Here is a 111697-nt window from a genome sequence, read left to right as displayed (position 1 = left end):
GACGGGGGATCAACGACATCCGCCGTTTCCGAGCCGAAGGGAGTGCTTGGGTCGCTACGGCGACGGGACAAGGACACTCTGGCTGTTCCCATTGAAAAGGTGCTTAACTTTGCTACGGGCAGGCGACCGACAACCTTGCCGTCAAAAAGCCTGGACAGAACAGAAGAGTCAACAAAGGGTGAGCTCTCCAGACGTTGGCGGCATCGTCACAAAGTAATGGACAGTTTTGGAGAAGGTGAAAGGAAGAAAGAGTATCTGCTGCAATTACGCTCAGCGCACCAATCAACAGAGACGCAGATCAACAGCCTGAAAGACGGAGATGTGGTCTTGGTGCACGAGGAAAAGGCGCCGCGAATACAGTGGAGAGTGGGGCGAATTGAGGGGGTGCAAAGGGGACGGTCATGTGCGCTCGTGTTTGGTGCGCCTTCCCAACGGAACGATCCTTAGACGTCCAGTGCAACTGCTGTACACGCTGGAACTCGCCACGTGAAAAGTGACAGGCTCTGCTCGTTCCGCGGGGCGGGAGTGTGTTCCACAATACGCGAACAACTTACATTAGGGGGAGATTATACGCAGCCAGCGGGACCTTCGCAGCGACTTAGGCTTCGACGGCCCGCGGCTGAGCCCTGCTTCTTCCCGGTCGGCGGGCCCCCCCTTTGATGACTTGCAGCTGCGAGCCAGACGCTCTGGCGGCGGAGGGGGCCCGCTGAAGAGGAGCCGGGGGGAAGTGGGGAGACAGGTTTCGGGACGGGACGGCTTAGGCGAGTGTCTGTGTGTGTGGGGGGAGTTGAGTGCGTGGGTCAGTGGAACGAAGGAACTCGAAGGGACAAGATCGCGGCGACGCCAACCTGAACGATGACTGTATATACGTGTATTTTTGTAATCGAGTTAATGTAATATAGTTGTTTTTGTTTATTTGTGAATTCTTTTAACCGCGCACAGCTTCTGCCACACGCGCATCGAGTATACTCCCCACTCCGAACTTGCTTCCAAAAGAACCGATTCGAAAAATTGGCCGTCGACGAGTTGGCTTTCAACGAATTGGCCTAGAACCTTAATTCCTTTACAGTGCCTTATTTGAGACGTGCATTTTTTAATTCAAACGCTATATTTAGGGTTCAGCGTTTTAGGGTTAAACCAAATATAGCCGGTAAAATTACGCCGAATTTATTTTTCCATATTCGGTCTTAACTGAAAACGTGCAGTATTTTCGAGGGCGTTTGGAGTAGTGTGAGTGTGTGTGTTTGTGTGTGTGTGTGTGTGGGGGGGGGGGGGACAGTGTGACTCATAACTAGGGTTTCGTGTTTTCGGATAAATTCGAAAAACACCCGCCGGTAAAAGTTTCGTCTATTCGGATTTATCTGATAAACTCTGAATTTCGATGTGCCAATCCCCTCCTCCCCCCCCCCCCCCCTCCCACACACACACACAAATATATTTTACAATTAATGCTTTAATCAGCGCGTAGAGTAAATGGTCCTGGGAAAATGCCACCACACATACCTTTCAAATTTCGGTCAGGACAATAGGTCAATGTACTATCGGGTCAAGACAAAAGTCACTGTTTATGTTTTCGGTTTGGGTCATACTATTTGTGCCCGAGAGGAAGGAGAGGTTGTGTTTTTGTAACAGCGAAAGCTATGGACCATAGAAATTACATAAAGTGGAGAAGAGGACAGTTGAAACTTCTCTATTTCATCCTTTTCCACTCTACCTCTTGCGGTCGCGCAGTAGGTTAATGGAATAGCATGGAATGAATACAGGCTTCCCAGCGACCACCCCCAGTGGGTTATTGTTTGTAAGGTATTGAAATTTATCGAAATAACACTTGTGTGCCACTTTTGTTCTAGGACAAATTAGTATTGCCAGTAGTATAGCACCAACGCCAAATCCAATTGAAGAAAATATTAATTGATACAATCGCGTTTTTTTTTTCCTTTTTTGTCCAGCATACGTTTACATTTTGATATTATTTGTTTATGTTTAATAAGAAACAGAGCGAAGCATGTTAAATTAATCTGAGACTGGGGTAGAGAAGAGACATCAAACCGTAGAAAAGACAGACATTAGACAGCAAGACGTCTCCTCTCTATTTTCTGTCCCTTCTACGTTTTGATGTTTCTTCTCTACCCCAGTCTCAGGTTAATTCAACATGGTTAATATTCACCAGCTCGCCTGCACCCTTACGATTTTTTCTATAACACTGCGAAATTGAGCTCCGAATTTCTGAAGATTCGGAATCAAACAAAAATTAACTCCGATAAACTCCGAATTTTAGGCAAAAAATAAACTCAGAAAAACACCCTCCGAACTTAACGATAACTAAACTCTGAAAACACGGAACCCTACTCATTACTGACCATATGACCGCTTCCTTTCGCATTTTTAAGCTTGTCTGCGAAAGATCGGTTCAACTTTCAACAAAAGCTCCGGGGGCGCAGGGGTCTTCAGGACGATATCTGGGGTTTTCACCTGATAGAGATTTGTGCCGAATTCTTAGTTAAAGGAAGAAAGTTTAATCGTGAAATCAAACAACGGAAATCAATAGCGTCCGTAAATGCCGCGCATTGTTTGACACCCCTAGCTTCCGTCTACTAGAAGAGGGCATAAATACGAGTATTTTATTGTCGTTCCTGCCGTCGGCGCGAATTTATCACCTCTCGCGGTCGTGAAAATGGGGGAAAACGCACCGAGTGCAATGCTTGCTAATTTCTCCATTTTGATATTTGCCTCTACGACCGAAGTGGTACTGAAGCTCATGCTCGTCCTGTGTACAAATACGAGCACACGACGATAATATCAGATCACGATAAGGCCCCAGTGCGTCTAACAGAACAGGTCGCATCGGCTGCCAAAGACGGCAACAAATAAGAAGACCAGTACCTGGTACCCAATATACATTTTACACAAACGCGTTTAATTTTTGCATTTTCGTTAGTATACTGGTTTTAGTTAATAAACCTAATATAACTGAGAAATTTATAAGTCTACAAATATTCACCGCAATAAACCGAAAACTTTTGTTTGGAATAAAAACCGAAAAAAAGTGCGCGGAATTTAAGTAATACAAACCGAAAACGCCGAACCCTAGCTATATTGTCAATGTTATGTTTTGACGCTGTGCTGTTTTGTTGCTGTGCTGTTCTGACATCGTGCTGTTGTGACGCCGTGCTATTTTGGCACGTGCTCTTCAGTCGCTGTGCCGTTTTGACGGTATGCTGTTTTGTCGCGTGCTATTTTGACGCGTGTTGCTTTGACGCCGTGCTGCTGTTTTGAAGCTGTGCTGTTTTGAAGCTGTGCTGTTTTGAAGCTGTGTTGTTTTGAAGCTGTGCTGTTTTGAAGCTGTGCTGTTTTGACCGTACTGTTTTCTCGCGTGTTGTGCTGTTCTGTCGTGGTGCCGGCGACCCCCTTCGCCTCTGTGGAATCGCACCGCGGACAGCACACTTCGCCTTCAGGACCACTGTACTTGGACCTAGTTACTTTCTTCAGTAACGGAGTAACAACGTAGTTACGTTTAACAGAAGAAACCAGTAATGTAGTTTGGTTAATTTTTTAAGACGCAACGAACAACGGTGTTTACTTGCTTCTAGAGGGAAACGTGTAAGCACAACTACCCAACTTTCATCTCTCACCGCAGCTCGTGCCTGTAACTTGCCCGACGAGGAAACGCTAGATAGACCATAAAAAAATGTGCACAGGGTATGTCGGTATAGCCACCGTTATCCCTGAATGGACGCGTTAAATGCGAGGAATAATTAACGACAAGTATTAGAAACGGCTACTGGTTTCTAAAAAATACACATTGAGAGTTACGAGAAAAATAACGCAATACTGTCTAGCTGAGGTAACGCGATCCTTTTAAATCCCCGTAAATAATAACGTAAACTTAGTGACTTTTGGAATGAGTAACGAGCAATATTATGTTACTGTATTTGAAAGACGTGTACATGTCTGTCTCGTGGAATGGCAAGTATTTTGAACCCTCTAATCTTGCCGGCAAGTTTTGGCTCGTCGCTTGGGCGAGATACCCTTCTTTATAAAGGGGTCGGATATCCCCTCGGCTGGGGCAACGTTCTCGCGTAAGACTCACGCAGGCCCAAGTCTTTTGCCATGGCCGACTTCATTTGGAACCTGATGAATTTCCTGGTCCTGGTGGTGGTACCGGGCGTCTGGGTGTTCCAGCGTCGTCACGCTCACGGAGTGTTTCGACGACACGGCATACCGGGGCCCAGTCCGGAGCTTCTCTGGGGCAACTGGAACCAACTCAAGAAGGATCGCCTCCAGGTAGTACCCAAGTCTGTTGACTCTAACACGCGACCGACATTAGGGACTTTTCGCAAACCATTACCGGTACCCGCACTACCGAAGCCTTTGAAGCGTGCTTTTAAGCGCGCATGCGGGTGATACCGTGACTGCGGGGCGCGCGCTTAAAAGAATACTTCTAAGGCTTCGGTAGTGCGGTACGCGGAACACGGTAACGGTGCGCTAAAATTCCTCATTCTCTTCTTCTAATGATCGGCAGTATTTAAAATACGTGTATATAGAACAATTTCATTATTTTTTTTTTTTTACTTAACTACCTATTTGCATAATGTATTCGTAGGTTGTATTTAGTTAAACAAATACCGCATTTTCCGGGCTATACTTCGCATTCGGTGTATAGTCCGCAGGGACAAATTTGGGGTTAAAATAAAAGTTCTTACTTACATAGTCCACACCTGGTGCTTAGTCGACACGAAAGTATTCACATACACGGCACACATTGACAAACGTCTACTTTCTTAGCTCACAGAGAAGTTTGAATCATACATAAATCATCATTAACGTACTTTTTGATCCAGAAAAATCTTTACTTCTCGTCATAATGCACGACCTTAAAAAACAAAATTCTTGTATAGTCCCCACGCGTAGACAGCCCGCACAGCCTAAAGTTTCAGTTTTTAAACATGTATATAGTCCGCGTACTAAAGCTCGGAAAGTATGGAAAGTGCATGAAATTCCCTGGTAGTTAAATAAAATTTCAATTACGATCGCCATTGCAGGAGCAAATAACACATCTCGATGTTTAGTCAGCCCAAGGTCGACCTGTTTGTGAGATATGGCAACATTGGATTTGATATATGAAATTTGCTAGCGCAATACCACTGCTAATTTGTAGTTTAATATATATCTATATCTATATATATATAGATACGGTGTTTTTTTATTCTTTCAGATTTGTTAAAAAAAAAGCCGTAAAAGCTACACTTATGCGATTTGTGCAGGTGGGTTACACGGCCAGGCGGAAATTATGTGGGTGGATAAGTCGGCTAATTAATTAAAATTTGTTAATCAACTTTTTAACTCGTGAAAATAGACATATGGTTCCAATTAAAAACTTATAGAGCATCATCGAAAACCACTAAATGAAATATTCTTAGAAGGATATAACGCCGGGGCAGCATTTTACGTTATTCTGTAAAAACGCTCTATTTGGACGCGTTTCTAGATTTCAGTTTCTTATCAGACCGCATCTTTGTGCCCGCGGTCTTGCTCCCCGGTGGTCGCGGCGCGAAGCCACCCCTTCGCCTCCCACGTAGAACGGAGGGAGCGAGGGCGCACGTGTGTTGCGCGTCTCAGTTACTAGGGTGCAGCTCTGCGGGCGCAGAGATGCGCTCCGATAAAAAATCGAAACCTAGAAACGCGTCCAAATAAAGCGTTTTTACACAACGCCGTAAAATGCTGTCCTGGCGTCATATCCTTCTAAGAGTAGTTGATTTAATGTTTTCGATGATGGTCTGCATGCTTCTAAGTGGAACCATATGTCTATTTTCACTAATTAAAAAGTTTATTAACGAATTTTAATTATTATCCGACTTATCGCAAAGATTAACCACCCATATAATGTCCGCCTGGCCGTATTACCCGTCTGCCCAAACCGCATAGGTGTAGCTTTCACGGCTTTTGTAAAACAAATCTGAAGAAATAAAAAAACGGTATATATATATATATATATATGAAGAGAGAGTGAGAGAGAGGGGGAGGGAGGGGGTGGGTAGGTAGGTAGGTAGGTAGGTAGGTAGGTAGGTAGGTAGGTAGGTAGGAGGGAGGGGGAAGGTGGGTGGGTTGGTAGGTAGGTAGGTAGTGTGGGTCACCTCTCAATTCCCGATCAGGCCGAGTTCTACTCGCTCCGAGGAAGTCACACAAGAAGCGCTATCACAGACAAACACTTTATGAATACTGAAATTGTGCCGTGGATGCTGTGGAAGGCCAAGGTTGCCCTGTGGTCCGGGTCTTCCCTGGGCTCGTTCAGCACCGCCTCTTTCGTTCGTCACGGCCCTTCGAACTCTGTCCACACGCACATATACCACGAGCGTCCCTTTTTCTTCTTCCTCGCCGCTCACGGGGCCGTCCATCCACGTTCAGCGTGGCTCGTTGTCTCCCACACTCCCCTCCCCTCAAGCCTCAAACTCCGGGGGGTCCGGAGCATCCGGAGTCCCTGGACCGAGGCACTGGACTCCAAGTCGCCCATCTCCGCCTTGCTGGTGGCGGTGAACGTGCATCAGGTGATCGGTGAACTCCTGGTGGGGGGACTTGATGAGCTCTCGCTCCCACCACAGGTCCGGGGTCAGGTAGCTGTACGTCTGCTAGATGGCCAGGTAGGTGGTCTTGGCAAAGTTGCCCAGCGTGGCCGTCGAGACGCGGGCCGAGGTGTAGCAGTCCTCGATGCCCGCCATGTGCAGCAACTTCGTGGGCACTGGGGCGGACACGATGCTTGTGCCGCCGGGCGCCGGATCAGCCACATCAGCACGCACCTTGCAGGGTACGGTGTGGCGCTTTCCGCTCTTGTTTCCTCAATAGCCGCTACGGACGGGGATGACGCACAACTAGGCCAGGATGATGGCTTGAAGGATGGCCGTGGCCACCTCTTTGGAGCACTTGGAAGGACTGCCACCTCTTTGGAGCTCTTGGAGCACTGGCCGTTGAAGTTCCCAATGGCCACAAAGGCCTTGAAGCGGGTGCGCTGGCCGGCACGCGTCTGCTTCTGCACCGACATGATCTTCAGCACCTCGTCCTTCAGCGTGTCCCTGGGACTCTCCGGTCCTCCGCGTCTCCGCCGTCCTGCCTTCGATGACGTGGTCGACGTCGGGATTGCTCACCCCGTCTCTGCCAACCAGGTTGACCACCCTGACGGTTGGTCCGTCTTGCTCCTTGCTAACCGGGTTGACCACCCTGTCGGTTGGTCTGGCCGTTCCCCCCTCCAACCGGGTTGACCACCCCAGAGCCGTTTATACTGAGAGAGTTTGGCCTTCTTAAGGAGATTTTGACAGTCTGACAACCACAGCAGCGTAGTCTGACAACCAGGGGATGACTACTTCCGTCCGCCATATTGTGGATCTGACTCATAGGAACTCTACGCGATTTCTCAGGAATGAACAAGACAAAGAAGTAACGCCATATTGTGTTATCGCGAAATCCGCTTGTTCTAGCGGCCAACAAGCTCCGCCCATCGGCCAAACTCTCTCAGTATAAACGGCTCTGGACCACCCTGTCGGCTTGTCTGGCCATTCTCTTGCCGAACGGGTTGGCCACCCGGTGCGTTGGGCTGACTGGTCTTCTGCCGGAAGGGTTGACCACCCTGGGAGTTGGGCCGGCTGGCTCCGCCGGTATCCCGTGAAGTGGAAGGTCGCCTTCCTGGATGGCGCCGCCCATTCTGGTTCCTCCGGGGGGCATTTCTGGACAGAACAAGCTCTATTAACATCTTGCAAAGATTAGATCAAGTTCTAGGCCGCAGATTATAGCGCCGCGCAGAGCACCTATCGGATCTCTCACCGACGGGTTCGCGCATTGTTCGGCTACCGCGCTTAGGCCGCGTTGCCGGTCGCGCGCGCGAGTCACGCGGAACGGAGGATTCCTCGTTTTGTTCTCGTTCATCGTCATCCCAATCACGAAGATGGTACTTTTTCAGGTCTGTGATGTGGACCGGGCCAGACTCTTCGCTCGCATTTTCCTGAGCGAGCCTGTAGGTAAGACGTGACAGTCGTGCCTTTACCACGTAGGGCCCCACTTCGGAGCAAGTGAGGCTGCGAATCCGCTCGCTGCATTGCTCAAAGGATGGGTTCTCCTGAGGACCAAGTCCCCCACCTTGTACTCCAGGTGACGATGAGTCTTATCGTACTGGGCCGCCTGTTCGATCCTTGCTGCAACGAGGTTCTCTCTGGCGTCGTGCAACGCATTCGAAAGGCGAACTTTCAACTCCGCCGCGTATTTAGAGAGTGGGCGTTCTGTCGAACCTTGGTTATATCGTAACCCGTTCTCTAGCGGAGACGATAACCCAAGTTTAGAAGCGCAGGCGTTAACCCAGTCGATCTGTTCACGGTCGTCCGGATTGCGAAATCCATCTCGACAATGTGTTCGTCCCAGTCCCTGTGTCTCTCCGTTAGTGTGATCAGCATGCTCTTCAAGTTTCGGTTCACTCTCTCAGTGATATTAGCCTGAGGATGGTATGGTGTCGTCCTTTTGTGCTTTATGTTTAGCGCCAAGCAGGAGTCAGTGAACACTCTGCTGGTAAAATAGCTAGCATTATCGCTATGAGACACGTGGGTGTACCGAAGCGCATGAAAGTCTCCAACAACTTCTCCCAGATCCGCTCCGAGACCAGCTTCCTCAGCGGGTGTAACTCCACCCATTTTGAGAAATGATCGGTTATTACCAATAGATACTGGTTCCCACGGGGACTTTTTGGAAGTGGGCCGATGATGTCGGAAGCAACCATCTCCCACGGGTATTGACTCACTACAGGCTGCATAAGGCCTGGGGGCTTTCCCCCTCGCGGCTTCGCTTTCTGGCAGGCTGGGCAGCTACGGGCGTATCGGAGTGTGTCCTGTCTCATCCCCGGCCAGGTCGCGACGCGACATAACTTTTGAAAAGTCTTGCTGCCGCTGCCATGACCAGCCAAAGCCGAGTCGTGGAAGTATCCGTTAAACCGCCTCCGTAGCCTCCTAGGAATCACCACCCTGAACGGAGAGTCGTTCCCCTCCTCGTCGTCGATTGTTGGAATGTAGCGGAGCAATAAGCCGTCTTGACCCAGCAGGTATGAATCAATATGTTCGTTAAAATTGACCGCCAGCGTTCCCGGTGTTGCTTGCCATTTCCGCAATTTTCCCCAACACCCGCTGACAAAAACCATCTGCTTTTTGGACCTCGACAAGCTCTTCCTTGCTCACCACTTCACCCCAAGCCACGATCCTCTGTTCCCTCGTGCGGCCTCCTAACACTGCGACGAGCTCCTGTTGCATCGATCCCTTCCTGCTGTCTCGCTTATGAGCGGCCGCGCGGGAAGCTCGTCTCTCGCAATCCCCTGGTTGCGTCTCCTCCTTCCAACCACTATCATGGGGCGCCCGAGAAAGTGCGTCTGCAACCTTGTTGTTGTAGCCCTTTCGGTACTCGACAGTATAGGAGTATCGCTGCAAAGTGAGTGCCCACCGAGCTAACCTCCCCGCCGGCTCTTTCAACCTTTGAATCCAGGTTAGAGCGGCGTGGTCTGTCTGAATGACGAAGGTGGTCCCGTCTAAATACAGGTCGAATTTCTTTAGAGCAAACATGACGGCCAGCCCCTCCTTCTCCGTCACGCTGTAATTGCGTTCTGGCGGTGTAAGGGTTCGGCTGGCGAATGCCACCGGGCGCAGCTGTCCGTCATGTTCTTGCAATAACACCCCACCGACGCCGTAGTCGCTCGCGTCTGTCTGTACCACGAACGGACGGTTAAGGTCTGGCAGGCACAGGCTGGCCGTGGCTGCTATCGCCTTCGTGAGGGAAGAGAAAGCTACCTTTTGTTCTCGGCGCCAGGCCCATCTCGAGCCTTTACGGAGCAGCAGGTTCAGTGGCCGTGTGAGTCCAGCGCACTCTGGAATGAACTGCCGATAAAAACCGACCATTCCAAGGAACCTTTGAAGGCTCTTCGCGTCGCGCGGTGGTGGGTAATCAAGAATGGCCCTCAACTTATCCTCGTTCGGTCTCATGGTACCATCATCTACGACGAAACCCAAGAGGTTGACCCTTGAGGCTGTGAGCTGGACCTTCTTCGGATTAATCGTTAACACCGCTTTGCTCATTCTGCTTAAGATAATCTCAAGGTGTGCTAGGTGCTCCTCGAATAACTTTGAAAATACGACGACATCATCCATGTATGCCATGTTGAGCTTCGCGTCCCCCAGTACGATGTCCATAAGTCGTTGGAAACTCGATGGCGAGTTAGACAATCCGAACGGAAGGCGGATAAACTCAAACAGACCCCTGTGACAGGTGAACGCCGTCTTCTGGACATCGTGTGGTGCCACCTGGATCTGCAAAAAACCTCTGCTACAATCCAAGGTAGTGAAAACCCTCGCGCTACCCAACGAGTACATGATGGACTCAATAGATGGGAACGGATATGAATCCCTTCGTGTCATCTCGTTAAGTCGGCGGTAGTCAACGCAGAGGCGAGCGGTACCGTCTTTTTTTGGCGCTAAGACTACCGGAAAAGCCCAGGGGCTCTGTGACGGCCTCACGGCCCCTGTGTCTATCATCTCATCGAGAGCCTTATCTAGGAGAGCTCGCTTGTGCGCACTCAGCGGTCTGGGATTACAACCCCATGGTCTAGCATCTCCTGTGTCGATTCTGTGTTGTAAAATGTTTGTAAGTCCCGGCCTCTCGGTAAACATAGCTGCGTGTCGATGCAAGGCGTCTGCTAACCTACGCCGTTGTTCTACCGGCCCGTTGTAAGAAGCGACAATCGCTTCAACGTTTCCCGATACGGCTCGCGCAGCTAATGTTTGCTCCTCTCGTGATCCGACGAGTGAGCTTTCTGTGTCCTGACCAAAACTCGGTGGGACGGCAAAGGGGATAAGGGGAGTCAACGGATTATAGTGGTACCCGTTATTCTTCAAGTCTATGATAATCCCCTCCCGGCAGACGAAGTCCTGTCCTAAGATCACAGGGATTTGCATGCCTGGCAGATAGAGAAAACGCTGCCTCCTTCGACTGCCGTCGAGGCTAAGGTGAAGGCGTATAGCGCTTTGTGCCCTAGCCGATCCTGCTGCTAAACGCAGCGCGGTGGAAACTTCCCGCACGTGAAGTGCTCGTCGGCGACAGTCTTCGTAGACTCTGTCGCCGATTAGGGAAAGAGTTGAACCGGTGTCAATTAGTGCATAGTAAATGTTACCACCGAACTCGACGCGCACGTACGGCCCCTTCTCAGATGTCAAGCCCTGAGTTCGACATGCCGACGGGGCAAACACCGACCTGTCGCTGACCGCAACTCCAGCCCCGTTGGCAGACTGATGAGGGGCCTCGGCAGCGGCCGGCAACCGCGAGTCGGGAAGTCCAATTAGTGGCGCCGGCCTCTCCCGTTTCCCTGAGACCCATGGGCGGGGGGGGGGGGGGGGGGGGGGGGGGGGGGAGCTGCCGTCCATGTGCACTGACGCTTGATATGCCCAAGCTGATTGCATTTATAGCACCTGACCTGTCTCCTGCCATTGTGTGCTGAGCGTCCGCCGCTACCATCACGCGAAGCAGTGTCGCGCCGGGGTCATTGTAGTTCCTGCGACCCTCGTAATGATTCGCGACTCCGCGGTGGTCGGCTGCGCCGCCTCCCCTACGGGGATGCGCCCTGGAAGAGCACGCGTTAGCTGCTCTGCGCCTCTGTTCAAAAGCGAAGGGATCTAAGGCGCGGGGCACAGCAGTTGCGCCACTCCTATGTCCTGTAACGGCCACGTACGGCGTACGTGAGTCGTCGCAAGCTCCCGCGCCTCGTCCTGTCCAGGCGCAACCCGGCTCCAGAGATTCCTCTGCACGTGGAGGGGGGCGATACGTCAACTCGGCGAGCAAGCTCGCCTGAACGATGCGCGCCTCTCTGGCAAGTGCTTCCAGGTCAGCGAAATCACGTCCACGCAAGTAGGGTTTAAATCTAGGGTGACACTGGCGGATCACCGTAGCTACCTTCTCCGCGTCTGACGCTGTAGGGTCGGCTCTGGAGTAGAGCTCCTGGAGAGCGCGGATGTATTCTACGAGGCTCTCGTCCGGATGCTGAGTACGGCTGGCTAGCTCATCTCTGATCCGCATCTCATAGTCGGGAGGCAGAAATTCCTCTCTAAATCGTGTCCGGAAATCTGCCATCGAAAGGAACGGCCTCTGCAGTCGTCTCCAACGCGCTGCATCATCCGTCAACGCGATTGGGACGATCTGTATCAGGGCCGTTTCATCCGACGCGCCCAACGCGGCAATGTAAGCGTCTGGGTCCTGCAAGAAATCGTGAACCGATGCTGCGTCGGAGTAGCCCGAATAGGTCGGCGTCGGCACGCTCAACCGCGGGCGAGGCACGGGCGTACACTCTCAACAAAAGGGTTGTCCTAGGGTACTACACTTGGGGTAGTCAGAAGCCGTCACAGATATCGCTACCCCCCCTTCGTTATACTAACAACCCCATGGGCAGTCACACGGCACGCAATCAGCAGGTGCTCACAGTGAGCACCCCCAAAAGCAACATGGCGGCTGGCAAGCGACAGTGGAGCAATACGAGTAAGGCCTAGCGAGCTGGACTGCTTTTTGCTAAAATACGATTGTCAAATGCGTACGCCCGTTCGCTGCCTTCCGTGCGCGCAAAGCACTCCGAAACGCGCCTCGAAGCACCGGCACCGCACCTAATACAGTAGGGGCGACGATGTGAGGGAAGGGGAGGGGGGGGGGGGGGGGGGGCGCATTCCAGGGGGTTTGTCCGCGATTGCTTTCGCGAGGCCGGCTGCATTTACTTCGCGGCCAGAAAACATTCAAAGAAGGAAACAAAATAGCGACAAATGGAATTATGTCTTTATTGAACAGAGCATCTGCTTGCTGTGCTCGCCGCAAGTGATCCGGCGTTTTCGGTTGACAGCGGCGAGGCGAAGCATCACCGATTTAAGCGACGTCGGTTCCGATCGTTCAACGCTCGTGCTCACCTGTTAGCATTCGTTATCCACTTTCAAGTCCCTGGTAATCCTCACCGCGTCTGTGCACGCACTTGGCGCTATTCACCGCACGGAACACCCATTCAACTGGCTATGGGACTGATCCCATTTGGACGAGAGGCCGAGAACCGAACCAGACCGAACCCTTTGTGGCTGCTACGTGGAGCCATGGAACGCCGCGAGAAGCGGAAGGCCTCCATGTTTTTCACTCAAATAAGTAGACACATAAACGCGCGACTCCTTGAATTGGGCGGCGACACGCGCCACCTAACGGACAGCGCTCAAACTAAAGAAAAAAAGAAACCAGCAATTCTTGCTTTCAGCTGACCTCACACTCTGGACACCTACGGGCTCCATAGGTGACCAACAAGACGCCCTCCAAACTGCCATCCAAGTAGCACAGCAATACCTGCAAGCACGGGGGCTGGAATATGCCCCCGAAAAATCCGCCTTACTTACACTATGCAAACGAACACCTAAGCAACGCGCCAACTCCATACCATATCCGGAACTCAGCATCAATAGTCAACCCCTCGCCAACGTACCCCACCTCCGAATTCTGGGGCTCACCATACCCCAAGACGGATCGGGTGCCCAAACAATCCTCCCCCTGCAACGTACTCTCACACAACTCGTGCACCTCATCCATCGCATCTCTCACTGAAGATTTGGCCTCCAAGAAACAGATACTCTTCGCCTCATACAAGCCATCCTCATCAGCCGGATAGCATATGGTACTCCGTATTTAGCCCTAAAACCCTCCGAACAAGTTAAACTAAACACTCCCCCTCCCGCCCTCGCACCCCCTCTCCCATTCCTGCATCCTTATTCCCTTCCCCTTCACGACAAGGCATGAAACCGGTCGCGTCGTACCCCTTCTAAATATGAATAAAACGTATCCAACTAAACACTGCGATACGGCAAGCTTACAAAACCGCACTGGGATTGCCCCCCAAAACGTCAACAGAGAAATTGCTATGACTAGGCGTCCACAACACGTGGGAAGAAATTCACGAAGCGCATCGAATCTCACAACATACACGCCTCCAGCTCACCTCCACGGGTAGAGCCACGCTCCACCGGCTAGGATATTCGACCCCACAAGAGCAAGATCAGAAGACACGCATTCCCCTAGCCATACAACAATCCATCAAAGTGGCACCAATCCCACGCAACATGCACCCGACATACAACAAGGCACGACGAGCAGCAAGAGCCCGAGCCATCCATGCACAGTACGACCATTTCCCCTTCACTCGTCAACGGAAAAGAACGAACAGCAGTCACGGCCCTTACGGCGTCCATAGAAACAGCCGAAGAAGTTGCTATCGCCATAGCCGCCACCACTGGCGAAGAATATCAAACTATGCTCACCGACTCCGAAGGTGCATGCCGCAACTTCCTCATCGGACGGATATTCAAACCAGCATTGGCTATCCCACAGCAAGTGAAGCAGCTTCCAGAAATGCACATTGTCTGGTCTCCTGGACACGAATCTCTCCAAGGAAACGAGGCGGCACACGCCGCTGCCCGCGTCCATGACACACCGGGCCGTTTCCCAAGAGGGAGCAGACTTCCAAGCTCACGACAACCTCAAGCCCACGCCTCTTCAAAAATACGCCGATATGCTCGCCCACTACAGGCACGAGCGCCAACAATATCCAGCACCCCACCTGCAACTATCCAGGGCCGAAGCTACCACCTTCCGACTACAAACTAACTCTTACCCCCACAATACTCCATGCCATGTACCCTACCCTCGACCCCGCTTCTTGTAAATACTGCCCCCACCCTGGCACCCTATACCATCTAGTATGGGAGTGTCAGCTAACCCCATCCCTTACTCCTAATCCCCAACCCACATACGAGCAGTGGGCGGAACGGCTGACCAGCCCCGACCTCCCCTCTCAGCGTAGCCTGGTGGAGAGGGCTGGAGTGGCCGGCAGAGGCCAGGGTATCCCGGACTAGAGGAAACCCCCCACCAGGCGGGTGCCCAGACATCAGCACCTAAGGCTCGCCATAATAAAGTTTATTCCTTTTCCTTCCTCCTTGGCTTGCAATCGGAGCACTTCTCGCGACCGACGGCACCGTTCCCCGTGGAGAAATAGAGCAAACAGCCTCTGCTGCGTTGCCCGAGGACAGCGCAGCAGAGGTTAGGGCGCCCTATGGTTTGAATACCGGTGGCTTCCCTGCGTTTGCATAGGAGTTACGCCATTTTCTTTTTTACTTTTTCCTCGGGTGCTTACCCGAGGAATTTTATAGAAAAAAAATGCACCAGCTGTGGCCAGCGCAGTACCCAATCGGAACGCGGTAGATTAAGAAACCGAATTTTGCGGTCGATTTAAAGAGCCTGGCCGCTTCTTGATACACTCAGTATATATAAAGAGCGGCCCCCGCTCGAAACGTCGTAATAAACTTCGAATTAGTAACTCCGACAGTACGCCATCTTTGACTATATATATATATATATATAAACGTCAGACAACGTACCCGTTGCACCCTGATACGATGGTCGCCCACATAATCTTTAGCAGGATGTCAAGTATCTGAAACAAGGTAGAGATAAGATAGACACACGAGATGGGGTAACGAACTGTCGGCACCACTCGATCCAGGTCTCTCAGCTATATAATTCATTCGGTCGTATCTTGGCGGTGGGATTCGCATGTCAGAAACATGACTCTTGGCAGTTTTAATCACAATAAACTTACAAAAATATAGAATGGTGAAACAAGGAACGCACGGGTAGAATTGAAATACTGGCTTTGTTTTTGGGCTTTTTCCGAGCTTTTTTGCTCGGAGCTTTCGACCTCAGTGGCTCACTTGTTTTGTTCTTCCCTGCAGTTTTTGTTCTGTGAAACACAAATGAGTGATAAAAAAAGGTCAAAGGACATAACGCCCTCGCCTCCTAAAAGTAGTTTCTTCTTTGTGTCTTTTGTTTTTTACAAGAACGTTTATTGCCTAACACGGACTGCACAAGGTTCATCTCGCCTTATCTCATAGTTGTCATAAAATAGATTTATTGTTAGATTTGACATTCCCCCTTCATGCACTTTTTTATCTTGGCATTAAGACTTCATTTATTATTTCTGCATGATGTTGTATTTTGTGTGTGTGTGTTGCTTCCAGAGTCTGCATGCCCACTCGTTCCGTCTTGCACTTGTGCTTCTCGGAACCAACGTTCTCCCTTCGAGTGCTCCGGAAATTTATGACCCAGAGAGAACATTCCACCAAGCCACCCGCGCACGCGAACGGGCAGGCGACCACGGACCCCTGTGTAAACAGCGACAGCTGTGCCTTGGAGGGGCGGCTTCTGGTCACTCGACACCCTGTACCGTCTTTCCCCTTTTCGCGCGTCTTTCTTCTCCGTTACGTTGCGTTCTGAAATGAACAGTTCTTATTGAGAGTTGAAAAGGGTCGCTTCGTGTCTCTCTCTATGGAATAGTGGCTGCCTGATTCCGAATTACCTTGTAATGAATTTAGCCGGCATTTCGTATCATCCATCAAGCTATTGGAGCCAAACGTATTTGCAAAGTATTTCTTCATTGTTTATTCATGGTGGTCCTGCAGCTCCAGGAGGCATTATCGCAGGGTGTGAATAAACACGAGAAAAACATTTCAGCATTTGCAGCACACACATTGGACCTTATGCGAACTCGCTTGGTGGTCTGATAACACTGAGAGCGTCACCATTTTAATTTTGGCAAGCGTCCTCGGTGCCGAAGCACTGTTGAGGCATCCGAGAATACCGAGCGGGCAGTGTGCGATGGCGCGGCACCTGTTTTTTCCGCCTTCCGACCCTGAAATGGGGACGATCTGATAAAACAACTGTGTGTCCACATTGCGGGCGCTCTGCAGGAATTTCGTGGCGCGCTCAGACGAGTTGCTGGCTCGTAGGGGTTCGGGGGCGCACCGCTGGCTCACTAATGACAGATGCCACATTCTAATTAGCATTCATTGCCTTTCTCCTTTGATTGTGTTTTTTTTTTTGTTTTTTTTTTTTTGTCGGCCGGTTAGCAAGTTATTTTTACGTGCAGGCACAAGCCTCCTGTCTCAAGAACTGGCAGGTAGTCAAAAGAAACACGAAGGGACGTTTCAGCTCATGTTTTCCGCGATAGTACAGCCGGGTGCGGTTTGAACTCCATCGCGCGGTTCGGTCGCGAGCGTTGATCGACCTATCCTCCCACGGTGGGCGAGGGCCCACGGCACCCATCTATTTCTCCAAGCCCGGGGAAGAAAACACCGAGGAAACAATAACACGCTCTCCACGCCCAGTTTAAGCCTCCCGCATCGGTCTCACGACCGTCGGCCTGTGCGATCCCATCCTAATCGCTCCTGCCACCCAACATACGATGTAGTTGTAGTTTTCATGTGTGCAACGTGGAACACAAACTTGTGAAGAATCGTACCATTCCCCACTAGACCTTGTGAGTGCACCTGCTTTGAAAACAGTGGGGAATAGCCTCTCGATAGCATCTAACTCAGCTGCGAGGTCGGCCAGCACGGAGAAAACGTCAACTATTTTTGTGGCCTTACATTGCAGTAAGAACTGCTAGTCCGCCTGTAAATTCATCCGGATAGGAAGGCTCCATGTAACCTTGCAAGCACAATGCCCCGCGAACCGTTAAAAGACCCTGCATCAGCGTGCCTGCGTACACTCGGACCGGTGGACGACCAGCATGACGCGACTTCACGAACGGCTTCTTCAACACTTTCCGTCTGCTTCGTTAACAGCTAAGAAAGCAAATTTCGCGCCAGATAGCTTGCTTCACTTGCTGCCCGTGATTCCGCGTTGTTTGCACAACGGCCCGCAGCAGTGTACAAGAATTTTACCGGCAACGAACGGAACGGTCGCATACGCATGCAGACCCGACCAACTCCGCTTCTAGCCAACGTTAAAATGGCGGAGGAGCTTCTTCCTGAGTTCACCAGATGGCGCAGCTAACTTAGCATAAGCATAATTGCTGGCGGAAGCACTCGGCTTCCAATCACCGGCGACGGGGTCAGCGCTGAACGCGTTTCTAGATAGAGATGCTGCTGCTATCCCTCGAAGTGAGGTTGAAACGCGCGCCGCAGCGTCCACGAAGCCGATTGGACGGAGCTGGAAAGTAATCGGAAGAACGAAAAGCAGACTGGAGGACTGGTGGCGAAGGACAAAATCAAATTGAACGCGAAGAAATGAGTTTTTTTTTCTTGTTTAATATATATATATATATATATATATATATATATATATATATATATATATATATATATATATATATATATATATATATATATATATATTTTTTTTTTTTTTTGGCTAGGTACGAACGTTGTTCGGAACCGCCCGATACAAAGGGAACAGCTGCAAGATCATCATCATCATCATCAAGGTCTATTTTACAATACAAGGCATTCCACTCCTTAATTGATTTTACAAAAAAAAAAAAACGAATTTTTGCTTAATTTCATCCTGGTGCGAAGTTACCGTTTTTTTTTGTGTGTGATCTTTTCGTTTGATTATGCAATTTGAAAATAATAGATAGGATGAGCTATTAATGCCTGTTACTCCAGGCGCAAATTTTTTTGTCGTTGTGCCAATAAGTGCCATCCTAACTTTTTAACCATGCTGGTGACACTCCCAAAAACCGCGTAAGGTCAAATTGAGCTGCACGATTCTTAACCCGCTCTTGTGCAACAACATGGTTTTGCTGCGAAGGGTCCCAGACGGTAGAGGCGTGCTCCAAAACTGGTCGTACACAGTTAGGGTAGGCGAGCTCCTTAATGGTTTTAGTGGATTTCTTTAGATTTCGGTTCAAGATTCCGAATACTCGGCTGGCCCTCATTACAACATCGTCAAAAGTGCAGTCGTCTGATAGTGTGAGATCTATATATATAACTGCTTGGTTCTTGGGTACAACTTCCTTATTCAACTTATAACAAGTTTCAAATTTCGTCTTGGCATTGCGGGTAAAACTAACATGAACACATTTTTCACATTGACACATCTTGCACCATTGCTCTATTTGATACGGGTCAGCCTGCATACGTGTGAAACTCTCATCGACTGATATACATGTGCAAACAACACAATCATTTGCAAACAATCGTACTTTCAAATTCAGACCATCATTAGTATCATTAACAAATATCAAAAACAGCAACGGTCCCAAAACAAAGCCTTGCGGAACGCCCGATGTAACCTCAATAAAAATAGAAGTTTCATCATTCAAAATAACATATTGACGACGTGATGATAGATATGCTTTCGTTCACTTAAGTATGGCAGTGTCTGGGTTTATGAGCTCTAATTTTTCTAATAACAGCGAGTGTAATATGAAAATTATGAAAGTTAAGTTGATTTATGATGTTAGAATATAAAACATGCCCCAGTGATTTGCATCATGTAAACGTTAGTGAAATCGTCCTGCAATTTGTAATTTCTCTCTTCGGCACTTTCTTCTGCACAGGCACCACCTGTGCCTCTTTCCAGTTGTCTGGTAAAGAAGCATTATTCAACTAATCATTATATATTATAAAAAGGTATGGGGCGATTGCGTCTGCACAACATAGGTTACATTATCAGTAGGTAAAAAAACTTACTGAAAATATTTATTGAAGGCTTCTGCTTTTCGCTGATCATCGGTAATAGTTTCGTTATTAACCACGACATCTGCAATACTTAAAGTCGCTGGATCTGGGAAAGTAGCGCCATTGCCTTCTCACCATGCTAGCCGGACAGCAACAAATATTAACATGCAGACGACAAAATCTCTCAAGTTGATTGACTGATCACTGTCGGTTGCCATGGTGAACGCCATTTTGGAGCGTTTCATAGCTTCGAAGGGGTCATTACAGCCAGTCGCACCAAGACCGCTATGGAGCACCATCGTACTGAAAGCGTTCTTCGGCCAATTGGAGCCTATATGCCCACTGTGTATACAATAAACTTATCACTCGTGCTTATGTACACAGATCTCTTACAGTTATGTTGCTCTTCTTGCGTGTTTCAAGACAGTAAAATTATTCTTTAATGCCCCCGAGCACCGATGCCGCGTGTGATGTCTTACATCTTCGTACCGCCATCACACGGAACGTCCGTGCTTGGAGGCATTGAAAAATAATGTTACTGTCTTGATCGCGCGTACACACGTTTCCGCTTCTTTATCAGATGGAGCCTGAGCAGTCTCCCGGTGACCCATGGTTTCTCTCTCTTTTTTAGCTTTGATGATCCTGTGCTAGGAACGAATTTTTTTGTTAAACTGAGTGTTATATGTTTAAATAAAACCCATGCACTCATCTCCTCTGGAAGACATTTAATGAGGATCAAATGCCTTTTGTAGTATTTGTATTTAAATACATGCTTACAAAACTAATTGCGCTTGTAATTAATTACCTTTTTGCCGAAGTATTTTGTATTTGTGTTAGGATACACTTTTCGAAGTATGTTGCCCACACCTGGCTTATTTTATAAACCAACTCATGTTTACGAGCAAACCGGAGCGCTCCTAGCGGACGCCACCGGCGCCGTGCATGCGCCGTGGGCGGTGGGCAAGAAGCTCGCCGTCGCCCATAAACAAACCATTGAATTGCGTTGTTGTCGGCGTCGGTGTGAGCCCTCATCCTCTTTTTCGCGTTGGAATTGTTGATTCTGCGTCCTCCTAACAGTGTCTGACCACTTGGCGGCTTCAATAAAATCAATCAGGTTCGTTACACCGCAATACTTTGCATGAATAATGTGATGTGCGGCAATTCATTTCACGTTGACGCCACAAATTAGGCGCTAAAGCTTGAGTCCCACGATGAGATACTGCTCGCTATTTTCAGTCGCGACATCGCTCGGGCTGCAAAAACGTGGACCGTAGCTGATATGGTGGACGCCGATATTGAAAACCGGAAGTATAATGGGGCATTACAAGTCGGTGATTTCCACTGGTAACAATGATCAACATCTTTTATCTGCTGCTTACACTTAGCCTACTTACCCCAACCAACCTTCAAAAATGTTTCGACGCCTGTACTTACTTCTTATCGCAAATACCGGGTCAACGTTTGGTTTACGGGCCGCTGTCGTTTGAATCAGCTGACGACAAAAAGCAGACAAGTTTGAAAGAGCAGACGACAGTTCGAACGCATGCGCATTGGAGTGCGGGCAAGAAGCACCGCTTTCGGCGTCAACAAACCATTGGAATGTCATGTTGTCGGCGTCTGCGTGAGTCTGCATACTCTTTTTCGCGTTAGAATTGTCGATTCTACGTCCTCATTGCCATGTCTTACCACTTTAATTGCCTGAGCGAAATGACCAAGGCTCGTTACGCCGCTAAACTTTGCGTAAATAATTTTACGTGCGCCGATTCATTCGCATGAACGGCGCAAAAGAGACGCCAAAACCATTATGAGATTCTTCTAGCTATTTTTGGTCGCGACGTCGCTCGTGCTGCAAAAGTGCAGAAGGCAGCGGCGATGATCGACGTCGATACTGAAAATCGGAAGCGGGGACAGACCAAGCGTGACATGTCGGTGATGGCCATTGCTACCAATGATCAACATCTTGTATCTACTGTTTACACCGAGCCTACTTAAGACTTTTGAGGCCTGCAATTACTTCTTTTTGCAATCACCGGGTCAAAGTTTGGTCTACAGGTCGCTTTTGTTTGAACGAGCAGACGACGGAAACCAGACAAGTTTGAAAGATCAGACGAAAGTTCGAACGATCAGGCGGCCGTGTGAATTTGAAGACGTACTGCACCCGCGGGTAGTCCCGACAGCTTGGTGGTCTTCTCTCGTTCATGTTGGAATAAAATAATACATCTGGCGACTACAAAGTGTGGCCCGCACAAGCAATCGTAGTTCGACAACGTCTGGTTTGCTCTTTTCACGGCTACTATCCACGTTCTCGGAAGAATAGAGGGGGCAGAAACACATGAAAACTGATCTTCAAACCTTTCCAGACTCTCTTGGAACAGCCCCCGTCGCAGCATTTTGACGAGAGCGTAGGTTTTTTGTCTGGTTTCTCCCAAAGAACACAGGAATACATGTCTCGCACGGCGACTTCTGCCCACCGCCCCAGACCGGAAGTGCGCCCGATGCGCCACCACCGCGGCGTGACATAAAGAGTTGAGTTCGTGTAGGCTCCTTGCACTGACGTCACATGGCTAACTTTTGAACACCAAGTAAAAGGAGGAGAAGGATGCTGCTTTTGTAAGAATTTTGAGTGACACGTTAATCTTCTATAATCTTCTGGGAGGAGAATCGCGACGCCTGTTCAAATCCGGGAGGCACAAAGGAGGATCCTGATAAGAGGCGAGCTCCTCCTTCCCCTCTTTTCTGGAGAGCATCGGAAATGACGTCATGTGCAAGCCGTTCCATTAGGGTCATAGCAGAGAGGGTAATGGAGAGAAAAAAATGCCCTCTCCCTCTCAACCCGGATGTCGTCTGCTCTCCCGAGTGGGCAGTACCTGGCATCCGGCTGGCGTACAAACTCTGTTTAAAATCGCGTCATTTTGGAAATTTCAAGCGCAGATGCGCATATTTTGGTATGCCAGTTATCGTGTAACACTATGCTAGATAAAACAAGACTAACAGGGTTCAATTGCGCTGTTACCTGCGTGCAAATAAAAAAGAAATAGGGAAAACTGTGTCAGATTGGCTGGTCTCCGGCGAAAAGTAAATCCAGTTGCTGCACCTTTTTTACTATACAAAGCTCGTGCTGGTGTAGGCCTTTAGCGACCATGAGTGGAAGTCTGAAATAATAAATAAAAACTTGCTCTCCTGCCGTAACATACGCAGTAGTTGAAGGTAGTACTGCCGGCTGACTCAACTGCTATTTCAGTAACAGAAAATAGATATGCTAGTTGATCATTTACCGAAATAGAACAACAGGGAGCTATAGGCTGATTTTGGAGTAGCCACAACTATTCTAAGAACGCGAACCACTTCACAACGGCAGCCACGAGTGAGAGTTCGATGTTCCGTACAGCCCGCCGCTACGGCCCAAAGATGGAGAATGGCAACCTCCCGTTTTGTCGTCTGCTAGCGGAGTCGGGCCCGTGCCCTCTCTCTCGTTTTACCCCGCCGAACCCGCTGAATTTCCCGGATGTATGGAGAGGGCGCTGCTGTCAAACAAAATGGTGCCGCCCAGAGAGCGCTAAATGGAATGGTCTATTGGCAGTGCCATATTCGCAACCCCAACCTGTGTTTCTTATCCTCGTTCCTCTGTTTCACGTCTTGACCGGTAGAGCGTACCAATCCCCCCTTTTCCGGCTTGCCAGTTTCAGAGTACACAACACGCCTTTTCCCAAGTCGGATGAGGCTGGGTGGAAAACAAGGCTGCCATTTTGCTTGACGTAATCCGCGTCGTGTGATCCTCGGTGTTCTTGGGCGATGACAAAGCGCTGTGCGTTCTGATGTCGGAATAGGCATTGACCGGGGGAGGGGACGAGTTTTCTCTTGAGTACTTCGACGAAATTCGAACCTGATCGAAGACCGGCGTCGGTTCGTGCGGTGCTGATGGTTGACCCATCAGACTCTACAAAGGCTTTGGATGCCAATGAGCTTTCCCGAATATGCAGAACTCACTTTGTCACAGGTCTGTGCTTTAATTCCTCAAAAAATCAATCTATACAAAAAATCAATCTAGAAAGTTGCGTGATCGCTACATCGCCGCTAATAAACAGGAATGCCATCGAAAGACAACCATCACCCAGACTTTTCTTACCAGCTGTGTTCCCTCATACGAAAGAGCGGTCATATATCAGTCGCTAGGAGAGATGAAAGTATAACTTTGCGTTACAAGTTTGAAAAACTCTAACCCGGCGAAACTTGATCCTTGATAGGGTTCGCGGCATCCTGGCAACCCAGCTGTGTTCGGAGATTTGTGTTTGTCCTTTGTCCCCCTTTTTCCCCTTCTCCAGGGATTATTTTCGTCATCCCCAACAAAGAGCGAACAGCGTGCACGAGTCCCGGACTGTGATCATCCTTTCATGCCTTTAGGACAACCGTTTAGCGAGAACTGGGCTCCTCCGACACCCAAATGTATAGACCTTTTCATCTTAGTAGTTACCCGACCAACGGACAGATGGCGCTGACGCACTCGGCGCCATTGGGTGGCTTCAATTTGGCTGGTTTCGGTGTCAGTGCGCTCTCGGCTGTGTTGGTGTGTTATGTCATTGTCGCCTGATTTCGTCATACAAATGTGCCCGTTTCAGCGCACAACTAAAAGAACTGTGGTACTAAGCCAATTCGAGAACCACGAAGTTGTTTCAAATAATACTCGCGGACTTTTTTTACGAACGCTTTACGCTGCATCTGGTCATGTTCGTCGTTAATTTCGGTCAGGCTCGGCGGCGAAACAACCAGGATGCGCAAGGAGCGTTCCCATCGTCTGCGACAGTACGCACTCACCACAGTTTCCAGAAAAATAAACTAATTAAGAGACTAATGATTAGATACATAGTAAAAATGCAGGTGCACAACCTGATTAAAAACCTCCTAAATCGAGAAAAACACCCGAAGTCGCATGTTCACTGACTAATTTTCGCGGACACCAACTTTCTGTGAACTTTAGGAACTCGGAACTCGAAATGTCTCCTATAGTACTCAGATATTCTAACAAATAAGTGGTATTTCGGTAGTCCGTCCTAGGTTGGGTGGGAAATTCCTTTACCTATATATGGACCATGTTAAAGTACTTGTTAACAGCATTTCACAACGTTGGTGTTATAAAATGCAGTATTTGTTTTGCTGATATTTTATTGCGACGTGCTTGGCACATGAGATAAGTGAAATCAATCAATTGAAATCTGAAATTTAGTCTTTGTATAAACTTTGCCAAGGAAACTTAAAGGTACGAGGGAAGTGATCTCTCGCAGGTTTGGTTGAAGTCGAATGCTACGCACGACTTCATGAACTTTAATGGCAGACCTCCATGCGAAAATGATGCGATTTAAAATCCACAACGCTAAACTTGGGTGATTTCAATATAGATGGCTTCTTTTCGTCATCATATAATGCGAGCCCTAAGCACTCTCAAGCTTCCTGTGACAAATTATTTCACAGGGGTCTTTGTGATTAAAAGAAATCAAATGATTTAAACAAATTTTGTTATAAAAAAACGTTAACACCCTTTAATGACTGTTGTTATGTCACCGACCATAGTGTACAGTTTCTCTAAGTTCATGAATAAATCAAGCAAACCTTTCTATTGCAAAAATGATTAAGACCGTCTAACATATTTAGGTGTAATGTCACGAGCCAACAAATCGCCCGATGTGAGTTAAACGTGCCAAGCATCAGATAAAATGTGAGTTAAACGTGCGTCACCTGTATATTTTGTATATCCTATAAACCTATATAATGAAAAACAACTATTTCAAATTTGTAATGAAGCAAACAAACATAGCTTCATTTGCTAAGTAGTATTTTGGTCCCATTCCTTAAGATTCTAAATGCGCGATTATACATATACATTGCGCTATACTTATTTCAAATGTTCCGCTGCCATCACTGCAAACATCAGTTGTCATAAATGATTGGGCTCAATATGAGCCAAATCTGATGCTGATTCCTGTACCTCCTCCATCCTGACAGGTATCCCGTACGCAGATGGTGAAATTAGTCAAGCTCTGTCAAAAAATTGACTGCATATGTCGTCGCGCACATAATGATGGCCTGCAATTAAGTTGTACGTGCAAAAATCGGGCGGCGATTTGCAATAAGGCGAGAAACGCGGTGAAACACGACGAAGAACGCAAATGCAACGCCTTCGCCAAGACGCGGAGGGGACACTGGAGCGACCACCTCGCGGCGGCCGCGTCACGTGATTCCAAGATGTCATCTCCCATGCGACGGAGGCCGAAAAGGTCTATGATTTAAGTGGTAGTACAGAGTTTAAGTAGATCATTTCGATACCTCCGATATCCCCGATAACGATAGCCGATAACGATGCGATGCATGCGCAAAGGCGGTGACGGAGTGTCGAGTATCGTTATCGGATGCATCGGAACGATATATTAAAGCTCTATAATACCTCGTTACTTGCGTTAGATATCGCTTCGCCCGCCGACTATGGTCACTGAGAGCTGAAGAAACGCGGGGCGTGGCGAGTCTCGAGCATCTCATTATCGCTCAGCAGCCAATCACGATGGCAAGAAGCGTCATATTGGGCCACGCCCTGCGTCTCTTGAGCCGCCGGTGATTATGATAACGTTACGGCGGTGTCCAATTAGTCCTAGAATATACAGGAAGAGGTTGTTTTGTTGTTGTTGTTGTTTTTTTACGAAGAGACTGAGCGCTTCGCTTTAACGCAGGTGATGCAACAATGGATCGACCGGTACGGCAAGGTATTCGGGTTCTTCATGGCCGAGAAACCCTGCATGGTCGTCACGGATCTGGACCTGGTGCGACAGATCTTTGTCAAAAAGGGGCACACATTCATAGACAGGCCGCAGGTAGCCCTTGAGGTGGAGCCCTACATCAGTTCCCTGGCTTTTCTCCGTGGTAAGCATCACCTTCAATATAAGCACACTCTGAGGAAAAGGATGGTCTCAAAGGACTAACGGCAGCATTTGGTCCTCTTAACTGCCCTTTGCTCCCCGAAGAGACATTCCGGTTCGAGCTAGGTACCGCGCGCAAATGATGAGGACTAACTGCACTTTACCGGGACTGACCAAGAGGGGCGTGGGAGAAAAAGCAGCCGCGGGTGCAAAAGCGCGGATGCAAGAGCAGTGAGAGGCGCGCGGGAGAAAGAGCGCGGGAGCAAAAGACGCGCGGACAAGATGGCGGCGTCTGCTGCATCGCCGATCGCCAGCGTTAGCGACGTACTTACTGTTTCGGAACGCAGGGGGAGGTATCCACAGACGATCGTAGCATCAAAAATTGCAGGAGGGGCCACGTTTACGGGTCAGAGCTCACTTTATAACGATGGCAGCCTCTGTTCCAGCCCTTCGTGAAGCCAGCGCTAACTTGAGCGCTCCCATTGTTGATGCACTGGCCATGCAGCTTTTGACCGTTGTCCTGGCGTCGCGTCCTTCCCCTTTGCATTCTTTGGAACGTACTTTGAAAGTGCTTATATTTTCTGTTTTAGTTTAACTCGGATGAAAATAGCCACGTGGCATGTAATAAAAACGTCTTCAAAAACAAAAACAAAAAAAGTTCAGTCTGTCTTTTTTTTCTGTATTATTCACAACTTGTTTATTTTTATTTTTTTTTTATTTCTTTTCGCAAGAGACGATGCGGTTGTCACGGAGACGCGCATGCGCAAAGTGGGGCAGTCTATGCGGGGAAGCGAGAACATGGCTGCTGGGAACCTATGGGGACGCTGTTTTATAGACTGTCACAAATAATTACTGTGTGTACTGTTAGTTCTTAGTAAAAGATACACTCCTTGGAAAGTTTAGAAACACTATTGGAAAACAATATTGGTGCGAAAGCAGCACCATATTTGTAAAATCGTTCACAGTTAAGATGGCCACTGACCAAACGACTCCTTTCATATGATCAGTATGAGTATCTCTTTGGGGTGGCGATTTAATTAGCGTGTACAGAGATTGCATCGGGTGTTTGCTGTGCTGATATGGGGATCCACTTGGGATCAGACGAGTCGAGCGAACCTGTTTCGGCGCGTCTGCCTTGGAGGGCTTTCGTTAGCAGATCTCTTCCTGCGACAGGTTGTCAACCGTTTTCTTTTCCTACGACATGCGAACGATTCTTTTCTGCGTACCTTTTGTCAAGTGCGCTTGCGCAAGGTGCTCCCGGGTTTTGTTGTCTCGTCTACGTGGGCTTGTGGTGGAGGCATTAATGGCTATATGCGTGAGGTGGTACAAGCTATGCAGTTTTTGTGCACGCGTTTCTCTCTAGAATACTTGAGCGGGGTATCTCGAAAGCGATTGTACAGAGATCTTGTTGACGTTACCCTGCCTGGACCGCTGTATAGATCTTTGTATCGTATGGGTCCTGGTCAGAATGTTCTCAAGTGAGTTAAGAAAATGCCTGTTCGCCAGCGGTTAACACCTTTTTTTTTTTAAATTGCATTCTGGAGTCTTGCCGGTAAAGACTTGGTTAAAAGACAAGGGTCTGTTTGTACCGTGGAGTGTAACCTGTTTTCTGTGCCAAAAGCCGGACACAGTAGAACACGCCTTTTTAGACTGTTTTGATGGGATTTTCTTTTGAGACGCCCTGCAACGCACTTTGAAGAAAATGCTTCCGTTAAATTCGTATGGTATTAGGTTTTTAGTTGTACAGAAAGAGAACAAGGTTCCATACGATCTTGTGATGCTTGTATGCCTTCACAGTATATGGAAATCCCGCATGGCCGTCCGCAATACAGATACTGATGCCAGAGTGGTCAGAGACTACTTCGGTCAATCTATGAAATATGTTTTAGAAGTGTGACCTTCCGTGCCTGATTTTTTATCAGTACTCGACGATGTGACTTACTTGAAACCATTTTAGCCATGCCGCGTTAGACGTCGGTCGATAAGCGTGACCTTTGGAATTTTGTGATAGGTTATCTTCACAATGTTCATTTCCGGCAATAAAGAACGTTCAACTTCTCCACTCTCGTGATGAAGGAAGACCAGCGGAGCAGTACTCGATACACTGTGTGCTTCTTCTTCGTCGTCGTCTGTTTTTCGCGCTGTCTCCTACGATGGAGAATAGAAGGGGAGGAGAGGGCATGACGTCAGCCGGGTAGCCTCTACAAGCCATGCTCCTTTGACGCCTCGCCTCTTTCTCATTTTCCTCCTTACTCTCCTCACTTATCAGCCCAACATGACCACATCACGTGACCGTAGCTAGCCTTCGTCTAGCCTTCGATCTGATAAAACCTACCGGACGGAGCGCGCGCAAGCCTGCAAGGAATCCTCCTACAATCAATCATCCATCTCGCACGTGACATGTCACGCGCACCAATCGCCAGAGAGATCTGCAGTCACGCTGGGCACAATATCGTTTATACGTTTAATGACCAGGCTTCACCTATATTGCAACGTGCCCCCTCCTAGTGCTTCCAACCTCCTTGTTTCCTACGATGAATTCCCATTCTTCTATTATAGCTGGAAAGGTTGGCGCCATCTACAAGCGACGGCAGAAAACATACTAGTTGTGTGCTTGCCGCCGTCGCTTATAGATGGCGGTGGCTGCCCAGGTAGGTTTGTGTCGACATACTTGACACGATCCTGGGGAACCTAGCCCTTAAAGGGATACGGAATCGAAACCTGAAATATAGAGAAAACATCAAGAAATGAGTTCAATATGATCAGCTAAGCCTGTAATGAATAATCGCACGGTCGTATTTTGAGCAGATGGCTATATTTTATGCTCTAAATGCCGCGATTTTGGCGAGCGCTTCAAAATCAGCCATGGAGGAGCGCGATGCATCTCGGGAGATCCGGCAGACGTCTTGACGTCATCATGCCTCGGACGACCAAGCGTACCGTAGTGACGAGTTTTGCCACTTGGAGGCGTCAACGCGTTACAATCTCGCTTTGTCGAAGTACCCAAGGGCTGTAGAGATCGCGGGGCCAGCACGCGCACCAAACCTGAGAACAACCGAAGCACGCGTTTGCGCGTCGCGCGAGAGCTGAAACCAAGGTGGCTCACTTCGTTTTGGCTCTTTCCACCAAGGCGCCTCGGTATTGCGTTCAGGCCTAGGCAATCTATACCAGTGAGCGGACATACCGCTGCGGCGCTGCTTTCAGAGGAATGTTGTCGTCACGACATTCCATTGAAGCCTCATAACCAACTACCAGGTGGTTTCTGATTATCGTTTAATTCACTTTAAAATATGTTTTCTTGCGTTTTCTAGGGCAATATTTATGTTTCTGTGGTTGTGCTGCTACCTGCGTCGTGTTGAAACAAAGAAATGAGCTCCAGAATTTGGTTTCCGTACCGCTTTAAAGGAGCCCTGTAAGGACTTTTTTACTGGTTTTAATTTGCACCGAACCTGAGCGCACTGAACGTACTAACAAAATGATACTTTTCTTTTCTCGAAATTCACATTACTTTAAAAGTTATAAGGAAATTAAAATTACAAAACAAGCAAAAAATAACCTCCCTCATGACGTCCTTGGTTGCTGGAGTGGCCTTGAACTAGAGGAAGAGTAGTGAGCTCAGCGAGCACTCACGGCTGCCGCACTCCGTGTCGACGGCGCAAGAGGGCGCCACTAAAGAGTGTTCAGGATAGGCTGTATGCAGTGGGTAGCCAGAGCGGCTCTCATTGAATTTGCTGCGCGATTAAACACTAATGCGGCATGACGCTTCATTGGCCACAAACGTCAGCAAACACGGGGTAAAGATCAGTTCACAATGGGAGCCACTTAGCGCTGCCATACCGCAAAACGGCCAAACCGCAAGACAAAGCTTCTCGCGCCGAAGGCTTTCGGAACGCTCGGAGCCGGTCGGATCCTCCTGTCCATACAACCGCAGCACCACCGCGTACATCCCGGACCTTTCCGCGTCGGCTCCTGATCCCACTACTCCTCTCTACTATGCGCCGCCTTTTCCGCCGCTTGGTGGCGGGTATGTCGACGGGGCATTTCTTGTTTCCGTCCTTTATAAACTGCATTTGTTTCTTATTTGATCTAAAATACTGAACAAAAGCTACTTTTATAAATAATTTAAACGGTTCGCGCCACTTATATTTTTGTGCTTCGACTAAAAAGAAGCTTTAAGCGGCTTTGACCAGTAGTAAGCCCAGGACCAAATACGTCACATTTTGCGCGCTTTCGGTACCGCGGGTCGCCTTCGTCGGTGGAGGAGGTTTCCGCATCGTCCGGTTAAAATATGATGCACTATTAAGTTATTCTCTCCGTGCCCGATGGCTTGCCCGAACCCCAAGAGACGTGGAAACCACAAAAAAAGGTAGACGCTTAAATATGATTGCAAAGCCCCTTTAGTAGCTCCGCTGTAAAAAAAAAAAAAAAAATGATTGAATTAGCGTGTCGCCGCGTGTGTGTCGGCGCTTGTGTGTTGTACGTGTTTATCTGTGTTCTAATTAATTGTCTATGTTAAAATTTAAAATACGAGTGCAAATGTGAAATAAGCGTTGTTCATATGTGAATGTAATGAGAATGGAAATTATCTACCCCAGCGATAACATTTCTACCAATTTTGAATGTATGTATGTATTTATGCGGCGCTTGCTCTTTGCAACGAGCGTCTGCAAAACAAACGCGCCCCCCCCCCCCCCCCCCCCCCCCCAAAAAAAAAAAGGAAAGAAATTGGAGTATTGTTGCTGCCGGAGTCGCCGCACTGGCGCAGCTTACTAATAAATAAGGTAAGGGCGCAACATTTAGTCCCAGCGGCCTAAATGCAACGGTGCAAAAGTTAGTCGGGGGTTCAACCATGAAGGACTAACGGTAGGGGATTAAACGTTTCTCCCGTTACCGTTGCTCCCCTCGGGGAGCAATGGTTGCGGCAGCGTATTTGCTCCCTTGAGGGAGAAAGTCACGCTCCATCTTTTCTTAGAGTGCAACGTCGGCAAATGAGCACGTTTCATTAGTGACGTTTCAGTGAAGCCCTCTTATGCAGATTTATCGGCGATGTCGCTTCTCAATTCTTCTGATCGCGGTAACTTAATCTCAATTGAGAAATTCAAGTTCGGTGACGTGTTCAAAGAACACGCTGGAAATTTGTAGTTGTCTTGGCCAACACCACCTAGAATATTCAAAGCCTGTGCATTCAAATTTTCGCGTCATCACATCACAGAGATGGAACCAAGACACAGATTGGAGACAAGTGCTGCGGTCGGCGTTCAGCATTGCCTCGTGTCCAATCAACGCGTCGAAAGACGCTCGACATCGGATTCTGTATCGGGCATTGGGCTTCGATTCTTTCTGGGGTGCCTCGACAAACGCGGTTCCGTGCAGGGTGGAGACATGTCCATCGGCGACTCCATCTTGTTTCCATCGCGTGCAGGTGCTCTATTTCGGGTGGGCTACTTCTGGCCTAAGATGCGCTTACGTACGCTTTCGTCGTGCAACTTCCATTACGTTTTGTATTTTCCAACTCAGACGCGCATCTCAGGGAGTTTTTTTACTCATATAAATAAATATATAACTGAGCGGATGCGAGGCAAACATTATGATAGGCGAGCGCAAGGCTTTAGCTTCTCACATCTTTTTTTTTTTTTTTTTTATTGCCACATATTTTTTCTGCTAAAGCGAGTGCATTAAACGGATACTACAACCAAATTTCGGCGCTTATTTTTTGCTCTGTACGTGTTCAAAGGAGCAGTATCACATCGGACACCAATGTCTTGTTAAAAAAAGACACGAAAAGGAATTTTAAAACATATTAAACGATTAGCAAATGGCACCTGGTTTGTAATGCCCGTCTATAAACCTTGACAGGTAGTGACGATGACTGTCGCGCCTAGAACTATACATGCCTTGAACCTAGCGTCATCCCGACAGCTCTGCGGCCAGCACAAGATAAAAGGGGAGGGAGGTATACTCCACTTTCAACGGGACTTTTTTTTTTTTTTTTTTTTTTTTTTTTGTCTCAGACGTCATTATTCTCCTCCTACAACGTCATAGAAGATTAACTCGACACTCAAAATTCACACAAAAGCAGATTTGCGGTTAGTTGCGGTGGCCCGATCGCTGGCGTGCTTCGATCGCTTCGGTGACGTCAGCCTCGCCGCAGCTTTGCTCATCGCAAGACAGACTACGTCACGATTGCGTCGGATGTGACGTGCTCTCCGCTGGCTGCTCTCCGAGCGCTTGCCAGAGTGGGCCGTTCATAATGATAAAAACAACCATCAGGCTCAAAATACAAATGTGCTATTGTCATTTACGGATATTGAGGATCATATTCAACCGATTTCTGAACACGACGGGTACATTTCAGATTTCGTTGGAGTATCCCTTTAAAGTGGCAACCCCTATGCGTACTATTTGAGATATGAAGTAGCGCATAATAAAAAAAAAATACTATACATTCTAGCGACTTTGCGACGGGTTGTTAAATGGAGCAGCTGTTCTACCATTAGGAGACATTTATTGCAGAGCTCGGTATATATGCGCTTGTTCAGAAATTTATTATACTAAATACTACGTTTACCGGCACATGTCATGTCACAAGAAAAATACACAAATAGCTCAAGTCAGTATACAACAAGATTTATTTCTGCAAAAGCGAAAAGCTCCATCTCACTGCAGGTTGGTACCGACGACCGTTTTGCTACCATATAACCATCATCCGACTCATCCGGCTGACTTAGCCAATGCAAGTAAATCCGCAGGCGCATCACGAAAAAACGCTCCAACAATCTTCCAATTAGATCTGGATGGTCGCTGCGCTCAACAGGAGGAACAGGAACAGTTTCCTCAATAATTCGTCCCACGGTCTTCATTGGGCTCTTCAAGAGACAAATGTCCTCTTTCTTTTGAGAGCGCTATAAATACTCCCTCACAACAGGAAACAAAGTTGAAGACTTCCAGGCTGAAGTGATGTGTTTTCCACCTTGAACATGGTCTTTCATAAGCACAAGTGTCATGCTCCTCGGAAGCCTTGTCTGGAGTGAGCATTCCTTTGCAGACACTTCAAGACTGTACAGTGGAGAGCAGAGGTTTAACCAAAAACCCTGCCAAATGAGCAAGGATGTCGGGCTCGGCTCTAGAGAGTGCTTCCATTTCTATAATCTTATCATCTCCTGGAGGCTCTTTAACTTCCCGCTGCACTTCTTTGATTTCTGCGGGGAGGAAATAAGTGCTGTCGTCAATGTCGTAGCCTAAATTTTTTGCGACTTTGATGAACTGGCTCAATGTCACAATTTTGAGTGCATTTCTCACGTCATATGCGTTGGGCACTAAAGAAATCATCTTGACAACTGAAAGCAGGTTCTCGAGACAGTCTTGAGTTAACCGTCTTGTTAGCAGAAAATTGTAGCCACACTCTTTCAAAAGAACACCGTGCAATTGCAACACTACAGTTGTCAATATTAGTACCCTTTCCTGGCATGGCTTCCATATTGTCTTCACTCCGATCCCCAAGATCTTAACGACTGAAATACTGAGCTTGAGAGTTGAAATGGCCTCTTCATACATGCTTTCATTCGCAAAACTCCAAGCAACGACAGGATGAAGAGAAGTCATTAGGGTGTACAGTTTAAACACCTGTTCGAAAAACCAGGCAGTTGCTTCGGCCTCAACCGGCAGTTTGTTCTGTTGGATAAAATACCGAATGGCCGAGGAAGCTTCCCTAAATAGCTGCACCGCTATTCCGGCTTGCATTTTCGTGAAATATTCATTTGACACATGAGCACTGTTCAAGTTGAGTGCCATACCCAGCTGCTCACTGTCCAACTTTAACACCAACCCCAGATGCTCTATTGAGACTTCACTGCTTAGTAAATTGAACTTGGAGACTACATCGTCAATTAGATGCCTTATATGTTTTCTTACAAGGTGCCCTCTTAGATTTTTCACATGTGCGAGGTCTGGCACAATTAAAGAAGAATGGCATCCCCACAGGGATGCGGCACACTGCATACTGTCAGAGAACTGCGGGAACTGGAGAGGCTCATGGATCTCCACATGGCACGGTCAGAACTGCCCATACCACACGTCAATCAGAGCACATGCAGTGAAATGCCCGCACTGAACTTGATTAAGTCAAAAACAAACTTCTTCAGCTCGTCTTCATTTCTATGTGCGTCCGAGTAGTTGTACGCTATGACTTGCTTCCAGCGCGAGTTGATCCCTCCCATCATAAAAACAAGAGCGTGTTTTTGCACGACAGTCACTCTTGGGCAGCGTCGTTTTGCCCAGCAAAGTGTCACTGCCACGGTCCAACACAAAGCATTTCCGAATTCCCATTGCATCAAGGAAAATGACGCAACCCTTTTTAATGTCTGACATCGCAGCGACTTTCGTTTCCATCCCAAGCAATATTTCAGTTAGCACACCCGGCTGAAACGACAGGTGTTGCAGTCTCTTGTAAAGCATCCTTTTCGTCGGAAGGGGGTTTCCCGGCTCATGTAGACGGTAGCCTGTGGCCCTGTGGAGCCACAGGCGAACTTGAGCTGTAGTCCTTTCCGTATGGCATCAACACTCTTCTTCTGTTCAGTCTTCCCAAGACACGTTTTTGGTCCTCGTTTAGAAATGTCGAATTTCTGGTCAACGGGGAAAGTTTTGTTTCTAGCTGCCTTGTTTTTCTTAAAGCTCTCTTTAACTTCTCTGCAGCTGACAGGTTTCTTCCAACTCGCAGTTTTTTTTTTTTTTCTTTTTGTCTCTTGCAAAGTCTTCCGCAGTTCACTTGCATGCACAGTGTCCTGCATGATATCAAATGTGTCGCCCAGGCAGTCGTGCACATTTACTTTTGAAAAGGGGTTTGCCTGGGTGTCCTTTGTGCCAGAGTCTTCTTGGTCTGAGGTTCCTGCCACAGAAGTTGACGAAGGGCCTGCAGTGGCGACACCTCCACGATCAGCCGGAGAAGCTCGCGGTGCGGGGGGGGGGGGGGGGGGGGGGGGAGGGGGGAGGGGGGGGGGGGGGCTTTTTTCGTTTCGGCTGCGCGGGGAAGGGAGATAACCTCCTAAACACAAAATAAAATTGTACGCAAAATAGTGAGATACAGATGTAGTAAAAAGACAGTGAGTGCGCAGGCGAGCTGGTAATAGCTACACACCTGAGACTGTGATGGAAGAAATTGGAAACTTTTCAGTAGAAGGAACAGACACAGAAAGGGACGTAGTAATTAATACTTAAGTCTGAAATCAAACAACGTAGGTACAGCTGCCCGCTTGAGAAGTCGCCGCCCATCTTGTCGGTTCATCTCGTACTGGTCTTCTTCGATGTAGCGCTGAAATAAACAAGAAACGAGAAGGAAATTTAAGTGTAGATTGGAAGGCACAGACGTGAGTGTACACAGAAATTGAAGAAAATATTTGAATAATATATTACGTCAAAACAATCCTGAATATATTTTTTAAAATGTTACCTTAAAAAGCGCTTTATTTAATTTATTTTTCGACCTTGCACGAAGGGAGCGATTTAAGTACTAATCACACAGGGACAAAGTCACGTCATTTCGTTAAACACGTTGAGCTGTGCAACATGACTATGAAATATATCACACGCGGACTACGAGACATGTCGCGATGTTGCATTCGCGAGTTTAGTCTCGAAAACATATTATTGACCATGCTCGAGATTCGCCGTCAACGATTATTTTCACACATACACACACACACACACACACACACACACACACACACACACACACACACACACACACACACACACACACTCACACTCACACACACACACACACACAAAGAATCCAAATAAAAATGAAAAGGTCGGCGGCCAGTCGCGAATCAAGGCTATAGACAGAAAGGCGAAGATAGCATGCAGCCACTGAACTACAGAAACTTGGTGTACGCGCACGTGGCAATATTCCGCGCTTATCAGATTGTTTCAGGCTCTTTGAATAGTAAAAGAAGCTCAAAAAGTTATCACAAATTTGTTCACGAGCGAGAAAGCCTCACGCTGAAGAGCTACCCCCTGACCTTATTTTGATCGGGGAAGGCGAATTAGTGAATATGCCCTAACGGCAGAAAAGGTGTATGAAGCACCTCATCCCCATTAAAACTGGGGATGAGGTGCTTTATATTTAAAGAGTCAATTTCTTACGTCACAACTCCGGCTAATCGCTCGATCCGACCGGCGAGACATAAAGCGAGGGTTGATTGTGAGTGGAGCAACTCCGACCATGGAGCAATCGATTGGAGCTGCTAATGGCAAATTCCACGGTGGTTTTGGAGCGCGCCGGGATCGACTCTTCTAGAGCGAGCCTATTTTACTGGGCGATCGGGATCAAGATTCAAGACGGATGTGTTCCATTGGTCGTTTAGGATTAGCTCCCGCTCCATATCTCGATCTGGATCCGAGAGAAGTCGCTCCGACGATTACGGCGTATTCAACCGGAAACCAGCGGGGCCAGCCCTCGGCGCACACGCGTGACTTCCTTTCCCGCGGGGCATCTCGCCTGACCTCGCCCATCTCGCTCAGAAGAATTCGTAATGGCCGCTTGCTTACCCCTTGGCTCGACAGCCGGTTCGTTTTTCATGAAGGAGAAGGTTTTGCCGCGCGACGGGCATTCCGGCAATCTTTGCTACAAGTTCCTGAGCCATTCCTGCCGCTCGTGCGTCGAACACGTGCTAGCGCCGCGATGGCGAAAACGTCTTCGAAACGACCGCGGCGGCCGCGGAAAGGGGATTCCCGGGCATTTGAATGACGGGAAGGCATCCGCCGATCCCGGAGCAGTGGTCATGTTCCGCTGGGGATCCGTAGGCGCTACCCTTTTCGGATCGTGTGCTTCATTCCGGATCTCGTCAACTGATCCCGGCGCGCTTCAAAACGCCCAGTGGAATTCGTCATAAGACAATTTCTGAATAGTGCCCAATATCGCAATAAAGTGAGGATGCTTTTGTAGCATACATCGCATATCTTCGAGGTGTGACTTGCCTTCCACCGATTGCGCTTCATCAGGACTCCCATTTTCTTTTTCGCGCCATTTCATGGAGAAAGCGGAAGCATCGGACTCCCTTTGCAGTCGAAGCGGCACACAGCCGCACAGAACAGTCGCTCATGCTAGTGCTCGGACGACTGCTGTTGAGATCACTATAAGACCCACTGATCTCTATGAGAACAGCGGTAAGACCAGAAAGACTTTTTCGCGCACAGATCTGCCCAAAGTGGAAGATAGTCGCGCCGCACGTCCAACCTCACGTACTGCACGCATACTCCGTCTTAACTACATTTGAGGCAAGATGGTGTCGTGGCTAAAAGGTGGTGGTGTGGCGCGGTTCAAAGGATGTCCTCACCTTGCAAGCCTGCGCGAACTGACATCGAGGCACCCTGATTCTTTCCAAATCGAGGCGAGCCTGGCAGCGCAATGCCGTACAAAGCATCTTGGGTACCGTTTGGCCACTAGGTTTCGGTTTCCATGCATTGACCACCATCACTTCACGACGTCACGTCAAGAACAAATACAGTGCTCGTATTTTCAAATATGCTACTTTCCTTAAATTTATAGTACCATTCTAAAAAATATCCCGTGCGTCTACTATCCCGCACAACACTCTGAGAGCCGATGACCAGAACTTACGGAGGCAGCTCAGCAAATGACGACGCCGAAACATATGTTTAGACCAAAAACCGCAGTTTGAGTTGTGACATTAAGCAATGCAAGCGTGACGTTTTGATCTGCTTTATGTCACAACTAAGACTGGTTTTTTTTTTTGTCTAAACATATGCTTCGGCTTCGTCATTTGCTGAGCTGCCTCTGTAAGTTGCAGTGATTGGCTGTCCGAGTGTTGTGCGGGAAAGTAGACGCACGGGCTTTTTTTAGAGTGTACTGTTGCTGTTGCCTCCCGATACGGATGGAATGCAGAGGTACGTTGTTTTTATCGGGCTCCGACTTGCCGGAGTTTGTACGCAGGTGAACACAGGACGACGTTGGAACATGGGAGAAGTATACATGGGCCGGTCACTTTGTTATGTTGGCTGCTCAATGTCCTATAGGCTTCCTAAATAATCCGTGAGCCGGGAGGGTCATGTTGCACTCCGGAGTGGTAGCCAGGCCGCCAGATAGCAGTGGGACGCGGCAAGTCGTACTCCAGCTTCTTGCTAATTCTAGGCAGGCGCTTACGGCACTGGAGGTCTGTGTCGCAGCCGGAGGCTCTCACAACGATGAGTCGGTGTGATACGAGCGAGTGTCGACTTTATCTTCGTGCAGTGCTGAGGTGCACTGCTTCGTCAACGGCACGAAAAAAACCGAAACCGTGCCACACCTCTCCATGGCCAACCATGTTCCATGATACAACGCGCTGAGTGTTCCGTACCTTCGTAAATAGTGTATTGCCTGAATAGACCTTTGATTTTCCAATCTCGCTTCACGACATCCCGCCACGTCCAAATACATGTGCTTTCTTTTTCCAATATGTGGCTTTCCTTAAATTTATCATACTATTGGTGTTCCCAACCAATACGCATAGAATGCTGGGGGACGTTTTCTTGTTTGGGAGGGGGGGGGGGGGGGGGGCGTTGTACTCCCGACATCAGAGTTTGTGCACTAGCAAACACAGGTAAACGCAGGTCAACACAGCGACCGGCCGCACTCCTACTCCTCGTTAAGTCTAGGCAGGTCTAGTACGGTACTATGTTGTTGGGCTAGTTGGTTCATCTTAGTTAAACGTATAAAATAGCGCAAAAAAAAGACAAGGACCATAAGTATACAGGACAGGCGATTGTCCTGTATACTTCTTGACCTTGTCTTCTTTTGCGCTATTTTATATGTTTAACTAGGCAGGTCCTGCGGCCACTGGAGGCCCATGCTTAAAGGCCGACTACCAGACTGGAGATTCTGCAAGACTGAAGATCCTCCTCCCCATGGGGGAGGAGGAAGCAGGCAGTGCTGGGCAGGGTAGAAAGGGGAGAGGAGGAATCGGGAGAAAAGTGGAAAGCGCGAAGTGTACGTCGGCCTTTAAACGGGGCTCTCACAAAGGTGAATGAGTGGAATGCAAGCGAGCGCTGACTTTATTTCCATGCAGTGCTCACATTCACTACTTTGTCAATGGGGCAATTGAAACCAAAACCCCGCAACTTTCTTCATGTCCAAAGAGGTCCCATAATGCAACCCGCCCAGTGTTCCGCACCGGGATTTTTGGAAGTAGTCCGTTGGCGCCACTGGACACTGATGACGTTTCATGGAAGAGGAGGAGCATGTTCGCAGATCTTCACCATTCTAGGTGGCTCATTCATTAGCAACACCATTAAACCTCTCGCTCTCGGTGGGTAATGTTAATTACTCTCGAAAGCAAACAAACCTCCGAGACTAGGCTGACACGTGTCTCAAACTGGGGTTTGTGGTATCTTGTACCGGCCATGCATTCCAAGAAGCCCCGACGCGGCGGTAGAGGTGCCGGCGTGTCCTGTTATTTGGTGTCGCAATCATGGTAGCTGATCGAAAAAGATCGAAAAAGTTATGGCAAAAAGTACAACTGAACGCAATCACTGTCGTCGTGGCGTCGCAACTCCTGGCTGCTGAAGAGTCTGTGGTGTGTCAAGCTGAACACGTAGGAGAACAGGAATCTACCGCGTCGCTGCTGCGGCAGCGCCAGGATCTTGGCGCTGCCACAGTAGCGATGACGTCATTTTTATGACGTCATCGGTCGGAGGTCGAGAGACCGCATTTGAAGCCACGGCAAACACGCCGCTCGGAGACGCGTTTTGCTTGAGCCCTGCAATGCGTTCCATTCTATCATCCTACCTTGCTGTTTGTCCGAACAAAAAAGTGTACCACAGAAAAAAAAGAAAACATGTACACACGCGCAAATATAGTAACGAGTAGTGAATGTGTGTGAAATTCTGGAAATACCTTGAAAACCCTCAAGGACTGTTGCTGGTGTGTGTATAAGCGCGCGCGTGTGTGTGTGTGCGTGTGTGTGTGTTTGCGTGTGCGTCTTTGATAGTAGAGCCTTGCGAAAGTGCGCAAACTTGCAAGAGTTCTGCCGTAATATGAATGAAGGGATATCTGGATGGACGCCAGCGACTGTACTCTTTATAACGGTCAGAAACTTGCGCCACCTGGTCTAAAAACTAAAAACCAAAAGAATGATTCCTCCCTTTGCCCTTCTATGCCAACTTGCTTCCCCTCTGCAATTTTGTAACCATCATCAGGCGGTGTGGGATATGCAGGAATAACCTTTGGGGATCTACCCACGGTGGCCCGATTAGGTTTTGAAACGTGGTTGCTTATTGACGCGTATATAAAATTACGGCAACGTCAATGAGGAATATAGCTGTTTCAGTTGATGCTTATATGGTACAAACGGTGTTTTTCAGGCGAGGAATGGAAGAAGGTGCGCACGGTGCTCAATGCCACCATCACCGCCAGCAAGGTGAACCGTTGCTCTCGAATCGTGAGCAGATGTGCGGAGGAGCTTCTGCGAGTCCTCAAAAGGCATCACGAACGTGACGAGCTGGTTGATATCATGGACATGGCCGAGGGATACTCCCTAGACGTCATCACAAAGTGCGCACTAGCATGGAAGGTGGGTGCTCGTGTGGTTATACCGGACACGCGTCACGTGAACACTTTAGAATCTATGGTTTGGTGTTAGACAGGACGCAAGCAAGTCCGCAGCATCGTATTATTACACCGCAGCCAGTCAGGTTGTGGCATCGGCAAATGAAAATGAAAAAAAAAAAAGAAATAATCACAAAGCAAAATTGTGAACAAAATAAACCATGCCCAGTGTTTCTCAAGTTGTAGGCGACTATATTCGCCTATAGATGAGAAACTGTGTGCATTTGTGTAACCCTCAGTGGAACCCAGAACCAGTCGGGCCTTATGGTGCACACTGATGGCGTTTGTTCTTTTTTACTATAGGTTATCCAAAACAAATTTTCTATAGTACCGACGAATCTGTCCTATTAATACAGTTGCTTTAACGGCAGAAGAATAGGGTAAAACAATTTTTTTTTAAAGGGTTAAAGATTAGGGGTTAGGAAAATCATACAAGTTTGCGGAAAATTGCCAGCGACAAATAAAAACTAAGCGGAAGCTTATTCAGATATTTAAAAAAGGAAAACTATTTCCCTGCTTTCACAGTGTTTGTCGGCACAAAAGCTGCGTCGTGTGTTTTAAAGTATTTTATTCATAACTTCAGTTCCCTTGAAAACGTTTCCTTGACCGTGTGTTCAGCGTCGTGTCCACCAGGTGATTCGGTGTTTGTCGCTAGCTTGCGTGTTTCGAAGTCGTTTGTAGCTATTTGTCCCTTTAGTGGGACGAGGAAATCTCGAATACAAATTTAATCCCTGTCGCTTAGTTTTTGCTGTATGTTTTGTTATCTTGATGCTGCAAAAAAAAAAACATTCTTCCTTTATTAAAAAATAGTTACGAATAGTACAGCAACGCAATTATTGTGGCTCTAAAGAGCGTCTCACACCTACTTCACAGGTAAACTGCCAACAGAAGTCGGACGACCCGTTGCTGCTCGGGCTCAGGCGAATATTTGAAGATTTAGACTCAACCGTCATCGAGAGCACTCTCGCCCTGCCTGGAATAAGGAGCATCCTTAAGCTTATCTACCCGTTTACCAGTGTTTCTAAAATGCTCCGTCGCATCGCCGAAAACGTGCGCGAAAATATCAACAAGCGGCGTAAAGGACAAAGCCCCCGTGAAGACGACATGCTTCAGATGCTGCTTGACGCTCAAGCCGGTGTTGAGGACAAGACATACAACGTCCAGAAGAGCGATCTTCTCATTGAGGACCGTCACGTCATTGCCAATTCCATCGTTCTTCTTGTCGCTGGCTTCGAGACAACAGCTATGGGGATTGGATTCGCGCTCTACGTTTTAGCCACGTATCCCGAAGAACAAGACAAGGTGCATTCCGAGATTGACACCGTGTTGCCCTACGACGATGAGATATCCCTGGACAGTATCCAAAATCTCAAACGCCTAGATATGGTGATCAACGAAACCTTGAGACTGTACCCCGCCCTCCCAATTATGATTGCAAGACTGTGTCCCCGGGACATGACCGTGAGGGATCAGTTCATTCCGGCTGGAACCTCTGTTTTCGCTCCCGCTTGGCACATTCACCGAGATCCCGACTCCTGGCCCGAGCCTTCCAGGTTCCTCCCGGACAGGTTCGCCGAAGAGCACCCGGAGCGCCATTCGCTCGCGTTTATTCCCTTCGGCCTAGGGCCCAGGTACTGCTTTGGGAAGAGATTAGCATTGCTCGAAATCAAAATGGCGCTTTGTGCGATTCTGCGCAAGTACAGGGTGATCCCAAGTGAAGAGACGGTCAATCCTATTTCAGTGACGGTGCCCAATGTGACACTTCGTCCAGTAGGCGATATCAAACTGAAATTTGAAAACAAAGCAGAGCGGTGAATGACCACTTTCCGGGGACAAAGTGACGTAACGCACGGGAGCGAGTAAACATGGTTGCAATAGTGCAACCATGGGTCGTCTGTCGCTTATCCATCCTGGAACAGAAACGCTTGAGCGCAGAAGTTATTAATATTCATAACACTTAAGAATAACGCTAAAAGCCGATTGAACAAATAACTGAGGGCGAGGCTAGGAAAACGGTGCGCCTACATTCGTTTGTTTGAAATCAATTTGTTGACGTGCGAGGTAAAGCCAACCCATAGCGGAGCCACTTGAAAGTCTTTCCGAATCACTGGCGGGTTTTTGGCGGTGACAGCTCCTGGGAAGAAAACGTAATATTTCGCAGAACTTAGATAGCTGTGTCTGGCGCCGCAACGTAATATTTGCTGCCTAAAGCAACACGCACTTAACGTTCTTTATCCACGTGATGGCACAACATCGATAAACTTAACGCCAAAATTTCGGGGTCCCCAAAGTCCTCCACAACGTCGCACCTGCTAAGACGAAAGGAAAGTTTTGCATGAATATATTAGGAAATACTGTATCTAAAAACACGCAGATGTAGGAAATGTACGTATGATAAACTGCTACATATCTTGGAGGAAAGCAACTAAATTAAGTTCTACGTTCGCGCTAACTATTTTTTATTATTTTTTTATTACTCCATTAAACAGTGTAGACATTGCGTTATACAATGTTTTTTTTTGTTTCCATTTAAAACATAAAACCTGACATTTATTATTTAGATTCTTGAAAATGAAAGATCATATCATAAATCGAGAAAAGCGGAAATACAAAAATGCAGAAATAAAACTTTTGGCAAGGAGTAAAGCTTACATTTCAGCAGTCTTGGAAAATCCGTATTCAAGAAATGTCATAATAATCACAGGAGAGCAGGGTAGATTGTATCCTGTAAATGGCGCTTTCTGTTCTTTATCTACGCGTGCTTCGAAATAATTGAAAGAGATCTAGTGGTGCAATGCGGGAAACCATAGCCCAGCTGGGTTTGTAAACATTTGTAGACTAAGAATTCCAGAAATTACGCAAAATGCACTTACTTTCAATGAACTGGGCATGTCCCAAATGCTAGCACGACAGCCGAACTGGCAATTGAAGGCGGTCAGATTCTCATATCCTAGACTCCAAAGTTTCCTTTGGAGTCTAGGCGCCAACTCTCAGTGTCAGCTCACGGCTGCTGCATAATGCAACTTTCATGTCTTGACTCGCCTCTAAAGGGAGACGTGGTAATCATATATATTTTGGCCCCGGTGGTCACGAGCGGTAGAGGTTTCAAGGTTGAGTTTCACAGCCGAGTGTTTTAGCAACGTTGGCCTTAGGATAACGACTCTTTAGCCATCTTCGTCCTTAAAAGCGTGGTTGCCCGTTATCTGACGATTTATTTGAAATGACAGGAATCGATTTTCCGTCCTCCAGAAATGTTCAAATGGTTCGCGACAGAGCAAAACTACATCGTAGTCCGACATTCCTGACCACAAGTCCAAAACTCAAAATGTCGTTTTTATTTATTTTTTCTTTTTCAAATCGCAGCGATTACCGTTTGTTTCATGGTCTGCACTAAGCACCAAGATGACGGCGCCCACAAGAGTATAAAATAATGGAGTGCGCATGCGCGTAGTTCATTCAGTGGTTCTAGCTTCTCTGAAGCGTAGCTCGTCTGGTGTCTCCAGCGGAAGCGTTGCGGAAGTCTGCCGTCAGAAGGCGCACCAGCTGTCGCAGACCCGTCTGTGGCCACCCTGAAAAAAAGACGTGTTGTACGTAACGCGATACTTGTACTGCACTGAGCTAGAAGGGGAAGTGTGCCGTGCGGCGGCGGAGAACGGGTCCTTTTCGCGATGACTCTTCCGCGAGGTTTGTGGGGGCGCTGCTGTAGCAGGAGCGCTGCGGGAGCCGCTCAGACTTAAGCGGATTGTGCGGCTGGTTTTTGTATCATTTTCTGGTTTCGTTGTGACGGAGCAGTTGATTATATTTGTTTATTAACTGCTGCCCTCCCTTCTATGACGAATTCTAGCGCTTCCGGAACGCACAGCCGCAGTTCTGTTGGTATAGCGTGCGTGCCGAAAGACACGCCTGATCGTAGACCACTGCTACCGTTTTGGCTATTTTAGCCAGGTATTTTCCATTTAGAAATCTTAACGAGTAATGTACATTAGTTCAAAACACTTTTGGCAGAATTTTAGTGCATTGACTCGCACATCATATTAGCTGCAAATAAATGTTAATACCTTGACTCGTTCATATCTAATTCATTTTGCATTGATTGGCATACGTAACAGTGAGGAGGCGACCTCTGAATGCAACTTGGTGCTGATTTCGCTCTTCAGACTGGTCTCGCACAAAGAAGAGACCAACAAAACAAACAGAACTATGGAATGCTTTATTTGTCATTTAAATTTCTTCAGGCCGACACTTCCGCCTTTTTGTTAGTCCAAACCTCTTCACCTCTTCATAAGCAAACAAAAGCTTTTGTACGAACCAAATCTACAACTCCGCCTAGGCAACTCGCAGCTTAATTACACCTTATCTTCAGGCTGTTGGTTTGTACACGTTTAGAGCTGCATGCGCATCTCATTTAAAGATTTGGAATAGAAGCGGAAACGGAGAAGTACGTAAAGTTTCATTATACTCAGTGTAAGCTCCGCATCATGTTTGCCACATCCCGGCTTTGGAATGTAAAAACATTCCAACTTTCCAAAGCCGGGATGTTTGGCTTTCGAAAGTTCCCCTAGCTTGCATCGCAATCTGCACCTGCTTCTTTACAGCTATCTTGCTTTGCTAAACAGCATCGGATTCGCACTCTGCGTAAATAAATGTCCTCAGCACACGGCAGGAACATTTCCCGCCATCCGTTTGGCCTCGTCCACCCTGAAAATGACAGTTTCTGACGATCTTGATCAGGAAGCTCGACATCGTTCAGGAGGCCAATATCATTAGAAGCCGCTTCTGGCAGCATGTTGTCCACTCGTCTTCGCTTCGAATTGGGGAACACCTGAACGCTGCGGTAGCGTTCCTTCCTTTTTTTTCGGCGGTGACTTTGATAAGTACCTAGAAGCATCTGGGAAAATATTCTGTATCTGGGAAAAGTGGCGCATTCTTTTTCCTTCTCCTCTAAAAACAACTCCTTACCCCACCTCGAACTTCCGGTTTGCGACGGAGGCGCCCTCAGGACGTTTCCAAGCGTCTCGACGTCTCGGTCAGCTGAAGCGGTCGATATGCTGATCGTGTCGACTTTTCTCGTCAGACGAGTGTGGCAATTACCTCATTTAGAGCCTCCATTCGTATCCGACCGTCCTGAAGCCGCTCTAGATCTGCTCGTCCAACCGTGCAACCGCGTGCTCTGGGGAAGCTGGGAAACAGGTTCGGTACAGCACCGCTTGGAACTTGCTGGGGGGCCTCAGGAGGACACACTCGCCTAGAATCAACAAAGACGTCACTAGTGGTAGGTGAGCCTCAGTTGACCTTGAAAGAGTATCGGGCTGCCAAACTCGCCAACAGCTGTGGTTACTGCGGCAGATCCCCCAGGGAAAAGCTCCGCTTGGGTCTTGCTGGGGGCCCTTCGGAGGACACTCTCTCCTAGAATGGACAGAGATGGCACTAGTGGTAGATAGGCCTCGGTCGACCACGAAACAGTATCGGACAGCCAAACTAAAAAGCAGCTGCGGTTGCTGCAGCAGTCTGTCCTGGGGATGTTTCAGTACTGCGGGCACTACCTTGTGGTGTACTATTCAGGTTTTGCTGGGGGTGCTTTGGAGACTTTAGGGAGGCAACCAGAACAGACAAATGGAATTGATTTTGTAAAAGAGGCATCCAAAATCATCAGTTTGTGCATCGAATTTGTATCATTAAACTCATGCAATGTGTCTCACTGAAGAAAAAGAAAATATATATATATTTTGTGAGATGTTGTACATACCATTTACATTTACAGTTTTTTTGTAGTGCTGGTTTACTCTCATGGTTGAAGGTAACGATAAAAGAAATGTTTTGGAGAGCATCTTTCCCCGATTTTTCGCTCTTCTTTGTTTTGCATGATTAGCGTTTTGAATTGGTCGATACTGAAGTGGTCCTGTAATAGATTGAAGAGATAGGACTTTAGCCGAGAGCACATCGTGGAACGCCCCCTCAAACGTCCGTCTCTGCAGATCCTAGGTTAGCCTGCCAAAGACCTGCACATGAAGTTTGCGCGCTGTCAAAGCTACTGGTGCGAGGTTGGGATTCATCTTAAATGTTTTATTTGCCTGCGTTTTTCGTTTCAATGAGACTACGAGCGACCTATTGACTCTACGAGAGCGAACGCACTTTGAGCGGGCTAAGCACACACGCTCGTCTAGTAAGAGCGTCGTCAGAGAAAACATACTCCTGCTTGTCGCACTGGCTGCGCTTGCACTTATATTGAAACGGAGTATAGATACGCGGTCAAACGCTCTCAAACGCAACTGTGCGTAGGGGCCTTTACTTCCACGGCACGGGCATCCGTGCATACCAAGTTGGCAGTATTGTGCTCGCTATTACATCGCTCGCGTTTACGGTGGAATGGAATGCATAACTCACTCTAAACAACTGTCTTTTCGCATGCTAATGAGTATACAGAGCACCTACCTCGCATAACTATACGGCTCCCGTCGGGTTGAAATCTTTTCGACCGATTCGGTGAAGCAAGATCTTCCTCTGAAGTTCATTTTCCGTTTCAGAGGGAACACTGTAAAGCTTTCCGGTCGAAATTTCTGCGGGCGCAGCCACAGGGCGCAGCAGCCCGTCAGTCGTAGGTGTGCCTCGGTCGACAGTCGTAGGTGTGCCTCGGTCGACTTGGAAACACTATCATTGTGCTTAACTCCCCAGCAGCTGAAGGGGACTGCCGAACCAGGCTGCTCTAAGGAAGCTGGGAAAGTCAGGTTCTGTACAGCACCGCTTGAAACTTCCTGGGGGGCCTCAGGAGGACACACTCGCCTAGAATCGACAAATACAGCACTAGTGATAGGTGAGCCTCAGTTGACCTGGAAAGAGTATCGGACTGCCAAACTCACCAACAGCTGCGGTCACTGCGGCAGATTGCCCCGAGGGAAAAGCTCCGCTTGAACCTTGCTGCAGTGGGGGCCCTCCGGAGGACACACGCTCCTAGAATGGACAGAGATGGCACTAGTGGTAAGTGTGCCTCGATCGACCAAGAAACAGTATCGGACAGCCAAACTAAAGAGCAGCTGCGGTTGCTGCAGCAGTTCGTTCTGGGGATGTTTCAGTACTGTGGGCATTGCTTTGTGGTGGGGTGCCTCGGGGACTTTAGGGAGCCAACCAAAACAAATAAATGGAACTGCATTTTGTAAAGGAGGCATCCAAAATTATCAGTTTGTGTATCGAATTTGTATTGTAAAACAGATAACGTGTCTTACTGAAAAAAAATGGTTTGTGAGATGTTGTACATACCACCTACATTTCCAGTTCCCTTGCAGTGGTGGTTTACTCTCTAGGTTGAAGGTAACGAAAAAAGAAATATTTGGGAGAGCATTTTTATTAATTTTTTGCTCTCCTTTGTTTTGCATGATTAGTGTTTTGAATTGGTGGATACTGAAAAAGTCCTGTAATAGAATGGAGTGATCGGATTTTAGTCGAGAACACATCATGTAACGCCACCTCAAACGCCCGTTTCTGCAGATCCTAGGTTAGCCTGCCAAAGACCTTCACGTAAAGTTTGCGCTGTCAAAGCTGCTCGCGCGAGTGTGGGGTTGATCTCAAATGTTTTATTTGCTTGTGTTTTTGTTTCAATAAGACTGCGAGCGAGGGAGACCCTATTGATACTACGAGAGCGAACGCACTTTGAGCGGGCTAAGCACACACGCTCGTCCAGTAAGAGCGTCATCAGAGAAAACACACTCGTGCTTGTCGCACTGGCTGCGTTCGCACTTATATTGAGACGAAGTATAGATACATCCTCATGCTCGGGTCCGCAGCCGCGGCAGCGTTGTAAGCTATGTGTGCGCAACAAAGTATGGTACGCGAGCACGTACGCAACACTTGACGAGAGCGCGTACTCCGCGTGCACCCGTAATTGGGAGCGACACCGATACCACGAGCAGGAGCAGGCCGTTTAGAACGACCAAAGACCCCTACGCACAGTTGCGTTTGAGAGCGTTTCACTGCGTTGCGACTGCGAGAACGCACGACATCCATACCTTTTTTGTCGCATGTTGTTGCTGTTGTTTGCAAAAACAGCAAAGCAACTGTTGTTGCTTTGCGGTTTTTGTTTTTGTTTTGACTATTTATACTTACCCAAATTGTTTTTCCCCATTTCCTTTCCCCTCATCCACGGTGTATGCGGCGACCGGCTAGCAGGCGCACAAGCGTAAGGGTTGTTACCTTTCTGCCTAGCCTCGCACGTCGTGGCATATACATCATACTTCTTGTGCAAATAAATTACAATTACAATTACAAGCAAGTCCTTGAATTGGAATCCACGCTTCATACGAAGCGCAGATGTGCCGGTCAATCACTTTCGTTTCTCGACGCAACGCTCTCAAACGCAACTGTGCGTAGGGGCGTTTACTTCCACGGCACGGGCACCCGTGCATGCCAAGTTGGCAATCTTGTGGTCGCTATTGCATCACTCGCGTTTACGGTGGAATGGAGTGCATAACTCGCTCTAAACAGCTGTCTTCTTGCATGCTGGTGAGCTTTATACAGAGCACTCACCTCGCATAACTTTGCGGATCCCGTCGGGTTGAAATCTTTTCGACCGATTCAGTGAAGCAAGATCTTCCTCCGAGGTTCATTTTCCGTTCCAGAGGGAGCGGTGAAAAGCTTTCCGGTCGACTTTTCTACAGGCGCAGCCACGGCGCGAGCAGCCCGTCAGCTGCGACGTAGCAACATCTTGGGAAATTCATGACGACCGGAAGTCCAAAGCCGAAAGGATACTGCCACCTTTCCCAGGATAGAGGGGCTTTACGCTCCTGCAGCTCACAGCGCCATCTGCGCAGTCATCGCTGCGGCGACCCCGGGAACGCGACAGAACAGCACATGACAAAACAGCACGCTACAAAACAACACGGTCAAAACAGCACGCGTCAAAACAGCATGGTGACAAAACAGCACGGCGACAAAACAGCACGCGTCAAAATAGCACGCGACAAAACAGCACGGCGTCAAAACGGCACAGCGAAAGAAGAGCACGTTCTAAAACAGCACGGCATCAAAACAGCACCGCGACAAAAACAGCACGCATGGAAAAAGGCTGTAATAGATAGCATTTTATGAAAACAAAACAGAACGTAAAGAAAAGGGGTTGGATATTGCATGGCATTACTTAACAGCTAGTGGAGAAACAATAAAAAGAAATATACGCTGGCGGCGACGGGATCGCACACAAATCAGTGTCCCGGTTGCTGCTGCTGTGTGATTGCTAAAAACCAATGAAGTTAGCAGTAGTTACAACTAATTAACTACGCTAATCTCTGAAAAGATTGGGTAGTTAGAGGGGATGCCTTCGCGTCGTTGTTGGCTGCGTTGTCTGGTCTTTTTTGCAGTATCAGGGAAAGAGGAAAAGTTATTGGGAAAAAGGTATCCCCATAAGTTCAAGTTATGAACTGCCTGGTTTGTGGCGGTCCGGTCAGGTTCCGTAGTACCCGTCGTTTCGTAATTATCACCTAAGCGTAGAACGTCCCCCACCCAAAAAAGCGGGAGATGCGCCGGTTACAGATGCATTGATAGAACCGGTAAGATAAGGTGACTTTAATGTGGAGTGTATTCAACGTGTACCATGGGCACCGATTCTGCGGGGTTCATTCACCGTGAATACACCCTCCTGGAAACACACGGCTGGAGCTTGCAGGCGAGAGGTTGTGCGTTTTGAGTTAAATTCGCAGATTATTGCCGACGAAGGCCTTTATCAAGTGGAAACCGGTGAAGCAGTAACATGCCACAGCCTCAATGCTGTGGCCTTACACTGCAGCATGGGCTGCACACACCGTTGCCGCACACACTTTTTTTTTTTTTTTTTTTTTACTTTTAACAATTAACGAAAGCACATTTCCGTGCGATTGAATTATTTACTGTAGACGATTTCACCAGCAAGCTTGCGCGTCAAAATGAGCAAAACTGCTCGAAAAAATTGCGGTGGCTTAGCTCGGCTATGCCAGGATATACATATAGCGTGAACTTATGCGCACAAAATGAGAGGCGCTATCAAGCGGCTCCGGTGCAGCGTCAGACTTGGCTACTGCGCAACGGAGGCGCACAGCTGGGCACGCGGTGGCGCCAGTGCGTCTGCCGCGGCTATGACGTCAATCCTCTGTATTGCGCAGACCGACGAGGCGGGCGCGGCGGCGGCGGATCGCGCGGCGGCGGCGGCTCCGGCGCGCCAGCTGTGCGCCATGTGACGTCACTGCTCCTCGTGCATGCGCAGCACGGAGCACGGCTAATTATGCGAGCCACGCGAAACTGCTCAACCTCGGCCAGTGTAGCTCACGCTACAAAATAGCCAGAATACGCACCAGCGGGGGCTTCGGTACTGCCCTGGGAACCGTTATGCGCGCATCGAGTATACTCCCCACTCCGAACTTGCTTCCAAAAGAACCGATTCGAAAAATTGGCCGTCGACGAGTTGGCTTTCAACGAATTGGCCTAGAACCTCAATTCCTTTACAGTGCCTTATTTGAGACGTGCATTTTTTAATTCAAACGCTATATTTAGGGTTCCGCGTTTTAGGGTTAAACCAAATATAGCCGGTAAAATTACGCCGAATTTATTTTTCCATATTCGGTCTTAACTGAAAACGTGCAGTATTTTCGAGGGCGTTTGGAGTAGTGTGAGTGTGTGTGTTTGTGCGTGTGTGGGTGGGGGGGGGGGGGGGGGGGGACAGTGTGACTCATAACTAGGGTTTCGTGTTTTCGGATAAATTCGAAAAACACCCGCCGGTAAAAGTTTCGTCTATTCGGATTTATCTGATAAACTCTGAATTTCGATGTGCCAATCCCCTCCTCCCCCCCCCCCTCCCACACACACACACAAATATATTTTACAATTAATGCTTTAATCAGCGCGTAGAGTAAATGGTCCTGGGAAAATGCCACCACACATACCTTTCAAATTTCGGTCAGGACAATAGGTCAATGTACTATCGGGTCAAGACAAAAGTCACTGTTTATGTTTTCGGTTTTGGGTCATACTATTTGTGCCCGAGAGGAAGGAGAGGTTGTGTTTTTGTAACCGCGAAAGCTATGGACCATGGAAATTACATAAAGTGGGGAAGAGGACAGTTGAAACTTCTCTATTTCATCCTTTTCCACTCTACCTCTTGCGGTCGCGCAGTAGGTTAATGGAATAGCATGGAATGAATACAGGCTTTTTAGCGACCACCCCCAGTGGGTTATTGCTTTTAAGGTATCGAAATTTATCGAAATAACACTTGTGTGCCACTTTTGTTCTAAGACAAATTAGTATTGCCAGTAGTATAGCACCAACGCCAAATCCAATTGAAGAAAATATTAATTGATACAACCGCGTTTTTTTTTCCTTTTTTGTCCAGCATACGTTTACATTTTGATATTATTTGTTTATGTTTAATAAGAAACAGAGCGAAGCATGTTAAATTAATCTGAGACTGGGGTAGAGAAGAGACATCAAACCGTAGAAAAGACAGACATTAGACAGGAAGACGTCTCCGCTCTATTTTCTGTCCCTTCTACGTTTTGATGTTTCTTCTCTACCCCAGTCTCAGGTTAATTCAACATGGTTAATATTCACCAGCTCGCCTGCACCCTTACGATTTTTTCTATAACACTGCGAAATTGAGCTCCGAATTTCTGAAGATTCGGAATCAAACAAAAATAAACTCCGATAAACTCCGAATTTTAGGCAAAAAATAAACTCAGAAAAACACCCTCCGAACTTAACAAAAACTAAACTCTGAAAACACGGAACCCTACTCATTACTGACCAAATGACCGCTTCCTTTCGCATTTTTAAGCTTGTCTGCGAAAGATCGGTTCAACTTTCAACAAAAGCTCCGGGGGCGCAGGGGTCTTCAGGACGATATCTGGGGTTTTCACCTGATAGAGATTTGTGCCGAATTCTTTGTTAAAAGAAGAAAGTTTAATCGTGAAATCAAACAACGGAAATCAATAGCGTCCGTAAATGCCGCGCATTGTTTGACACCCCTAGCTTCCGTCTACTAGAAGAGGGCATAAATACGAGTATTTTATTGTCGTTCCTGCCGTCCGCGCGAATTTATCACCTCTCGCAGTCGTGAAAATGGGGGAAAACGCACCGAGTGCAATGCTTGCTAATTTCTTCATTCTGATATTTGCCTCTACGACCGAAGTGGTACTGAAGCTCATGCTCGTCCTGTGTACAAATACGAGCACACGACGATAATATCAGATCACGATAAGGCCCCAGTGCGTCTTACAGAACAGGTCGCATCGGCTGCCAAAGACGGCAACAAATAAGAAGACCAGTACCTGGTACCCAATATACATTTTACACAAACGCGTTTAATTTTTGCATTTTCGTTAGTATACTGGTTTTAGTCAATAAACCTAATATAACTGAGAAATTTATAAGTCTACAAATATTCACCGCAATAAACCGAAAACTTTTGTTTGGAATAAAAACCGAAAAAAAGTGCGCAGAATTTAAGTAATACAAACCGAAAACGCCGAACCCAAGCTATATTGTCAATGTCATGTTTTGACGCTGTGCTGTTTTGTTGCTGTGCTGTTCTGACATCGTGCTGTTGTGACGCCGTGCTATTTTGGCACGTGCTCTTCAGTCGCTGTGCCGTTTTGACGGTATGCTGTTTTGTCGCGTGCTATTTTGACGCGTGTTGCTTTGACGCCGTGCTGCTGTTTTGAAGCTGTGCTGTTTTGAAGCTGGGCTGTTTTGACCGTACTGTTTTCTCGCGTGTTGTGCTGTTCTGTCGTGGTGCCGGCGACCCCCTTCGCCTCTGTGGAATCGCACCGCGGACAGCACACTTCGCCTTCAGGACCACTGTACTTGGACCTAGTTACTTTCTTCAGTGACGGAGTAACAACGTAGTTACGTTTAACAGAAGAAACCAGTAATGCAGTTTGGTTAATTTTTTAAGACGCAACGAACAACGGTGTTTACTTGCTTCTAGAGGGAAACGTGTAAGCACAAGTACCCAACTTTCATCTCTCACCGCAGCTCGTGCCTGTAACTTGCCCGACGAGGAAACGCTAGATAGACCATAAAAAGATGTGCACAGGGTATGTCGGTATAGCCACAGTTATCCCTGAATGGACGCGTTAAATGCGAGGAATAATTAACGACAAGTATTAGAAACGGCTACTGGTTTCTAAAAAATACACATTGAGAGTTACGAGAAAAATAACGCAATACTTTTAGCTGAGGTAACGCGATCCCTTTAAATCCCCGTAAATATAATAACGTAAACTTAGTGACTTTTGGAATGAGTAACGAGCAATATTATGTTTCTGTATTTGAAAGACGTGTACATGTCTGGCTCGTGGAATGGCAAGTATTTTGAACCCTCTAATCTTGCCGGCAAGTTTTGGCTCGTCGCTTGGGCGAGATACCCTTCTTTATAAAGGGGTCGGATGTCCCCTCGGCTGGGGCAACGTTCTCGCGTAAGACTCACGCAGGCCCAAGTCTTTTGCCATGGCCGACTTCATTTGGAACCTGATGAATTTCCTGGTCCTGGTGGTGGTACCGGGCGTCCTGTTCTGGGTGTTCCAGCGTCGTCACGCTCACGGAGTGTTTCGACGACACGGCATACCGGGGCCCAGTCCGGAGCTTCTCTGGGGCAACTGGAACCAACTCAAGAAGGATCGCCTCCAGGTAGTACCCAAGTTTGTTGACTCTAACACGCGACCGACATTAGGGACTTTTCGCAAACCATTACCGGTACCGCACTACCGAAGCCTTTGAAGCGTGCTTTTAAGCTCGCATGCGGGTGATACCGTGACTGCGGGGCGCGCGCTTAAAAGAATACTTCTAAGGCTTCGGTAGTGCGGTACGCGGAACACGGTAACGGTGCGCTAAAATTCCTCATTCTCTTCTTCTAATGATCGGCAGTATTTAAAATACGTGTATATAGAACAATTTCATTATTTTGTTTTTTTTACTTAACTATACCTATTTGCATAATGTATTCGTAGGTTGTATTTAGTAAAACAAGTACCGCATTTTCCGGGCTATACTTCGCATTCGGTGTATAGTCCGCGGGGACAAATTTGGGGTTAAAACAAAAGTTCTTACTTACATAGTCCACACCTGGTGCTTAGTCGACACGAAAGTCTTCACATACACGGCACACATTGACAAACGTCTACTTTCTTAGCTCACAGAGAAGTTTGGATCATACATAAATCATCATTAACGTACTTTTTGATCCAGAAAAATCTTTACTTCTCGTCATAATGCACGACCTTGAAAAACAAAATTCTTGTATAGTCCCCACGCGTAGACAGCCCGCACAGCCTAAAGTTTCAGTTTTTAAACATGTATATAGTCCGCGTACTAAAGCTCGGAAAGTATGGAAAGTGCAAGAAATTCCCTGGTAGTTAAATAAAATTTCAATTACGATCGCCATTGCGGGAGCAAATAACACATCTCGATGTTTAGTCAGCCCAAGGTCGACCTGTTTGTGAGATATGGCAACATTGCATTTGATATATGAAATTCGCTAGCGCAATACCACTGCTAATTTGTAGTTTAATACATATATATATATACGGTGTTTTTTTTATTCTTTCAGATTTGTTTAAAAAAAAGCCGTAAAAGCTACACTTATGCGATTTGTGCAGGTGGGTTATACGGCCAGGCGGAAATTATGTGGGTGGATAAGTCGGCTAATTAATTAAAATTTTTTAATCACCTTTTTAACTTGTGAAAATAGACATATGGTTCCAATTAAAAACTTAGAGAGCATCATCGAAAACCACTAAATGAAATATTCTTAGAAGGATATAACGCCGGGGCAGCATTTTACGTTATTCTGTAAAAACGCTCTATTTGGACGCGTTTCTAGATTTCAGTTTCTTATCAGACCGCATCTTTGTGCCCGCGGTCTTGCTGCCCGGTGGTCGCTGCGCGAAGCCACCCCTTCGCCTCCCACGTAGAACGGAGGGAGGTAGGGCGCACGTGTGTTGCGCGTCTCAGTTACTAGGGTGCAGCTCTGCGGGCGCAGAGATGCGCTCCGATAAAAAATCGAAACCTAGAAGCGCGTCCAAATAAAGCGTTTTTACACAACGCCGTAAAATGCTGTCCTGGCGTCATATCCTTCTAAGAGTAGCTGATTTAATGTTTTCGATGATGGTCTGCATGCTTCTAAGTGGAACCATATGTCTATTTTCACTAATTAAAAAGTTTATTAACGAATTTTAATTATTATCCGACTTATCGCAAAGATTAACCACCCACATAATGTCCGCCTGGCCGTATTACCCGTCTGCCCAAACCGCATAGGTGTAGCTTTCACGGCTTTTGTAAAACAAATCTGAAGAAATAAAAAAAAACGGTATATATATATATATGAAGAGAGAGGGAGAGAGAGGGGGAGGGAGGGGGTGGGTAGGTAGGTAGGTAGGTAGGTAGGTAGGTAGGTAGGTAGGTAGGAGGGAGGGGAAGGTGGGTGGGTTGGTAGGAAGGTAGGTAGTGTGGGTCACCTGTCAATTCCCGATCAGGCCGAGTTCTACTCGCTCCGAGGAAGTCACACAAGAAGCGCTATCACAGACAAACACTTTATGAATACTGAAATTGTGCCGTCGATGTTGTGGAAGGCCAAGGTTGCCCTGTGTCCGGGTCTTCCCTGGGCTCGTTCAGCACCGCCTCTTTCGTTCGTCACGGCCCTTCGAACTCTGTCCACACGCACCTACCACGAGCGTCCCTTTTTCTTCTTCCTCGCCGCTCACGGGGCCGTCCATCCACGTTCAGCGTGGCTCGTTGTCTCCCACACTCCCCTCCCCTCAAGCCTCAAACTCCGGGGGGGTCCGGAGCATCCGGAGTCCCTGGACCGAGGCACTGGACTCCAAGTCGCCCATCTCCGCCTTGCTGGTGGCGGTGAACGTGCATCAGGTGATCGGTAAACTGGTGGGGGGACTTGATGAGCTCTCGCTCCCACCACAGGTCCGGGGTCAGGTAGCTGTACGTCTGCTGGATGGCCAGGTAGGTGGTCTTGGCAAAGTTGCCCAGCGTGGCCGTCGAGACGCGGGCCGAGGTGTAGCAGTTCTCGATGCCCGCCATGTGCAGCAACTTCGTGGGCACTGGGGCGGACACGATGCTTGTGCCGCGGGGCGCCGGATCAGCCACATCAGCACGCACCTTGCAGGGTACGGTGTGGCGCTTTCCGCTCTTGTTTCCTCAATAGCCGCTACGGACGGGGATGACGCACAGCTAGGCCAGGATGATGGCTTGAAGGATGGCCGTGGCCACCTCTTTGGAGCACTTGGAAGGACTGGCACCTCTTTGGAGCTCTTGGAGCACTGGCCGTTGAAGTTCCCAATGGCCACAAAGGCCTTGAAGCGGGTGCGCTGGCCGGCACGCGTCTGCTTCTGCACCGACATGATCTTCAGCACCTCGTCCTTCAGCGTGTCCCTGGGACTCTCCGGTCCTCCGCGTCTCCGCCGCCCTGCCTTCGATGACGTGGTCGACGTCGGGATTGCTCACCCCTTCTCTGCCAACCAGGTTGACCACCCTGAAGGTTGGTCCGTCTTGCTCCTTGCTAACCGGGTTGACCACCCTGTCGGTTGGTCTGGCCGTTCCCCCCTCCAACCGGGTTGACCACCCTGTCGGCTTGTCTGGCCATTCTCTTGCCGAACGGGTTGGCCACCCGGTGCGTTGGGCTGACTGGTCTTCTGCCGGAAGGGTTGACCACCCTGGGAGTTGGGCCGGCTGGTTCCGCCGGTATCCCGTGAAGTGGAAGGTCGCCTTCCTGGATGGCGCCGCCCATTCTGGTTCCTCCGGGGGGCATTTCTGGACAGAACAAGCTCTATTAACATCTTGCAAAGATTAGATCAAGTTCTAGGCCGCAGATTATTAGCCCCGAGAAGTTCGCCTGGCGCCCCCTTACGGCGAACCGGGGTGACGTCACGGCGAGGAGAGAATTTTTCCCGGACTCGCCCCGCTCGCCCTGTGGAGGCTGTGACGACGCTAGCTGTCGGCGCGCTCGTTTCTATTTAATTTTTTTTTTGGCGTGTTTTTCGTAGGAAGTGTAAATTTTTATATGTGCCTTTATTGAGGTATGGCCTGTCGCTACAGGCGAAACTTCAAGCAACATTTTAAGCATGGCTGACAGGCCAGGCAACGCATGAACCACAGCTGGTATGTGAAAATAAAGAGATATGGCCACAATTGCAGGGGCATCACTACAGATTTACATCTCGCACAATAAACGCTGCTGATGGTCCGAATGAATTGGCAAATTATGTATACTATTTTTTTTTTTTTTTTGTATCTCCGTGTTTAAACAAGATCGCCGAAGCAGAAAAGCTGCATGCTGCTCGAACTACGTGCTAAATACAGTCTCGACCATGGGGAGAGAATCACAAGTAAGACAGCCCAAGTGCAGGGGCAAAGTAAAAAAACAAACAAGGAACATTTATTATATACATTGCTCGCACTTTACCTTTGCTGGATTCGGATAGTATTTCAATGGACTACAGGGGTGGTATCTGTGGACTTGTTTATATCAATCCTCAAGTAATATATAACAAATGTAAGTTATGGTGTCTAGCTCATTATAAGTCCATTAAGCCCTAAAATTGAGATTTTACTTAAATCGAATTGTCCTGAAGCTAAAGTACCAGAAGCTTTTCTCACGCAGACTGTCGCCCTTAACAGGTTCCACATTTTCTGCTACCAGTGCTGCATCTACCACTAGACAGACGTTCGAATGCTTGCTTTTACTCCTGTTTTCCTCTGTTGTCAGAGAGTCCAGTTGCAGGGAGTTTGGAGGCTGAGGAAGCTTTTGGGGACCTGCGGCAGTGACTCTTAAATGGAAAGGACAATTCAGACTAAACGGTGTATTTTCCGAATACCAAATAAAGAATGTCAGGAAAAAGTATAAACATTCCAAATTACGGCACTATTGCTGTGCATATTTTGGGCAGTTTACTACATATCATAGAGACAACTGCACTCTAAGAAAAAGTGAGCACCCCCCCTAGTCATCGTGCGTTTTGACGGCTGTAACTACCCCACAGGCTTACCTAACGACCCACTGGGCTCGAGCCATTGAGAGTTAGCACCCTGTTGGAAGGTGACAAGCATGGGGTAGTCACGTTTTATAAACTCTTGAATTGAACATTCAAGTGCATGCAGTCGTTTAATAGTAAAAGTCACTTCAAAAAGCTCAAAAAGTACTTAAAACTTGTTTTCTTTGTGCGTTGGTTATTATTTATTTAAATTTAAACCGCTCGAAACAAGCGTGTGGCTCATTTCGCCTAAACTGGCAGAAAACAAACAAGTACAGGCAACATTGGTACGCACCTACTAAAACCCGAGGCAGATAAAAAGTATCGCGGTTGTCCTTTTTGGTTCCGTCGCGGGTTTTACGATGTACAACAGTAAACAACAGCTGGCAGCTGGCGTCGTGCTCGAGGAATTTAACCAAATCTCTAGAAAAGCACAGAAAGCTACGCACAGGCGTGAGTTGACTTGAATGTTCGTCGGACGAGATACTCTTGTCGTCTTTTATTGTGCGGTTCAGTAAAGAGCGTGCTCTCAATAAAGGTGTGATCGGTCAGTTCTGCGTGCAGTTCAGTTGCAAGTGGCCTCCTCGGTTCCGCCCGTTCCGCCGAACTTGCGCTCCTGTCGTACCCAATTTTTTTGCTTGCAAGTGCAGTGAAGTATGAAGCATTGCACACCACGACTCAAGCCGGACGGGACGAACCTAAACAGATATCTGCGATCATGTTCGTGTATTTCACTATTTCTCTGTCTCGGGATACATGATTCGCATGTCTCGGGATACATAATTTCATCGAGCATTCTCGATAAAAAAAAAAATGCTCAAACAAGTATGTGTCATCCAAGGCGGAGTACTTCGAAAGGGACTAGGATTTCAGGCCTTCCAGCACGCGTTCCTTTTATCTATATAAAAGATTCCAAGTAAATTTCCAAAAATAAGGCATTGACAAACATATACGTGCTATTTGTTTTTAGATTTTTTTTTTTTTTTTTTTTTTTTAGAAAAGGTATTGCTGGAGACGACAGCAGGTGCAGCGCAGAGAACTATGTTCTCGGCGTTCTTTGATGCTCAACAGCTCATTCACACTGGAAGCGGATCCGCATTCGCAAAGCGGTTGTGAGCGCGGTTGTATAAAGACCCAGTCCAATTGCACGCGCACTTGATGTCATGGAGTGCGCGTGCAATCGTACTGGATATTTATACAACCGCGTTCGCAACCGCTTTGCAAACCCGGATCCGCTTCCAGTGTGAATGAGCGGTAAGGCCGGTTCAGACACTTGCGTTTGAATGAGTTTGACAGCTTTGCGTCGAGAACCGAAAGCGACTCACCGGCACGACTGTGCTTCGTATGAAGCGTGGAATACAATTCAAGGAATCATCTTCGCACGCGATGTAAGCAGCAGGGATGCCCTGGTTTCTCGCTGCCGCAACGCAGTCAGACGCAGTCAAACACCACTGTCTGAACCAGGCTTTACATAATTTAGCATACGTATTTCGCGTTCGTTGCAGGTGAAGGCACGGGCCCGAAAGCGGCAATTCTGCACTGTCCTCTTGGCGCGAGCGCGAGCGCATAGAACGCATATTTGAAAGACACACGCTTGAGCAGAAACAATTGTAGCGAAAAGAAGAAAACTGAAACAACGCTTCGGGGAGGACCGGCGGACGGGCTTCGCTAGAATCATCTGCGCGCGCTCAGTGTACTCAACATTTACGCAACCGCCGCTGAAGTCATTCGGATATGTAAAAAGAGAAAAGAAAATGCATCAGCGTGTTCAGAAAGTTGTGACTGCAGAAATTGTTTTTAATAATTAATACAATTAATTAAACAGGCTTCTGTATACTTAAAGTGTAGGCTAGCGAGAAAACGAAACTGATCAAAACGTGACGTGTAGCAACTATTCAAATTTATTCATAACCTCCAGTTCACTTTTGCAATGGATTACATTAGAGATACGAGCGCTTTCCTAAGGGCAGTAGAGGAAAATAATATATACGCGTAAACCTTGCACAGTCTTTTCGTATTTATGCAAAATATGACAGTGGTCACCATCCTAATCGGTCACAGAAAATACAGCAGTATATAAGGTGGCGGTGTCGACTAGACGTGTGTATAGGAATGTAGAGTGTCAATGTCTCATGTAGTACCTTGTGCTGTGTCTGAACGCGTTCCTGTGTAGAATGCTATGGTGTCTGTATGTCGAGTATGTGTGAAGTGTGTAGTAGAATATGTACATACGTGAATGTCTGGCGAAGCGCTAAACACAAAGACTGTTGGTTTCGTTTTTTTCTAGTTTGAGCCCTGTCCGTTAGGTGGCGCGTGGCGCCGCCCAATTCAAGGAGTCGCGCGTTTATGTCTATTTATTTGAGTGAAAAACATGGAGGCGTTCCATGGCTCTACGGAGCTGACGGGGCAGCCCCAAAGGGTTCGGTTCTCAGCCTCTCGTCCCAGTGGGATCAGTCTCATAGCCAGCTGAATGGGTGTTCCGTGCGGTGAATAGCGCGAAGTGCGTGCACAAACGCGTTGAGGATTACCAGGGACTTGGAAGTGGATAACGAATGCTAACAGGTGAGCAGGAGCATTGAACGATCGGAACCGACGCCGCTTAAATCGGTGATGCTTCGCCTCGCCGCTGTCAACCGAAACCGCCGGATCACTTGCGGCAAGCACAGCAAGGAGACGCTCTGTTCAATAAAGATATCATTCCATTTGTCGCTATACGATTCCTTTCTTGAATGTTTTCTGGTCGCGAAGTAAATGCAGCCGGCCGAACGAAAAAGCAGTCGCGGACAACCCCCTCAAATGCACCCCCCCCCCCCCCCCCCCCTTTCCTTTCACATCGTCGCCTCTACTCGTAATACGTGCGGTGTCCGTGGTTCGAGGCGCGTTATGGAGTGCTTCAGTGCGCACGGAAAGCCGCGAACGGGCGCACGCACTTGAGAATCGTATTTTAGCAAAAAGCAGTCCAGCTCGCTAGGCCTTACTCGTACTGCTCCACTGTCGCTTGCCAGCCGCCATGTTGCTTTTGGGGGTGCTCACTTTGGCAACCTGTTGATTGCGTGCCGTGTGATTACCCGTGGGGTTGTCAGTATAACGAAGGTGGGGTAGCGATATCTGTGACGGCTTCTGACTACCCCGAAGCTAGTACCCCACGACAACCCTTTTGTTGAGAGTGTGGGGGAAATTCGGCCGTTTTTGCTGCTACCATACAAACTAATTTCCAGTAATTGCGAATCCTCTAAGAAATATGCCTGCATACGCGTATAAACTATATAATTGATTCAGGAAGAAGCTACATTTATGTAAAACAACCCTGTTCCATGAGCACTTCAAAGATCATCAGACGCAGGGCCTTTAAAACATCTGCAAACCAGCGCATGCAGAGTGGCAGCGCAGAGTCGGGGTCGCGAGCTAATTTGCCGACCACCGAAAGGCCCACGATATAAAGGCCGCTTTAGATGCCTTGAAAGCGGGATGTAATATCGTCCTAAATCATGAACATGCAAGGAACAGAATTCCAGCGTCTGAAACACTTGCGTAACCGCTTCACCGACCCCTCTCAAGATTGCCTTGCATCGTAAGGACGGACGGGGAGGTTCATCGGCGTAATTGCCTCCGCCGATAGTTTTCGGGATTTGTAACCCAATTTTAAAGGTAAAAGGGACAAGCAGGCTTATAAAATGTACGGAAGCACGTTAATATCGGCCTAACTCAACGTCTTGTACACCGGGTAAACGAAGTCCGGCTCCTCGAAGAGCTTGCGGCACACAACGCCAAACCAGGAAACCGGTGCTGGGAAGCGACCCGATGCGAGATCGCGGAGCGGGGTACTCGCGCTGACGTCACGGTACACCTCACCCAATCAGGGCGCGGCGACCGCAGCGACGCTTGTGTTCGCTCTCGGGGCTAATAGCGCCGCGCAGAGCACCTATCGGATCTCTCACCGACGGGTTCGCGCATTGTTCGGCTACCGCGCTTAGGCCGCGTTGCCGGTCGCGCTCGCGAGTCACGCGGAACGGAGGATTCCTCGTTTTGTTCTCGTTCATCGTCATTCCAATCACGAAGATGGTACTTTTTCAGGTCTGTGATGTGGACCGGGCCAGACTCCTCGCTCGCATTTTCCTGAGCGAGCCTGTAGGTAAGACGTGACAGTCGTGCCTTTACCACGTAGGGCCCCACTTCGGAGCAAGTGAAGCTGCGAATCCGCTCGCTGCATTGCTCAAAGGATGGGTTCTCCTGAGGACCAAGTCCCCCACCTTGTACTCCAGGTGACGATGAGTCTTATCGTACTGGGCCGCCTGTTCGATCCTTGCTGCAACGAGGTTCTCTCTGGCGTCGTGCAACGCATTCGAAAGGCGAACTTTCAACTCCGCCGCGTATTTAGAGAGTGGGCGTTCTGTCGAACCTTGGTTATATCGTAACCCGTTCTCTAGCGTAGACGATAGCTTCTTACCCAAGTTTAGAAGCGCAGGCGTTAACCCAGTCGATCTGTTCACGGTCGTCCGGATTGCAAAATCCATCTCGACAATGTGTTCGTCCCAGTCCCTGTGTCTCTCCGTTAGTGTGATCAGCATGCTCTTCAAGTTTCGGTTCACTCTCTCAGTGATATTAGCCTGAGGATGGTATGGTGTCGTCCTTTTGTGCTTTATGTTTAGCGCCAAGCAGGAGTCAGTGAACACTTTCCTGGTAAAATAGCTAGCATTATCGCTATGAGATACGTGGGTGTACCGAAGCGCATGAAAGTCTCCAACAACTTCTCCCAGATCCGCTCCGAGACCAGCTTCCTCAGCGGGTGTAACTCCACCCATTTTGAGAAATGATCGGTTATTACCAATAAATACTGGTTCCCACGGGGACTTTTTGGAAGTGGGCCGATGATGTCGGAAGCAACCATCTCCCACGGGTATTGACTCACTACAGGCTGCATAAGGCCTGGGGGCTTTAACCCTCGCGGCTTCGCTTTCTGGCAGGCTGGGCAGCTACGGGCGTATCGGAGAGTGTCCTGTCTCATCCCCGGCCAGGTCGCGACGCGACATAACTTTTGAAAAGTCTTGCTGCCGCTGCCATGACCAGCCAAAGCCGAGTCGTGGAAGTATCCGATAAACCGCCTCCGTAGCCTCCTAGGAATCACCACCCTGAACGGAGAGTCGTTCCCCTCCTCGTCGTCGATTGTTGGAATGTAGCGGAGCAATAAGCCGTCTTGACCCAGCAGGTATGAATCAATATGTTCGTTAAATTGACCGCCAGCGTTCCCGGTGTTGCTTGCCATTTCCGCAATTTTCCCCAACACCCGCTGACAAAAACCATCTGCTTTTTGGGCCTCGACAAGCTCTTCCTTGCTCACCACTTCACCCCAAGCCACGATCCTCTGTTCCCTCGTGCGGCCTCCTAACACTGCGACGAGCTCCTGTTGCATCGATCCCTTCCTGCTGTCTCGCTTATGAGCGGCCGCGCGGGAAGCTTGTCTCTCGCAATCCCCTGGTTGCGTCTCCTCCTTCCAGCCACTATCATGGGGCGCCCGAGAAAGTGCGTCTGCAACCTTGTTGTTGTAGCCCTTTCGGTACTCGACAGTATAGGAGTATCGCTGCAAAGTGAGTGTCCACCGAGCTAACCTCCCCGCCGGCTCTTTCAACCTTTGAATCCAGGTTAGAGCGGCGTGGTCTGTCTGAATGACGAAGGTGGTCCCGTCTAAATACAGGTCGAATTTCTTTAGAGCAAACATGACGGCCAGTCCCTCCTTTTCCGTCACGCTGTAATTGCGTTCTGGCGGTGTAAGGGTTGGGCTGGAGAATGCCACCGGGCGCAGCTGTCCGTCATGTTCTTGCAATAACACCCCACCGACGCCGTAGTCGCTCGCGTCTGTCTGTACCACGAACGGACGGTTAAGGTCTGGCAGGCACAGGCTGGCCGTGGCTGCTATCGCCTTCGTGAGGGAAGAGAAAGCTACCTCTTGTTCTCGGCGCCAGGCCCATCTCGAGCCTTTATGGAGCAGCAGGTTCAGTGGCCGTGTGGGTCCAGCGCACTCTGGAATGAACTGCCGATAAAAACCGACCATTCCAAGGAACCTTTGAAGGCTCTTCGCGTCGCGCGGTGGTGGGTAATCAAGAATGGCCCTCAACTTATCCTCGTTCGGTCTCATGGTACCATCATCTACGACGAAACCCAAGAGGTTGACCCTTGAGGCTGTGAGCTGGACCTTCTTCGGATTAATCGTTAACACCGCTTTGCTCATTCTGCTTAAGATAATCTCAAGGTGTGCTAGGTGCTCCTCGAATAACTTTGAAAATACGACGACATCATCCATGTATGCCATGTTGAGCTTCGCTTCCCCCAGCACGATGTCCATAAGCCGTTGGAAACTCGATGGCGAGTTAGACAATCCGAACGGAAGGCGGATAAACTCAAACAGACTCCTGTGACAGGTGAACGCCGTCTTCTGGACATCGTGTGGTGCCACCTGGATCTGCAAAAAAACCTCTGCTAAAATCCAAGGTAGTGAAAACCCTCGCGCTACCCAACGAGTACATGATGGACTCAATAGATGGGAAGGGATATGAATCCCTTCGTGTCATCTCGTTAAGTCGGCGGTAGTCAACGCAGAGGCGAGCGGTACCGTCTTTTTTTGGCGCTAAGACTACCGGAAAAGCCCAGGGGCTCTGTGACGGCCTCACGGCCCCTGTGTCTATCATCTCATCGAGAGCCTTATCTAGGAGAGCTCGCTTGTGCGCACTCAGCGGTCTGGGATTACAACCCCATGGTCTAGCATCTCCTGTGTCGATTCTGTGTTGTAAAATGTTTGTAAGTCCCGGCCTCTCGGTAAACATAGCTGCGTGTCGATGCAAGGCGTCTGCTAACCTACGCCGTTGTTCTACCGGCCCGTTGTAAGAAGCGACAATCGCTTCAACGTTTCCCGATACGGCTCGCGCAGCTAATGTTTGCTTCTCTCGTGATCCGACGAGTGAGCTTTCTGTGTCCTGACCAAAACTCGGTGGGACGGCAAAGGGGATAAGGGGAGTCAACGGATTATAGTGGTACCCGTTACTCTTCAAGTCTATGATAATCCCCTCCCGGCAGACGAAGTCCTGTCCTAAGATCACAGGGATTTGCATGCCTGGCGGATAGAGAAAACGCTGCCTCCTTCGACTGCCGTCGAGGCTAAGGTGAAGGCGTATAGCGCTTTGTGCCCTAGCCGATCCTGCTGCTAAACGCAGCGCGGTGGAAACTTCCCGCACGTGAAGTGCTCGTCGGCGACAGTCTTCGTAGACTCTGTCGCCGATTAGGGAAAGAGCTGAACCGGTGTCAATTAGTGCGTAGTAAATGTTACCACCGAACTCGACGCGCACGTACGGCCCCTTCTCAGATGTCAAGCCCTGAGTTCGACATGCCGACGGGGCAAACACCGACCTGTCGCTGACCGCAACTCCAGCCCCGTTGGCAGACTGATCAGGGGCCTCGGCAGCGGCCGGCAACCGCGAGTCGGGAAGTCCAATTAGTGGCGCCGGCCTCTCCCGTTTCCCTGAGACCCATGGGGGGGGGGGGGGGGGGGGGGGGGGGGGGAGCTGCCGTCCATGTGCACTGACGCTTGATATGCCCAAGCTGATTGCATTTATAGCACCTGACCTGTCTCCTGCCATTGTGTGCTGAGCGTCCGCCGCTACCATCACGCGAAGCAGTGTCGCGCAGGGGGTCATTGTAGTTCCTGCGACCCTCGTAATGATTCGCGACTCCGCGGTGGTCGGCTGCGCCGCCTCCCCTACGGTGATGCGCCCTGGAAGAGCACGCGTTAGCTGCTCTGCGCCTCTGTTCAAAAGCGAAGGTATCTAAGGCGCGGGGCACAGCAGTTGCGCCACTCCTATGTCCTGTAACGGCCACGTACGGCGTACGTGAGTCGTCGCAAGCTCCCGCGCCTCGTCCTGTCCAGGCGCAACCCGGCTCCAGAGATTCCTCTGCACGTGGAGGGGGGCGATACGTCAACTCGGCGAGCAAGCTCGCCTGAACGATGCGCGCCTCTCTGGCAAGTGCTTCCAGGTCAGCGAAATCACGTCCGCGCAAGTAGGGTTTAAATCTAGGGTGACACTGGCGGATCACCGTAGCTACCTTCTCCGCGTCTGACGCTGTAGGGTCGGCTCTGGAGTAGAGCTCCTGGAGAGCGCGGATGTATTCTACGAGGCTCTCGTCCGGATGCTGAGTACGGCTGGCTAGCTCATCTCTGATCCGCATCTCATAGTCGGGAGGCAGAAATTCCTCTCTAAATCGTGTCCGGAAATCTGCCATCGAAAGGAACGGCCTCTGCATTCGTCTCCAACGCGCTGCATCATCCGTCAACGCGATTGGGACGATCTGTATCAGGGCCGTTTCATCCGACGCGCCCAACGCGGCAATGTAAGCGTCTGGGTCCTGCAAGAAATCGTGAACCGATGCTGCGTCGGAGTAGCCCGAATAGGTCGGCGTCGGCACGCTCAACCGCGGGCGAGGCACGGGCGTACACTCTCAACAAAAGGGTTGTCCTAGGGTACTACACTTGGGGTAGTCAGAAGCCGTCACAGATATCGCTACCCCCCCTTCGTTATACTAACAACCCCATGGGCAGTCACACGGCACGCAATCAGCAGGTGCTCACAGTGAGCACCCCCAAAAGCAACATGGCGGCTGGCAAGCGACAGTGGAGCAATACGAGTAAGGCCTAGCGAGCTGGACTGCTTTTTGCTAAAATACGATTCTCAAGTGCGTACGCCCGTTCGCTGCCTTCCGTGCGCGCAAAGCACTCCGAAACGCGCCTCGAAGCACCGGCACCGCACCTAATACAGTAGGGGCGACGATGTGAGGGAAGGGGAGGGGGGGGGGGGGGGGCGCATTCCTGGGGGTTTGTCCGCGATTGCTTTCGCGAGGCCGGCTGCATTTACTTCGCGGCCAGAAAACATTCAAAGAAGGAAACAAAATAGCGACAAATGGAATTATGTCTTTATTGAACAGAGCATCTGCTTGCTGTGCTCGCCGCAAGTGATCCGGCGTTTTCGGTTGACAGCGGCGAGGCGAAGCATCACCGATTTAAGCGACGTCGGTTCCGATCGTTCAACGCTCGTGCTCACCTGTTAGCATTCGTTATCCACTTTCAAGTCCCTGGTAATCCTCACCGCGTCTGTGCACGCACTTGGCGCTATTCACCGCACGGAACACCCATTCAACTGGCTATGGGACTGATCCCATTTGGACGAGAGGCCGAGAACCGAACCAGACCGAACCCTTTGTGGCTGCTACGTGGAGCCATGGAACGCCGCGAGAAGCGGAAGGCCTCCATGTTTTTCACTCAAATAAGTAGACACATAAACGCGCGACTCCTTGAATTGGGCGGCGACACGCGCCACCTAACGGACAGCGCTCAAATTAAAGAAAAAAAGAAACCAGCAATTCTTGCTTTCAGCTGACCTCACACTCTGGACACCTACGGGCTCCATAGGTGACCAACAAGACGCCCTCCAAACTGCCATCCAAGTAGCACAGCAATACCTGCAAGCACGGGGGCTGGAATATGCCCCCGAAAAATCCGCCTTACTTTCACTATGCAAACGAACACCTAAGCAACGCGCCAACTCCATACCACATCCGGAACTCAGCATCAATAGTCAACCCCTCGCCAACGTACCCCACCTCCGAATTCTGGGGCTCACCATACCCCAAGACGGATCGGGTGCCCAAACAATCCTCCCCCTGCAACGTACTCTCACACAACTCGTGCACCTCATCCATCGCATCTCTCACTGAAGATTTGGCCTCCAAGAAACAGATACTCTTCGCCTCATACAAGCCATCCTCATCAGCCGGATAGCATATGGTACTCCGTATTTAGCCCTAAAACCCTCCGAACAAGTTAAACTAAACACTGCGATACGGCAAGCTTACAAAACCGCACTGGGATTGCCCCCCAAAACGTCAACAGAGAAATTGCTACAACTAGGCGTCCACAACACGTGGGAAGCCTATTCACGAAGCGCATCGAATCTCACAACATACACGCCTCCAGCTCACCTCCACGGGTAGAGCCACGCTCCACCGGCTAGGATATTCGACCCCACAAGAGCAAGATCAGAAGACACGCATTCCCCTAGCCATACAACAATCCATCAAAGTGGCACCAATCCCACGCAACATGCACCCGACATACAACAATGCACGAGGAGCAGCAAGAGCCCGAGCCATCCATGCACAGTACGACCATTTCCCCTTCACTCGTCAACGGAAAAGAACGAACAGCAGTCACGGCCCTTACGGCGTCCATAGAAACAGCCGAAGAAGTTGCTATCGCCATAGCCGCCACCACTGGCGAAGAATATCAAACTATGCTCACCGACTCCGAAGGTGCATGCCGCAACTTCCTCATCGGACGGATATTCAAACCAGCATTGGCTATCCCACAGCAAGTGAAGCAGCTTCCAGAAATGCACATTGTCTGGTCTCCTGGACACGAATCTCTCCAAGGAAACGAGGCGGCACACGCCGCTGCCCGCGTCCACACACACCGGGCCGTTTCCCAAGATGGAGCAGACTTCCAAGCTCACGACAACCTCAAGCCCACGCCTCTTCAAAAATACGCCGATATGCTCGCCCACTACAGGCACGAGCGCCAACAATATCCAGCACCCCACCTGCAACTATCCAGGGCCGAAGCTACCACCTTCCGACTACAAACTAACTCTTACCCCCACAATACTCCATGCCATGTACCCTACCCTCGACCCCGCTTCTTGTAAATACTGCCCCCACCCTGGCACTCTATACCATCTAGTATGGGAGTGTCAGCTAACCCCATCCCTTACTCCTAATCCCCAACCCACATACGAGCAGTGGGCGGAACGGCTGACCAGCCCCGACCTCTCCTCCCAGCGTAGCCTGGTGGAGAGGGCCGGAGTGGCCGGCAGAGGCCAGGGTATCCCGGACTAGAGGAAACCCCCCACCAGGCGGGTGCCCAGACATCAGCACCTAAGGCTCGCCATAATAAAGTTTATTCCTTTTCCTTCCTCCTTGGCTTGCAATCGGAGCACTTCTCGCGACCGACGGCACCGTTCCCCGTGGAGAAATAGAGTAAACAGCCTCTGCTGCGTTGCCCGAGGACAGCGCAGCAGAGGTTAGGGCGCCCTATGGTTTGAAGAGCGGTGGCTTCCCTGCGTTTCCATAGGAGTTACGCCATTTTCTTTTTTACTTTTTTCTCGGGTGCTTACCCGAGAAATTTTATAGAAAAAAAAATGCACCACCTGTGGCCAACGCAATACCCAATCGGAACGCGGTAGATTAAGAAACCGAATTTTGCGGTCGATTTAAAGAGCCTGGCCGCTTCTTGATACACTCAGTATATATAAAGAGCGGCCCCCGCTCGAAACGTCGTAATAAACTTCGAATTAGTAACTCCGACAGTACGCCAGCTTTGACTATATATATATATATATATATATATAGATATATATAAACGTCAGACAACGTACCCGTTGCACCCTGATACGATGGTCGCCCACATAATCTTTAGCAGGATGTCAAGTATCTGAAACAAGCTAGAGATAAGATAGACACACGAGATGGGGTAACGAACTGTCGGCACCACTTGATCCAGGTCTCTCAGCTATATAATTCATTCGGTCGTATCTTGGCGGTGGGATTCGCATGTCAGAAACATGACTCTTGGCAGTCTCAATCACAATAAACTTACAAAAATATAGAATGGTGAAACAAGGAACGCACGGGTAGAATTGAAATACTGGCTTTGTTTTTGGGCTTTTTCCGAGCTTTTTTGCTCGGAGCTTTCGACCTCAGTGGCTCACTTGTTTTGTTCTTCCCTGCAGTTTTTGTTCTGTGAAACACAAATGAGTGATAAAAAAAGGTCAAAGGACATAACGCCCTCGCCTCCTAAAAGTAGTTTCTTCTTTGTGTCTTTTGTTTTTTAGAAGAAAGTTTATTGCCTAACACGGACTGCACAAGGTTCATCTCGCCTTATCTCATAGTTGTCATAAAATAGATTTATTGTCAGATTTGACATTCCCCCTTCATGCACTTTTTTATCGTGGCATTAAGACTTCATTTATTATTTCTGCATCATGTTGTATTTTGTGCGTGTGTGTTGCTTCCAGAGTCTGCATGCCCACTCGTTCCGTCTTGCACTTGTGCTTCTCGGAACCAACGTTCTCCCTTCGAGTGCTCCGGAAATTTATGACCCAGAGAGAACATTCCACCAAGCCACCCGCGCACGCGAACGGGCAGGCGACCACGGACCCCTGTGTAAACAGCGACAGCTGTGCCTTGGAGGGGCGGCTTCTGGTCACTCGACACCCTGTACCGTCTTTCCCCTTTTCGCGCGTCTTTCTTCTCCGTTACGTTGCGTTCTGAAATGAACAGTTCTTATTGAGAGTTGAAAAGGGTCGCTTCGTGTCTCTCTCTATGGAATAGTGGCTGCCTGATTCCGAACCACCTTGTAATGAATTTAGCCGGCATTTCGTATCATCTTACAACACATCAAGCTATTGGAGCCAAACGTATTTGCAAAGTATTTCTTCATTGTTTATTCATGGTGGTCCTGCAGCTCCATGAGGCATTATCGCAGGGTGTGAATAAACACGAGAAAAACATTTCAGCATTTGCAGCACACACATTGGACCTTACGCGAACTCGCTTGGTGGTCTGATAACACTGAGAGCGTTACCATTTTAATTTTGGCAAGCGTCCTCGGTGCCGAAGCACTGTTGAGGCATCCGAGAATACCGAGCGGGCAGTGTGCGATGGCGCGGCACCTGTTTTTTCCGCCTTCCGACCCTGAAATGGGGACGATCTGATAAAACAACTGTGTGTCCACATTGCGGGCGCTCTGCAGGAATTTCGTGGCGCGCTCAGACGAGTTGCTGGCTCGTAGGGGTTCGGGGGCGCACTGCTGGCTCACTAGTGACAGATGCCACATTCTAATTAGCATTCATTTCCTTTCTCCTTTGATTGTGTTTTTTTTTTTTTTTTTTTGTCGGCCGGTTTGCAAGTTATTATTACGTGCAGACACAAGCCTCCTGTCTCAAGAACTGGCAGGTAGTCAAAAGAAACACGAAGGGACGTTTCAGCTCATGTTTTCCGCGATAGTACAGCCGGGTGCGGTTTGAACTCAATCGCGCGGGCGTTGGTCGACCTATCTTCCCACGGTAGGCGAGGGCCCACGGCACCCATCTATTTCTCCAAGCCCGGGGAAGAAAACACCGAGGAAACAATAACACGCTCTCCACGCCCAGTTTAAGCCTCCCGCATCGGTCTCACGACCGTCGGCCTGTGTGATCCCATCCCAATCGCTCCTGCCACCAAACATACGATGTAGTTGTAGTTTTCATGTGTGCAACGTGGAACACAAACTTGTGAAGAATCGTACCATTCCCCACTAGACCTTGTGAGTGCACCTGCTTTGAAAAGAGTGGGGAATAGCCTCTCGATAGCATCTAACTCAGCTGCGAGGTCGTCCAGCACGGAGAAAACGTCAACTATTTTTGTGGCCTTACATTGCAGTAAGAACCGCTAGTCCGCCTGTAAATTCATCCGGTTAGGTAGACTCCATGTAACCTTGCAAGCACAATGCCCCGCGAACCGTTAAAGACCCTGCATCAGCGTGCCTGCGTACACTCGGACCGGTGGACGACCAGCATGACGCGACTTCACGAACGGCTTCTTCAACACTTTCCGTCTGCTTCGTTAACAGCTAAGAAAGCAAATTTCGCGCCAGATACCTATCACTTGCTGCCCGTGATTCCGCGTTGTTTGCACAACGGCCCGCAGCAGTGTACAAGAATTTTACCGGCAACGAACGGAACGGTCGCATACGCATGCAGACCCGACCAACTCCGCTTCTAGCCAACGTTAAAATGGCGGAGGAGCTTCTTCCTGAGTTCACCAGATGGCGCAGCTAACTTAGCATAAGGTCTATTTTACAATACAAGGCATTCCACTCCTTAATTGATTTTACAAAAAAAAAACGAATTTTTGCTTAATTTCATCCTGGTGCGAAGTTATCGTTTTTTGTGTGTGTGATCTTTTCGTTTGATTATGCAATTTGAAAATAATAGATAGGATGAGCTATTAATGCCTGTTACTCCAGGCGCAAATTTTTTTGTCGTTGTGCCAATAAGTGCCATCCTAACTTTTTAACCATGCTGGTGACACTCCCAAAAACCGCGTTATAAGGTCAAATTGAGCTGCACGATTCTTAACCCGCTCTTGTGCAACAACATGGTTTTGCTGCGAAGGGTCCCAGACGGTGGAGGCGTGCTCCAAAACTGGTCGTACACAGTTAGGGTAGGCGAGCTCCTTAATGGTTTTAGTGGATTTCTTTAGATTTCGGTTCAAGATTCCGAATACTCGGCTGGCCCTCATTACAACATCGTCAAAAGTGCAGTCGTCTGATAGTGTGAGATCTATATATATAACTGCTTGGTTCTTGGGTACAACTTCCTTATTCAACTTATAACAAGTTTCAAATTTCGTCTTGGCATTGCGGGTAAAACTAACATGAACACATTTTTCACATTGACACATCTTGCACCATTGCTCTATTTGATACGGGTCAGCCTGCATACGTGTGAAACTCTCATCGACCGATATACATGTGCAAACAACACAATCATTTGCAAACAATCGTACTTTCAAATTCAGACCATCATAGTATCATTAACAAATATCGAAAACAGCAACGGTCCCAAAACAAAGCCTTGCGGAACGCCCGATGTAACCTCAATAAAAATAGAAGTTTCATCATTCAAAATAACATATTGACGACGTGATGATAGATATGCTTTCGTTCACTTAAGTGTGGCAGTGTCTGGGTTTATGAGCTCTAATTTTTCTAATAACAGCGAGTGTAATATGAAAATTATGAAAGTTAAGTTGATTTATGATGTTAGAATATAAAACATGCCCCAGTGATTTGCAACATGTAAACGTTAGTGAAATCGTCCTGTAATTTGTAATTTCTCTTTTCGGCACTTTCTCCTGCACAGGCACCACCTGTGCCTCTTTCCAGTTGTCTGGTAAAGAAGCATTATTCAACTAATCATTATATATTATAAAAAGGTATGGGGCGATTGCGTCTGCACAACATAGGTTACATTATCAGTAGGTAAAAAAACTTACTGAAAATATTTATTGAAGGCTTCTGCTTTTCGCTGATCATCGGTAATAGTTTCGTTATTAACCACGACATCTGCAATACTTAAAGTCGCTGGATCTGGGAAAGTAGCGCCATTGCCTTCCCACCATGCTAGCCGGACAGCAACAAATATTAACATGCAGACGACAAAATCTCTCAAGTTGATTGACTGATCACTGTCGGTTGCCATGGTGAACGCCATTTTGGAGCGTTTCATAGCTTCGAAGGGGTCATTACAGCCAGTCGCACCAAGACCGCTATGGAGCACCATCGTACTGAAAGCGTTCTTCGGCCAATTGGAGCCTCTATGCCCACTGTGTATTCAATAAACTTATCACTCGTGCTTATGTACACAGATCTCTTACAGTTATGTTGCTCTTCTTGCGTGTTTCAAGACAGTAAAATTATTCTTTAATGCCCCCGAGCACCGATGCCGAGTGTGATGTCTTACATCTTCGTACCGCCATCACACGGAACGTCTGTGCTTGGAGGCATTGAAAAATAATGTTACTGTCTTGATCGCGCGTACACACGTTCCCGCTTCTTTATCAGATGGAGCCTGAGCAGTCTCCCGGTGACCCATGGTTTCTCTCTCTTTTTTAGCTTTGATGATCCTGTGCTAGGAACGAATTTTTTTGTTAAACTGAGTGTTATATGTTTAAATAAAACCCATGCACTCATTTCCTCTGGAAGACATTTAATGAGGATCAAATGCTTTTTGTAGTATTTGTATTTAAATACATGCTTACAAAACTAATTGCGCTTGTAATTAATTACCTTTTTGCCGAAGTACTTTGTATTTGTGTTAGGATACACTTTTCGAAGTATGTTGCCCACACCTGGCTTATTTTATAAACCAACTCATGTTTACGAGCAAACCGGAGCGCTCCTAGCGGACGCCACCGGCACCGTGCATGCGCCGTGGACGGTGGGCAAGAAGCTCGCCGTCGCCCATAAACAAACCATTGAATTGCGTTGTTGTCGGCGTCGGTGTGAGCCCTCGTGCTCTTTTTCGCGTTGGAATTGTTGATTCTACGTCCTCCTAACAGTGTCTGACCACTTGGCGGCTTCAATAAAATCAATCAGGTTCGTTACACCGCAATACTTTGCATGAATAATGTGATGTGCGGCAATTCATTTCACGTTGACGCCGCAAATTAGGCGCTAAAGCTTGAGTCCCACGATGAGATACTGCTCGCTATTTTCAGTCGCGACATCGCTCGGGCTGCAAAAGCGTGGACCGTAGCTGATATGGTGGACGCCGATATTGAAAACCGGAAGTATAATGGGGCATTACAAGTCGGTGATGGCCACTGGTAACAATGATCAACATCTTTTATCTGCTGCTTACACTTAGCCTACTTACCCCAACCAACCTTCAAAAATGTTTCGACGCCTGTACTTACTTCTTATCGCAAATACCGGGTCAACGTTTGGTTTACGGGCCGCTGTCGTTTGAATCAGCTGACGACAAAAAGCAGACAAGTTTGAAAGAGCAGACGACAGTTCGAACGCATGCGCATTGGAGTGCGGGCAAGAAGCACCGCTTTCGGCGTCAACAAACCATTGCAATGTCATGTTGTCGGCGTCTGCGTGAGTCTGCATACTCTTTTTCGCGTTAGAATTGTCGATTCTACGTCCTCATTGCCATGTCTTACCACTTTAATTGCCTGAGCGAAATGACCAAGGCTCGTTACGCCGCTAAACTTTGCGTAAATAATTTGACGTGCGCCGATTCATTCGCATGAACGGCGCAAAAGAGACGCCAAAACAATTATGAGATTCTTCTAGCTATTTTCGGTCGCGACGTCGCTCGTGCTGCAAAAGTGCAGAAGGCAGCGGCGATGATCGACGTCGATACTGAAAATCGGAAGCGGGGACAGACCAAGCGTGACATGTCGGTGATGGCCATTGCTACCAATGATCAACATCTTGTATCTACTGTTTACACCGAGCCTACTTAAGACTTTTGAGGCCTGCAATTACTTCTTTTTGCAATCACCGGGTCAAAGTTTGGTCTACAGGTCGCTTTTGTTTGAACGAGCAGACGACGGAAACCAGACAAGTTTGAAAGATCAGACGAAAGTTCGAACGATCAGGCGGCCGTGTGAATTTGAAGACGTACTGAACCCGCGGGTAGTCCCGACAGCTTGGTGGTCTTCTCTCGTTCATGTTGGAATAAAATTAATACATCTGGCGACTACAAAGTGTGGCCCGCACAAGCAATCGTAGTTCGACAACGTCTGGTTTGCTCTTTTCACGGCTACTATCCACGTTCTCGGACGAATAGAAGGGGCAGAAACACATGAAAACTGATCTTCAAACCTTTCCAGACTCTCTTGGAACAGCCCCCGTCGCAGCATTTTGACGAGAACGTAGGTTTTTTGTCTGGTTTCTCCCAAAGAACACAGGAATACATGTCTCGCACGGCGACTTCTGCCCACCGCCCCAGACCGGAAGTGCGCCCGATGCGCCACCACTGCGGCGTGACATAAAGAGTTGAGTTCGTGTAGGCTCCTTGCACTGACGTCACATGGCTAACTTTTGAACACCAAGTAAAAGGAAGAGAGGGATGCTGCTTTTGTAAGAATTTTGAGTGACACGTTAATCTTCTATAATCTTCTGGGAGGAGAATCGCGACGCCTGTTCAAATCCGGGAGGCACAAAGGAGGATCCTGATAAGAGGGGAGCTCGTTCTTCCCCTCTTCTTTGGAGGGCAACGGAAGTGACGTCCTGTGCAAGGAGCCTGTCGTCACGTGATATCTGGCTTTCGGCTTTGGACTTCCGGTCGTCATGAATTTCCCAAGATGTTGCTACATCTTGGGCAAATAAAAAAGAAATAGGGAAAACTGTGTCAGATTGGCTGGTCTCCGGCGAAAAGTAAATCCAGTTGCTGCACCTTTTTTACTATACAAAGCTCGTGCTGGTGTAGGCCTTTAGCGACCATGAGTGGAAGTCTGAAATAATAAATAAAAACGTGCTCTCCTGCCGTAATACACGCAGTAGTTGAGTACTGCCGGCTGACTCAACTGCTATTTCAGTAACAGAAAATAGATATGCTAGTTGATCATTTACCGAAATAGAACAACAGGGAGCTGTAGGCTGATTTTGGAGTAGCCACAACTATTCTAAGAACGCGAACCACTTCACAACGGCAGCCACGAGTGAGAGTTCGATGTTCCGTACAGCCCGCCGCTACAGCCCAAAGATGGAGAATGGCAACCTCCCGTTTTGTCGTCTGCTAGCGGAGTCGGGCGCGTGCCTCTCTCTCGTTTTACCCCGCCGAACCCGCTGAATTTCCCGGATATATGGAGAGGGCGCTGCTGTCGAACAAAATGGTGCCGCCCAGAGAGCGCTAAATGGAATGGTCTATTGGCAGTGCCATATTCGCAACCCCAACCTGTGTTTCTTATCCTCGTTCCTCTGTTTCACGTCTTGACCGGTAGAGCGTACCAATCCCCCCTTTTCCGGCTTGCCAGTTTCAGAGTACACAACACGCCTTTTCCCAAGTCGGATGAGGCTGGGTGGAAAACAAGGCTGCCATTTTGCTTGACGTAATCCGCGTCGTGTGATCCTCGGTGTTCTTGGGCGATGACAAAGCGCTGTGCGTTCTGATGTCGGAATAGGCATTGTTTCGCTTGAGTACTTCAACGAAATTCGAACCTGATCGAAGACCGGCGTGGGTTCGTGCGGTGCTGATGGTTGACCCATCAGACCCTACAAAGGCTTTGGATGCCAATGAGCTTTCCCGAATATGCAGAACTCACTTTGTCACAGGTCTGTGCTTTAATTCCTCAAAAAATCAATCTAGAAAGTTGCGTGATCGCTACATCGCCGCTAATAAACAGGAATGCCATCGAAAGACAACCATCACCCAGACTTTTTTACCAGCTGTGTTCCCTCACACGAAAGAGCGGTCATATATCAGTCGCTACGAGAGATGAAAGTATAACTTTGTGTTACAAGTTTGAAAAACTCTAACCCGGCGAAACTTGATCCTTGATAGGGTTCGCGGCATCCTGGCAACCTAGCTGTGTTCGGAGATTTGTGTTTGTCCTTTGTCCCCCTTTTTCCCCTTCTCCAGGGATTATTTTCGTCATCCCCAACAAAGAGCGAACAGCGTGCACAAGTCCCGGACTGTGATCATCCTTTCATGCCTTTAGGACAACCGTTTAGCGAGAACTGGGCTCCTCCGACACCCAAATGTATAGACCTTTTCATCTTAGTAGTTACCCGACCGGCGGACAGATGGCGCTGACGCACTCGGCGCCATTGGGTGGCTTCAATTTGGCTGGTTTCGGTTTCAGTGCGCTCTCGTCTGTGTTGGTGTGTTATGTCATTCTCGTCTGATTTCGTCATGCAAATGTGCCAGTTTCAGCGCACAGCTAAAAGAACTGTGGTACTAAGCCAATTCGAGAACCACGAAGTGGTTTCGAGTCATATTCGCGGACTTTTTTTACGAACGCTTTACGCTGCATCTGGTCATGTTCGTCGTTAATTTCGGTCAGCCTCGGCGGCGAAACAACCAGGATGCACAAGGAGGGTTCCCATCGTCTGCGACAGTACGCACTCACCACAGTTTCCAGAAAAATAAACTAATTAAGAGACTAATGATTAGATACATAGTAAAAATGCAGGTGCACAACCTGATTAAAAACCTCCTAAATCGAGAAAAACACCCGAAGTCGCATGTTCACTGACTAATTTTCGCGGACACCAACTTTCTGGGAACTTTAGGAACTCGGAACTCGAAATGTCTCCTATAGTACTCAGATATTCTAACAAATAAGTGGTATTTCGGTAGTCCATCCTAGCTTGGGTGGGAAATTCCTTTAGCTATATATTGACCATGCTAAAGTACTTGTTAACAGCATTTCACAACGTTGGTGTTATAAAATGAACTATTTGTTTTGCTGATATTTTATTGCGACGTGCTTGGCACATGAGATAAGTGAAATCAATCAATTGAAATCTGAAATTTAGTCTTTGTATAAACTTTGCCAAGGAAACTTAAAGGTAGGAGGGAAGTGATCTCTCGCAGGTTTGGTTGAAGTCGAATGCTACGCACGACTTCATGAACTTTAATGGCAAACCTCCATGCGAAAATGATGCGATTTAAAATCCACAACGCTAAACTTGGGTGATTTCAATATAGATGGCTTCTTTTCGTCATCATATAATGCGAGCCCTAGGCACTCTCAAGCTTCCTGTGACAGATTATTTCACAGGGGTGTTTGTGATTAAAAGAAATCAAATGATTTAAATAAATTTTGTTATAAACAAACGTTAACACCCTTTAATGACTGTTCTTATGTCACCGACCATAGTGTACAGTTTCTCTAAGTTCATGAACAAATCAAGCAAACCTTTCTATTGCAAAAATGATTAAGACCGTCTAACATATTTAGGTGTAATGTCACGAGCCAACAAATCGCCCGATGTGAACGTTACCATTATCCCAAGCATCAGATAAAATGTGAGTTAAACGTGCGTCACCTGTATATTTTGTATGTCCTATAAACCTACATAATCAAAAACAACTATTTCAAATTTGTAATGAAGCAAACAAACATAGCTTCATTTGCTAAGTAGTATTTTGGTCCCATTCCTTAAGATTCTAAATGCGCGATTATACATATACATTGCGCTATACTTATTTCAAATGTTCCGCTGCCATCAGTGCAAACATCAGTTGTCATAAATGATTGGGCTCAATATGAGCCAAATCTGATGCTGATTCCTGTACCTCCTCCATCCTGACAGGTATCCCGTACGCAGACGGTGAAATTAGTCAAGCTCTGTCAAAAAATTGACTGCATATGTCGTCGCGCACATAATGACGGCATGCAATTAAGTTGTAAATGTAAACATCGGGCGGCGATTTACAATAAGGCGAGAAACGCGGTGAAACACGACGAAGAACGCAAATGCAACGCCTTCGCCAAGACGCGGAGGGGACACTGGAGCGACCACCTCGCGGCGGCCGCGTCACGTGATTCCAAGATGTCATCTCCGATGCGACGGAGGCCGAAAAGGTCTATGATTTAAGTGGTAGCACAGAGTTTAAGTAGATCATTTCGATACCTCCGATATCCCCGATAACGATAGCCGATAACGATGCGATGCATGCGCAAAGGCGGTGACGGAGTGTCGAGTATCGTTATCGGATGCATCGGAACGATATATTAAAGCTCTATAATACCTCGTTACTTGCGTTAGATATCGCATCGCCCGCCGACTATGGTCACTGAGAGCTGAAGAAACGCGGGGCGTGGCGAGTCTCGAGCATCTCATTATCGCTCAGCAGCCAATCCCGATGGCAAGAAGCGTGATCATCATATTAGGCCACGCCCTGCGTCTCTTGAGCCGCCGGTGATTATGATAACGTTACGGCGGTGTCCAATTAGTCCTAGAATATACAGGAAGAGGTTGTTTTGTTGTTGTTGTTGTTGTTTTTTTTTGCGAAGAGACTGAACGCTTCGCTTTAACGCAGGTGATGCAACAATGGATCGACCGGTACGGCAAGGTATTCGGGTTCTTCATGGCCGAGAAACCCTGCATGGTCGTCACGGATCTGGACCTGGTGCGACAGATCTTTGTCAAAAAGGGGCACACATTCATAGACAGGCCGCAGGTAGCCCTTGAGGTGGAGCCCTACATTAGTTCCCTGGCTTTTCTCCGTGGTAAGCATCACCTTCAATATAAGCACACTCTGAGGAAAAGGATGGTCTCAAAGGACTAACGGGAGCATTTGGTCCTCTTAACTGCCCTTTGCTCCCCGAAGAGACATTCCGGTTCGAGCTAGGTACCGCGCGCAAATGATGAGGACTAACCGCCGAATTCAGAAACCTCACTCAAACTACACTCAAACTGAAGGGCCCCTCCACTTCCTCGAAGAAGGCGCGAGGGCCGGCGCTGGCCAATCGCGACGGCGGATCCGTCCTCGCGATTGGCCAGCGCCGGTCCTCGCGCCTTCCTCGAGGAAGTGGAGGGGCCCTTAAGTTTGAGTGTAGTTTGAGTGAGGTTTCTGAATTCGGCGGTAACTGCACTTTACCGGGACTGACCAAGAGGGGCGTGGGAGAAAAAGCAGCCGCAGGTGCAAAAGCGCGGATGCAAGAGCAGTGAGAGGCGCGCGGGAGAAAGAGCGCGGGAGCAAAAGACGCGCGGACAAGATGGCGGCGTCTGCTGCATCGCCGATCGCCAGCGTTAGCGACGTACTTACTGTTTCGGAACGCAGGGGGAGGTATCCACAGACAATCGTAGCATCAAAAATTGCAGGAGGGGCCATGTTTACGGCTCAGAGCTCACTTTATAACGATGGCAGCCTCTGTTCCAGCCCTTCGTGAAGCCAGCGCTAACTTGAGCGCTCCCATTGTTGATGCACTGGCCATGCAGCTTTTGACCGTTGTCCTGGCGTCGCGTCCTTCCCCTTTGCATTCTTTGGAACGTGCTTTGAAAGTGCTTATATTTTCTGTTTTAGTTTAACTCGGTTGAAAATAGCCACGTGGCATGTAAAAAAACGTCTTCAAAAACAAAAACAAAAAAAGTTCAGTCTGTCTTTTTTTTCTGTATTATTCGCAACTTGTTTATTTTTATTTTTTTATTTCTTTTCGCAAGAGACGATGCGGTTGTCACGGAGACGCGCATGCGCAAAGTGGGGCAGTCTATGCGGGGAAGCGAGAACATGGCTGCTGGGAGCCTATGGAGACGCTGTTTTATAGACTGTCACAAATAATTACTGTGTGTACCGTTAGTTCTTAGTAAAAGATACACTCCTTGGAAAGTTTCGAAACACTATTGGAAAACAATATTGGTGCGAAAGCAGCACCATATTTGTAAAATCGTTCACAGTTAAGATGGCCACTGACCAAACGACTCCTTTCAGTATGAGTATCTCTTTGGGGTGGCGATCGAATTAGCGTGTACAGAGATTGCATCGGGTGTTTGCTGTGCTGATATGGGGATCCACATGGGATCAGACGAGTCGAGCGAACCTGTTTCGGCGCGTCTGCCCTGGAGGGCTTTCGTTAGCAGATCTCTTCCTGCGACAGGTTGTCAACCGTTTTCTTTTCCTACGACATGCGAACGATTCTTTTCTGCGTACCTTTTGTCAAGTGCGCTTGCGCAAGGTGCTCCCGGGTTTTGTTGTCTCGTCTACGTGGGTTTGTGGTGGAGGCATTAATGGCTATATGCGTGACGTGGTACAAGCTATGCAGTTTTTGTGCACGCGTTTCTTTCTAGAATACTTGAGCGGGGTATCTCGAAAGCGATTGTACAGAGATCTTGTTGACGTTACCCTGCCTGGACCGCTGTATAGATCTTTGTATCGTATGGGTCCTGGTCAGAATGTTCTCAAGTGAGTTAAGAAAATGCCTGTTCCGCCAGCGGTTACCACCTTTTTTCTTTAAATTGCATTCTGGAGTCTTGCCGGTAAAGACTTGGTTAAAAGACAAGGGTCTGTTTGTACCGTGGAGTGTAACCTGTTTTCTGTGCCAAAAGCCGGACACAGTAGAACACGCCTTTCTAGACTGTTTTGATGGGATTTTCTTTTGAGACGCCCTGCAACGCACATTGAAGAAAATGCTTCCGTTAATTTCGTATGGTATTAGATTTTTAGTTGTACAGAAAGTGAACAACGTTCCATACGATCTTGTGATGCTTGTATGCCTTCACAGTATATGGAAATCCCGCATGGCCGTCCGCAATACAGATACTGATGCCAGAGGGGTCAGAGACTACTTCGGTCAATCTATGAAATATGTTTTAGAAGTGTGACCTTCCGTGCCTGGTTTTTTATCAGTACTCGACGATGTGACTTACTTGAAACCATTTTAGCCATGCCGGGTTAAACGTCGGTCGATAAGCGTGACCTTTGGAATTTTGTGATAGGTTACTACCTTAACTTTCCTACCTTAACTTAACTTTCCTACTTAAGGTGGTTTGTTTGGTTCACTGTGGACAACTTCCTCCTTTCTTTGTGCTAATTTTCAGTTGTTTTCTTTTTTACGTAACGCCCTCTTCCTTTATTGTTATTTCTCAGTTCCCTCAACGTAACTTCCTCTTCCATCGAGACAATTTCATTTTGGGAATTTTTTCATACCGAAAAGAAAGACGAGGGAGAAACGCTACCTCTTTCTCGTCTTCTGTGTGATTATTAAAACGACAGTTGTGAGTTAGCGCTTGTACCGTCAGTTTGTTCTTGACCTTCGCGCTATTTATTTCGAAATATGCATATCCAACTAGCCCACCTTAATATTTTAGTACAGTATCTTTCTTCTGCAATGGGCCCCTTTCCGTGTGTATCTTATCCAAACCCAGTTTCTTATTATATTGATTTAATTGCCATTTCCACCTGCCGAGCAAGATTTTATGCTTTCGCCATCAGAAGCAATGTCATACCCCATGACATCGGAGGTATGTTCGGTCTGGCACAACCATCAATGCGCCACAGCAAAAGGATTTGCAGGATCCTCCGATCCGAACTGTGGAGACATGTTAGGTTTTACCGTGAGTGCCTGTGGCTGCTAGCAAACACGGATGCCTCCGGTTTCAACCATGAATCAAGATACAAGTCCTTTCTCCACACTTCAACCAGGATGACAGAATCTCTCTGGAGGACCTACATACCACACCTACGATATCTACGAGCCAAACAGAAGGAACACCAAGGCGAGCCGGTCAGATTTTTGGGCGAGTCCTCTCTTCCCGCAGACATTGAAAAGGTCCTGGAGAAAGGCCCCAAATTTTGTACGGCTCCGCACATACAGAAAGTACAGATGCTGTCGACTGTACGCGACATTGCTGCGAAAGCTCCGGAAAATGACAGGACCAGATGTATTGATGAATGTGTTGAGGTTTTGTCGAAATCCGGACATGTTAAGAACAAGATAATGAGACCTAGAGTGGTCGATTATTTCAAAACACATAATTTAAATCTCCTAGTTTCAGATAAGGAAGGGGGATTTGTAGTATGCCCCACCAATATGTATTTTCAAAAGGCGACTTTAGCTATACAAAAGAACTTCAACTATTTGCAAGATATAAAGACCAAAAAAGTGAAAGCTAAAGCACTTCAACTGTGCTTCAAGCTTGAGTTAACAAATCTGAAAAAGCAAATTACCGCATCCAAGAAAGATGTTTTGGATATGTTCTTTACGGCTAAAACACACAAAGTGGAATGTCCCTTCCGTGTAGTCGTAACTGAAAAAGGGTCTTGGCAAGGAGCTATGTCAAGGTTCCTATTTAGTCAGTTATCAAACCTTCGCCTGGAAGATCCGTTCCTGATTTCAAACTCAGAACAAGTTATACAAGATCTAAAAAATGACAACGTACTAGTACAATATGGTTTTTCCCTTGACGTAGAAGATTTGTTTTATTCAATACCTCATGACCAACTGTTCGTAGCTGTAAAAGAATGTATCGAAGAAAATGGTACAGTGCCCTTCCAAAACAAATCCGGCGTACATCTTGAGTCATTCTTGGAGTTACTGACATTCTACCTAGCATCCACAGTCGTCTCATTCAACGGGAATACTTACCTGCAAAAGAAAGGAATTTGTATTGGATCATGTGTGGCACCAGTGTTATGCAACATCTTCTTATCCAAATGCGATCGGGCCATCGCCCAGCGGGTATCCAACAACCAGGTATCAAGAATATACAGATATGTGGACGATTATCTCGTGCTACTAAAAAACAAACCTGATGTAAATAACGAGCAACAAATCAACAATATATGTTCAATCTTCACTGAAAACGCACAAGGACTCAACTTTACACACGAGCTACCGACAGGCGACAGCCTTCAATTTCTTGATCTACAGATTATATTCCAACAAAACCACACTTGCTGGATGTACATGCCACGTTCAAGAAAACAATTACTCCAATATGAGTCCTCCCATTCAAAACTCATTAAAATGGCTATAATCAAAAATTCTCTTAGCGCAGCCCTAAAAAAGTCATGTGACCACACGGCAAGACTTAGCTTTGAGACACAGATAAACCGACTCAAGACCTCTGGTTATCCAAGTACCACCTTGTACGATATAGTAGAAAAAATGATCAACATCCACAGACAGAAAGAAAAAGCCAAGAACAAAGGACAACGCCCGGCTGTAATACCCTACATTCACCGGGTATCACACAACATGAAAAAGGTGGCTGCCAGGTATGACATCCCTGTCGTCTTTTCAGCACCAGACAAACTAAAGAAGCTTTGTCCTATGATAAATTCCCCACAAGACCGCCGCAAAGAATGCGGCCAGAGGCACAAGCAAACATATATACCTTGCCAAAGCCAGGTTATATATGAAATACCTTTCACCTGTGGCAGAATATATGTTGGTCAGTCTGGCCGGTGTGTGAACACCAGGTTACGTGAACACGCTGCGTCACTCAAATCAACACCATCGGGGCATCTCGCAGTGCACGTAAGAAACTGTCACTGCAAGCCGAAACTTACAGAGACAAGGATCCTTCGAAGGTACCGTGAGAAGACATCAAGGGAAATATACGAGGCAATGGCCATAAAAGAAAAGGAGAACTCGTGTGTCAGTGCACCATCAGTGGCATTAACTGAAAAAGAACTTAACTACCTTAAATTTCCCACTTAAGGTGGTTTGTTTGGTTCACTGTGGACAACTTCCTCCTTTCTTTGTGCTAATTTTCAGTTGTTTTCTTTTTTACGTAACGCCCTCTTCCTTTATTGTTATTTCTCAGTTCCCTCAACGTAACTTCCTCTTCCATCGAGACAATTTCATTTTGGGAATTTTTTCATACCGAAAAGAAAGACGAGGGAGAAACGCTACCTCTTTCTCGTCTTCTGTGTGATTATTAAAACGACAGTTGTGAGTTAGCGCTTGTACCGTCAGTTTGTTCTTGACCTTCGCGCTATTTATTTCGAAATATGCATATCCAACTAGCCCACCTTAATATTTTAGGATAGGTTGTCTTCACAATGTTCATTTCCGGCAATAAAGAAAAACGTTCAACTTCTCCACTCTCGCGATGAAGGAAGACCAGCGGAGCAGTACTCGATGCACTGTGTGCTTCTTCTTCTTCGTCGTCTGTTTTTCGCGCTGTCTCCTACGATGGAGAATAGAAGGGGAGGAGAGGGCATGACGTCAGCCGGGTAGCCTCTACAAGCCATGCTCCCTTGACGCCTCGCCTCTTTCTTGTTTTCCTCCTTACTCTCCTCACTTATCAGCCCAACATGACCACATCACGTGACCGTAGCTAGCCTTCGTCTAGCCTTCGATCTGATAAAACCTACCGGACGGAGCGCGCGCAAGCCTGCAAAGAATCCTCCTATAATCAATCATCGATCTCGCACGTGACATGTCACGCGCACCAATCGCCAGAGAGATCTGCAGTCACGCTGGGCACAATATCGTTTAAACGTTTAATGACTAGGCTTCACCAATATTGCAACGTGCCCCCTCCTAGTGCTTCCAACCTCCTTGTTTCCTACGATGAATTCCCATTCTTCTATTATAGCTGGAAAGGTTGGCGCCATCTACAAGCGACGGCAGAAAACATACTAGTTGTGTGCTTGCCGCCGTCGCTTATAGATGGCGGCAGCTGCCCAGGTAGGTTTGTGTCGACATACTTGACACGATCCTGGGGAGCCTAGCCCTTAAAGGAGCCCTGTAAGGACTTTTTTACTGGTTTTAATTTGTACCGAACCTGAGCGCACTGAACGTACTAACATAATGAAACTTTTCTTTTCTCGAAATTCACATTACTTTAAAAGTTATAAGGAAATTAAAATTACAAAACAAGCAAAAAATAACCTCCCTCATGACGTCCTTGGTTGCTGGAGTGGCCTTGAACTAGAGGAGGAGTAGTGAGCTCAGCGAGCACTCACGGCTGCCGCACTCCGTGTCGACGGCGCAAGAGGGCGCCACTAAAGAGTGTTCAGGATAGGCTGTATGCAGTGGGTAGCCAGAGCGGCTCTCATTGAATTTGCTGCGCGATTAAACACTAATGCGGCATGACGCTTCATTGGCCACCAACGTCAGCAAACACGGGGTAAAGATCAGTTCACAATGGGAGCCACTTAGCGCTGCCATACCGCAAAACGGCCAAACCGCAAGACAAAGCTTCTCGCGCCGAAGGCCTTCGGAACTCTCGGAGCCGGTCGGATCCTCCTGTCCATACAACCGCAGCACCACCGCGTACAGTCGGGGACAAAAGTCCCCAGGACGTGCGAGCTGCGGCTGAAACGCATTGCTCTGCCATCTGCCGGCGGGTCGCCTGGTTTCGAGATCACACAAAAGCGCATGCGCGTCCTACTCTGCCTGCAAACATGTCTTTTTTCCCGCTCTTCTGCGGCACAGCGCCTAATTCGGAATCGGGCGCGTGGTACCGCCTCGGAGATAGTGCTTGCAGCTTACGAGCGTCTGTTACACATTCTGAAACTCTAGATACCGCCTGGGGCAGTGCACCGCATTTTGCCGTTTCAACGCACCTTGCTTGATAACCAGTTCAGCTTATCGCTCAGTTAAGCGGCCGTGACTTCTTGCTTTATAGGTGCCATGTCAGTAAGCGCTATCTCCGAGGCGGTACCACGCACCCGATTCCGAGTTATGCCTGATTCACATGGTGCGAATTTTCCTGCGATTTCGCAATTGCGACGCCGTTCTTGCGGCACAACGCAGTTGCGGTGCGAATTCGACTAATTCGCAACTCCGTATTTTGCCAAACTTTCCTTGCGAACGGCCGCTCTTGCGAAGGGGACGGACAGCCAATCAAACGCGGCTCGTGAAAGACGTCACGGTGGTCATAGCAACGTGGGAATCAAAAATACGAAAAATGCGTCACCTACGTCGTCGTCTTCGAAATTCGCTGCTGGGGTGGGGCGGCGGATGTGCTTCTTTTAAGTGAATATCTTTCGCCGGGGGATGTAAGCTTCAGTTCGGCATTAAAACGAACTGGCGTTTGCGTACCACGCGAGGGTTGTGGTTGCTTCCTTTGTAAACTTGCAGGCGATAACAATTGACGCTTCTGTTCGATCACTTTGCGTAAGGGACTCGTTGCATAGTAGAAAAATCCTTTCTTCAAATCTGTCTGCAGATGACGCGAAGGTCTGTCTAGAAACTGAGAAACGCTGAACAGAACCTTGTTATTAAAGCCATTTGATAAAAATCGAGCTTCACATTTTTACGTATAGTGAGAATAACTAACTGATATGCAAACGCGCTGGACGCGTGCTACGCGAGCGACACGCGTGTAAAATGGCTTTAATTACAAAGTGCCGATCAGCGATTCTCGGTTTCTGGACAGACCTTCGTGTCAGATCCCCAAACAGATTTCGAGAAAGGGTCTTTCTACTATTCAATGAGTCCCCTACGCAAATGTCACACGTGCCACGCGTGACATTTGTCATACAAATCCTGTGACAATTTGGTTTTGTGCATAGTTTGCGATTATTTCACCAACATGATTGTTTTGGCTTTTTTTTTTCATCTGAAAACCTGTGGTTTTTTTATTTATGTCGTTTCCTTTATCTTCAGTGTTTTTGTCATGTTCGCAATCGCTAATATTGTTTTGAATTTTAAAAAAAAGCATAACATTTACGTTAGCTTGTTCATGCTGATTGCTGACCTACACTGAGGAAGTACAGAATGTGTTTTGCACGTCCAACGTTTCGTTCATTTCATGAAAGTAGGCCGATAAAACGAATTCTGTGTTAAGTAAAACCCGATTGGGCAGCGTAGGTCCAACGAAAACAGTAAAATATCACCTTACCCTGTGGGGAATCAGCCGGTACTCTGTCGATCTACTTTGGGCTATACCTGCCACAAAAAGTGTCCGCCAGTTTGTCCGTAAAAGGGGCAAAGACCACAACCCATTTTCTACAAAAAATTGACTGATTTGCAGGCAACAGGTCCGGGGTGGAAATGAACTAGAGAGATGACATGATGCAGGGGTGATTTAGAAATCAATTTTTTATTGCTGGCTTTAAATGTTTAAAGATAACAACTAACAAAAGACAAAAAAGATGCAATTACAAAAGAAAAAAAAAATCAAGTACAGGCTCACCTTTTTGGGAGACATCAAATATGAATAAAGTGGAACATAACACGTTGCTGGAGTCATGGGGTGCACCGGCGCCAAAAGGCAAATATTTGCATTGTGCGCCGGTGTTGCAAGGCCGCCCACTCATCTACGCACGCCACCGACGATCCGAGTACCCCTTGTCAATGGCCAGACGAAATCGACCCCTACGTGACCCGGAAGCTACAACGCAAGGCACGACGAGAAGGAAACTCGACGTGCCTTCTGTTATAGTTTCATCGTAACCACATAACCCCCTACAGCCCACTCCACACTGCAGATAGGGCAGATGCTACGCTTCTTCGGCGTGTACAAACACACTCCCTCTCAACACTACACTACCTCCAGCACGTTGCAGATCTACCTGAACCACCTAAATGCACATACTTCCGGAGACTACTAAAATAACTCTCACACACCAAGTTAAAAGGAAGCTGAAGCGGTCTTGTATTTGAGGAAACACACTTAAGTCGTCTTCATTTCACCTCCAGGATCTCGAATATCGAAATTATTTTTTTTATAATTTGGGGCATGGAGGTTGCAGAAAATCATTTTCAGAGTACCACCGAAGGCCCTCCTTCCAGGAGCGTGTCGCCATAAAAGGAGTTCTCGAAATCTTCCTTCCAGCAGCGTCCACCAAAGCTATGCACGCGTACTCTTGCTATTTTTTTTTTTTTAAGAAGGGCAGAAAAAGGTGTCAACACTTGTGCCGGTACGGGGGAATACACCTGGCAAGCTAGGGATTGCATGCGCGGCCCTCGAGTGACACGAGCCTTGCGGCCGAAAGGCCCTCTTATGACGCCACGACGGGTCGGGTGTTTTTCGTGTTTTCTCGCGTTAAGTTACATCTTCGGGGAAAACGAACGCGATATTCATATCCACGGGATAAAACTACGCTAGAATCAAGCTCTATCTCATTTTTTTTTAAGTGTTCCGGCTTCCCTTTAAGGACTGCGCCTCAGCTCAGGATCTCGCAGAACGTGCACTGAAAACACTCGTCCAACTTATCCAACCAAGGATCTCAGAGGACTGTGTCACTCCTCCACGGGCGGCAGAGTATAAATTACGTCCACCCATAGTTAAGCACATTAATAGCGTACATGGACAAGGAGAGTCCCTAATTTCATCCCCCTCCAGTAGCACCGGTCTTGGTACAATACAAATGTTTCACTTTCTCTGTTCAAAGTCCTAGTGGGCCTCACACGGACGCCGTCTCTCTCCAGAGCGCCCGTTCAAAAGTAATGAACTCGCAGCGGCAGAATATTGTTGTAATGGTGGCCTCAGCTCCCTGTTCCACCGGAAATAGGTCACTCGATCCTCGCACACAAAAACTTGAAAACTTGGTGATTTGTCACCATACCGCTGACACTACTTAGGATTTCAGTCCAGCGCGGTTCCTTTGCCATGACACTGCAGCTTCCTTTACCAAGTACCTGCGGTACAGGTCTCTCACTGCGGTGGCCACTATGTTGCATTTTCGGACAGATTGGTCGACGTGCCGCGATCTCAGCCTCGGTAGGTGGAGCAACGCGTTTGTCTGTTGAGAGACCTCCTTGCGCCACTGGCCATCAACGATGTTGCCGAAGTGGTCGACCTCAATCAGCATTGGCATTTAGCATGTGCAACTTGTCGTCTTGTAGGTAGTTGTGCAGTACACAAGCTGCGCGGACGACTCCAGTGGCGTGGTCTGAGAGGAGGTCGATTGGCCTGCGGAAGATGCAAAATCTAGTAGCCAAAATTTCGAATGCGTTCTGGACGCACCTTCTGGAAATGGGACAAAGACAACACTGTGATTTTTGTTATTATAATGCAAGTGCAACAATTCTAAAGGTTACCTCGCTCTACACAGTCGATAGTTGAATATTTTTAGATAATCGCTGAGGTATCAACCAGGACAGGGCCTCAGAAAGTCCGACCTCAGTTGAAATGCCTCGTCTCCAACGAAGATGGACGCGGCGATAACATGGGAAGATGGCAGCAGATTTGGTGGTGGACAATTCAAGGCAGCTTGGCTGAGGCACTGTCCTATCCTTGATGCCTTGAAGACGCCACCATCACTTTGGTGGCCATACGCTCCAGCGTCTGTGGCCATAAACCTCGACTTGCTGTCCACGACGGCCATCAGCACTACAGAGTAGGTTACTCTGAAAAGCCGAATGTTACGTCACTTCATGCGCTCTTCCAAACCATGATATGTGTTAAAGTAAATTTGTAGACCCATAAACAGCACCTTGTAGTTATAGTACAGGCTTCAAGAATCGGCAAGGGCTTCGATATGTCCGTGTTTTCCGTCAACGTTCCCCACACAATGAGGAAAATTCCGCCCTGTCTCAAAGCCCTTGGCAATTTCCCTTGGTCTGTGATTCTTGATGGGAGCTAGAAGTACAGCACAAAGTTCACACATGGTTTTACGTTGTTATTTAAAAGCCGTTCATGTAATCTTTACCTATAGTAATACTGGTAATAAATGCATCCTCAAATATGAGAAATACTTGTTGACGCTTAACAATTGCGAATACTTTTGTAACTGGATCTGAAAAGCTGTGTGTCTGTTTTTTTTTCTCCCTCGCTCCTTTTTTTCTACGTTCAGCTGGAAACTTTCAGAAGCATGTTTAGCCAACTAGCCCAGCTCCAGGTACACACCACTTACTTTTGTAAGCTATCATATTATGCCCAAGTCAGGCCGGTGTCAGACTGCTTATACAAAAGACAAAAAAACAGTGTGCAGACATCGATCAAACGCGACTCACTGACGCATCTGTGTTTCATAAGCCGCGTGCCAGGCTGCTCCTTTCATTGGTTGCCGTGCGACATAAGAAAGCAGGGATGCTGCGGTGCCTCAAATTACTATTTGTCTGCAAACTGTATTCGTAGGATGCGTAATGTGTGACCCTGTCTTTCGAAGGTGGCGCAGTAATAGCATTGGGGCCCTCAACATCCTCAGGTCTGCAGCCCTCTCTTGCCAAGTTTGTCCCTAGAATCATAAATCAATGGCTCTCTGTTGTGTAAACTTTTTGAGAAACCATTTTTGACAGTACAGCTTTCAACATGATTCATTTAGATATTTCGGCTGCGAATAGTTAGGAGCAGCTGCAAAGGACGAGTTTGCTGGAGTGATTTGTACACCCGACTCCCATAATTATCTCCAGGTGGGGTGTGACACCCCCCCCCCCCCCCCCCCCCCAGGAGCAATGTATATAAACCTAAAGCCAGCCCCTTCTAACACCCCCTTATTTATATCAAGGTTGGGGGCGACACCCCTCAGAATTTCTTCACCAATGTATCTAGACCTAAGGCCACCCCCTCACAACAGCCCCCCCCCCCCCCCGAATAATTGCAACACCCCCTGATTTAGAATTCTGGATGATTCCGTGGTTTGGTAGTGTGTAGAAAGAGTACACCGGGGCAGGGGGATGGGGGTACTTAAATTCATCAATTTCCCAAGACCACCACTGTGAGTCTTGTTGTTCGTCATGATCTACATCTTTAAAGGCGGTATTTAGTGGACGCCGTATTGGCGCGCATTGTTCGCAGCTACAGCTCAAAAAGAACTGCTACGTACTGCTGGCAAAGATAAACAATCTTGACGGTGTGAAATATACGTTGCAGAAGCGTTGTGCAAATTCACTAACAGCACGTGCTCTCAACAGCAACCGGTGCAAGCTATGGCCCCCAGTGAATACCACACGACCGGAATACCACCTCTATTTTCAAGTGTTTTTTTTATTACGAGACGCCAGCGACTCTTTCACAGCATGCATGCGACACTAATGATACGGTTGGTTCTGGATGAGGCGCGTTTTTATTGGCTGTCTTTTCGTACCGTCGCATCGGCGCTGGTGACGTCTCGAAAGATGTTTGACAATTGACGCAGCTCCGATTATTTCATAATCGCATTGAACCTGCCTGTTTGCCGCAACAGCGCCGTCGCAACTGCGAAATCGCAACTAAAATCGCTCCATGTGAAACCGTCCTCTTTTCCACAAGTTACCAAAAACGAAATCGGATTTCTTTGCTTACCTTCATGTGTTTTGGGCGAAGCACCTTTCATATATGCGGACATCTCTCATGCACGATGGATGCCCCTGTTGACACTCCAACCTTGAATTGCAGTGCAAGATCCTGCATTGACGTTGCCGATGACAGGTACCTGAATAAAAACAAAACATTGCTGTGTACATCAATGTCTGGAAGCCGAGAAACTAGTAATGAGTTCGCCATATAAACCAGTTTAATTGCACCTCGTATTCACTCCAAATAGTGAAGTTTAAAGAGAATACCATTTTACCTCAAAGTGATAGCAAGCCGCACCCGCGACGAAATGGGCTCTCTGACGACATATTGCTTCGTAAGCTTTGTTTCCAGGCGAGTGTGGAGTCTTTCAAAGGCGATCCGCATTATCCGGTAATATCTTCGAAACTGCTCCGGGTCGCTGTGCAGCATAAAAAGGATCTGCAGAGAAAAAGTATTCCAGAAACCTGCTCGCAGAAAAGCACAAGTCGACTTACCAATGAGTAAAACTCCGATTCTTTGGCTCTGTTTTGCCAGCACGGCCTGACCCGCCATCACCGCGGGCTGCCGTCTAGGAGCAGGAGTTTTTTTTTCCGCAGAAGTAGGTATTCCTTTTTACAGAGCAGTCTGAACTCGTCGTCATCAGCGGCCATCATGCTCTATGAAAGTCAAGACGCGCTGCTACTTGCCATCTTTCAATATGAAACATCGTCCACGTGACGAAGCCACCGGGACAACTGTTCGCCTTGCGCGACATGCCAAGCAACGCAACAACTAGCTTGCTCAAGCAGTTATGAGCTGTGACTCCCGGTGTCCTTGTCGCGTTCGTCGTACTCGTTGTTTTCGTCGTTTTCGTTGATGCGAATGCAGTCGATGCAAACGTCTGAATCGGCCCTAAATATAAGTATACGGCGTACTTTTTACCAGAAGCTAATAAATAAATCTGAAAATTTTATAATTTTGTTAAATATCGAAATTAGTATCGTCAAACGAATTCAAGGGTTCCAACCATGTGCTTCGCAAGTGCGAAAAATCGCATATGTTCTCAATCAATGTGAAAGGAGACGCGAAATTTCGCATGTGCGGTTCATCGCTTCACCGATTTCGCAGGAGAAAATCGCACCATGTGAATCAGGCTTTAGGCGCCGCGCCGCAGAAGAGCGGGAAAGCGCACACGTTGGCAGGCACAGTAGGGCGCGCATGCGCTTTTTCGGTGATCTCGAAACCAGGCGACCTGCCGGCAGATGGCAGAGCAATGCGTTTCAGTCGCAGCTCGCGTGTCCTGGAGACTTTTGTCCCCGACTGTACATCCCGGACCTTTCCGTGTCGGCGCCTGATCCCACTACTCCTCTCTAGTATGCGCCGCCTTTTCCGCCGCTTGGTGGCGGGTATGTCGACGGGGCATTTCTTGTTTCCGTACTTTATAAACTGCATTTGTTTCTTATTTGATCTAAAATACTGAACAAAAGCTACTTTTATAAATAATTTAAACGGTTCGCGCCACTTATAGTTTTGTGCTTCGACTAAAAAGAAGCTTTAAGCGGCTTTGACCAGTAGTAAGCCCAGGACCAAATACGTCACATTTTGCGCGCTTTCGGTACCGCGGGTCGCCTTCGTCGGTGGAGGAGGTTTCCGCATCGTCCGGTTAAAATATGATGCACTATTAAGTTATTCTCTCCGTGCCCGCTGGCTTGCCCGAACCCCAAGAGACGTGGAAACCACAAAAAAAGGTAGACGCTTAAATATGATTGCAGAACCCCTTTAGCAACTCCGCTGTAAAAAAAAAAAAAAAAAAAAAAAATGATTGAATTAGCGTGTCGCCGCGTGTGTGTCGGCGCTTGTGTGTTGTACGTGTTTATCTGTGTTCTAATTAATTGTCTATGTTAAAATTTAAAATACGAGTGCAAATGTGAAATAAGCGTTGTTCATATGTGAATGTAATGAGAATGGAAATTATCTACCCCAGCGATAACATTTCTACCAATTTTGAATGTATGTATGTGTATGTATTTATGCGGCGCTTGCTCTTTGCAACGAGCGTCTGCAAAACAAACGCCCCCCCCCCCCCCCCCCCCCAAAAAAAAAAAAAGGAAAGAAATTGGAGTATTGTTGCTGCCGGAGTCGCCGCACTGGCGCAGCTTAGTAATAAATAAGGTAAGGGCGCAACATTTAGTCCCAGCGGCCTAAATGCAAGGGTGCAAAAGTTAGTCAGGGGGTTCAACCATGAAGGACTAACGGTAGGGGAGCAAACGTTTCTCCCGTTACCGTTGCTCCCCTCGGGGAGCAATGGTTGCGGCAGCGTATTTGCTCCCTTGAGGGAGAAAGTCACGCTCCCTCTTTTCTTAGAGTGCAGGCTAAGACTACAGAGTTTCGGTGGAGTGAAATGAAGCACGGTGGAAGCTCACTGCCGCGCGGCAACACCATCAGCGTAATACATACGTCGGCAAATGAGCACGTTTCATTAGTGACGTTTCAGTGAAGCCCTCTTATGCAGATTTATCGGCGATGTCGCTTCTCAATTCTTCTGATCGCGGTAACTTAATCTCAATTGAAAAATTCAAGTTCGGTGACGTGTTCAAAGGACACGCTGGAAATTTGTATAGTCGGATGCAACCTAAGAACAATCTGTTAGCTCCACCCACAAGCGCATTGCGCCCATCTGAAGTGCCTCCGCCGTCGAGAAAGTAGTTCGCTAGCAACGTTGCTTTTTCTTCCTCCAGGAAACGTGTCTTAAACTACTACAATATTTATTTAATTCATTCAGGACATTTAAATAAGTTAAAATACGTTTTTGTCAACGAAATAGCTGTTTAGTAAAGAAAGAAAGTCATGTCCAATGTACCGTCTTCCCAATTCATTTTCTGTCCAAGATACTGTCTGACATACCGTCTAACATACCTCTCAGCAGTGCTAAGCCTCGCGCCCGCTTCGAAATTTTCGTTTGCGATAGCGTCGCTGGATTCTCACGTTTTTGCGCAAAAACTGCTGCAAACGCAAGCCGATACCATTAAGATTTCGTGGCGTAACCTCGGGCACGTAAAACACGGTGCAAAAAAGCAGAATAATTGTCACGAGAAACTAGCGTCGCGTTGCTAAGGCCAGCAGCCATGTTGAGCTTCTTTTTTTTTTTTCAAAAGGATCGCGATTGGTCCACGGAATCGTGACGTCATGAAAACGATTGGCTGGCGTTTCTCGGCGTAGGATTACATTTTCCTCTGAGAGGCATTTCCGGTTTTTTCTTAGCTTGCAACCAACTTTTTTTTTTGTTTTGTTTTATAGTTGTCTTGGCCAACACCACCTAGAATATTCAAAGCCTGTGCATTCAAATTTTCGCGCGTCATCACATCACAGAGATGGAACTAAGACACAGATTGGAGACAAGTGCTGCGGTCGGCGTTCAGCATTGCCTCGTGTCCAATCAACGCGTCGAAAGACGCTCGACATCGGATTCTGTATCGGGCATTGGGCTTCGATTCTTTCTGGGGTGCCTCGACAAACGCGGCTCCGTGCAGGGTGGAGACATGTCCATCGGCGACTCCATCTTGTTTCCATCGCGTGCAGGTGCTCTATTTCGGGTGGGCTACTTCTGGCCTAAGATGCGCTTACGTACGCTTTCGTCGTGCAACTTCCATTACGCGTTGTATTTTCCAACTCAGACGCGCATCTCAGGGAGTTTTTTTACTCATATAAATAAATATATAACTGAGCGGATGCGAGGCAAACATTATGATAGGCGAGCGCACGGGCTTTAGCTTCTCATATCTTTTTTTTTTTTTTTTTTTTTTATTGCCCCATTTTTTTTCTGCTAAGCGAGTGCATTAAACGGATACTACAACCAAATTTCGGCGCTTATTTTTTGCTCTGTACGTGTTCAAAGGAGCAGTATCACATCGGACGCCAATGTCTTGTTAAAAAAAAGACACGAAAAGGAATTTTAAAACATATTAAACGATTAGCAAATGGCACCTGGTTTGTAATGCCCGTCTATAAACCTTGGCAGGTAGTGACGATGACTGTCGCGCCTAGAACTATACATGCCTTGAACCTAGCGTCATCCCGACAGCTCTGCGGCCAGCACAAGATAAAAGGGGAGGGAGGTAAACTCCACTTTCAACGGGACTTTTTTTTTTTTTTTTGTCTCAGACGTCATTATTCTCCTCCTACAACGTCATAGAAGATTAACTCGTCACTCAAAATTCACACAAAAGCAGATTTGCGGTTAGTTGCGGTGGCCCGATCGCTGGCGTGCTTCGATCGCTTCGGTGACGTCAGCCTCGCCGCAGCTTTGCTCATCGCAAGACAGACTACGTCACGATTGCGTCGGATGTGACGTGCCCTCCGCTGGCTGCTCTCCGAGCGCTTGCCAGAGTGGGCCGTTCATAATGATAAAAACAACTATCAGGCTCAATATACAAATGTGCTATTGTCATTTACGGATATTGAGGATCATATTCAACCGATTTCTGAACACGACGGGTACATTTCAGATTTCGTTGGAGTATCCCTTTAAAGTGGCAACCCCTATGCGTACTATTTGAGATATGAAGTAGCGCATAATAAAAAAAAATACTATACATTCTAGCGACGTTGCGACGGGTTGTTAAATGGAGCAGCTGTTCTACCATTAGGAGACATTTATTGCAGAGCTCGGTATATATGCGCTTGTTCAGAAATTTATTATACTAAATACTACGTTTACCGGCACATGTCATGTCACAAGAAAAATACACAAATAGCTCAAGTCAGTATACAACAAGATTTATTTCTGCAAAAGCGAAAAGCTCCATCTCACTGCAGGTTGGTACCGACGACCGTTTTGCTACCATATAACCATCATCCGACTTATTCGGCTGACTTAGCCAATGCGAGTAAATGCGCAGGCGCATTACGAAAAAACGCTCCAACAATCTTCCAATTAGATCTGGATGGTCGCTGCGCTCAACAGGAGGAACAGGAACAGTTTCCTCAATAATTCGTCCCACGGTCTTCATTGGGCTCTTCAAGAGACAAATGTCCTCTTTCTTTTGAGAGCGCTTTAAATACTCCCTCACAACAGGAAACAAAGTTGAAGACTTCCAGGCTGAAGTGATGTGTTTTCCACCTTGAACATGGTCTTTCATAAGCACAAGTGTCACGCTCCTCGGAAGCCTTGTCTGGAGTGAGCATTCCTTTGCAGACACTTCAAGACTGTACAGCGGAGAGCAGAGGTTTAACCAAAAACCCTGCCAAATGAGCAAGGATGTCGGGCTCGGCTCTAGAGAGTGCTTCCATTTCTATAATCTTATCATCTCCTGGAGGCTCTTTAACTTCCCGCTGCACTTCTTTGATTTCTGCGGGGAGGAAATAAGTGCTGTCGTCAATGTCGTAGCCTAAATATTTTGCGACTTTGATGAACTGGCTCAATGTCACAATTTTGAGTGCATTTTTCACGTCATATGCGTTGGGCACTAAAGAAATCATCTTGACAACTGAAAACAGGTTCTCGAGACAGTCTTGAGTTAACCGTCTTGTTAGCAGAAAATTGTAGCCACACTCTTTCAAAAGAACACCGTGCAATTGCAACACTACAGTTGTCAATATTAGTACCCTTTCCTGGCATGGCTTCCATATTGTCTTCACTCCGATCCCCAAGTTCTTAACGACTGAAATACTGAGCGTGAGAGTTGAAATGGCCTCTTCATACATGCTTTCATTCGCAAAACTCCAAGCAACGACAGGATGAAGAGAAGTCATTAGGGTGTACCGTTTAAACACCTGTTCGAAAAACCAGGCAGTTGCTTCGGCCTCAACCGGCAGTTTGTTCTGTTGGATAAAATACCGAATGGCCGAGGAAGCTTCCCTAAATAGCTGCACCGCTATTATGGCGTGCATTTTCGTGAAATATTCATTTGACACATGAGCACTGTTCAAGTTGAGTGCCATACCCAGCTGCTCACTGTCCAACTTTAGCACCAACTCCAGATGCTCTGTTGAGACTTCACTGCTTAGTAAATTGAACTTGGAGACTACATCGTCAATTAGATGCCTTATATGTTTTCTTACAAGGTGCCCTCTTAGATTTTTCACATGTGCGAGGTTTGGCACAAAGAAGAATGGCATCCTCACAGGGATGCGGCACACTGCATACTGTCAGAGAACTGCGGGAACTGGAGAGGCTCATGGATCTCCACATGGCACGGTCAGAACTGCCCACACCACACGTCAATCAGAGCACACGCAGTGAAATGCCCGCACTGAACTTGATTAAGTCAAAAACAAACTTCTTCAGCTCGTCTTCATTTCTATGTGCGTCCGAGTAGTTGCACGCTATGACTTGCTTCCAGCGCGAGTTGATCCCTCCCATCATAAAAACATGAGCGTGTTTTGCACGACAGTCACTCTTGGGCAGCGTCGTTTTGCCCAGCAAAGTGTCACTGCCACGGTCCAACACAAAGCATATCCGAATTCCCATTGCATCAAGTAAAATGACGCAACCCTTTTTAATGCCTGACATCGCAGCGACTTTCGTTTCCATCCCAAGCAATATTTCAGTTAGCACACCCGGCTGAAACGACAGGTGTTGCAGTCTCTTGTAAAGCATCCTTTTCGTCGGAAGGGGGTTTCCCGGCTCAAGTAGAAGGTCGCCTGTGGCCCTGTGGAGCCACAGGCGAACTTGAGCTGTAGTCCTTTCCGTATGGCATCAACACTCGTCTTCTGTTCAGTCTTCCCAAGACACGTTTTTGGTCCTCGTTTAGAAACGTCGAATTTCTGGTCAACGGGGAAAGTTTTGTTTCTAGCTGCCTTGTTTTTCTTAAAGCTCTCTTTAACTTCTCTGCAGCTGACAGGTTTCTTCCAACTCGCAGTTATTTTTTTTTCTTTTTGTCTCTTGCAAAGTTTTCCGCAGTTCACTTGCATGCAGTGTCCTGCATGATATCAAATGTGTCGCCCAGGCAGTCGTGCACATTTTCTTTTGAAAAGGGGTTTGCCTGAGTGTCCTTTGTGCCAGAGTCTTCTTGGTCTGAGGTTCCTGCCACAGAAGTTGACGAAGGGCCTGCAGTGGCGACACCTCCACGATCAGCCGGAGAAGCTCGCGGTGGGGGGGGGGGGGGGCTTTCTTCGTTTCGGTTGCGCGGGGAAGGGAGATAACCTCAACACAGACCTAAACACAAAATAAAATTGTACGCAAAATAGTGAGATACAGATGTTGCAAAAAGACAGTGAGTGCGCAGGCGAGCTGGTAATAGCTACACACCTGAGACTGTGATGGAAGAAATTGGAAACTTTTCAGTAGAAGGAACAGACACAGAAAGGGACGTAGTACTTAATACTTAAGTCTGAAATCAAACAACGTAAGTACAGCTGCCCGCTTGAGAAGTCGCCACCCATCTTGTCGGTTCATCTCGTACTGGTCTTCTTCGATGTAGCGCTGAAATAAACAAGAAACGAGAATGAAATTTAAGTGTAGATTGGAAGGCACAGACGTGAGTGTACACAGAAATTGAAGAAAATATTTGAATAATATATTACGTCAAAACAATCCTGAATATATTTTTTAAAATGTTACCTTAAAAAGCGCTTTATTTAATTTATTTTTCGACCTTGCACGAAGGGAGCGATTTAAGTACTAATCACACAGGGACAAAGTCACGTCATTTCGTTAAACACGTTGAGCTGTGCAACATGACTATGAAATATATCACACGCGGATTACGAGACATGTCGCGATGTTGCATTCGCGAGTTTAGTCTCTCGCCGTCAACGATTATTTTCACACACACACACACACACACACACACACACACACACACACACACACACACACACACACACACACACACACACACACACACACACACACACACACACACACACACACACACACACACACACACACACACACACACACACACACACACACACACACACACACACACACACACACACACACACACACACACACACACGCACGCACGCACACACACACACACACACACACACACACACACACACACACACACACACACACACACACACACACACACACACACACGCACGCACGCACGCACGCACGCACGCACGCACGCACGCACGCACGCACGCACGCACGCACGCACGCACGCACGCACGCACGCACGCACGCACGCACGCACGCACGCACGCACGCACGCGCGCGCGCGCGCGCGCACACACACACACACACACACACACACACACACACTCACACACACACACACACACAAAGAATCCAAATAAAAATGAAAAGGTCGGCGGCCAGTCGCGAATCAAGGCTATAGACAGAAAGGCGAAGATATCATGCAGCCACTGAACTACAGAAACTTGGTGTACGCGCACGTGGCAATATTCCGCGCTTATCAGATTGTTTCAGGCTCTTTGAATAGTAAAAGAAGCTCAAAAAGTTATCACAAATTTGTTCACGAGCGAGAAACCCTCACGCTGAAGAGCTACCCCCTGAACTTATTTTGATCGGGGAAGGCGAATTAGTGAATATGCCCTAACGGCAGAAAAGGTGTATAAAGCACCTCATCCCCATTAAAACTGGGGATGAGGTGCTTTATATTTAAAGAGTCAATTTCTTACGTCACAACTCCGGCTAATCGCTCGATCCGACCGGCGAGACATAAAGCGAGGGTTGATTGTGAGTGGAGCAACTCCGACCATGGAGCAATCGATTGGAGCTGCTAATGGCAAATTCCACCGGTGGTTTTGGAGCGCGCCGGGATCGACTCTTCTAGAGCGAGCCTATTTTACTGGGCGATCGGGATCAAGATTCAAGACGGACGTGTTCCATTGGTCGTTTAGGATTAGCTCCCGCTCCATATCTCGATCTGGATCCGAGAGAAGTCGCTCCGACGATTACGGCGTATTCAACCGGAAACCAGCGGGGCCAGCCCTCGGCGCACACGCGTGACTTCCTTTCCCGCGGGGCATCTCGCCTGACCTCGCCCATCTCGCTCAGAAGAATTCGTAATGGCCGCTTGCTTACCCCTTGGCTCGACAGCCGGTTCGTTTTTCATGAAGGAGAAGGTTTTGCCGCGCGACGGGCATTCCGGCCATCTTTGCTACAAGTACCTGAGCCATTCCTGCCGCTCGTGCGTCGAACACGTGCTAGCGCCGCGATGGCGAAAACGTCTTCGAAACGACCTCGGCGGCCGCGGAAAGGGGATTCCCGGGCATTTGAATGACGGGAAGGCATCCGCCGATCCCGGAGCAGTGGTCATGTTCCGCTGGGGGTCCGTAGGCGCTACCATGTTCGGAACTTGTGCTTCATTCCGGATCTCGTCAACTGATCCCGGCGCGCTTCAAAACGCCCAGTGGAATTCGTCATAAGACAATTTCTGAATAGTGCCTAATATCGTAATAAAGTGGGGATGCTTTTGTAGCATACATCGCATATCTTCGAGGTGTGACTTGCCTTCCACCGATTGCGCTTCATCAGGACTCCCATTTTCTTTTTCGCGCCATTTCATGGAGAAAGCGGAAGCATCGGACTCCCTTTGCAGTCGAAGCGGCACACAGCCGCACAGAACAGTCGCTCATGCTAGTGCTCGGACGACTGCTGTTGAGATCACTATAAGACCCACTGATCTCTATGAGAACAGCGGTAAGACCAGAAAGACTTTTTCGCGCACAGATCTGCCCAAAGTGGAAGATAGTCGCGCCGCACGTCCAACCTCATGTACTGCACGCATACTCCGTCTTAACTACATTTGGGGCAAGATGGTGTCGTGGCTAAAAGGTGGTGGTGTGGCGCGGTTCAAAGGATGTCCTCACCTTGCAAGCCTGCGCGAACTGACATCGAGGCACCCTGATTCTTTCCGAATCGAGGCGAGCCTGGCAGCGCAATGCCGTACAAAGCATCTTGGGTACCGTTTGGCCACTAGGTTTCGGTTTCCATGCATTGACCACCATCACTTCACGACGTCACGTCAAGAACAAATACAGTGCTCGTATTTTCAAATATGCTACTTTCCTTAAATTTATAGTACCATTCTAAAAAATATCCCGTGCGTCTACTATCCCGCACAACACTCTGAGAGCCGATGACCAGAACTTACGGAGGCAGCTCAGCAAATGACGACGCCGAAACATATGTTTAGACCAAAAACCGCAGTTTGAGTTGTGACATTAAGCAATGCAAGCGTGACGTTTTGATCTGCTTTATGTCACAACTAAGACTGTTTTTTTTTTTTTTGTCTAAACATATGCTTCGGCATCGTCATTTGCTGAGCTGCCTCTGTAAGTTGCAGTGATTGGCTGTCCGAGTGTTGTGCGGGAAAGTAGACGCACGGGCTTTTTTTAGAGTGTACTGTTGCTGTTGCCTCCCGATACGGATGGAATGCAGAGGTACGTTGTTTTTATCGGGCTCCGACTTGCCGGAGTTTGTACGCAGGTGAACACAGGACGACGTTGGAACATGGGAGAAGTATACATGGGCCGGTCACTTTGTTATGTTGGCTGCTCAATGTCCTATAGGCTTCCTAAATAATCCGTGAGCCGGGAGGGTCATGTTGCACTCCGGAGTGGTAGCCAGGCCGCCAGATAGCAGTGGGACGCGGCAAGTCGTACTCCAGCTTCTTGCTAATTCTAGGCAGGCGCTTACGGCACTGGAGGTCTGTGTCGCAGCCGGAGGCTCTCACAACGATGAGTCGGTGTGATACGAGCGAGTGTCGACTTTATCTTCGTGCAGTGCTGAGGTGCACTGCTTCGTCAACGGCACGAAAAAAACCGAAACCGTGCCACACCTCTCCATGGCCAACCATGTTCCATGATACAACGCGCTGAGTGTTCCGTACCTTCGTAAATAGTGTATTGCCTGAATAGACCTTTGATTTTCCAATCTCGCTTCACGACATCCCGCCACGCGTCCAAATACATGTGCTTTCTTTTTCCAATATGTGGCTTTCCTTAAATTTATCATACTATTGGTGTTCCCAACCAATACGCATAGAATGCTGGGGGACTTTTTCTTGTTTGGGAGGGGGGGGGGGGGGGGGGGGCGTTGTACTCCCGACATCAGAGTTTGTGCACTAGCAAACACAGGTAAACGCAGGTCAACACAGCGACCGGCCGCACTCCTACTCCTCGTTAAGTCTAGGCAGGTCTAGAACGGTACTATGTTGTTGGGCTAGTTGGTTCATCTTAGTTAAACGTATAAAATAGCGCAAAAAAAAGACAAGGACCATAAGTATACAGGACAGGCGATTGTCCTGTATACTTCTTGGCCTTGTCTTCTTTTGCGCTATTTTATATGTTTAACTAGGCAGGTCCTGCGGCCACTGGAGGCCCATGCTTAAAGGCCGACTACCAGACTGGAGATTCTGCAAGACTGAAGATCCTCCTCCCCATGGGGGAGGAGGAAGCAGGCAGTGCTGGGCAGGGTAGAAAGGGGAGAGGAGGAATCGGGAGAAAAGTGGAAAGCGCGAAGTGTACGTCGGCCTTTAAACGGGGCTCTCACAAAGGTGAATGAGTGGAATGCAAGCGAGCGCTGACTTTATTTCCATGCAGTGCTCACATTCACTACTTTGTCAATGGGGCAATTGAAACCAAAACCCCGCAACTTTCTTCATGTCCAAAGAGGTCCCATAATGCAACGCCCAGTGTTCCGCACCGGGATTTTTGGAAGTAGTCCGTTGGCGCCACTCGACACTGATGACGTTTCATGGAAGAGGAGGAGCATGTTCGCAGATCTTCACCATTCTAGGTGGCTCATTCATTAGCAACACCATTAAACCTCTCGCTCTCGGTGGGTAATGTTAATTACTCTCGAAAGCAAACAAACCTCCGAGACTAGGCTGACACGTGTCTCAAACTGGGGTTTGTGGTATCTTGTACCGGCCATGCATTCCAAGAAGCCCCGACGCGGCGGTAGAGGTGCCGGCGTGTCCTGTTATTTGGTGTCGCGATCATGGTAGCTGATCGAAAAAGATCGAAAAAGTTATGGCAAAAAGTACAACTGAACGCAATCACTGTCGTCGTGGCGTCGCAACTCCTGGCTGCTGAAGAGTCTGTGGTGTGTCAAGCTGGACACGCAGGAGAACAGGAATCTACCGCGTCGCTGCTGCGGCAGCGCCAGGATCTTGGCGCTGCCACAGTAGCGATGACGTCATTTTTATGACGTCATCGGTCGGAGGTCGAGAGACCGCATTTGAAGCCACGGCAAACACGCCGCTTGGAGACCCGTTTTGCTTGAGCCCTGCAATGCGTTCCATTCTATCATCCTACCTTGCTGTTTGTCCGAACAAAAAAGTGTACCGCAGAAAAAAAAGAAAACATGTACACACGCGCAAATATAGTAACGAGTAGTGAATGTGTGTGAAATTCTGGAAATACCTTGAAAACCCTCAAGGACTGTTGCTGGTGTGTGTATAAGCGCGCGCGCGTGTGTGTGTGCGTGTGTGTGTGTTTGCGTGTGCGTCTTTGATAGTAGAGCCTTGCCAAAGTGCGCAAACTTGCAAGAGTTCTGCCGTAATATGAATGAAGGGATATCTGGATGGACGCCAGCGACTGTACTCTTTATAACGGTCAGAAACTTGCGCCACCTGGTCTAAAAACTAAAAACCAAGAGAATGATTCCTCCCTTTGCCCTTCTATGCCAACTTGCTTCCCCTCTGCAATTTTGTAACCATCATCAGGCGGTGTGGGATATGCAGGAATAACCTTTGGGGATCTACCCACGGTGGCCCGATTAGGTTTTGAAACGTGGTTGCTTATTGACGCGTATATAAAATTACGGCAACGTCAATTAGGAATATATAGCTGTTTCAGTTGATGCTTATATGGTACAAACGGTGTTTTTCAGGCGAGGAATGGAAGAAGGTGCGCACGGTGCTCAATGCCACCATCACCGCCAGCAAGGTGAACCGTTGCTCTCGAATCGTGAGCAGATCTGCGGAGGAGCTTCTGCGAGTCCTCAAAAGGCATCACGAACGTGACGAGCTGGTTGATATCATGGACATGGCCGAGGGATACTCCCTAGACGTCATCACAAAGTGCGCACTAGCATGGAAGGTGGGTGCTCGTGTGGTTATACCGGACACGCGTCACGTGAACACTTTAGAATCTATGGTTTGGTGTTAGACAGGACGCAAGCAAGTCCGCAGCATCGTATTATTACACCGCAGCCAGTCAGGTTGTGGCATCGGCAAATGAAAATGAAAAAAAAAGAAGAAATAATCACAAAGCAAAATTGTGAACAAAATAAACCATGCCCAGTGTTTCTCAAGCTGTAGGCGACTATATTCGCCTATAGATGAGAAACTGTGTGCATTTGTGTAACCCTCAGTGGAACCCAGAACCAGTCGGGCCTTATGGTGCACACTGATGGCGTTTGTTCTTTTTTACTATAGGTTATCCAAAACAAATTTTCTATAGTACCGACGAATCTGTCCTATTAACACAGTTGCTTTAACGGCAGAAGAATAGGGTAAAACAATTTTTTTTTAAAGGGTTAAAGATTAGGGGTTAGGAAGATCATACAAGTTTGCGGAAAATTGCCAGCGACAAATAAAAACTAAGCGGAAGCTTATTCAGATATTTAAAAAAAGGAAAACTATTTCCCTGCTTTCACAGTGTTTGTCGGCACAAAAACTGCGTCACGTGTTTTAAAGTATTTTATTCATAACTTCAGTTCCCTTGAAAACGTTTCCTTGACCGTGTGTTCAGCGTCGTGTCCACCAGGTGATTCGGTGTTTGTCGCTAGCTTCCGTGTTTCGAAGTCGTTTGTAGCTATTTGTCCCTTTAGTGGGACGAGGAAATCTCGAATACAAATTTAATCCCTGTCGCTTAGTTTTTGCTGTATGTTTTGTTATCTTGATGCTGCAAAAAAAAAAAAAACATTCTTCCTTTATTAAAAAATAGTTACGAATAGTACAGCAACGCAATTATTGTGGCTCTAAAGAGCGTCTCACACCTACTTCACAGGTAAACTGCCAACAGAAGTCGGACGACACGTTGCTGCTCGGGCTCAGGCGAATATTTGAAGATTTAGACTCAACCGTCATCGAGAGCACTCTCGCCCTGCCTGGAATAAGGAGCATCCTTAAGCTTATCTACCCGTTTACCAGTGTTTCTAAAATGCTCCGTCGCATCGCCGAAAACGTGCGCGAAAATATCAACAAGCGGCGTAAAGGACAAAGCCCCCGTGAAGACGACATGCTTCAGATGCTGCTTGACGCTCAAGCCGGTGTTGAGGACAAGACATACAACGTCCAGAAGAGCGATCTTCTCATTGAGGACCGTCACGTCATTGCCAATTCCATCGTTCTTCTTGTCGCTGGCTTCGAGACAACAGCTATGGGGATTGGATTCGCGCTCTACGTTTTAGCCACGTATCCCGAAGAACAAGACAAGGTGCATTCCGAGATTGACACCGTGTTGCCCTACGACGATGAGATATCCCTGGACAGTATCCAAAATCTCAAACGCCTAGATATGGTGATCAACGAAACCTTGAGACTGTACCCCGCCCTCCCAATTATGATTGCAAGACTGTGTCCCCGGGACATGACCGTGAGGGATCAGTTCATTCCGGCTGGAACCTCTGTTTTCGCTCCCGCTTGGCACATTCACCGAGATCCCGAGTCCTGGCCCGAGCCTTCCAGGTTCCTCCCGGACAGGTTCGCCGAAGAGCATCCGGAGCGCCATTCGCTCGCGTTTATTCCCTTCGGCCTAGGGCCCAGGTACTGCTTTGGGAAGAGATTAGCATTGCTCGAAATCAAAATGGCGCTTTGTGCGATTCTGCGCAAGTACAGGGTGATCCCAAGTGAAGAGACGGTCAATCCTATTTCAGTGACGGTGCCCAATGTGACACTTCGTCCAGTAGGCGATATCAAACTGAAATTTGAAAACAAAGCAGAGCGGTGAATGACCACTTTCCGGGGACAAAGTGACGTAACGCACGGGAGCGAGTAAACATGGTTGCAATAGTGCAACCATGGGTCGTCTGTCACTTATCCATCCTGGAACAGAAACGCTTGAGCGCAGAAGTTATTAATATTCATAACACTTAAGAATAACGCTAAAAGCCGATTGAAGAAATAACTGAGGGCGAGGCTAGGAAAACGGTGCGCCTACATTCGTTTGTTTGAAATCAATTTGTTGACGTGCGAGGTAAAGCCAACCCATAGCGGAGCCACTTGAAAGTCTTTCCGAATCACTGGCGGGTTTTTGGCGGTGACAGCTCCTGGGAAGAAAACGTAATATTTCGCAGAACTTAGATAGCTGTGTCTGGCGCCGCAACGTAATATTTGCTGCCTAAAGCAACACGCACTTAACGTTCTTTATCCACGTGATGGCGCAACATCGATAAACTTAACGCCAAAATTTCGGGGTCCCCAAAGTCCTCCACAACGTCGCACCTGCTAAGACGAAAGGAAAGTTTTGCATGAATATATTAGGAAATGCTGTATCTAAAAACACGCAGATGTAGGAAATGTACGTATGATAAACTGCTACATATCTTGGAGGAAAGCAACTAAATTAAGTTCTACGTTCGCGCTAACTATTTTTTATTATTTTTTTATTACTCCATTAAACAGTGTAGACATTGCGTTATACAATGTTTTTTTTGTTTCCATTTAAAACATAAAACCTGACATTTATTATTTAGATTCTTGAAAATGAAAGATCATATCATGAATCGAGAAAAGCGGAAATACAAAAATGCAGAAATAAAACTTTCGGCAAGGAGTAAAGCTTGCATTTTAGCAGTCTTGGAAAATCCGTATTCAAGAAATGTCATAATATTCACAGGAGAGGAGGGTAGATTGTATCCTGTAAATGGCGCTTTCTGTTCTTTATCTACGCGTGCTTCGAAATAATTGCAAGAGACCTAGTGGTGCAATGCGGGAAACCATAGTCCAGCTGGGTTTGTAAACATTTGTAGACTAAGAATTCCAGAAATTACGCAAAATGCACCTACTTTCAATGAACTCGGCATGTCCCAAATGCTAGCACGACAGCCGAACTGGCAATTGAAGGCGGTCAGATTCTCATATCCTAAACTCCAAAGTTTCCTCACCGCATTGTTTTTTCTCGCGTTTTCGCGATAAAACACGTCAGCCTTGCCATGCTGGGATCAAATACGCCAGCGTCGGCAGTCATTTAGGAAGGATTGATCAACGCACACATTTCCACTTTCTATTCATGAATTGCCGCAGTTCGTCAGAATCTCCATGACTTGACTGCATAGTGAAAAAGGCAAAAAAAAATAAAACGATGTCGGTCAGTAAACGGAACTTCCATGACGGGGTTCTCCAGCCTGAACAGCAAAGCGCCGATGCCGGCCAGTCACTGAACTGCTGTGTAAATACTGGCCATCGAAGACAGCATACCGATGCCGGCCAGTTACTGAACTTCACTCTCAAGAAGAAAGGGTGTCAAAAGATGTATCGTTACACCCTTTGTTCCATATAATACACCCCAAAATTTCAATTCGACGTACAGCGCCTTACAGTCGAACAGACGGCCCAAAATTTTACGAGGGGTTTGATAGCCGTGTGGTACAACATTTTAAATAACTAAAGTACGCATCGAAGACCACATAAAGAAGACACCGAGTTTTTTACAGAAGGGCCAAGAAAACCCCAATTATTTTTCTTGTTGCCAGTAAAACGTGCATAGCTATTTTAATAAGTTGTACCACACGGCTATCAAGCTCCTCGTAAAATTACGGGCCGTCTGTTTGACTGTAGGGCGCTGTACGTCGAATTGAAGTTTGGGGGTGTATTATATGGGACAAAGAGTGTAAGAATACACCTTTTGACACCCTTTTTTCTTGAGAGTGTTCTATGTAAATACTGGCCATCAAAGACAGCAAAATACCGATGCCGGCCAGTTACTGAAACCTCCATGGAAAGGCTGGCCAGCAAAGACAGCAAACCCCGATGCCGGCCAGTCATTGTAACTTCTACGGCTGAACTGGCCGGTGAGCAAGACGAAACCCCGACGCCGGCCGGGGCCGGTAACTCAACGGCGCCAGTAACCGGGCACACTAGTTTTTTTTTTTTTTTACATGGTTTGCTTTTAATATAACTGTTGATTGCCCAAGCTGTAGCTGGAATAACATTTTCTTTCCTTGCAATCTAGCTCACTGTTGACCGTATATGTTTGCCCATTTATTACACAAATAAAGAATGCAAATAAAATTTTGTTCTGTAAATGCACCTTGAATCACAATTTTCGGTGGTGTATATTAATATTTTATTATAAAAGCCAGAGCCAGTAGTTTACGTGATTACCACTACCTCTGGCCTTGTTGTCCTTTCATATTAGATTTACTATTGGTACATACCTTAACACTCACTCTGTTTGCAGATGCGTCTCGACAAAATATGCATTTGAGGTGTAATCATATTTGTGCAATCTTTTCTATGTAACGACTCGTACCTGCTCGTTTTGCTGTAACAATAGACATGCATTATGTTGCTGCGGGCCTGCACAGCAACACAGAATGTTCATGTTTATTTCTTCAGGTAAGAATTGCTTAAAGGGACACTGACACCCCCCAAATTTTTTTTTTTCATATTTTGCCAGGCGCTTTATTATGGTGTCGGAGGACTACCCAATTAATATTTTGCAACAGCGTAGCGTATTTTTTTAATAAAGCCAAAAGACGCATCTGCTCGAAACCGAAACCGAAACCCGACGGAGGTCGGAGAAGTGGAGAGAAGAGAGTGGAGTGGCGGAAGTCACGTGGCTACACCCGACCGTGCGTTTTTTTTTTTTTTTTCTCCTCTCCGGTAGCAGACGACAGGACATGCGGCGTGCGATGCGGCGTGCGGGAACTGTTCGCCGTGAGTTATGTTTGTTCCGCTCGTTGTTCTGTACTCCAAAATGAGTTGTTTTGTACATTGAGAAGTTGGAGATGATTAGTGAGTGCCCGTGGTGAATTTCCATGATCGGCTCCGAAAAGAATACACCCAAGATGTTGCGTGAAGAGCTGGCTCACATGTCCTGCGTCCGAAAAAAAAGGGGCATTGTGCGACAGAGTTTCCGAAAGATCAACGGGATCGGGACCAATGGCTGGCTGTAATTCCTGTAGAACATATATATACGGACACCTCGGAAAGCGGGCGCTACCTGATTTATATGCTCCTTGCATTGTGTGGAAAGTGATTACACTGAGTTCGCAGGTGTCAAAAAGGAAATCCCATACCATTTAATTCAGCGAAGTGTCGTCCACAACATTTGTTTGTTATTTTTTTTTTGTTTGTTTCTTCAGTGATAATTGTAAAAAAAAGATATGCAAACATCAAAAAAAAAAAAAAAAAAAAAGGTTTCACGGGAGATCGAACCCGGTTTCACCGCATGTGAAGCGGACGTCTTTCCCACTGAGCTACTGGGGCAACTCTTCACTGTGGGATCTCTTTTCTTAGTAATAATTCAGCCGGTAAACTGTAAGTTGGAAAGTTGGCTGCCGATTTTCCTCTAGCAAAAGCACTCCC

The 111697-nt window shown here is 47.8% G+C and overlaps 2 protein-coding genes across 2 annotated transcripts; both read left to right on the top strand.

Annotated features, from left to right (window-relative positions):
• The first annotated feature begins 4110 nt into the window (after positions 1 to 4110).
• On the top strand, positions 4111 to 43806 carry LOC121837053 (cytochrome P450 3A8-like). Its single transcript, XM_042292408.1, has 4 exons — positions 4111 to 4284; positions 26255 to 26444; positions 40796 to 41004; positions 41913 to 43806. Exons 1-4 carry the CDS (start codon positions 4111 to 4113, stop codon positions 42852 to 42854), a joined length of 1515 nt encoding a protein of 504 aa, XP_042148342.1. The 3' UTR covers positions 42855 to 43806.
• Positions 43807 to 46455: 2649 nt separating this feature from the next.
• Positions 46456 to 108129, top strand: LOC8037339 (cytochrome P450 3A8-like). Its single transcript, XM_042292406.1, has 5 exons — positions 46456 to 46472; positions 54485 to 54680; positions 80677 to 80866; positions 106054 to 106262; positions 107175 to 108129. The coding sequence occupies exons 2-5, from the start codon at positions 54501 to 54503 to the stop codon at positions 108114 to 108116; spliced, it is 1521 nt and encodes a 506-aa protein (XP_042148340.1). The 5' UTR covers positions 46456 to 46472; positions 54485 to 54500; the 3' UTR covers positions 108117 to 108129.
• The last annotated feature ends 3568 nt before the right edge of the window (positions 108130 to 111697 follow it).

This window comes from Ixodes scapularis, unplaced genomic scaffold (genome assembly GCF_016920785.2).
Source record: "Ixodes scapularis isolate PalLabHiFi unplaced genomic scaffold, ASM1692078v2 PGA_scaffold3__209_contigs__length_174095766, whole genome shotgun sequence".
In the NCBI taxonomy this organism is placed as follows: Eukaryota; Metazoa; Arthropoda; class Arachnida; order Ixodida; family Ixodidae; genus Ixodes; species Ixodes scapularis.
The sequence above is the reverse complement of the archived record's forward strand: the minus strand, read 5'-3'. Positions and strand labels throughout refer to the sequence as shown.

What these genes read in the sequence shown, in the direction of transcription:
- LOC121837053 (XM_042292408.1), top strand. Translation starts at nt 4,111, where the DNA reads ATGGCCGACTTCATTTGGAACCTGATGAATTTCCTGGTCCTGGTGGTG. An exon ending in TTCCCTGGCTTTTCTCCGTG is followed by an intron (nt 26,445 to 40,795) that starts GTAAGCATCACC and finishes GGTGTTTTTCAG; the next exon opens with GCGAGGAATGGAAGAAGGTG. An exon ending in AGTGCGCACTAGCATGGAAG is followed by an intron (nt 41,005 to 41,912) that starts GTGGGTGCTCGT and finishes CCTACTTCACAG; the next exon opens with GTAAACTGCCAACAGAAGTC.
- LOC8037339 (XM_042292406.1), top strand. Translation starts at nt 54,501, where the DNA reads ATGGCCGACTTCATTTGGAACCTGATGAATTTCCTGGTCCTGGTGGTG. An exon ending in TCAAGAAGGATCGCCTCCAG is followed by an intron (nt 54,681 to 80,676) that starts GTAGTACCCAAG and finishes GCTTTAACGCAG; the next exon opens with GTGATGCAACAATGGATCGA. An exon ending in AGTGCGCACTAGCATGGAAG is followed by an intron (nt 106,263 to 107,174) that starts GTGGGTGCTCGT and finishes CCTACTTCACAG; the next exon opens with GTAAACTGCCAACAGAAGTC.